At 39.6% G+C, this 144,179-nt stretch overlaps 6 protein-coding genes and 1 long non-coding RNA gene across 15 annotated transcripts in view; 1 reads left to right on the plus strand and 6 right to left on the minus strand.

Annotated features, from left to right (window-relative positions):
* The window catches only part of LOC131249281 (uncharacterized), a 23,075-nt gene extending 20,649 nt beyond the window's left edge, over positions 1-2,426 (minus strand). For both annotated transcript variants that reach the window (XR_009172787.1, XR_009172786.1), the window contains exon 1: positions 2,258-2,426. This is a non-coding gene — a long non-coding RNA (uncharacterized LOC131249281). The remainder of the gene's footprint in view (positions 1-2,257) is intronic.
* Positions 2,427-31,158: 28,732 nt separating this feature from the next.
* On the minus strand, positions 31,159-33,834 carry LOC131249790 (disease resistance protein SUMM2-like). The gene is made up of 2 exons (XM_058250551.1): positions 33,778-33,834; positions 31,159-33,696 (listed from the first exon to the last, which is right to left on the minus strand). Exons 1-2 carry the CDS (start codon positions 33,832-33,834, stop codon positions 31,159-31,161), a joined length of 2,595 nt encoding a protein of 864 aa, XP_058106534.1.
* A 27-nt stretch (positions 33,835-33,861) lies between these two features.
* Positions 33,862-60,085, minus strand: LOC131249791 (probable disease resistance protein At4g27220). Its single transcript, XM_058250552.1, has 2 exons — positions 58,715-60,085; positions 33,862-34,185 (listed from the first exon to the last, which is right to left on the minus strand). Exons 1-2 carry the CDS (start codon positions 60,083-60,085, stop codon positions 33,862-33,864), a joined length of 1,695 nt encoding a protein of 564 aa, XP_058106535.1.
* Positions 60,086-60,208: 123 nt separating this feature from the next.
* Positions 60,209-82,908, minus strand: LOC131249282 (disease resistance protein SUMM2-like). The gene is made up of 2 exons (XM_058249928.1): positions 82,612-82,908; positions 60,209-61,119 (listed from the first exon to the last, which is right to left on the minus strand). The coding sequence occupies exons 1-2, from the start codon at positions 82,895-82,897 to the stop codon at positions 60,209-60,211; spliced, it is 1,197 nt and encodes a 398-aa protein (XP_058105911.1). The 5' UTR covers positions 82,898-82,908.
* An 11,247-nt stretch (positions 82,909-94,155) lies between these two features.
* On the plus strand, positions 94,156-97,999 carry LOC131249283 (GATA transcription factor 2-like). Its single transcript, XM_058249929.1, has 2 exons — positions 94,156-94,398; positions 97,174-97,999. Exons 1-2 carry the CDS (start codon positions 94,282-94,284, stop codon positions 97,822-97,824), a joined length of 768 nt encoding a protein of 255 aa, XP_058105912.1. The 5' UTR covers positions 94,156-94,281; the 3' UTR covers positions 97,825-97,999.
* Positions 98,000-119,337: 21,338 nt separating this feature from the next.
* On the minus strand, positions 119,338-129,075 carry LOC131249284 (YTH domain-containing protein ECT4-like). Of its 8 annotated transcripts, none has more exons than XM_058249932.1 (9): positions 128,883-129,075; positions 125,036-125,112; positions 124,790-124,952; positions 123,794-123,930; positions 123,026-123,556; positions 122,029-122,607; positions 121,314-121,526; positions 121,087-121,233; positions 119,338-119,852 (listed from the first exon to the last, which is right to left on the minus strand). In XM_058249932.1, the coding sequence occupies exons 1-9, from the start codon at positions 128,908-128,910 to the stop codon at positions 119,604-119,606; spliced, it is 2,124 nt and encodes a 707-aa protein (XP_058105915.1). In that variant the 5' UTR covers positions 128,911-129,075; the 3' UTR covers positions 119,338-119,603. The 8 variants fall into 8 exon arrangements, with proteins under 8 accessions (XP_058105915.1, XP_058105914.1, XP_058105913.1 ...); XM_058249931.1 differs by having other exon boundaries at positions 122,987-123,556; positions 124,790-124,949; positions 128,883-129,074; XM_058249930.1 differs by having other exon boundaries at positions 122,987-123,556; positions 128,883-129,074.
* Positions 129,076-140,299: 11,224 nt separating this feature from the next.
* The window catches only part of LOC131249285 (subtilisin-like protease SBT3.18), a 15,181-nt gene continuing 11,301 nt past the window's right edge, over positions 140,300-144,179 (minus strand). Inside the window, exons 7-10 of the mRNA XM_058249938.1 lie at positions 143,899-144,144; positions 143,431-143,545; positions 142,702-142,915; positions 140,300-140,970 (exon numbers count right to left, since the gene is read on the minus strand). Coding sequence (XP_058105921.1) covers positions 140,372-140,970; positions 142,702-142,915; positions 143,431-143,545; positions 143,899-144,144 — 1,174 coding nt within the window. The 3' untranslated portion in view covers positions 140,300-140,371. The remainder of the gene's footprint in view (positions 140,971-142,701; positions 142,916-143,430; positions 143,546-143,898; positions 144,145-144,179) is intronic.

Below are 144,179 nucleotides of genomic sequence, written 5' to 3' on the forward strand. Positions count from 1 at the left end.
GGCCTTGGTTGCATGGTTAGCAGAGAAATCAGACGCATTTATCGTTGTGTGGCTTTACTCTTAATGATTCATAAGTTTAGCAACGTGTTCAATGTATCCATTTTGAGTATATCTTGGGTTGATTATCTGGATGGTACTGCAATTTTGTGGCCTACTGGCTTTGATTGATCTCATCTTGCTGAAGGACTGAAAGAAATACACTTAGTTAGATCTTAACCCAATCCAATGTTTCCTACCCCTACTACAAGTCTACAATCCAATGTTTCCTACCATCCATACCACAACAGCCCACTAATTAGCTGCACAAATCCATATACTGCTGTATCATCCGACATATACCTTGAAATTTGAACCCATGACCAATCTCACTCTGTAGATGCAGACTTTTTATGACAATTAACAACTGCAGCGTTATTTCTCCTGTCCTCATTACCCCACTGGGATAGATTTTGATGTTGGTAAACTATGGATTAACAAACTGATCTATTTAGAATTACATGTTTGGTATCTGCCAAGATTACTAAGATGGTTATCAATGGAAATAGTGTGAAAATTCATCTCCAAAGAGGTGGTAAAGAAATTGTTAAATTTGGGTTATTTTCTGGAGTGTCAACTGTCAAGAACATCCAACCCAACATCACCCTACACACTGATACACATACACGTGCAAATAGATAGATATTTTCTTCTGGAAACAGCCATGTTCTTATGGGAAGACTGTTGCTGTAGCATCAAAATGTCATCCGTCATTCAGAGAAGAATACTAATTTAAGATGATAGGAGGAGACTCACAGTGAACCCATTTTTGAGAAGATCATCAGTAAGCACCCAGAAAAACAAATACACGAGAAATTGCTGGATGAATCCAAGCATGGTGGATATATTCATGAGTGGTTCTGCAGTTGAATTGACACATTGATCAACATTTGGATTGACCACAGAACTGCTGGATGGATCTGCTGATGGATCAACAACTGGACAAGAAGAATTGATAGAAAGATTTGTGGATAAATCAAGGGACCAATGGGATTGACTGCAGGCCACCAAAGCTTAAAAATTATGCTTCCTGGAGGCTGACTACAGCCCCAGATAATTGACCCAATAGTCCAAATGCTGAGTGCCCTACACATAAGAAGAGATTTGATTGATCTGATCATTGTTGTGCTATCAGGCACCAAATAACATTCAAATGACACAAAGTTGGTCCTGTCTGACTTCCTATCAGTTGACCTTTCTGATGGGTCCAAGTTCACATGATTCTGGAGCATATTTTGATCAATTTACTGATAGCTTACAGGGTTGTAACTTGATGGGGCACATTAAAAGCCATATTTGGCTGGCTACATGATGGGAGTAAGGCGGTAAGGGTGATTCTAAAGTTAGGATATCTAGAACCAGTAAGTTTCCTAATTGTGGTTTTCTTAAATTTATTCGCAAGTTATCTTAGGATGGGGTCTCTTGTTTAGTCAGAGTCGGTTTTAGTTAGGAAGTTCCTTACGAAATCTTCTTTTTTTTTTTTTGAGAGAGAGAACTGAAATTTTATTGAGAAACCACCAAAGCGGGAAAGAATATAAAGATTAAGAAAATAACCATAAAGAAAGATCAGCGTTCAAAGCTGATTTAACATTAAGCGCCCAATCCGAAACAACAATTCTGACCATATGAATGATTTCCTAAACAGAACAGTCCTTGTTTTGGAAGCAACGGCTGTTTCAAGCCCTCCAAATGTACCCAAAAAAAAACCCATTGCCACAAGTCTCCAAATAGCTTTCTGGGATTTACCCAGCACTCCTCCATGCCAGGCGCACAAAAGCTGATCAATCAACTTTGGCATCACCCACGAGATATGGAAAATGCTAATGAAGTGCTCCCAAACCTTTCAGGCGAAGGGACAATAGATGAAGAGATGGTAAAATTCGGAAAGTTGGTGTTTTAGTTTAGGACTGTCTTAGGTAAACCAAAGGGCTGAGATTAATCAAGATTAAGGGCTGATTTTAGTTATTGGTTTTTCCCATTCTTGGATCTTTTTGCTATATGTAAACATACTACACAAAAGAGTCTATTCTTTTTGCTGAAATGTTTCATGGTTTTTCGACATTCTACTACGAGTCAAAATCCTTGACTTAGAAGCACTACAACAACAACAACAACAACAACAACAACAAAAAAGGGAACAAGGAAGAAACCTGCAACGATAAAAATTTTAAAAATAAAAAACAGAGATTCTATTTGGTGAGGCACAAAATAGAAGCACTACCTAACCCTTCTTCTTCTTCTTCTCCTTCTCCTTCTCCTTCTCCTTCTTGCGGCGAAAGTGGGTTTTACGGCCAAGAGACAGGGAGAGGGTGAGGGAGAGCGGGAGATCGAGAGAGGGCGAGGGAGAGGGAGAGGGAGAGGCTCAGTGCGAGAGAGAGGGTGAGGGCGAGGGAGAGGGAGAGGCTCAGTGCGAGAGAGAGGGTGAGGGAGCCTGGGAGATGGAGAGAGGGCAAAGGAAAGGTCGACACAAAAAAATGTGTCTTGGGAGGTCTGCGCGCCGGGAGAGAAGGGCGGACGAAAGGATTTTGTTTTGGGGGAGGGGCGCGTGACGGACGGCCATTTAAGACATGGTTTTACAACCGTGGGGCCCACCGTGATGTATGTTATTTATCCACTCCGTTCATTAATTTTAAACTATTTTTTTAAGGGTCAATTAAAAAATGAGTCAGATCAAAGCTTTACAAAGACCGCACAACATATTAACAATATAAATTTAATTTTTATTATTTCTTATGGTGTGGTCCGTTTAGACCTTTAATCTACATAATTTTTGGGCTCATCCACTGAAATTATATATCAGAATTGATGAGCGGTTTAGATCAAAAACATATACTCCAATGGGCCCTATAGAGCCCCTTAAGCACCATCAATCTCTAATAAGGGCAGGTGAGGAGGTAAGTTTTAGCCAGGGATGAATTAGGTTTTAGCTACAGATTAAATCTGTAATATAACTATTACAGATTTAATCTGTAGCAAAAACTTTCAAAGTCCGTATCCTTTTCTTAATTTTTTAGTAGCGTATAAAGATTTTTGTTTTGCTGTGTCTTCACGATTATAAGTGTCCTCATTGAAACATTAAGGACACAATCAAAGTTGGTGAACTTACAACTAAGCGTTTCGAATGCTCTAAGAGATATCAAGCTCTTTCTTATATCAAGAACGTGTCTCGCCTCAGTTAAAGTGCATTTTATGTCATCAAACATTTTGATGCACACCGATCCAACACCCACCACATTAAAGGTATTATCATTGCTCATAAATACCTAACTACCATTGCACTCTCTGTAACTGGTGAACCAACTCCGATGAAGAGTCATGTGATATAATACTCCAATATTTAAAATCTACTCATCCTTACAATCATCATATAAGTGTCTGACTATGGATACTAACAACAAATCCACTACCAAAAAAATGGGTAGAGGCTACGGACTTAATCCGTAGCCTTAGCTCTATGGCTACGGATTAAGTCCGTAGCTAGTCCGTAACACGACCGTCGTCGTAGGTGCCATAACGATAGGTCTGGAACCTATGGCTATGGATTTAATCCGTAGCCATAGACCTAAGGCTACGGATTAAATCCGTAGCCTTTTCCCCTGTAGCAAAAAAAAAATAAACAGCTATAGATATATTGTTCACTCCCCAAGTATAGGGTTGTGATGTAGTAATAAACTCGGTAAGACCGAGGTCGAATCCACAGGGACTGATACCTGTACGTTATCTGAAACCAAGTAAAAATAGAACTAGACTAAGATATGATCTAAACCAAATAGAATTTCAGAAATAATTGTGGAATAATTATCTAAAACTTTAAGGAATTCAGAGGAAGGAAACTAGGGATTCAGAGGATCCACTTGTAGAGATCAGGGAAATCTTATGCCTGCATCAAGGGGTATGGAATTCAAACTGAACTTACTTGATTTGGTTTTCAAGAGATGAAATGTATATGAATTAGAATGGATTCCATCATCTAACCATGCCCAGGAGACAAGGCCAACAACAGGATTAAACTAATTACCAACCAATCAACAATGTATGAGGATCAGGAAGGGTACTGTCATCCTACCATGCCCGTGGGACAATGGTGAACAACAGGGCTTCCTGACTTTACAAACATGAAAAGGGGAAAAAGTAATACTCAAAATCATCGCAGATCCATTGTAATTTCAGTCACAACAAACCCTTAAAAATAACTGAAAGTACTCTTTTTAATTTGAACAAAAATCAATATCAGTCCATCTAAACAATAGGCACCAGCAAAGTATCTCCCATCAGACCACAAGCTTCACCTCTTAGCCCTAGCTAAGAGGTTTAGCCACACATTGGCATGATGTGGATGAATCTCTTAAACAAATTAAAAATGAAAGAAAAAAATAAACAAAGCAAAATACCAAATCATCCACTTTTTCCACGTGCCAGCCGTTTCTTCTTTCCTTCTCTTTTGTTTTTCTTTCTTTCTTTTTTTTTTTTCTTCCCCTGACGTGCAGCAGCCTTCCTCCGTTACAGCAGAAAACGCCCTGCCTCTTGTGCACAGCAGCTGCACTCCTCCTGTACACAGCAGCAACCAAAACCGCCAGCCACGTCCCTGCCGCACTTGATCGGATGCACACCAAAAACTCTCCCCTTACACGAACACCTCCTCCCTCCTTTTATCTTTCTTCTCATCCTTGCTGTGGAGTCCTGGCAGGACTCTACTGCGAAAGAACGTCTGGTGATAGGATTGGGCTCTGAATCACGCAGCAGAGAGATTTTCTGCGTCAGAACGTTCGGTGGGACCCACTTTATCTATCATTTGAGAGATCCGTGCCGTCCAACAGCTTCTCCTCAGAATTTCGACCGATCATGGTCTGTTTTGATCCTCTGTTGATGCTGCCCATGGAAGAATTCCTGTTGTAATGATATTCGAACGGTCCTTTTGTGATCGTTGTAGCGGCCACGTATGCGTGCATGGCTGAAAACGGCCAGCATGGTTCGGACAAAATTGAGTCCCTCTACATGATGGACGGACCGGATTGATGATTTGGTTCGCGTCGATGGCCCACTAAGATCGTCCGCAACCTCTGTTACGCAGCAGAGCGTGCGCGGTCGGACGCTGTGAAGGCGGCGAGCCTCTGGTTGGTGCCGTGTGTAGAATCCACTCCGACCATTCGATTTGCGTCGAAAAACCAGTAAGATTTGACTGGTTTCATGTTGAATTCCGTGTGGCCCACTGATTCTTTCGCTCCACCGTTAATCATCCGTTTTAACAATTGAAATCCACTCTCCATTATCTTCTGAGATTCCGCCACCTAGGCGAGGGTCTACCCCAACCTCTCGTCACAATGGACGGTCCAGATCTCCGTAGTAAGTGCTGATTGGGGCCCACTGATGAAAAACGGACGGACAGCGTCCGTCTACTGTTGCTGCGGAAGAAGAAGACGGGTCAGCCCGTCTTTGACCGGCCTGACCATCCGGTGCACGGCCGGTGCGTGTACACTGTGTACACGCACTGTACATATAGAGTCTACTGTGATGATTGTGAGAAATCTGCTCCGTCCATCCGCTTTGACACGTGGTTTAAACCATGTAGAACAATTTTCAAGCATATCCGGATATCAGGCGGGCCCCACAGACTGATTGAAGGGCTGATCTGTTCATTGGGCCACTTCCACAGTGATCCAGGGGCTGAAATTTTACATGTACGGTTTATTTATTGTCCTCAAGCCACGTGTGAAGTTTCGAACTGATCAGATGGTGGGAACCCTATGATCTTGCATTTTGGACACTTTTCAGGCCACTTGAGCTTTGATTCCTCGATTTCCGCGGACCCCTGGTGTATAATTTCGTCGCTCTTGGTCTTCTGGAGTCCGTCCCCTGCTTTAGTGTCATCAGATCGGTAAATCCATGCTTTTTAGTGTCCTTTCCCAGTCCAAGCTCATGAAGACGCCCTGCATCACAAATTCAATTAAATTAGGCTATTAAACGGTGTCATGCTTGTAAATTTATGAAATAAATGGGTCTGATATGCAATATTTGACCCTTAACATATATTTATAGCTGAAAGTCCGTAGCAATAGGGCAAAATTTAAAAGGCTACACCTATCTGATTATTGGCTACGGATTTAATCCGTAGCTATATTGTAAATAGCTACAGATATAATCCATAGCAATTATATCTGTAGCAAAAACTTCAAACAGCTACGGATATTATTTGTAGCTGAAAGTCCGTAGCAATATGCCAAAATTAAAAAGTCTACACCTGTTTGACTAGTGGCTACGGTCAATATCCGTAGCTATTTTGTACATTGAAAAATTAAATCACCTATTCATTCAATTACCACCTGTTCATTCAAATACCACCTGTACAATCATTCATTCATTCATCACCTGTTCATTCAATTACCACCTGTTCATTCAAATACCACCTGTACAATCATTCATTCATTCAATTACAATTACAATCCTTCATTCATTCAATTACAATTACGATCCTTCATTCAATTAATTACAATTACAATCAAATACAGTTACAAATACAATAATGCTGAAAATACAAATTTTTGGTTTCATTAGAGAAATGTGCTCGACTTCACCGAATTTCAGCAGCTTCGTATATTCCATCATCTTACAAACAGTCATGTCATTCATAAATTAGAATGCCCATTAGAGAAAAGAAAGACAGTAAAAGAAGTGCATCACGTATAACCACTTTTTTTTTCTTAATGAATTAAAAAAAAAAACTCAAAGAGGAATGAAATTGACACAAAAGAAATGGTCTCACCATATGATTATAGGTTTAGGTTTGGTTTAGGTTTAGGTTATAGGTTTAGGTTAAGGTTAGGCTATAGGTTATAATTAAGTTTAGGTTATAGGTTAAGGTTTAGGTTATAGATTTTGGTTTAGGTTTAGGTTAAGGTTTAGGTTATAGGTTATAGCTTTTGGGAACTTGATTACAGGTTAAGGTTTAGGTTTAGGAAATCGGGTTCGGGTTCGGGATCGGGTTTAGGTTTGGGCTTTCAAGTTTAGGTTTAGGTTAGGGAGTTGAGATTAGGATTAGGTGTAGGTTTGGGTTTAAGAATTTGAGAATACATTTAGGTTTTAAGTTTAGGTTTAAGTTAAAGGTTTTAGGAAAGGTTATAAGTTTAGGTTAGGTTTATGTTTAGGTTTAGGTTTAGGTTATAGGTTATAGCTTTAGGGAATTGAGAATGGGTTATGGTTTAGGGAAAGGTTAGGTTTAGGTAATAGGTTTTGGGATTTGGGAATAGTTTTAGGTTATAAGTATAGGTTTAGGTTAGGTTATAGGTTAAGGTTTAGGGATTTGAGTTTAGGTTTAGGTTTAGGATTAGGTCTAGGTTGAGGTTTAGGGAATTGAGTTTAGGATATAGGTTTAGGGAATTGAGTTTAGGTCTAGGTTAAGGTTTAGGGAATTGAGTTTATGCTATAGGTTTAGGTTTAGGTTTAGGTTGAGGTTTAGGGAATTGAGTTTAGGCTATAGGTTTAGGTTTAGGTCTAGGTCTAGGTTAAGGTTTAGGGAATTGAGTTTAGGTTTAGGTTTAGGATTAGGTCTAGGTTGAGGTTTAGGGAATTGAGTTTAGGTTATAGGTTTAGGTTTAGGTTTAGGTTGAGGTTTAGGGAATTGAGTTTAGGCTATAGGTTTAGGTTTAGGTCTAGGTCTAGGTTAAGGTTTAGCGAATTGAGTTTAGGCTATAGGTTTAAGTTTAGGTCTAGGTTGAGGTTAGGTTATAGGTTTAGGTTTAGGTTTAGGTTTAGGTGTCGGTTTGGGTTTTGGTTATAGGTTTAGGATTAGGTCTAGGTTGAGGTTTAGGGAATTGAGTTTAGGCTATAGGTTTAGGTTTAGGTCTAGGTCAGCGGTTAAGGTTTAGGGATTTGAGTTTAGGCTATAGGTTTAAGTTTAGGTGTAGGTTATAGGTTTAGGTTTAGGTTTAGGTTTAGGTGTCGGTTTGGGTTTTGGTTATAGATTTAGGTTAGGTTATAGGTTAAGGTTTAAGGATTTGAGTTTAGGTTTAGGTTTAGGTTTAGGATTAGGTCTAGGTTGAGGTTTAGGGAATTGAGTTTAGGTTATAGGTTTAGGTTTAGGTTTAGGTTGAGGTTTAGGGAATTGAGTTTAGGCTATAGGTTTAGGTTTAGGTCTAGGTCTAAGTTAAGGTTTAGGGAATTGAGTTTGGGCTATAGGTTTAGGTTTAGGTTTAGGTCTAGGTCTAGGTTAAGGTTTAGGGATTTGAGTTTAGGCTATAGGTTTAAGTTTAGGTCTAGGTTGAGGTTAGGTTATATGTTTAGGTTTAGGTTTAGGTTTAGGTGTCGGTTTGGGTTTTGGTTATACGTTTAGGTTAGGTTATAGGTTAAGGTTTAGGGATTTGAGTTTAGGTTTAGGTTTAGGATTAGGTCTAGGTTGAGGTTTAGGGAATTGAGTTTAGGCTATAGGTTTAGGTTTAGGTTTAGGTTGAGGTTTAGGGAATTGAGTTTAGGCTATAGGTTTAGGTTTAGGTCTTGGTCTAGGTTAAGGTTTAGGGAATTGAGTTTGGGCTATAGGTTTAGGTTTAGGTTTAGGTCTAGGTCTAGGTTAAGGTTTAGGGATTGAGTTTAGGCTATAGGTTTAAGTTTAGGTCTAGGTTGAGGTTAGGTTATAGGTTTAGGTTTAGGTTTAGGTTTAGGTGTCGGTTTGGATTTTGGTTATAGGTTTAGGATTAGGTCTAGGTTGAGGTTTAGGGAATTGAGTTTAGGTTTTAGGTTTAGGGAATTGGTTTAGGTTGAGATTTAGGGAACTGAGTTTAGGCTATAGGTTTAGGTTTAGGTCTAGGTCTAGGTTAAGGTTTAGGGATTTGAGTTTAGGCTATAGGTTTAAGTTTAGGTCTAGGTTGAGGTTAAGTTATAGGTTTAGGTTTAGGTTTAGGTTTAGGTGTCGGTTTGAGTTTTGGTTATAGGTTTAGGATTAGGTCTAGGTTGAGGTTTAGGGAATTGAGTTTAGGTTATAGGTTTAGGTTATAGGTTTAGGTTTAGGTTTTGGTCTAGGTCTAGGTTAAGGTTTAGGAATTTGAGTTAAGGTTATAGGTTTAGGTTTAGGTCTAGGTCTAGGTTAAGGTTTATGGAATTGAGTTTAGGCTATAGGTTTACGTTTAGGTCTAGGTCTAGGTTAAGGTTTAGGGATTTGAGTTTAGGTTATAGGTTTAGGCTTAGGTTTAGGTGGAGGTTTAGGGAATTGAGTTTAGGCAATAGGTTTAGGTTTAGGTCTAGGTCTAGGTTAAGGTTTAGGGATTTGAGTTTAGGCTATAGGTTTAGGTTTAGGTTTAGGTCTAGGTCTAGGTTAAGGTTTAGGGAATTGAGTTTGGGCTATAGGTTTAAGCTTAGGTCTAGGTTGAGGTTAGGTTATAGGTTTAGGTTTAGGTGTCGGTTTGGGTTTTGGTTATAGGTTTAGGTTAGGTTATAGGTTAAGGTTTAGGGATTTGAGTTTAGGTTTAGGTTTAGGATTAGGTCTAGGTTGAGGTTTAGGGAATTGAGTTTAGGCTATAGGTTTAGGTTTAGGTTTAGGTTGAGGTTTAGGGAATTGAGTTTAGGCTATAGGTTTAGGTTTAGGTCTAGGTCTAGGTTAAGGTTTAGGGAATTGAGTTTGGGCTATAGGTTTAGGTTTAGGTTTAGGTCTAGGTCTAGGTTAAGGTTTAGGGATTGAGTTTAGGCTATAGGTTTAAGTTTAGGTCTAGGTTGAGGTTAGGTTATAGGTTTAGGTTTAGGTTTAGGTTTAGGTGTCGGTTTGGATTTTGGTTATAGGTTTAGGATTAGGTCTAGGTTGAGGTTTAGGGAATTGAGTTTAGGTTTTAGGTTTAGGGAATTGGTTTAGGTTGAGATTTAGGGAACTGAGTTTAGGCTATAGGTTTAGGTTTAGGTCTAGGTCTAGGTTAAGGTTTAGGGATTTGAGTTTAGGCTATAGGTTTAAGTTTAGGTCTAGGTTGAGGTTAAGTTATAGGTTTAGGTTTAGGTTTAGGTTTAGGTGTCGGTTTGAGTTTTGGTTATAGGTTTAGGATTAGGTCTAGGTTGAGGTTTAAGGAATTGAGTTTAGGTTTTAGGTTTAGGTTTAGGTTTAGGTTGAGGTTTAGGGAATTGAGTTTAGGCTATAGGTTTAGGTTTAGGTCTAGGTCTAGGTTAAGGTTTAGGGATTTGAGTTTAGGCTATAGGTTTAGGTTTAGGTCTAGGTCTAGGTTAAGGTTTAGGGATTTGAGTTTAGGTTATAGGTTTAGGTTTAGGTTTAGGTTGAGGTTTAGGGAATTGAGTTTAGGCTATAGGTTTCGGTTTAGTTCTAGGTCTAGGTTAAGGTTTATGGAATTGAGTTTAGGCTATAGGTTTAGGTTTAGGTTTAGGTCTAGGTCTAGGTTAAGGTTTAGGGATTTGAGTTTAGGCTATAGGTTTAAGTTTAGGTCTAGGTTGAGGTTAGGTTATAGGTTTAGGTTTAGGTGTCGGTTTGGGTTTTGGTTATAGGTTTAGGTTAGGTTATAGGTTAAGGTTTAGGGATTTGAGTTTAGGTTTAGGTTTAGGATTAGGTCTAGGTTGAGGTTTAGGGAATTGAGTTTAGGCTATAGGTTTAGGTTTAGGTTTAGGTTGAGGTTTAGGGAATTGAGTTTAGGCTATAGGTTTAGGTTTAGGTCTAGGTCTAGGTTAAGGTTTAGGGAATTGAGTTTGGGCTATAGGTTTAGGTTTAGGTTTAAGTCTAGGTCTAGGTTAAGGTTTAGGAATTTGAGTTTAGGCTATAGGTTTAAGTTTAGGTTTAGGTTGAGGTTTAGGGAATTGAGTTTAGGCTATAGGTTTAGGTTTAGGTCTAGGTCTAGGTTAAGGTTTAGGGAATTGAGTTTGGGCTATAGGTTTAGGTTTAGGTTTAGGTCTAGGTCTAGGTTAAGGTTTAGAGATTTGAGTTTAGGCTATAGGTTTAAGTTTAGGTTTAGGTTGAGGTTTAGGGAATTGAGTTTAGGCTATAGGTTTAGGTTTAAGTCTAGGTCTAGGTTAAGGTTTAGGGATTTGAGTTTAGGCTATAGGTTTAAGCTTAGGTCTAGGTTGAGGTTAGGTTATAGGTTTAGGTTTAGGTTTAAGTTTAGGTGTCGGTTTGGGTTTTGGTTATAGGTTTAGGATTAGGTTTAGGTTGAGGTTTAGGGAATTGAGTTTAGGTTATAGGTTTAGGTTTAGCTCTAGGTCTAGGTTAAGGTTTAGGGAATTGAGTTTAGGCTATAGGTTTAGGTTTAGGTTTAGGTCTAGGTCTAGGTTAAGGTTTAGGGATTTGAGTTTAGGTTTAGGTTTAGGATCAGGTCTAGGTTGAGGTTTAGGGAATTGAGTTTAGGCTATAGGTTTAGGTTTAGGTCTAGGTCTAGGTTAAGGTTTAGGGAATTGAGTTTAGGCTATAGGTTTAGGTTTAGGTTTAAGTTTAGGGATTTGAGTTTAGGCTATAGGTTTAAGTTTAGGTCTAGGTTGAGGTTAGGTTATAGGTTTAGGTTTAGGTTTAGGTTTAGGTGTCGGTTTGGGTTTTGGTTATAGGTTTAGGTTAGGGTTTAGGTTTAGGTTTAGGTTTAGGTATCGGTTTGGGTTTTGGTTATAGGTTTTGGTTTAGGTTTAGGAAACCGGTTTTGGGTTCGGGGTTGGGTTTATGTTTGGGTTTTCAAGTTTAAAGATAGGTTTAGGTTAGGGAGTTACGATTAGGATTAGGTGTAGGTTTAAGTTTAGGGAATTGAGAATACATTTGGGTTATAGGTTTAGGTTTAGGTTTTAGGTTTTAGGTTAAGGTTATATGTTCAGGTTTAGGTTATAGGTTTAAGTTAAGGTTGAGGTTTAGGTTATAGGTTAAGATTTTAGGTCATGGGTTTTGGTTTAGGATATAGGTTATAGGTATAAGTTAAGGTTTAGGTTTAGGTTTAGGTTATAAGACATAGGTTTAGGGAATTGAGAATAGGTTAAGGTTTAGGTTTAGGAAATCGGGTTTGGGTTCAGGGTCGGGTTTATGTTTGGGTTTTCAAGTTTAAAGATAGGTTTAGGCTAGGGAGTTACGATTAGGATTAGGTGTAGGTTGAGGTTTAGGGAATTGAGAATACATTTAGGTTATAGGTTTAGGTTTAGGTTTTAGGTTTTAGGTTAAGGTTATATGTTCAGGTTTAGGTTATAGGTTTAAGTTAAGGTTGAGGTTTAGGTTATAGGTTAAGATTTTAGGTCATGGGTTTTGGTTTAGGATATAGGTTATAGGTATAAGTTAAGGTTTAGGTTTAGGTTTAGGTTTAGGTTTAGGTTTAGGTTATAAGACATAGGTTTAGGGAATTGAGAATAGGTTAAGGTTTAGGTTTAGGAAATCGGGTTTAGGTTCGGGGTCGGGTTTATGTTTGGGTTTTCAAGTTTAAAGATAGGTTTAGGCTAGGGAGTTACGATTAGGATTAGGTGTAGGTTTAAGTTTAGGGAATTGAGAATACATTTAGGTTATAGGTTTAGGTTTAGGTTTTAGGTTTTAGGTTAAGGTTATATGTTCAGGTTTAGGTTATAGGTTTAAGTTAAGGTTGAGGTTTAGGTTATAGGTTAAAATTTTAGGTCATGGATTTTGGTTTAGGATATAGGTTATAGGTATAAGTTAAGGTTAAGGTTTAGGTTTAGGTTTAGGTTTAGGTTATAAGACATAGGTTTAGGGAATTGAGAATAGGTTAAGGTTTAGGTTTATGATATCGGGTTTGGGTTCGGGGTCGGGTTTATGTTTGGGTTTTCAAGTTTAAAGATAAGTTTAGGTTAGGGAGTTACGATTAGGATTAGGTGTAGGTTTAAGTTTAGGGAATTGAGAAAGGTTAAGGGTATGGTCCCTGCAAAGCAAATACAGATATAAACAAGGCCATCCGACGCAAATGCCAGGCCCCTTCCAATGATGTCCATAAAAAATGGACAGCTTCATCATGGTCATAATAGCGGTTCCCTCTTTCCAGGGAACCCCGCTCTTCCGAATAGCTCCGACGCACATCCGGGACTGCTCCATTAATTTTGATCAAATACATAAACACGGCCTATCCAAATGGACAGGCCCCTCCAACGCTGTCCATAGGAAATGGACAGCTTCATCATGGTCATAACAGCGGTTCCCACCTTCCAGGGACCCCCGCTCATCCGGATAACTCCGACGCACATCCGGGTCTGCTCCATTAATTTTGAGCAAATTTAATGGAGCAAATACGTAACCACTTGGTCTCAAATACTTACTTTATAAAAGAAAATATCCCATGTTTTCTCAAATTTTCCATTTCGATCTTTTTTAGCTCAAATCCATGTCAATGCATGAGAATCATGCATAAATATGGATTTTAAGCAAAATACATGAGGAAAATTACAATATAGATATCATGCACACGATATCACATAATGTATTGTTTGATGAACTACACATGTGCATTCTTGACAAGAGACGTACCAGATGCTTGAATCTGAAATATGCAGCTCCAACCCTCCCACATGCAACATCTGGTTATCAGTATCAGCTGGGTGTAAGAAGCTAGAAAAACACACGCAGAAGAAATTAGTGAGCAAAACAAACATTGAGAAACATGAAAAGCTAAGAAAATGGAAGACTTACTCATTAAACTCGGTAAGATAACATGCAGATCACTTTGATCACCTAAAACAAGGAAAGAAAGGAATACAAATTAGACTATCAAAACAAGCATGTATGGCATAGCCATCACTATAAAACATGACATTTCTCTAAGCAAAGCTGCTCACCGGGAGTCCGTTAGACTATCAAAACAAGCATGTATGGCATAGCCATCACTATAAAACATGACATTTCTCTAAGCAAAGCTGCTCACCAGGAGTCCGTTGGTCATTCTCAGCATCAGCAAACAGGTCCCTTACATTCTTTTCAGTCTCTCCAACATATTTACTTAGGACTTAAGGCCCATTAAACAAAAGGCTAACAGTTAATTGAAAAAGGCCCATAGGATATTTTTCATTTTTAGCTGTCCAAAAATATTCATACCCCTCCAGCACTGGCAGCCTTTTCTGGAACAATCAGAACTTTAGCCTTCCTCGGAACATCAATTGCTTACGGCGTACAGGGCATATTTGAACCTGGCACCCAGACAAGTATGTATTATTGGCAGAAAAGACAACTAAAAAAACACACACCGTGAGGCATTGATGGGTTTTAATGGAAAAGTCATGTACGTTTATAGATATCTGTTTTCAATCTCATTTAGAGTTTTGATGAGTTATAGAATTTTATGATATTTAATAAAATCTGAAAATGTGACGCCACCTTTGAAACCTTCCTAGGCCCACCATGATGTTTATTTGAGAACCAAATTATTTATAAGTTAACAAAGACATATAATAAGGGAAAATACAAATATTAGCTTAATAAAAAACTTATGTGGCCCAAAGAATTTTTTAATAGGAGGTGTTTAATCCCAACTGTTTTCTGTGATGGGGTCTACTTGAGCTTTGGATCTGCCTCATTCGTTGTCTCATGCCCTAAAATGATGTGATTTATGATAATACAACCGAGGTGAGGAGAGACATACTTCTTGGGTAATAACAGCTTTAAAACATAGGGGCGTTCTCCAATGTTACCGACCACCCACCAAAAAAGGGACGCTGATTGTAAATATTCCAGCTATTTTGTGACTGAAATTCAAGGGTCCAGATTCCCTCGTAGCTCGTTTCCTTCGTTTTAGGGTCCTTGGTGGTTTTCTGGGGTGAAGAATCTGATGGTATGGTTGAATAGTGTAAATAAATTACTTGGGACATCATGTTTCCAAATCGAAGAATGGAGGTGATATGTTTTTAATAAAATAAAGTAAAAGAAGCTCACCTGCTCCATTTGGATGTGCATAGACAGCTTAAAACAGTTGGCACCTGTGATAGGACACTTGAGATTAGACAGAGTATATGGATGTGCTACCATTTATCTTAAAGCGATGTATATGCTATAGTATTGTCAATGCCCATCAAACGCCTACATATCAATTTATCATATATTAGCATAGTACACCTTCATCTTTAAGTTTTCCGCATGTATGATTGTACAAGCGTACGCCATGCCCATGCACCACATGTCCCTCGCCCATCTTCAAGCTCCGCTTGTGCACCACATGCGGATATGCCACGGGGCACCGTGAGCTACAATCCATATTCAACCGCCCCATGTGCCAGGGTACCACATGTTCTTAAGTGACAAAGTAACATGTGCTACAATTTATCTTTAACAGTACAAAAGATTACAAGTGAGAGGTGATAGATTTGAAAGTGTATGAATTTTTTTCAAAAACTAATCTCATTGAAAACCAAGCCCTAAGCATACAAATGGAATTATAGGTTAGGTCTAGTGTTTTAAAAACTAGACCAGACCATCCAATCCAACCGGGTTCAACTAGAACTGGAACCCTTTTTAGTTTGGTTTTAATAAAACTACTCAAGCACTCAAAGAACATTAAAAATGGACTGAATAACGGCATGCCGACAGTGGAACCTATACAAACAAGTATGAACTGTCAGTATATTCGGTCTGAACCAAACTTGACTAAACTCAATAGGACATGTGCAATCAGTATTGCTCCATATACATCATGAACTCTTCACCTTTTAAATCTTGGCATTCATATTATCTATTCACTATACAGCCGAGGAACTTGCCTTGTAAAATGAAGTGAAAAAAAGGGCTAGATTTTGAATAAATGCCTGAATGGACCAAAAGAAGCATATCAGACATGCTCAATGGCACATCAGAATCTCAGTATGAAGATGCAGCAGAGGCATCATGAGTTTACATGCATGCAGCAATTCCATGCAATGAAGAAGTACCTGCTCTTACCATTTGCATAAGAATTAGGAGTATTCGTTCCAAGTGGGAGAATACTCTATGGAACATTAGATGATGTGTCATTGAGCACACTCAAGGAAACAAATAGCAATTTTGGATATAGAACTAATACACATGCAAATATGCAATGATAACAGAACGATACCGGTAGTTGCATCATGAACATAGTGTACATTTTAACATATTACATGTCATAGTAATCTTCAAATTGAAGGGACGAAACCTGTGAACATCATGACATTAGGAAACATAGAATAATCACTACTTAATAGAGAAAAATGGTAAAATATAGATTTCTATTGAACTGTGAAATAGATTCTTACATCTGTTAAACACAGGAGAATAAGATTCCTATACAATGCCATGGGAAAGTACTTTAGGAGTGTTTCCAGCTATCACACCCACAAAACATTAGCAAATGCATAAGATTAATGGGAGATAAGAAAGTCGGATAAAGGAAAATGTTACAGAAAAATATAGAAACCAAAAGTAACTTAGCACTAATAACTCTTTAGATCCGTAGTTGTTAAAACACAAACCAACAGGGATTCAAATATATAGCCCAGAGGAATCCATGATAGAAAAGCATGCAATGTTGCCAGTGTTGCTCGTATAAGTTTTGTCCTTTGTGATGAAGATAGTACATATAAGCACAATTCATGAATTAGCTGAAACTCACTGTAGACAAACCAAACAGGATGTCAGTAACATGGGCACTATAACTAACTAGAAATAACAAGAACACAAACTACAATTAGTGGTTTGCATCTTTCCAAAGATGTTACACTTCACTATTCCCATGTTGTCCAAACAATAGATGTTGTAGGTGAGAAGAAATTGTTGAAGCTCACTGTTTAGATAGCAGAGTTTTGAAACTATATATCAGAATTTTTGGACGGATTAGATCAAACACATATATTCCAATGGACCTCATGGATCCCCTTAAGCACCATCTATATTTAATATGTTTTAGGTGAGAAGAAATTGTTGAAGCTCACTGTTTAGATAGCAGAGTTTTGAAACATGGAAAATCCAAGCTTGCCCATCAGTTGGATGCTTCAGATTCATCATCAGACAGTCCACATGCACAGAAAAGATGCAGGCTACATAGATATCATCTGATTTAGGAAATTTATTTGATTCCTATTCTAGGTAAACCAGTGGAGCTAGCTCCATTCCATTCAAAATGGCAGAACTAGGCCCCAAATTCTAGCTAGGATTGCTTCAGGCCTGCTTGAAATGCATGAGAATACAACTAAAGATCGGCCATCAATATGAATTAAATTGGTGTCACCCTGCTTTAGCAATTTCTGGGTTGATTTGATTAACAAATATCTACACAATTAAAAAACAACGCTAATAAACTAAAACCTAACAATTGAATTCGAAGCTAATTTGAGAAACTGGGCGGTGTATTAGAAATTTCCAATGATACGTTGCAAGATAGAAATCATTGGAGATATTAGAGACTGGAAATGATAGAATCAGTTTAGTGACTCTCCATCTTAAACCCCATGATCCAAATGCCAGCAAATCAGTTTAGTTGCCCTTTGATCTTCTATTGCCCCATTTGTTGACACCCGGTTAGCTAGGTGCTTGGTACGAGTCAAAATGGGGTGGATTTACTGAGTCGACTCAGGCAACTCACAAATCTGCCTGACCTCTTTGTTTTTCCCATATTGGACGGTCAAGTTTTGATGCTAAGTGACTGAGCCACCATTGGTGAGTGGTGAACCAGGTGCGTGATGTTTTTGAAGCCACAACACCATGAGTCACCAATAGTTGGATAGTGCGAATCCAACTTAGTGGCCAGAAGATCAGAACAGGTAATAAAAGTATAAAAATGAGCAATGTTAGAGTAAAGTAAAAGTAAGAGTTCAACAAGGAAGAGGCAGGCTCAGGACTAGAACTATAACAGAACATATTAAGATTCAGCACATGTGAAATACAAATAGAAACCAATACGAATAACAGAATCCGAAAAAAGAAAGTCACAGAAAATCAGAAAAGTGTACCCCAAGAATACAGCATCATTAATATTACTTTGAGCAGAATATCAATGCCAACAAAATACAATTGGGTATTGAAAAAAAAAAAAAAAATCACAGCAGGACAATCAAATAAGCTCACCTTCCTTGCTATGTTCTCAAAACTAGGCCTGCTAATGAGAGAGAAAGCAAGGAGAGAGACATCAGCGCCACTGTAGCTGAGAGGTCTCAGCCTGTTATAGTCTTCTTGACCTGCATGGAGTTTCAATGTCTTGAAAATCAGTAATTACAATGCACAAAATAGGAAGATGGTTTTATTTTAATTTCTTTCCCAAAACCATTAAATGCTAAAAATAATTCAAATTACTAAGATTTAGCACCACTAATTCCAACAATGGATAAAACCCAAAACAGGATATGGATTTGGTCCTCATTTAAATACATCAAATCTTATGTTTTGATTTGCAAAACAGGCCTGAATATAGTTGAAAATGAGTTCATAGGCTTCCTATACCTTCAAATGAAGAAAATACCTTGACAACTATACAACTATCCATGACTAATTGTAAGAAATAAGATTCTGTCATAGAAAAGACATAAATCACAATACCTGATTTGGATCAAGAGGAATTCTTCATGATCCCATCCCCAATTCAGGAAACCGATTCAGGGCTAGAAATGGAAAAAAAAAATCACCCAATAACTGAAATTCGTTGCTGAAAAGAATCCCACCCAAATCCAAAAGGTTTTTTTAACAAACACACTCTGGTTTATATCATGACACCTGAAAGAATCCTACACAAGTCCGATTCCCAATTCAGGTCGAGGGTAGAAATGCAGGGGGGAAATTAACACAGAGCCAATTCATCACTTCTCACAAGAAATCCAGTTAGGGTTACAATGACCGATGCCATATTAATGAATTGCCAAAAAGAATTCATCGTGATTCTCAAAATTCATTATTCTAACCCAAATCCCCAATTCAAAACCCAAATCCTGCAAATTCCAATTCAAGAAAATCCCATTTCCAATCAAACGTGACAAATCCAAATCAGTAATTCCTTACCGATGCAACAACAGAAATCGCAGAACAGTCAGCTCGAGTGCTTGACATTTTCTTCGATGAAATAGAGACGGACAACGACACCGCTGCTCTCATTGACGAGCAACGTGCACCATGTCGGCATCCCTTCGACATTGTAGTCCTCGATCTTAGCACATTCCTGGAGGAACGATCGGATATTGTCGCGAAACAAGCCCGAGTAGTCGACTGGGCAGCTAGGGTCTGCGAACGCATGGAATGCATAGGCCTTGATCTGCCGTTTTTGCTTCTTGTAGGCATCACAGATGGTAGACATGAGATAAAGCGTGGAGGTGCAGCTAGGGCATGGGGACCTTCTTCCAATTCAAAGAGAGAGAGATAGAGAGAGATAGAGGTGGGGGTGCGGCTAGGGCGTGGGGACCTTCTTCCAATTCAGAGAGAGAGAGAGAGAGAGAGAGAGAGGTGGAGGTGCGGCTAGGGCGTGGGGGTGAGGTGGAGGCGTGAGAGGGATGTTTGAGAGAGAGGGAATGAAAAAAAAAGGCCCGCGTCAATGAAATAGGAAGGACCCGCGCAGCTTGTTTTTTCGTCGGATTTAGCTATGGATATACAGGCTTTAGCTACGGATTAAATCCGTAGCTATATAGCTACGGCTTTAAACCGTAGCAAAACTCCGCTATAGGCTGTATCCTTTGCCCGATTTTTTGGTAGTGATCATAACCATTTGTACCTGCATTAGACTTGGCAGTGTTGGCCTAATTGGAAGAAGCTTCTAATTCTCTTTGATTGATTTAGGATTCTGACAATCCTTCTTTATGTGTTCAGACATCCTACAGTTTCAATACTTCAATTTTCATTTGCCCCTGCCCTTCGATTTGGTCCTCAATCGAGAAGACCCAATGTCCCATTCAAAATTTCATCCCCTCATAACCAATGCATCAATAGAGGCGCCCACGTTACCGCTTTTCTTTCTCATTACCTTTCCATGAAGGATTAAGATAATAGTATCAACGTTAATGGTCGATCTACCGGTGGACAACGAGTCCTTGAACAACTTATATGAAGTCGGGAGAGAATTTAATAGGATGCATGTCTAATCCCATGTTTCATTATTTCCTTCACATACAACAATTTATAAATTAACTTGCTAAAGTTACTAATATAGGCCTTAACATTGGATCCTTCTGTCATCTTCATATTGAACAGTTAAAGCTTCAAGTACCGGTAATTCTTAAGAGATTCTTCATGTAAATGTCCTTTAGTATCGCACATGTACTTATTGTAATTTTCTCTCTCGTGACATTGTAGAGGACCTTATCCATTAGACAAAATTGGATAGAGATTCTCGATTTCTTATACATCTTATTCCATTCATTATTTGTCATAAATTATGGACACTTCTCAATGAGTGCATTATCAAATCCTTGTTGAACTAGGAGACCAGTTATCTTGACCTTCCACAGTTCAACATTATTTTTCTCGAAATATTTCTCAACATCGAACTTAGGATTAAAAGTTATTGATATTATGCTTTTATATTCAAAGTATGTCCCAACATTAAGCTCTAATACTACTTATTGGGGGACTGCGGAAGCACACAGAAATGAATCAAGCAAAATATTCCAATCACACAATCAAGTTCAATCACAAACACTCGGAATTTAACATGAAAAAACCCTAATGAAAAAAATCTATGACACAAAGTGACAATAATGTACTATGAAAGAAGAAAATTACAAGAGATAGAGATTATCCAATTCAAACAAGCCTCGAATCTCCCCGAGTTTTGCCCTTGAAACCCTAGAATGAATTAAAAAGTTCTCTATATTCCCAAATCTCAATTACACCGACACACACACACACACACACACACACTCTCTCTCTCTCTATTAGAATCACAATCAAAATCGAAAACATATAGCGCACTTACGCAGTTCTGCGTATACACTCAATGACATCTTCGATGGCACGTTGATGGCATCAATAGATCGTTGATGACATCGAGAGGGTTCCAAAATTGTCCAACGATAAAACATGATATTTCTGAAATTTTTCCGATAGTCTCTTCAATGGGACTTCAATGTCATCAACGACCCATCGATGGCATCGAGAATGACACCACAAAGTGTCCAACAACTAACATGAGAATTCTAAATTTTCTCCATGGCATCGAGCAATTGTTCAATGGCAACGAACAGTTGTTAATGAAATCGAAGAGTCTACTAATGACATCGACATATCCTATTGCTAAAAGATTTGAAACATCAACAACTATACATCCCTTCACATAGAAAATGTCAAACAATCATCTTTTTGCTGATCAAATGACCCCTGAAGCACTGAGGAGAATTTTGCGGAATTCATTTATATGGTATTAGCGAAATTTGAGAGTGGTTTTCTTATAAAAATCTATTTTTACGCAAACTGCTCTATTTCATAATAATGACGCTTTTACATGCATTCATTGGACAAATTGTTAATCCAAAAAGCCCCTTAAGGACAAAAGCTTTGATTGAATGATTAAACAGATATATGATAAGATTGAAACCCAATTACTGAACCATTAGAAATTATTACTGGGTCATTAAGCACCGAGAGCAAAATAATTTTTTTATCAAGCTGGACTCAACTTGGTCAGCTTTGGAATTGAATCAGCTATAGTTTTAATAGTTTTAGGAGTAAAATTTAAGAGACATGCACCAATGCTCTTAGGGCACAATAAGTTACAGTGCTCCTAGTTGGGTTGGGTAACTTTGGACAGTCCAATAGATCAACTAAATATAACTGATCAATGATGAAATCCACCATAGATTCAGCCTTATTTTTTGTAGCCATTTTCAACCTGTGGATCAGATGGTTTGGACTTCCTAACAGATGTGGTAATTTAAAATCATGAGCTGATCAAACAGGTGGATCCAATTTTTGGTTAGACCTATTTTTATACAAATGATCTTAGCTGCCCACATTAGAGACCATTGATCAGATTGCCACGATCATTGGATGGATGTGATACTTGCATGGTATACCTTGAAAAGTTCATTGGGCTAATGGACAGTCCAGATCAATCGATTGAAATGTTTAACTGTCCCACCACAATTAGGAGCACTATGGTGGCTTGTTTCCTTTCGCCGGGGCTGTTGTGGGGACACATGGTACAAACATGACATCTAACCCATCCAAAATCTGTGCCCTAAAATGGCATGTGTACGGCATTCAACTCATCCCGAAACTGTGGATGACCGGATACCCTGAAATCGGAAGCGGATTGATCACTGGTCTACCACACACCAGCTATATAGCTGGTGTATTGACGTGAGCAAGCTCTGTAGGTCTCATTATGAGGTATGTGTTATATCCAGACCGTCCATCCATTTTGCGAGCTCGTCTTAAGGCTTCAGCTGAAAAATAAGACATAAATATTAAGCGGACCACACCAAAAAAAGCAGTGGGGGATTAAACGTCTACCATTGAAACCCTTTAGGGGATCATAGAAGTTTTGGATTAATATAATTTTTGTACTCGTCATTCAGGTCTTTGTCACCTTATGAACAGATTGGATGGAAAATTAACGTCATGGTGTGCCCTACAAATGTTTTAAAGGTGAAAATCATTATCCCAGCTGCTATATATGGTGTGGTCCATTTGAGGTTTGGATATAATTTATTTTTGGTTCATGCACTAAAATGATCTCGCCAAATGGATGAAAGGTGTGGATATAATAAATACGTTATTGTGGGGGCTATGTAATTTTGATCTCATTTGAACCGGCCATACTACTCGAGCTCGAGGAGCGTCAGCGCTCTCACACAACGTGTACCCACACAAGCTACAGCTATACATTTGGTGTGTGGTACACTAGCTAATCCGATTCCTTGAAATCATGTCAATCCAAGCATCAGGTCAGGTGTGGGGGGATGCGGATTGCGTCCTACCCCCTGTCCAGACGGTAATCAGTCAGGCAGGGTTCTGTGGGGCCCACCAGGATGTAAATGTTTTATCCATTCCGTTTATCATTTTTCTCAGATCCAGTGGACCACACCAAAGGAAACTACAGTGATAATGACACCCACTGTTAAAACCTTTCTAAGGACCACCATGATGTATTTTTACCGCCCAACCTATTCATAAGGTCATGTAGAGGTGGATGAAGTGGAAAAAATAAATATCTTCTTGATCCCAAACTTCTCCAGCTCCCAAGAAGTTTTTAACGGTGGAAGTTCAATGCCCACTTTGTAGTCCATTCAAGACCTATACCTGCCTCATTATTTGGCTCATGCATTAAAACAATTTGAGAAAAATAATAAACTGCATAAATAAAACACTTACATCATGGTTGGCCCTGTAGAGCCCTGCCCCGACGGATTATTGTCCAGGCAGGCAGGGCTAGGATGCAATCCGCGTCCGGTGTGGGGAAGGGATACAGATTAGCTGATGTACCACACACCAGATCTAGCTGGTGTGGGTACTTGTCGTGCTAAGATGAGGGCTGACGCTCCTCAAGCACAGAGTTGTTATTTATCATATCAACACGGTTCATCCATTTGGCGATATCATCTTAGATCTTACTCTTAAAAGTAAGTAATTTAAAAGACTTAAATGGACCGCACCACAAATAACAGTGGGACAATGATTTTCATGGTTAAAACATTCACGGCCCCACCATAACATTTACTTTCCATCCAATAAACTGTTCATAAGTTTACATGAACTTGGATGAAGAGTAAAAACAAATTTCATATTAATCCCTTTTTTTTACCCAAAAAGGTTTTACTGGCACGCGTTCAATCCTCCACAGCTTTTTACAGTGTAGTCCACTTAGTTTTTGGATTTGTTTTAATTTTAGGCTCAAGCCTTAGGAGGAGTTCACCAAGTGGACGGACCATTTGGATATAAATCATGTGACCTATAAAACTTGGTGACGTCAACACATCAGCCACATCAGCTGTGTGTGGTACACCACCCAATCCCCTTCCGTGGCGAGGACACTTGCGAATTGGATGGGTTTTTTTTTGGGTGATTTTTCATTTTTCCCAGTGGTATGGTCTATCCGGTGATGGTTGGATCTCTCTAAATATTGTGTTGCTAACCATCGGACCATCCAACACTAATTAGTTTTCCATCAAAACATAAAAGATAAATTATTATACAAAATCAAACCATATCTACTTAAAATAATAATAATGATGATAAAAAAAAGAAGAGTAAGAAAGGAAGATGTACCCATTTAAAGTCTCTCTTTCGAGGCTTTCAGAACTAACTCGATTTCTGTTGAGCAGAGATGGAAGTAAATATTCTACAAAAATCAAAACTCTTCTTTTTTTTTTTTTTTGGTTGGCTTGTTAGTACACTCCCAATTAGATCACACTTTATTGTTTGCCACCCCCCTACAGGGAATCAATACGAAGACCTCAGTGTTGAAATGAGGTATCTTTCACTCAATCTACCACTTAAGCTATGGATCTAGGTGTGTACAAAAATCAAAACTCAAGAGTGAGTTTGTTGCACTAAATATCATAATTAATCAGTCTCATTCAGTGAAAATTAATCAAATTTTATGACATTTGGTGCAACCAAACAAGCATTAAAAGAAAAAAGAAAAAAAACAAAGATAAGAAATCAAATTAAAGAAAAGGGGGTTAGAGATTACAAAAAATGAACTCTGACGGTGCAAATTAGCTTGAACGATGGTGATGATGATGACTTTTATTTGTGGAACGATCGTGTCCTGAAATTTCTGCTGGTAACAAAGCAAGTGAGCCTGCTTTGAATATTGGGGTGGGGAACCGATTAGGTGAGATGCCTACACAAGACGGTGCGGCCCTTACCGTCGGATCACTTTGATGTATCTATTCTTTATCCACGCTGTCCATCCTTTTTAAATTATCATTTTAGTGCATGATGATAAAATTCTCAGGTGTACCATACCACATAGGAAATAGAGTTTTTGACCATTAATGGACCACAAAAGTTTTGGATCAATATGATATTTGTTTTATAACTTCAACCACGCACATGTGACCTTATCAACGGATTGGATGGAAAATAAAATATATGTAAACTTTAAGAAGAACACTAAGAAGTTTTTAATGGTAGACCATTTAATCACCATTGTTTCCTAGAGTATGATATACCTGATAATAGGATCTGCTTCATTTTTTGAATCATGCACTAAAAGGATCTGTTAAAAAGGATGGATGGCTTGGATACAAGATAGATACATCAAGGTCGGCCAACGGCAAGGGCCGCACCGTCTTGGGTGAGGCCGGGGTGACACCTGATCCGCTCCCCTTGGAATGACTTGTTGTTGACTTCTTCTGTTAGTCACAGCGGACCAAAGGGCGGTCTATTGTGCCCGCCAGATGTGGGGCCCAGTGATGTGTTGACGGAATCCAACGCGTCCATCAGATGCTTCAATTAAAAAGACCTCAGCCCCGAAAAAGTCAGCTATATCCAAAAGCACAGGTCAGACATAGCACATGGCACATTTTGGGATGGAACACCCACCGTTAAATTTGAGTGGGAGGCATACCCAGTTGGATATATAGAATCCAGTCCGTTCAGACCCTTGGTCCAGGCCGGACGAAGGGTCTTCCCAAAAACTATTCTGTTTTGAGATTTATATATGCCCCTGTTAAATTCAAGGGTTGGCGTTCACTCCTAGATTATTTCCTGTGATGTGGTTGATCTAAGAGTTGGATCTGCTTCATTTTTGGGATCACTCCTAAAATACGCCGTAAAAATGGATGGACGGCTTGGATATACAACAGATGCATCAAGTTGGGCCCCATGGTCACAGCCTAACCCAACTTAGTGTTAATCCCACCTGACCGAATCCACTCCGCGTTAGAAACCTGGACACGGATCCAGCCCATGGCCAGCGGTTGGTGCTATGTGGGCCCACCATGATGTACGTGTTTCATCCACCCCATTCATTTATTCTTTCGTATCATTAGCCCAAAAATGAAGTATATCCAAATCTCAAGTGCACAACATCACAATAAACAATGTTGAATTTCTAATCCAAGTAGGTATTTTAAATAGCCAATTACTCTTGCTCTTGCTCCGTTGAGGAGTTTCAACACCACTATGCAAGATATTCCATAAATGAGTTACCCTTAACATTCCTAATCCATTGTGGGGATTGGATATTTTCTTGGAGTGTTGAGTTCAATTAGGCATATTAGAAGGATGAATCTAGAAATTGGGATTTCATCTCCTTCTTTTTTTCTCAAAAAAAAAAAAAATAATAAAATAAAATAAAATCTTTTTGAGTTTGAGATCATAGTGTTGGCATAGTTTTGAAGTGAGTAGTAATGAGATTCGCTAACATTAGAAAACGAAGCTAATTAGTTAGTTTGCATGTTTTATATTTAAATTGCAGTAACATATCTCTATGTTAGACTTTCATGATTCACATGAAAAATCCTGAAAATTGGATGCAACGTTGTCGAGCATCTTCATTTTCAAAGACTGGTGCTTAAAAGGGTTAAAACAGTATATTATAAAATGAAATAACACTGTTTTGATTTTCCAATAAATGGCAGTTTTTATCTGGGTCTAAATATAAACAATTTGCTTCATTTTAATAGATTGATACAAAATAGAGTTTTCTATTTCATTCTGCGGGTTCCTTTTTCTGAATTCAGGATCATATATCTTGGTTTTGATGGATTTTCAGTAGCAGAACTTTTCAATCTTGAGTTGAAGATGAGGGATTCTTTTGCTTAATGTGAGAATGCTTATATCATATTCTTGATAAATGAACTAAAACATCAATGCAAAATATAATATAAAATTTGAAAAACATTTGCATTTTACTAGTGAGAATGTGTGCTTCTTTGAGCAGGTTGTTGCTGTAAAATAATTAAATGGAGATGGGATCTAAGGAAATTAAATTTTTGTGGAGGTTTTCATTGGAAGACCATCATCATGGTAAGATGGCAATGCTGCTACACTTTAATTTTGGTTATTTACTATATATTTAGTTCAGTTTGTTATTCAGGCCAATTGAGCATCCAAATACACCCAAAATGATATTTAATCATGTTTCTTATTCAGGCCAATCTTGTGAAATTTGTGAATAGGGTTCTTATTAAATAATCTTGTAAATTTTTTTTGGGGGGCTGACTATCAGGTGCAATAGATTCAAAAAAAAAAAAAAAAAAAAAACGATGGACCAAGTCAGTTGCTAATTTTTGGACAGTCGAAATATGAACGACGGATTTGATGTCCGTCACCTCCTAAGATCAGCGATGGACCGTATCCGTCACCAATTTTTTTAATGACGAATCCTTTATTTGAGACGGACAGAAACCGTTGCAAATTCGCAACGGATCCTATCCATCTTTTAATTTGTGATGTAGAAAACAATGACAGACTTGGTCCGTTGTAAATTCATGATTTTGAAGTAAGCCAGTTAGTGTTCCCCACACGGCTCATTTTAATCTTTCTTATGAACAGTGTCCTAAAATAGATTAAGAAAAACATGTTATGTCTCATATGCTTTATTCAAGCGCAGTTGATAGTTTGATTTATGCTATGGTCTGGATAAAATCGGATATTTCACAGGCGGTAGATGTTGTTAGTAGATACATATCTAACTATGACAAACAACACTGGGGGCAGTGAAATAGCTACTTCAATATATTCAAGGTACGCAGGACTACGTCCTATCATTTAAGTAATCAAAAGACAGGTTAGTAGGCTATATGAATTTTGATTACGCGGGCCGTGTGGATAACGGAAGGTCGACTTTCGGTTACTCGTTTGTGCTAGCAGGTGGAGTGATCAGTTGGATGTCGAAACTTTAGTATGTGGTGGCTCTTTCCATGACCAAAGTTGGATATATAGCAGTGATAGAAGCATTCAAGGTGTTTGTTGAGATGAATGATAAATTAGTTGGGACTTCAATAGGAGGCTGTACCAGTCAATTGTGATAGTGAAAGTACAATTAATTTAGCTAAGAATTCTATTTACCACTCAAGTACTAAACGTATTGATGTGCATCATCATTTTATCCGACCAATGCTTAAGGAAGGAGGTGTGACGTTAGAGAAGATTCACATTAGCTTGAATCTGACTGATATACTTACGAAGGTGGCTCTCATAAAGAAGTTACAAGTTTTGTGCAATTTCTCTAGACTTGGCGAATGCGTAAATGGAAAACAAAGTGTTCACGAGAAGCAATGGTGGAGCTATAATGCAACATGAAATTAGAGTTGAGGATAAGGAGATATGATGATTGAAGATTGGAGATGTGGTGGAGATTGTTGTTGTCTTAAATCTGTTAATAACAGGGTCGGTTGATGACATCGACAGACTACTTGATGCCATCAAGCAGAAGTTGATGCCATCGACAAATGCTAAATTCCATCGAGAAAATTTAGAAAATCCTATATTGATTGCTAGAACGTTTTAGTGTTGCTACTTGATGTCATTGAATTAATTAGTTCGATGAGATTGAGGGTCGTCGATGGCATTGAAGGTTCCATCGAGCGCGTGCACAGAATTGCATAGTATCAGATTTGTTTCCTATTCCGATTGTGATAGTATATATATCGGGTGTAATCAGGATTAGGGTATAGAGAGGGCTTTCTAATTCGTTCATAAGAGTTCAAGGGCATAACTAGAGCTTGTAAAGTAAATTTGAGGCATGTTCAAATTGGTAATACTCTCTGTTGTAATTTCTGCTATTATAGTGCATTATTTGTCACTTTGTGCAATGGTTTTTTCTCGTAAGAGTTTTTTTCCACGTAAGATTCATATTGTTCTTGTTTGGACTTGTTTGTGCGTGCGAGTACTTAATTTTCTTGATTCATCTATGTGTGTTTCCACGGTTCCCTAACATTCATGACCTGTCTCATTTTTTCATAATGAAAGGGTTTATCCCACACATATGAGTGAGTGTCGTAATAGCATCAATTTTTAAACCATTATTTTTTTACATCGAAAAATGTTATACACTTTTTTATGGGATGAAGATGCCACTAGTCATCTTTTTGAATCCGGATCCTATGCTTGCCACAAGCAGGAAAATCCTGCTTGTTGCAATCTGATTACGCCACATCATCACACACTGTATTTAATTAATGCGGCAATGTTGACAATGTTAGTGATGACATGGATCAATCAAGACAATGGAAAATAGAATGTTCTTGCTTGTGGCAAGCAAAGGATATGCATTCCATCTTTTTCAATTTTCTATAAGCATGTACCTATGGGGCTCACTTTGACATATGAATTGTATATCCATACGATCTATCCAGTTTTCTATATCATTTTAGGGCATGGCCCAAAAAATGAAGCCAATCAAAATCTTAGGTGGACCTTACCGTAAGATACAGTGGTGGTTGAACATTCCGCCATTGAAAACTTCCTAGGGTCCACTTAATGGTTATTTGCTATGCAGCACTGTTGCATTAAATGCGGCCAGTGATGATGTGACCCGATCACCTTGCAACAAATAGAAAATTTCTGTTTGTAATATTGGCTGACATCTTTACTAAGAGTGGAGTGTCTCGATCTTCTGTGTATGTATATAGGGAACTCATTCCATTGTCCTGGACGTATGTTTGTTATTTCCTTGCAATTTTAAAAAAATTTCATCATCTAAATTAAAACAAAGGGACCTCGGACTCCTAAGTCTGCAAGCTTGTCCACCTGTGAGGTTGGATTTCGGTAAGATGTGAAATCTGGAGAGGAAGTATTCTTCATTTTCCACAATGTCGAGCAGGCCGCGTCGTTTAGAAGCTTAGTCAAGTCCTTCAGCGTATCCTTCTATTTGCTACTCTATGGCATCAACACACTTCAAGCTTGTAAGTAATGACTTTGAAGATGCTTATCCATCCAATCCGAGCTTTGCTAACCGCACGCACAGGTGTAAGAAAGCTCATGTACACACCACGTGCCAGCATGCCAAGTTGGTGCAAGATCCAATCCATCCATCAGGTTATAAATCCGACCTGAATACAGGTTTTCACCAAAAACAATCTGGTCCACTCAGCATGTGGGCTCTAATATGGAAACAGGTGGATGGGCTAGAAAACTTCAGAGTTGTACATTTGTTTTGCAAAATGCGACCTGCCCGATTCAGTGGATCAACCTGATTCTTATGCTATGGAATCAGTGTAGTGGTGACTTCCTGGCGCAGGGAAGGACATGACAAGGTCAATCACTGTCTTCCTTAAGGATAAGTACTCCGAATCCATGGAGCTTCTTTGGACTCCTCACAAAAATTCTTTGAATTCACGGGCGATGAAGACAGAAGATAATTTCTAAAAATAGAAAAAATTTTAATAATTCAAAATAAATTTATTGATGATTTTATTTTTTTTTTTAAATATGAAATTACAATCCTTTAAATAGTGAATTCAAACCTACGGAGTTTCAGACTCAAACTCCCTAAAAACATGACTTACTATAAATAGTAAACTTATTATTTATAAAGAGTCATGATTCTTACTAGACTTCTTGGTTTTCGGCCAAAAATAGTAAGTGTCCAATTTGGCCTAACCACATTGTTTTCCTAATTTTTCTAAGCCATTTTCATGTTAAGCACGGCTCCTCCAACTCAAAGGATCAAAAGTTATGCTCGAGCTAAAGCTTACTATTTATAATAAAAATGAAAATAAAATGGACTTGACTGTCAATATGATGTAATCTCGCAAATCCAGGATGGGCAACCCAGCATAGTAGGGTTGGTTGGCTAAATTAGCTTCTCCTACCCATATATATATTTGTGTGTGTGTATGTGTGTGTCTATGGTACGTCGAAAAACTCATTCTAGTTTGCAAGATATGACTGTTTTAAGTTCTGACGGACCTGATCACTTCTGCCTCAAACTGGGCCTTCTCTGGTCCATCTTGGCCATGAAAGTGTCCAGGACCTCCTCTACATCACATTCCAATGGGTGGATTGGATCTCTGACCGATTGTGCCATGTGGCACATGTGTGGTCTCAGCAAATCTCTCCCAATCCCTGCTCCACCAGTATCAACCTCTCATTGAATTTGGAAGTCGCACTGTCTGCATAAAACCAAGGTGCTCAACCACTTGGATGTGCAATCTCCAATAATCACTTCGATATGCTAATCATCAAATCAAAAGAAAGAGGAAAAAGCACATTTGGAAAGAGGGGAGAGAGAGGAACACAAACTATTCTCACTAACATTACATTTATCAACAATAATTACTTGAAATATAAAAGATTAAATAGATATTAAAAATAAAAATAAAAAAAAATAAAAAAAACAAAAAAAAAAACATACAGAGCCAAACTCCATATTAGTAAGAAGATAGTGGCTGCTGGTATGTCGAAGAAACCTGTTGCTCTGCTTTTCTTTTGATTCCACATCCTCCTCCTGCTGCTGCTGGTGCTGCTGGTGCTGCGGCTTTTTCTGCTTTTTCTTCTTCTTCTTCTTCTTTTGCTTCAGCTTCTTGAAAAAGAGGTAGCAGGAGTGTTTTGGTGTTGGGATCATCCCACGCCAACGCATCCAACCACTCTTTGCTTCCTTCGATCGTTCCTTCCACAACAGACGTTGAGTTACCCAACGAAAGAGAGAGCTTCTTCAACTGACAACAACCCACTATAGAAATCTCACTCAGGGAAGGGCAAATGATAACCCGCTTACAAACACTTTTCAATTTCCCTAAATTTATCAAATAGAACTCCCTCAACTTTGGAAGCACGGCAGGATTATTATTTTTATTGTTATCACCTTCTTCAACCATAGCTTCTCCTCCTTGTATCACCTCCTCCATCTCAGAACATCCTTCAATATCGATTCTTTCGAGGCATTGGAGCTGCTGAAACAATTCAAGTGACATGAGACTCTCCAATACTTGGCATCTGTAGACAGTCAGGTGTCTTAGGAAAGCAAATGAACCAGTTGGTGTCATTGATGGTAAAGATCTCATGGTGGGGTTGTCTTCCATTGGCAACAACCATTTCATGCTACAGAACGAGATCTTACATTTTTGCAAGCATTGCAAGCGAGACAGGCCGCGTAAGCTTAACAGCTCACATTCATTCAGAATCAGCTCAACAATATTATCAGGAGGCACTGAGGAGCTCTCTTCCTCAACGAAATTACAACCAATAGCAACCAACCTATTTGTCTCTAAGGTGAGATATCCAAACTTTGAACTGAGATCGACGAGTTTCAAGCATTTCCAATGCCCAGATCTGACATACCTATCAAAATCAACCCATTCTTCAGATCCAACATAAAGCTCTTTGAGGTTAACCAAACATTCCATCCCATCTGGCACTTCTTTGATGCTAGTATTAGAGAGGTTCAAAAGCCTGAGACGCTTGAGCTTTGCTAAGGACGGTACCTCAGTTAACCTCCAACAATTATTTAATAAGAGTACAGACAGGTTCTCCAAGTTGGAAACTGATACTGGCACATACTCAATACTTGTGTAAGAGAGATTGAGAACTCTTAGGTTATTCATGCGATCGAAGAAACAATGAGAAATGTTGCGTAAGGGAGGGTTACGTTGCAACAATAATGTCGAGAGTTTTGGGCAATTGGGTTGGCCTAAAAGCATTTTAATTTCATTTCTCATTAATGAGATTCTTTCAACCTCTGAAGTAAATTCTTCTACACCCATTGATCCCCTTATTCCAGTCCCAACCTTAACCACAAACCGAGGGCTCTTCCTTGTAATGCTGATGGCTAAGTCTCTGATTAGATCATGCATTACTATACAATCATCAAACCTCTTTACCAACATACAAACATCTATCAGTCCATTCAATATTGTGTGGCCTTTGTCGAGTTCCTTTTCCCAGTCTCCCATATCATCTATCAATCCTTCTGCTATCCAATACCCTATCAGTTCTTCATCATAGAATGCATAGTCCTCTGGGTACAACGCACAATACAAGAAACAAGATCGAATCCGCTCAGATTTTAGTCGATCATAACTAAATTTTAAAATTGGAAAAACTTCATCATCCATGCCTTCAATCTCTGTCATTGAGCATTTTAACTCGTCCAATGCATTTCTCCATTCTCTAATGTCACCTTTTTCTCTCATTGCTCTTGCTACCGTGATGATTCCAAGCGGCAAACCACCACATTCTTCAGTGACAAGCTTCGCGGTCGGTTCTACTTCTGGAGGAAGCACCACATCAGCCCCGAGCCTTTCCTGGAACAATTCCCATGCTTCTTCTCTTGAAAGAACCTGCACTTCAACCTTTTTTTGACACCTCATGCCTCGGCACACATTTTTTAATCGAGTAGTCAATACAATTTTGAATGCATTGCCCTCAGGAATCCCTACCTTTTCCAATGAAAACGGTTTCCACACATCATCAAAGATGATAACAAACTTCTCCCTATGCTTCAAACCCTCAAACAATTTCATTGACCTGCTCATTTCATCATCTTTATCAGAAAATTCCAATCTTATTGCTTGTGCAATACCATTTTGTATTTTCTCAATATTCAAATCATTAGACACTGTCACCCAAATAGCAATGCCTAATCTTCTGAAGCTCTTTATTTGATTGTAAATGTGGGTCATGATGGTGGTCTTGCCAACTCCCCCCATGCCATAGACACCAATAGTTCTGATGTTGTGATCCCTCAAAGATCCCCAAATCTGTTCCAAATTTCTTTGGGCTGTCGTTCTACCCACGAGTTTCGTCATGGGCATGCTTTCACTTTCGGGTAATAGATTAGCAAGTAACCCTTCTGAAAAACGGCCTCTCTTCTTGAGGTTCACCACCTCTTCGGTCTTCTTTATGACAAGCTTTCCCAATCCTACCAGCGAGAGGGAGAAATATCTCCCTATTTTAAGATCTTCTTCTATCTTAATCACTTCGTTTGTAATCTTTTCCACTTTTTCCAGCCATAAATTCACCTCTCCTTTTGGCTTCTTTCAATGCACCACCTTCGCTGTCTTCAGTTCATTCTTTACATCAGACTCCCTGCTACGCAATTCCTGCATTTCAATTTTCAGAACACTAAGACTCTCTTAGAGGCTTCTATAGTAGTTGAATTGAGCCCATGCGTTCTTGGCAGTCTCTATAGCCACTCCTGAATTCTTGGCAGTCTCCCAAATGAATTCCATAGCCACTCTTGCATTCTTGACAGTCTTCCAGATGAATTCCATAGCCACTCCTGCATTCTTGGCAGTCTCCCAAATGAATTCCATAGCCACTCCTGCATTCTTGGCAGTATCCGAGATGAATTCCACGACCAGTCTTGCATTCTTGGCAGTCTCCCATATGAATTCCATGGCCACTCCTGCATTCTTGGCAGTTTCCCAAATGAATTCCATAGCCTCATATAATAGAAACTTGGAAATGTAAAACTAAAATTTATTGAGCCTAAAGAATAAATTAGGGCATGTTTGGTTGCACCAAGTTTCATGAAAATTTGTTTACAAATCCCCCCCCCAAAAAAAAAAAAAAAGACTCAATGTTCATTTGGGCTAGGTTAACTCGGAGTCTCGATCCAGCTCAAATGGATTTTTAAAAATAGTTTGATCGATCAATTGAGTCAAGTGGATCGATCAAAACTCAAATGATTTATTTGATTTAGTCTCTGGAAATTTTTGGGCCATCTCAATCGATCAATCTAACTCGATCGATGACGGGCAGCAAAAATTTCTGTGTTTTCAGTTTTTTACTTCCTTATTCGTTTAAGTCTTTTTTAGTCATGTAATGAGGTTTATTTAGGGATATTTAAGCTTGAAAAGTTGTTTTGTTTCACTGAATTTGAAAAAAAAAATTAATCAAAATTTCCTCATTTTTCTTGTGGATTCAAGAAACTTCTCTTGTGGATTCAAGAGAGCCTTATGGATTTTAAGAGTTTATCTTTCAAGGAAGGCGATGATCATTATCGTCATGCCTTTCACTACATCAGTTGGTATGAGAGCAAGGTTTTTTCTCGGATCGATGACTTCTAACAACGGATCGGGCAACAATCCCATGGGCAGTGCTCCAGGCAATTATCTTTTAATAGCCATAACTTTTGAGGCGGTGCAGCGGGAGAATCACCAGGTCATGCAAGGGCTGCAAGCTGTTATCAACTACATAACATAGGCTGTAAGACTTGTATCCTAGCCTGTACCGTTCCATAGGCCTCCGCGGTCCTCCCAGTCGAATTCCGGCCACCTGTGATCTATTATCGCAGTTGCGCGCGATGGGGCAGCAATCTGGTTTGGAGTGTACTAGACCCCGGTGATGATTCCAAAGATGTACAATACTGATACATGGACTTATTGAGTAGGAGGTGCATACTCATTCATTCATTCATTCACTATCTACTCGATCGGGCTGGTGATGCGCAACTAATTGTTGTGTACTTTCGTAATGACAACGATTTCGGTTGGGGCACGCGACTAACCTGAGATTAGGAGTCTACTACATTGAGTCTGGCTATCCAAATTTAGGTATGGGACTGGTTTGGATAGAAGTCCTTTGTGATGGACCCCAAGCCTGCGATACTACGTATTATTTTCTCGACTTCACTCCAGCTTGGTTATTTCATTTGCACCACATATTGCATTGCATCCGCGACATATAATATTCTGAGTTACCATGTTTTTGTATTGATATGGACGTTAGTATTCATGCCTTGCATCGCATAGCCTTGGTACGACTGATGGCACTCATAGACTTACTATTATATTTCCGTTCACTCTGATATCGTATGATTCATGGTCTTGTCAGTATTTTCGCTTATTCTGATATTGTATGATTTACGGCATTATATTGCATACTTGGCACTTACCTTGTGCACATACTCTCACCACCCTCTAAGCTTTCTATAAGCTTATGTATGATAAATGCGTGCAGGTGGCGTTAGGTTGCAGCAGCGTTGAGTTTGGAGCATGCAGCGGTCTCTCGGAGCTTTGATTTTAACATATGTATTTCCCTTTCAGCATTGTATTCAAATATTTATATTAGTGGATATGTGATGATAATGTTGCCTTTGTGATTTTGCTAAACTGTGGTTATGCATCTTACGAGATAACTGTATATTTGAAAATCCTCCTTGTAGGATCCCAGGATCGGAATCTAGCGTATAGGCGCTAGGGGCCGAGAATGGGGTACTACGGAGGCTGTCGGCACCGAATTCGGTGATCGAAAATTTTGTGAGCCCGGTTTTCAAGTTTGGGGCGGGACAGAAGATGGTATCAGATCATAACTTGGGAATACCTGAAGATAACATCACATATCTGCTAATAGCTACCCTGCACTCTATGATTGTTAAGAACTTAGAATGGTTAGATCTCCAAGTTCAAATAACTTAGAGATTTTCTGATATAGTTCCCTACCGTTGATATTATGAGGCTGCATAGTATTCTAGTTGTGATCATTTCTGATCCAGGATTCGAGGTTTAGTTGGATCATCGTAATGTTGATGATGCGTCTTGGGAGGGCGAGGTTGAGATTAAAGAGCGTTATCTTCATCCTTTTGTATATTAATTGTGTCTTATCATATATACTTGATGATGTTTTCTCTTCCCTTGTCTGTTATGTAAATTTTGAGGATGAAATTTTTATTAGGTGAGGAGAGCTATAAGACCCGTATCCTAGCCTGTACCGCTCCGTAGGCCTCCGTGGTCCTCTCGGTCGAATTCTGGTGACTCGCGATCTATTATCGGCAGTTGCGCGTGATGGGGCGATAATCTGGTTTGGAGTGTACTAGACCCCGGTGATGATCCCAGAGATGTACAGTACTGATACGTGGACTTATTGAACAGGTAGTGTATACTCATTCATTCATTCATTCACTATCCACTCGGGCTGGTGGTACCTAAGTAATTGTTGTGTACTTTTGTAATAGCAATGATCTCGGTTGGGGTGCGCGACTAACCTAAGATCAGGAGTCTACTACATTGAGTCTGACTATCTAAATTTAGGTATGAGACTGGTTTGGATAGAAGTCCTTTGTGATGGACCCCATAGCCAGCGATACTATGTACTATCATCCCGACTTCACTCCAGCATGGTCATTTCATTCGCACCGCATATTGCATTGCATCCGTGGCATATAGTATTTTAGGTTGCCATGTTTCTGCATTGATATGGCCGTTAGCATTCATGCCTTGCATCGCATAGCCTTGGTACGGCTGATGGCAGTCATGTACTTACCATATATTTTCGCTCACTTTGATATCGTATGATTCATGATCTTGTCAATATTTTCACTTATTCCGATATTGTATGATTTATGACATTGTATTGCATACTTGGCACTTACCTTGTACACACACTCTCACTACCCTCTAAGCTTTCTATAAGCTTATGAACGATAGATGTGTGCAGGTGGCGTTAGGTTATAGCAGCGTTGAGCTTGGAGAGTGCAGCAGTTTCCTGGAGCTTTGATTTTGACATATGTATTTCCCTTTCAGTATCGTATTCAAATGTTTATATTAGTGGATATGTGATGATGATGTTGCCTTTGTGATTTGGGTAAACTTGTGGTTATGTTTCTTACGAGATAATTGTATATTGAAAAATCCTCCTTATAGGATCTCAGGATCGGAATCTGGCGTATAGACGCTAGGAGCCGAGAATAGGGTACTACGGAGGCTGTCGGCATCAGATTCGGTGATCGGGAATTTTGTGAGACTGGTTTCCGAGTTTGAGGCGTGACATAGGCCTTAGGGAAACTCTATGTACATGGCGATGATTCACCTTCAGTAGTCGCTAAAATTTGCAATCATGTTGATCGCAAGGCGATGCCAGCGATGAATCATAAAGTTCTACTTGAGAATGTGGAATCCAGTGACGAAGATATCGATGACATAATCCTCTGACACCCCGGGCGAGGTGGCGATCAAGTAGATTAGACAGATCGAGAATTCAGGATAAAATTCAATCTTCCTATCTTTAATGGCCAACTCCACATCGAGGACTTCCTTGATTGGCTAGTCGAAGTCGAGCGCTTCTTCGACTACATGGACATCCCTTCAGAAAAAAATGTTAAACCTGTAGCTTATAAGTTGAAGGGCAAAGCTTTGTCTTGGTGGGAATAGCTTCAACTTGCGCAGACGAGGCATATGAAGGCGCCACTTTACATGAGACGGTGGACAAAATAGCTAATACATGCACAATTCCTCCCCAGCAACTACGGTCAAGTATCATTCTAGTAATACCAAAATTATTGGCAAGGTATCCAAATGGTGAGAGATTATGTGGAGGAATTGCACCGTTCAGGAGTGCGAACTGATTTAGTTGACATCGAATTGTAGCAAGTAGCTTGATTCATCGGTGGTTTACGTGTTGCAATCTAAGATCAGGTTTAGACACAGTCCATTTGAATGATGAATGAAGTGATCAAACTAGCCACTTAAGCAAAGATGTAGCTTGAATGTTCCAATACGCAATCTTATCCTACTAATGGGTAGCCACTATAGGCCCTTCATAGGGACCACACTAGCCAAGGGGAAAGAACCTGTAGGGGGCGTCATCAACCTCCTACACCTGCAAATCGAGAGTCGGGTAGCAGATAAGCGAGACCCCAAAGAGCAGTGACCACTACTGTTGGTCCTATCACTATCCTGGACTCCTACGGTCGGCTAAGGCCAGACCATTGTTACCAATGTGGCCATCCAGGTCACCTATCAAACATGTGTCCTCAATAGTAAGTGACGAACCTAGCCATTAATGATGGTAATGCTAAAATGTAGAAGAAGACCCAGAGATTGATGAAGTAGAACACACTGAGAATAATGAAGTGGACGAAGCGGATTGGGTTTAGTAGAATCACAATAAATCTCTAGTAGTAAGGAGGTCATTGTATAGGCCAAAGAAGGAGGTACACTCACAACGACATGACATCTTTCGAATAAGGTGTATTGAAAAGTTTGTGATGTGATCATAGACAATGTAAGCAGAGAAAATATCATATCCAAAGTCATGGTGGAGAAGTTGAAGTTAAAGACGAAAAAACATCACTCCTCGTACACAATCGACTGAATTAAGAAGGCCAGCGAGATGAAGGTAACTAAACAATACACTATTTCTTTTTCAGTTGGTAAATATTATAAGGACAAAGCAGTATGTGATGTAGTTGACATGGAGGCTTGTCATATATCACTCAGTCGGCGTGGCAATTAGATTATGATACTACTCATAGAGGGTGAGATATATATATTCTCGTCAAGGATAGTTGAAAAACCATACTCGCTCCTATAGACCCGGATGAGCAACCCGAAGCTTCTAAGCTGGAGGAACGTTCTCTCTTAACCCTATGAGACTTTGTAAAGGAGTCCAAGGAAATGGGAACAGGCTATGCATTGGTTGTGAAGGGTGAAGAGGTAGAGCACACAATTATTCCTAAGAAACTGAAATCATTGTTGCGAGAATTTAAGGCAATCTAGCTCGTGAACTTCCCGATGGATTACCTCCCATGTACGATATACAACACCATATTGACCTTGTCATAGGGGCTAGCTTACCTAATTGTCCTCATTATTGGATGAGTCCGAAAGAGTGATATTTTGCAAGGACAAGTGGAGAATTGATCCATAAGGGACTAATGCGAGAAAGAATGAGCCCATTCATTGTCCTGGCTCTATTGATACCTAAGAAGATGGGAGTTAGCGTACGTGTATCAACGGCCTAGAAATAAATAAATTAACCATAAAGTATAAATTTCATATACCATGGCTAGACGATATGTTGGAGAAGCTAGAGGGGCGAAACTGTTTTCCAAACTGGATTTAATGAGCGATTACCATCAAATCCGTATTTAGTCGGGTGATGAGTAGAAGACAACATTTAAGACCAATGAGGGTCTATATAAATAGCTGGTCATGCCCTTCGAACTGTTGAATGTTCCTAGCACATTTATAAAGGTGATGAACCAGGTTATGAAACCTTTCATTGGGTGATTTGTGGCGCTTTATTTCGATGATATCTTAATATACAATCAAAGCAAGGCAGACCATGTGGGGCATATCAGACAGGTGCTTCAAGTGCTTGTAGAGAACAAGTTATATCTCAATGTGGAGAATTGCAACTTTTTTTTTTTCACAGAAAGCCTCTTATTTTTGAACTTTGTTGTGACGTCTACGGACATCCATGTGGACGAAGAGAGGATCAAAGCCATCAAAGAATGGCCGATTCCGACGAACATTCCTAAAGTGTAAAGTTTTCACAAGTTGGCGATGTTCTATCGTCGATTTGTGAAGAAGTTCAATACCATCATGGCATCGATCACTTATTATATGAAGAATGAACATTTTTAGTGGACTGACAAAGCTGACTGAAGTTTTGATGTAATTTAGCAGAGGTTGTCCTCTACTCCAATCATCATACTTCATGGATTTGATAAATTATTTGAAGTTGAATGTGATGCTTCGTATATTAGTATTGGGAGTGTGTTGTTTTAAAAGGATGGGCCGTTAACCTTCTACAATGAGAAACTTAGTGATGCTCGTAAGAAATGGTCAACGTATGAGTATGCAGTGGTTCAAGCATTATGACATTGGAGGAATTATTTGATTTAGTAGGAATTCATATTGTACATGGGCCAACAGTCCCTCAAATTTATTAATAGTCAAGCCAATGTTAACCATGTGCATGCTAGGTGGATTTCTTTCTCACAGGAATTCACATTTGTGCTGAACCATAAGGTCAAGCAGCTGAACAAGGTGGCTAATGCACTTAGCCAATGTCCAGCCTTGTTGGTCACCACGAGCAATGAGGTTGTCAAGTTTGAATAACTCAAGGATCTATATGCCGATGACGATGCCATCAAGGACGTGTGGATTAAATGCCAAGAGGGCCAATCCAATGACCTCCATATTCAAGATGGTTTCCTTTTCAATGGAAATCAGTCGTGTGTTCCACGAAGTTCGTTATGGTTACTTGTCGTCCTAAAATTTATCACCTTAGCTCAGATCATGACATTAAGTTCCTTAGTCACTTTTGGAGGACTTTGTGAAAGCGGTTTAACACCAAGATATAGTCCAGCAGTGTATGTCATCCATAGACAGATGGGCAAACTGAAGTGGTGAATCGTACACTTGGGACTCTTATATGATACATTTAGGGAGATAAGCCCAAGCAATGAGATTTTGCCTTGGCATAGGCGGAATTCGCGTTCAACAATATGTAAAACTATTTCACTGACAAGTCTCTATTTAAAGTTTTATATGGATGAGTCCCTAAGGAGTCGTTTGGCACCATGGATTTGAGGGGATTTCAAATCCCTTGGTTGTTTGGCACCATAAAGTAACTAGGATTTTAAACCCCATGGGTTTCAAATCCCCTCAAAGAGGGGGTTTGAAATCCACAGTGAAAGCTTGGATTACATCTGAAATCCTTTCAAGAGTTGCATGTGTAATCTATCGGACACATGGCCCACTAATGATATCCCAAAATCATTAGATTATCAAATGCATCACTATAATTACTTTATACGATCATTGGCACCATCAAAGCATTGTCCATGTAAATCAACAATTAAAAATCATTGTTTAGTTACTTGAACGTGATCTTGTGCTTGTGGCCCATCCGAGACTTTGAATTTCATCATTTTGGGGCAAAGTATATATTTTAGCGGGCTTATTACAACCATTGTGTCAAACATTATATATGTTCACTAATTGGAGATATTAAAGTTGATTTCATAATTAAAATAAACCCTTTCATATATACTATACATAGCTACTTTTGGATTAAAGTTGATTTTAAATCATGGGTGCCAAACACAATAGGAGGATTTCAAATCTAGGGGGTTCCAAATCCTCGCTCTCACACAGGCCCTAAGTATAATTTGAATTGGTTCCATTACCCAAGCTTCCAAGTGTGAGCATTGCTGCAGAACATATGGTGGACCGAATCATAAGCATACACGCTGATGTTCAGGTCAAGTTGCAAGCATCCGACGACAAATACAAGGAAATGATTAACACACATTAGCGTCCAAAGGTGTTTAATGTGGGCAATAATGTCATGGTTCATCTACGCAATGAGAGATTTTTGACTGGAACACACAATAAGATAAAGAATAAGAAAATCAGGCCAATACTTATACTTCGTAAGATCAATGACAATGCATGTGTCATTGATCTTCCTTAAGGCATGGAGATCTCAAGCATGTTCAATATAGCGGACATGTACGAATATCATAAACTGGAGCCAGAAGATAACTCAGGGATGAGTTTTTTTTTTTTCAAGTGAAGGGGATATGATGTAGGACATGAATCAAGCATGTTCCTAACACAAATGGGCTAGAAGAAGCTCGAAAGGAAATAAAAAAAAATTCAACATAGTTCGTTCGATCGAACAAAATTCTGCATAGTTCGATTGATCAATTGGGTCAGGTTGATCGATCAAAACTCGAATGATTCATTTGATCTAGTTTATGAACGTTCTTGGGCCACTTTGATCAATTGATATGACCCGATCAATCGATCGACGACAGACAAAGAATATTTCCATGTTTTTAGTTTTATATTTCCTTGTTTGTTTAAGTCTTTTCTAATTGTGTCTTACGGTTTATTTAGGTGTATTTAAGCTTGAAAACTTAATTTATTAACTTTCAATAAAAAAAAAAAATCTCAAAATTCCTCATTTCTCTCGTAGATTCAAGAAACTAATCTTGTGGATTCAAGATAACCTTGTGAATTCAAGGTGTTTATTGTTCAAGGAAGACGGTGATTGTCCTCATCACGCCTTTCCATGTATCATTAAGTCTGTAAACTCACTTCTATTATCATAAGGCAAAAAGAATCAATTCAGAATGGTTAATCCTTATCCTTTCACAAATCGCCTGAACAAAAGCACAAATATTGGTGTTGAGAGGACACTAGATCTTTGATCCTAGTTTCCAATCTATTCGACTCAACGCAAGGGGACACCTGCAGTTCAATCCAACTTTGAGTCAAGTAGACTTTGGCACATTCGTACACTTTACCCGCACACGAAAACCTAATCTAAACCCTCGATCACACCAAGTGGTCCAATTTGATTGAATTGGCATCAACACACACACGATGGATGGTCCACATCAAAGGAAGGGCCCCGCGTCAAGGTGAGCCTACGTCATGGATTGTCCAAATCAAAGGTATGCCCCTGATGATGAATGGCCCACATCCAAAGTGGGCCCCACAAGATGGACGACCTACAATGAAGGTGGGCCCCACATGATTGATGGTCCATATCAAAGGTGACTTCTATGTGAGGGGCAGTTGATATTGAAGGTGGCCCCACATGATCAATAATAACATCGAAGGTGTGCCCCACATGTTGTATGACCCACATCAAGGCGAGCCCACATAATGGATGGTCCACATCAAAGGTTGGCCCCTCATGATGGGGGTCCCCATATGATGGATGGCCCACATCAAAGGAGGGGTCCACATAATGGACGGTCCATATTAAAGGTGAGCCCTACATGATGGACGGTGGACATCGAAGGTGGGCCACACATGATAGAAACTTTATTTTTATAGTGGGTCCCACATGATGGATGATCCACATCAAGGTGGGCCCCTTATAATGGACGATATACATCAAAAGTGCCAATGATGAATGACCGACATCAATCCAAGGTGGGCATAATTGACTGCCCACGTGGTAGATAGTCCACATTAAAGGTGGGATCCACATGATTAGTGGTGAATAGTAAAGGTGGGCCCCGTATGATGGATAATAGCATTGATAGTGGGCCCCACATGATGATCCATACTAAGGTTGGCCTTATTGATGAATGACCCACATTCAAGGTGGGCCTCACATGATGGATGACCCACTCTAAAGTTGGGCCTTGCATGATAGACCGTCCACATTAAAGGGGGTCCGCATGATGGATTGCCCACATCAAAGGTGGGCCTCACAAGTTGGATGGTCCACAAAGAAGGTAGGCTCCACATGATGGATTTTTCACATTGAAGACAAGACCAAGGTGGTTCGATATAGTGAATGGTCCACATCAAAGGTTGGGCCTACATGATGAACATGATCTGATAGGGCCTCTGTAGGGCCACATTGGTGCATATATTTTATCCACGCCATTCATCCATTTAGACATATCATTTTAGGGCATGATCCCAAAAAAAGAGGAAGATCTAGGGCTTGGGTGGAGCGCACCACAAGAATCAGGGAGGACGGAATGCTTATATTGAAAATCTCATGGGGGTACAAAAGTTTTAGGCCAAAGCTGATATTTGTCTTCCCTTCATCTAAGTCCTTTTGAACTTATTAACAGGTTGGATGGAAAGTAAACATAAAGGTGGACCTTAGGAAGGTTTCAACGATGGACATCATGGTCACCACTGCTTCTTGTAGTGTGGTTCACTTAAAGACTTCCATTTGCCTCCTTTTTTGGGTTCATTCTATAAAATCATCTTTCAAAATAAATGGACAATGTAGATAAAATACATACATCATGGTCAGCCCCCAGAGAGTTCCTAAAATACATACATCATGGTCAGCCCCATGGAGTTCCTACCAGGACCGTCCATCTATGTCCTCGTGGGAGTAGTACGCAATCCACGCCCACTGCACACATAAGCGGGGAAGCAGATTTCCTGCAAAACCCTTTTAGCAGGTAGTTCCGTCCCAGGAAACTTAGGTGGGGCCATCATGAAATCCACTCCGTCTATCCATTTGTGAGATAATTTTAAGACTTGAGACCTAGACTCAAGTGGGCTGCACCAAAGGAAAATGTGGGTAAAAAATTCCTACCATTGAAACCTCCCTGGGTTGACAGTAATGTTAGCATGTCATCCATACAGTTCCTAATGTCATTCCTACTAGGATGAACTGAAAACACAAATATTAGCCTTATTCAAAACTTCCATGGCCTAACGAATGTTTCCATTGTGAACGTTGAATCCTCACATTTTCAGCCCACTTGAGTTCTGGATCTGGCTCATTTATGGCCTTATGTCCTAAAATGAGCTTACAAAATGTATAGACGGAGTGGATTTCTCACAAACATCACGGTGGGCCTCACTTAGGTTTCTAGATAGGAACTTCCTCATAAAGGCTTTAGCAGGAAATCCGCTTCCCACCCGCTCCCAAAATGAACGTACAGGGATTGCGTCCTACCCCCGCCTGGATGGTAATCCGTCCGGGCAGGATCTGTGGGGCCCACCATGACGTAAGTGTTTTATCTACTCCATTCGTCACTTTTCTCAAATCATATTAAGGTTTTATCCTAAAAATGAGCAGGTCCACAGCTCCAGTGGACCACACCAAAGGAAACTGCACTGATAATGACACCCACCATGATATATTTTTACCATCCAACCTATTCATAAGGTCATTTAGACATGGATTAAGTGAAAAAACAAATATCGGCTTGATCTGAAACTTCTCCAGCTCCCAAGAAGTATTTAATGGTGTACTTTAAATCCTCACTTTGTGATACACTTAAGCTTGGACCGGCCTAATTTTATAGATGATATATTAAAATTACCTAAGGAAAATGATGAACGGCATGGATAAAATAATTACATCATGGTGGTCCCCACAGATCCCCTCCAGACCGGGGGTAGGAAGCAGTCGCTGTCCAAAATGAACGGATTTTTCTCTCTCCCAATGGTTTGCTTACGACACAACATAGCTTTTATTGTGTGGAACTTTTCTGGCCTGATCATAATTTATGTGTTAGATCTACATTTTCCATCAATTTATCCATTACACTCTAGAGGATGAGTCCAAAAATGAGGCAAATGGATCACATAAAAAAAGCAGCAGAGAATATTTAATGACTATTGTTGAAACCTGCCTATGATCTAACATAAGGTTAATTTTTTATCAAACATTTTAATAATGTCACACAAACCTGGATATTTGGATGACGGGAGAACACAAATATGAGCTTAATCACAGCCTCCTGCGGCTCCAAAAAGTTTTCAACAATAGACATCTAATTCTCAATGTTTCTTGTAGTGTGGCCCACTCGAGACTGACATTGGACTTGTTTTTTTTTTTTTTAATCTCATGCCTTAAAATGATATGGAAAAATAGATGGACGGTGCGGATATGATACATAAATCATGATGGGGCTCAAACTTCACATGCCAACACTTCCTAATTTTCTTCTCTTTTCCCGGAATGTGCCGGTGCCACCCAGCAAGCAATAGAATTTCTCTCAGTGAGATTTACATTGGCCCTCCATGACCTATTTCTCAGGTCCACACTATCCATCCATATTTTGAAGTCATTCTAAGGATATTAGTCCAAAAGTAAGGTAGATCCGTTGAACAAGTGGACCACACTATAAGAAGTGATAGGAATTGGATTGCCTAATGTTAAACATTTCTTGGGGCCACATAAGGCTTTGATCAAGTTAATATTGGTGTTTTTCCTTCATCCAAGTCCCTGTGACCTTATATACAGTTAGGTGTCAAATAAACCTCACAGTTTACCTTACGAAGGTTTCAATCATAGTATTTTTCAATTCCGACTTCTTTTAGTGGCGCAGTCCAATGGAGCTCTGGATTTGCCTCATTTCTTGCTCATGCTTTAAAATGATCTGAAAATTTTGATGGAGGGTGTGAATCTAACACATAAATCATGGTAGGTCCAAAGAAGTTCTGCACCTTAAATTTTATATTGTGCAGTAAAAATAGCTTGTTTTGTTAGCAATGACTTCTGCGAAGGAGAAGCGCGAAGCCTCCAGAGATCCATATGCGTTCAACATGGACGGTTTCTGCTCTTTTAGGGCATGATGCATGTGTTTTCCACTCCAGCTACTGGTTCTCCGCACTCATCTTAGGGCATGAGCCAAAATTTGAAGTAGATCTATATTTCAAGGGAGCTCATCACTCATCACACAAACACACAAAACAGTAGTCATTGAACATGCACCATTAAAACCTTTCCCAGTCCATAGTGATATTTATTTGTCATCCAACCTATTCATAAGATCACACAGACCTGAATAAATGGAAAACATAAATATCAGCATGATTCTAAACTTTCATTGGAGCCTAAGAAGTTTATAATGGTGGGCATTCAATCACCACTATTTCATGTGGTGGGGTCCACATGCATTTCAGATCTGAATCATTTATTAGACTAATCGCCTAAAATAAGTTGACAAAATAGATGGACGGTGTCGATCACACATATAGATAAAGGTGGACCCCATCAAATCTGCTGGATGACCACTCCCTTTTCACGAACGCGGATTGCGTCCTGCCCCGCCTGTCTCCAGCTTGGGAACGGACAGGAGCTTCGAGTGGTCACCATGATATATGGGTCTTATCCACACCGTTCATCCTTTTTTAAAAAATAAAATAAATCATTTTAGGTTATAATGCCAAAAAATGAGGTAGATCCAATGCTCAAGTGGACCACCCACAGGAAGCTGCGCTGATAATGATCCTCACTGTTGAAACTTTTCTAGGATCCACCCTAATGTTTATTTGCCATTCAACCTATTCATAAAGTTATGATAAACCTAGATGAAGATAAAAAAAAAAAACAAATATCAGCTCCATCCATAACTTCTATGGCCCCCAAGAAGTTTCCAACGGTGAGATTTTAATCCCCATTGTGTAGTCCACATCTGCCTTGGATCTACCTCAATTTTGAGCTTAAAATGATACGAAACAATAAATGAACGGTGTGGATAAGACCCATACGTTACGGTGGCTACTCAAAGCTCCTACCCGTTCCCAGCTGGATACCGGCCGGGTATGACGCAATCCGCGTCCCCTTCTAGCATGATGTAATCATTAAATCGAAAGGATGGTCGGGCCAAATATGTCTTTTTCATACTTTAATGATGTTTTTAGTCACGAACTCCGGAAGAGGATTGCGTACTGAGTAACTCAACTGGATCACACCATACCAAACAGTGTCAATTGAACATTTACCGTTGAAAATTTCTTGGGGGCCACAGAAGTTTTGGATCAAGCTTGTATTTGTTTTTTCCCTTCATCCATGTCTGTGTGATCTTATGAACAGTTTGGATGAGAAATAAACATCATTGTGGGCCCTAGAAAGGTTTCAACGGTGGAATTCATCATTCCAACTATTTCCTATGTTATGGTCTACTTGATCTTTGGGTATGCTTAAATTTTGGTTTCAACCCCTGAAATAATATGGAAAAACGGATGGACGGTGTGGATAGACCAGATACATTCACGGTGGGCCCAACAGAGTTTACTCAGTAAGATAAGTGTAACTCAGTACGCAATCCACTGAGTAACTCAGTACGCAATCCGATTTCACGAACGGAGACGGATTGGCTACTCCCCCTGACACCAGCCCCGTGGCTGATGGTCGGTGCTCTGTGGGCCCCACCATGATGTACGTGTTTCATCCATTCCGTTAATCCATTTTTACAGATCATTTTATGTCTTCATACAAAAAATTATAGGGTAAAAATCTTAGGTGGCCCACACCAGAGGAAAAAAATAATGAATGGATATTCACCATTAAAATCCTCCTAAGGTCCACTGTACTGTTTATTTTAAATCCAATCTGTTGATTTGGTCATAAAGACCCAGATGAAGAGAAGTAATAAATATCAGATTGATCCAAAACTTTAATCTCCCCCAAAACGTTTTTAATGGTCAAAATTCATTCAACACTGTTTCCTGTCATGTGGTCCAGTTGAGATAGATATATACTTTATTTTTATTCTCATATCATAAAATGATATATAAAAATATATGGACGGCATGGATGACACACATACATCATGGTGGGCCCCAGAGAGCACCGACCACCAGCCAATGGCTGCTGTCAGGGGGAGTAGCCAATCCGTTCCCTTCACGAACTCCCTTCAAAGTCTACGAGGCGGCTATTTATCAGCATTTCTAAAATATAACCTTATTAATTTAAATATTTTAAAATTAAAAGATTATAAAAAAAACTTCTAAAAACTAACTAAAATGAATTTGTAAGCTAAAGTAATCTTACACTAGCTTAGAAATCAAAGAACTGCTGAAATTGCAAAGAACCGCATCTGATGGGAATTATGTCCAATGCCATGAGATGTTTATTAAATTGCATGGAAACCCCTAGTTGGAGGAGGAATTATATTCATCGCAATAGAATATTCTCATTCAAAACAGCAAAGATCCATCTCCATGGCTAGGGGAAGATTTCTCTTCCAGATTTGGAGATAACCCCCAGCTGGTGGAAATACTCTTTGTCAGCTAAGCACCCCTTATTTGAGTTTCTAATAATCATGAGGTGGGGTCCACATGGTAACTGCATGGCATCCAAACCATCCAAAAGCTGTGCCCCACTAAGATGATGGGACCCCCTAAAATTCATGTCAATCCAAGCATCAGGTGAGGCGAGACCACTTAGAATGGTTTTTAGGTGATTTTTCATTGTTCTTAGTGGTGTGGACCACCTGATGGCTGGATGTCTGATTTTTGAGATGCCTAACCATCATGGTGTCAGATACCTATTTGTTTCCCATCAAAACATCATAGATGGGTTAAGAAGATCTAACCATTATCCAAAATAAAATCATATCTACTTAAAAAAAAAAAAAAAATGAAAAGAAAAGAAAAGAAGGGAGATGTACCCAGCTGAAGGCTCTCTTTAAAGACTTTCAAAAGCAACTCGACTTCTGTGAAATAGAAATATTCAGAAAAATAGATAATAGTCACAAGTCAGTGATTGTTCAAATTCTTATGAAGTTTTAGAATATTTCGTGCAACTAAAAGAAGAAAAAATAGAGAAAAAAATTAAAAGAAATAGAAGAAAAAGAGCTACAGCGTACAATAATTCACTCTGGTGATGAAACTAGCCGTAGCCCGATTTTAGTGCTGATGATGACTTTTAGATGTGGATCGATGGTGCTGTGAAATTTCTTGGTGGGCGGCAAAAGCAAGTGTGCATTCAAGGGGGGATGTATCGTTGACTTCATTTGTTAGTCGCAACGAACCCATGATGGTTTGATGCCAGTCTCAGCCGTTCATACTCTCCCAAGTTACACATCTCCGTACATGGAGGGAACTTGGTGGTACCGGCCAGATGTGGGGCCCAGTGATATGTTCATGGAATCCAACTCGTTTATAAGATGCTTTGCCTCACAAAAACCAGCCCCATAAATCAGCCCATCCAGAACGAAAACTCATTGCGTCGGACCGCTGCCACCAATAAGTGTCCAACTAGATTTGTGTGGGAGACCGCCATAATGTATCTTTTCATCCAAACCGTCCATCCATTTTTTAAAATCGTGTTAATGTATGGCCCAAAAAATGAAGCAGATCCAGCGATCTACTGAACCACACCAAATGTAAGCTTGGTTTGCATTAAATGCACAATCCATTAATCCAAGTTGCATTTAAAAGCCAGAGTCATATCCAGTGTGGTCCACTAGAGAGTTGGATCTGCTTCATTTTTTAGCCCCATACCTTAACATGGTATGAGAAAAGGGATGGACAGCGTGGATAAACCGATACATCAAGGTGGGACCAACAAAGATCTAGTAGGATGCTTAAATGTCCGACCCGGGTCGGACGCAAAACGCTTCCATCCAGAATTCGAGTGAGCCGCACACGGAATACCCACCATTGATTACAGTGGGGGCCCTACCGTGTCGTATAAATAGAATCCAGTCCGTTGATATCCTTCATCCAGGCTTGAGGAAGAGTCGTACCAAAAATCAGGTTGTTTTGATATTTATGTGTGAACTTTTTAAATTCAAGGGTGAGCGTTATCTCCTGGCCTTTTCTTTTGTTGTGCCTACTTTTGTTTCGGATCACTATGATTATTGGCCCTTAACTGTTTTTTGAAATGAGACATTTAATGGATGGATTAGATGGTGTGAATACATCACGTTGGCCCCCATGTAGATGGTACGCTTGTAAGGTTATGATGTTTGGGTGCGTCCCTTTCTATACGGGGATTATTCGGATTCACGCGAGGACAAATGAAAATTTTAGCCCTCGTGAGGGCACAGGAAAAAGTACGCGGATTGCGTCCCACCCCCGCCCGGACCATATTCCGTCCGGGTAGGGCTCTGTGGCGCCTACCACGATGTAAGTGTTTTATCCATGCCGTTCAACACTTTTTTCAGATAATTTTAATAAGTGAACCAAAAAATAGGCAGGTCTAAAGCTTAAGGGGACTACAAAGTGGAGATTGAATGTCCACTGTGAAAAACTTCTCGGGAGTGGGGAAAGTTTCGAATTAAGTTTATATTTGTATTTTTACTTCATCCACGTCTACATAACCTTATTAATAGGTTTTATGGTAAAAAAAACACCACGTTGGCGCTTAGAAAGGTTTCAACTGTGGGTGCCACTATCAGTGCAGGTTCCTTTGGTGTGGTCTCTACTTATCTATTTTTTGTTCCACAAATTAAAATTATCTAAAAAAATAATTAAAAGGCGAGAATAAAACACTTACGTCACATTGAGCCCTACAAAGGCCTGTTTGGACAGATTACCGTCCGAGGGGGGCAGGAAGCAATCCATCCCAGGAAAATATCCTGCGGATAAGGGGAATGGATTAGCTACTCCCCCTGCCACAAGCCAATGGCTGATGGTCGGTGATGTGTGGGCCCATCATGATGTATTTGTTTCATCCATTTTGTCTATCTATTTTTCCAGATCATTTTATAATATGAGACTAAAAATTAGGTATATCCCAATCTCAAATGGACATCATAGGAAACATTGTTGAATGAGGTCGATCGGCCATTCAAAGCCTTTTGGGGGACATGAAAGTTTTTGATGAAGCTGATTTTTGTTTTTGCTTTTTTAACTTCATCTGACATGTATGACCTAACCAACAGATTGGATGTCAAATAAATAGTAGAGTGGTTCTTAGGAGGATTTTAATGGTGGATATCCAATCACTATTGTTTTCATGTGCTGTGGTCCACCTGAGATTTATATTCCTCTCATTTTTTGGATCAATCCATAAAATGATCTGTAAAAATGGATGAACATAATAGTTGAAATACATACATCATGGGGGGACCTGTAAAATTGGATGAACAGAATGGCTAAAATACTTACATAATGGGGGACCCACAGAGCACCGACCACTAGTCACTGGGCCGGTGGCAAGGGGCAGTACCCAGTCCGTTTCCGTGGATAAGGTACTGCTGTCACTTCTCATTGATCCACGTCATCACTATGCCGACTTCCTCTAGTAGGATGCTTAAATGTCCGACCCGGTGGGACCGGCAAAGATCTAGTAGGATGCTTAAACATGTATGTCCGACCCGGGTCGGACGCAAAACGCTTACATCTACAATTCGAGTGAGTCATAGCACATGCAGCATTCTGGGACGGAATACCCACTGTTGATTAGAGTGGGGGGCCTACCGTGTTGTATAAATAGAATCCAGTCCGTTGATATCCTTCGTCCAGGCTAGAGGAAGAGTTGTACCAAAAATCAGGTTGTTTTGCGATTTATGTGTGACCTTGTTAAATTCAAGGGTAAGCGTTATCTCCTGGCCTTTTCTTTTGTCGTACCTACTTTTGTTTCAGATCACTATGATTATTGGCCCTTAACTGTTTTTTGAAATGAGACATTTAATGGATGGATTAGATGGTGTGAATACATCACGTGAGCCCCCCGTGTAGATGGTTACGCTTGTAAGGCTATGGTGTTTGGGTGCGTCCCTTTCTATACGGGGATTATTCAGATTCACGCGAGGATAAATGAAAATTTAGCCCTCGTGAGGGCACAGGAAAAAGGACGCGGATTGCGTCCTACCCCCGCCCGGACGGTAATCCGTCCGGGTAGGGCTCTGTGGGGCCTACCATGATGTAAGTGTTTTATCCACGCCGTTTAACGCTTTTTTCAGATAATTTTAATAAGTGAACCAAAAAATGAGGCAGCTCTAAAGCTTAAGTGGACCACAAAGTGGAGATTGAACGTCCACCGTTAAAAACTTCTTGGGAGTGGGAGAAGTTTCGAATTAAGTTTATATTTGTATTTTCACTTCATCCACGTCTACATAATCTTATTAATAGGTTTTATGGTAAAAAAAAACATCACGTTGGCCCTTAGAAAGGTTTCAACGGTGGGTGCCACTATCAGTGCAGGTTCCTTTGGTGTGGTCCACTTAAGTCTCCTACTTGTCTATTTTTTGTTCCACAAATTAAAATTATCTGAAAAAATAATTAAAAGGCGAGGATGAAACACTTACGTCACATTGGGCCCTACAAAGCCCTGCCTGGACAGATTACCGTCCGAGGAAGGTAGGAAGCAATCCGTCCTAGGAAAATATCCCGCGGATAAGGAGAATGGATTGACTACTCCCCTGCCACCAGCCAATGGCTGATGGTCAGTGATGTGTAGGCCCATCATGATGTATTTGTTTCATCCATTTTGTCTATATATTTTTCCAAATCATTTTATAATATGAGACCAAAAATTAGGTATGTCCCAATCTCAAATGGACATCATAGGAAACATTGTTGAATGAGGTCGACCATTAAAAGCCTTTTGGGGGACATAAAAATTTTTGATGAAGCTGATTATTGTCACCTGGCATGTATGACCTAACCAACAGAGTGGTTGTCAAGCAAACAGTAGAGTGGTTCTTAGGAGGATTTTAATGGTGGATATCCAATCACTATTGTTTTCATGTGGTGTGGTCCACCTGAGATTTATATTCATCCCATTTTTTTGGATCAATCCATAAAATGATTTGTAAAAATGGATGAACAGAATGGCTGAAATACATACATCATGGGGGGGACCCACAGAGCACCGACCACCAGTCACCGGGCCGGTGGCGGGGGAGTAGCCAATCCTTTTCCACGGATAAGGTACTACTATCACTTCTCATTGATCCACGTCATCACTATGCCGACTTCCTCTCTCCGTTGAATTGCGTACATACCGCCTAACTTTTTTTTAAAAAAAAATTTACACGCACACACACCCCACACACTCACGCTGGGAATTTTACCACCTATGGGTACTCGAACCTCTGACCGGGAGTTAGGAACTCCCGAGAGTCTACCACCTGGGCAAGAGTAAGGACCCCATACAACCTAACTTTTAACATGCGGAACTTCTCTGGCCCCACCAGGATTTATGTGTTAGATCCACACGGTCCATCATTTTTTTAATATCAGTCTAGAGCATGACGTGCCGATTTTCTCTCTCCTAGCGTAGAGTACAACCTAACTTTTAACATGTAGAATTTATCTGCCCCACCATGATTTATGTGTTTGATCCACACCATTCATTAATTTTTTAAGATCATTCTAAAGCATGTCGCTAAAAATGTGGCTCATCCAAAGCTCAAGTTGACCACACCACATAAAGCAACGTGGATTGACTACGCGCTGAAACCTTACTGGGGTCCATCGTGAGTTTTATTTGCCATCTATCCTTCTCGTATGGTCATAATAACCTGGATGAAGAGAAAATCAAATATCAGCTTCATTAGAGCCCCATGTGGTCACATGAAATTTTCAATGGTAGGTGTCTAAATTCCACCGTTTCCCGTGATGTGACCCACTTAAGTTTCTCGTAATGTGACCCACTTAAGATTTGAATCTACTTTATTTTTTGTTTCATGCCCTAAAGTGGTATAGAAAAATGGAGGGACAAAGTGAATTTGATAACGTTGATATCAACACTTCCCGATCTTCTTTCTCTCTTAAATGTACTCACCACAAGCAAAGGAAAAGAAGAAAGATATGTTAAATTTAAGTGGAACAGACAATGATTGAGGTCTTGGTATCAATCCCTAGCGGGGGTGGCTAACATGGAGGTGTGTACTCACATGGGTGTGTAATAACAAGTTACTCTCCCCCCCCCGAAAAAAATAATAATAATAATAAAAATAAATAAATAAATAAATAAAGGTGGACCATACAATGATTTATTTCTTGGATCCACATATTCCATTTTATTTTTTTTTTCATATCATTGCATGATATGAGCCCAAATAGGGTAGATCCAGAGCTAAAGTGGACTACAACAAAATAAGTAGTGGCAATTGATACTATTGTTGAAAATTTCTTTGGCCACATAAGGCTATAATCAAGCTGATATTTGTGTTTTACCTTCATTAAGGTATGTGTGACCTTATGAACAGGTTAGATGGAAAATAAGCTTCAGGTTGGTGTTAGGAAAGTATCAACGATAGTTTGTCCAATCTTCATTACTTTTATGTGAAGTAATTTACAATTAAGGTTTAGATGTACCTCATTTTTGGGCCTATGCTCTAGAATTATTTGGAAAAATTGATGTATGTTGTGGATTTAACAAAAATTCATGATGAGGCTTGGAAAAGTTCCACATGATCAAAGTTGTGTCGTGTAGCAAGCATTAATCTACTTGCAAGGAAGAAAGCATGTTTATTTTATGAGTTGTCATTCCAATTTACTTAAGTTAATTATAACACTGGAATTTCACATGCCTTCAACACACACGATCCGCACTCAAAAGTTCTATTAAATTATGTGGATGCTTTTTCTTGATGAACCCTTCCTTGGACCCCTGAGTACCTACACAAAGAGCGACAAGGGAGACCCTGGCTAGTATAGGGGACCCTCCAATGCCAAAGTCAGAGATCTAGGTCTTTGTAGAGATTACTTTAATGTGAAGGGTTCTGAACATATCAATATATGTACCTTTCACCATTAGGGGACTCCCTATTTATAAGAGAGTGACGATCACACAGTTTGAATATCTTTTCTGTTTCACTAGATACGGATTGAACTAGAATTCCTAACGGATCGGGATCTTCCCGTGATCCTTGGGATTCTGATCTTATCCTTCCGAGACCCTCGGATGAGATCTCGGACCTTTCCATTGGATAAGGTCGAACGTCAGTCGGGAATCGATGAACTTGCCCGACCTATAGAGTAGGTTAGATGGAAGAGGTAGCAGTTCCTTAGCGATACATTGGCTAAGCTATCAGAAGGTCGGTGCCGTTCCGATGATAATACCGACGAAGCAAGCTTGTGATGTCTTTCTGATCGCTAACTTCAATAGCCCTTGCCTTCCATGTCTTCACGGGGCTTAATAGCCTTGCTATGCTATTCCTCAACAGGGGCCCGACCTATAGTTGTATCGACCTATGGTCGTGCCGACCTATAGTCAGCTCTCAGAAAAGTCGACTTTCCTAACCATTGGCTCGTCAAGTTATATTGGTTGCTGGTTCGACCTCATCTTATGGACCGACTTATTTTTCACATAACAAGTTAATATTTTAATTGTTTTTAAATTTTTTTTATACAGTTTTCTTTTCTTTGCTAATACTTAAAAAATAGGTAGGTTTATTAAAACTGAGGAAGAGAGAGAGAGAGAGAGAGAGAGAGAGAGAGAGAGAGACTTATCTTCACTAAGTACCCATATGTTAGAAACATGTGCGCATGCTAAGGTCTTTGCTATGCTGATTTTCTCTCCATGATAAATTAAGTGCTACACAATTCAACTTTTGGCACGTGGTACTTCTCTAGCCTCCCATGATTTGTGTTAGATCCACACCATCCATTAATATTAATTTTAAATATCATTCTAAAACATGGCACCAAAGATGTGGCACATCTCAAGTGAGCCACACAATATAAAGCAGCGCGGATTAGACCACTACCCATTGAAACCCTCCGAGGGTCCACCGTGAGTTTTACTTGCCATCTATCCTTTTCTTAAGGTCACAAAAAACTAGATGGAGGGAAAAACAAATATCAGATCCTTATGTGGTCTCATGAAATTTTCAATGGTAGGTGTCTAATTCACATTGTTTCCTATAGTGTGGCCCACTTGAGCATTGGATCTACCTTGCTTTTCGTGTCATGCCCTAAAATGGTATGGAAAAATGGATGGACAGTGTGGATCTGATACATACACCATAATGGAACCCACGGAAGTTCCCCATGTCAACCCTTACTATCTTCTTCTTTCTCCCTTAAATGTGCTCACTACACCTACCACTGAAAGCTTCTTGGCGGCCACAAAAGTTTTGTTTTTACCTTATCCAGGTCTGTGAGACCTTATCAACGGCCTAGATGGCAGATAAGAATTTCGGTGGGTCTACAAAGTTTTAATGGTGGGCGTTCAATCAACACTGTTTTTTCTGTGGTGTGGTCCACTTGAGATTTGGATGTCTCATTTTTGGACCCATGCCCTAAAATTGATCTGGAAAAATGGATGGACGGTGTGGATATATAAAACATATACATAATGGTGGCGGCCACGGATCACCGTCCAGTAGCAAGTGTCCATAGAGTCAACCAAGTCAACTCAGTTAGAAATTGGATGGACTGAGTCGACCGAATCTTACTCTTTCTAGACCGATTCAGATCTGGACCGTCAGTAGAATGTTCGTATTTTAATCTGGTCTTTCTGATAACGTACTCTGCTCCTGATGATTCTGAACATGGATCCACTGACCTGATCGCACTCTCAACGAATTCAATCAGAAATTGAATGGTCCTGGCCTTACCTTTTCTGTACAGATTCATAGATTGACTCAAAAAAGCGAGTTGGGCCAATTTAATGAGATCTTTCTGATTGAGAGGCCCATTTAAGGAATGGATGGTCTAGAATTCATGTGATGACCAAATGGGAAAAAAAAAAAAAAAAACATGTACCTGCTAGGCTCAATGTTCTGATCTTACTAATTGGAAGATTTTGATGTTCTGATAAAGTATTTTATAACAATCACAGAAGTAGACCCCACACCATGTTATCCATCTTTCATTTTCCCATTTATCTCCATTTCATTTTTCACAACCGTTTCCAAAATCCACTCTGACCATCAGTTGTGTGACCCATGTTAAGCATAGGCCTAAAAATTCTGGCAGATTTGTGACTCAGGTGGGCCACACCAAGGGAAATATTTGAGATGGGGACGCACACCCTTGATTTTTATGGGGGTATGTACAATCCACTCCGACCATCAGTTGCGTCATCTATTTGATAGGCCCATGGCCCAAAAATCAATCTGACTTCTGCTTCAGGTAAGCCACGCCAAAAGGAACAGTTGGGACAGGGACATCCACCGTTGCGTGTTTACACGGTCCATCACCATTACGAGAAATCCACTCCAATCATCAGCTGCCTCAGTAAAAGTACGCGTGGACCCACTGTGATTTATGTGGGACACATCAGAGAGAAATAGTTTGGAGGGTGGGCATCTCATATTACACTATTTGTGGTTCACTTAAATTACAGATATTGCTGATTTTGGGGCCTTGGGACCAACATGGGCTGATGCATCTGATAGTTGGAGTGGATTTCACCTCCATCTTTGGGCTATTATTCGTTCAAGAGCCAGCCTATAGATTGGATGGTTTGAATTCGACATAAGGTTTGCCCCACCAGGCTTTGTGAATGGTGCAAACAACATTGCAAAATCAACGTTGCAGTCAAAATGCAAGTGATGTCACCACACAATTATGAACAACGTAACAAAATCATCATTGCAGTCAAAATGCAAGTGATGTCACCACACAGTTACAAGACTAAATAATCATTAATTCATTTACAGCCTTTTGCCATTGTAATCGGAAAGCCAAACAGACTCTTGTTTAAAACATAAAAGCCCAAATAGGCCGAAAATAAAAATAAATAAATAAATTACATACAAAGCCAAACTCCATGCTAATGAGGAGATCCTCGCTGCCGTGATGTAGAACCAACATGTTGCAGTTCTTGCTCTGCTTTTCTTTTGAGTCCACGTCCTTCGTGTCCTCTTTCTTCTTCGTCTTCTTCGTCGTCGTCTTCTTCTTCTTCTTCGTCGTCGTCCTTGTCTTCTTCTTCTTCAAAAGCAGGTAAGAGGAGTGTTCTGGTGTTGGGATCATCCCACTCCAATGCATCCCACCACTCTTTGCTTCCTTTGATATTTCCTTCCACAACAGATGTTGAGTGGCCTAAGGAAAGAGGGATCTTCTTCAGCCGACAACAATGCTCTATACAAATCTTAATCAGGGAAGGGCAAATGATTACCCGCTTACAAATGCTTCTCAGTTTCCCTAAATGACATAAATACAACCACCTCAGCTTTGGAAGTACAATGGTATTGTTGTTGCTGTTGTTGTTATCACCTTCTTCAACGATAACTTCTCCTTGTATCACCTCCTCCATCTCACTGCATTCTGCAATATCGATTAGTTCGAGGCATTGGAGGTGCTGAAACAATTCAAGTGACATGAGATTTTCCAACACATGGCATCTGCTGACTCTCAGGAATTTGAGGCGTGTAAATGAGCCAGGGAGCAAGACTCCTTCACACAGATTCCTAAAGCTTGGAAGCTCCTCCAGAAACAGAGACTGTATTGAGGGTAAAGCCATTATGGTGTTGCCGTCTCCTACAGGCAACAACCACTTCATGCCACACCACGAGATGCTAAATGTCTGTAAGCATTGCAGACGAGACAGGCAGCGTAAGCTTGACAGATCGCATCCATGCATATTCAACTTGATAATACTATCAGGAAGCACTAAGGAATTGCAACCAACGGCATTCATCCTATTTGTCCCTGCTGCAGTAGATGAAACATGAAGCTTTTTGAGGTTAACCAAAGATTCCATCCCATCTGGCACTTCTTTGATGCCAGTATTAGAGAGGTTCAAAACCCTTAGATGCGTGAGCTTTGCTAAGGATGGGACCTCCCTTAACCTCCTACAAAACTTTAATATCAGTGCACACAGGCTCTCCAAGTTTGAAACTGATACTGGCAGATACTCAATTTCAGTGAAAGAGAGGTCGAGAACTCTCAGGCTGTTCATGTGATTGAAGAACCCATGAGAAATGTTGCCTGAGAGAGGGTTCTCTCTCAACAACAATGTGGAGAGTTTTGGGCAGTTGGGTTCGCCTGAAAGCATATCAATTTCATTTCTCATTAATGAGATTTTTTCAACATCTTCAGTAAATTCTTTTAGACCAGTTGATTCCCTTATCCCCATCCCAGCCTTCACCACAAACCAAGGGTTCTTCCTTATAATGCCGATAGCCAAATCTCTGATTAAATCATGCATTACTACTTGATTATCAGATCTCTTTACCAACATACATACATCTATCAGTCCATTCAATATTGTTTGGCCTTTGTCTTGTTCCTTTTCCCAGTCTCTCATATCATCTATCAATCCTCCTGCTATCCAATACTTTACCATCTCTTCAGCAGAGGATGAATAGTCCTCTGGAAGTAAAGCACAAAACAAGAAACAAGATTGAACCCTCTCAAATTTAAGTCGTTCATAACTAAATTTCAAAATTGGAAAAACCTGATCATCCATGCCTTCAATCTCCGTCGTTGAGCATTTTAACTCCTCTAGTGCATTTCTCCATTCTCTAACATCATCCTTTTCTCTCATTGCACTAGCTACTGTGATGATTCCAAGTGGCAAACCACCACATTCTTCAGTGACAAGCTTCGCAATATGTTCTACTTCCGAAGAAAGCACCACATCAGCCCCAAGCTTTTCCTTGAACAATTCTCATGCTTCTTCTTTGGGAAGAACCTCCACTTCAAACTTTTTATGGCACTTCATGCCTCGGCACACATGTTTTGAACGAGTAGTCAATATTATTTTGTATGCACTGCCCTCAGGAATCCCTACCTTTTCTAATGGAAATGGTCTCCACACATCATCTAAAATAATAACGAACTTCTCCATACGCTTCAAAGCCTCAAACAATTTCATTGACTTTCTCATTTCATCTTCTTCATTGGAAAATTTCAATCCTATTCCTCGTGCAATGTCATTTTGCAGTCTCTCAATATTAAAATTATTAGACACCGTCACCCAAATAGCAATGCCAAATATTATGGAGCTCTTTATTATTCTATTATAGACATGGGTCATGATGGTTGTCTTGCCGACTCCCCCCATGCCATAGACACCAATAGTTCTGACGTCATGATCCGTCACAAACTCCCAAATCCGTTCCAAATTTCTTTCAGCTGTCATTCCACCCATGAGTTTCGCCGTAGGCATACTTCCACTTTCAGGTAATAGATAAGCAAGTAACCCTTCTGAAAATTGACCTTTCTCCTTAAGCTTCACCACCTCTTCAATCTTCTTTATAACAAGCTTTCCCAAGGCTAAATGCGAGAGCAAGTAATATCTCCTTACTTGTCTAGAATCCTCTTCTATCTTAGTAACTTCACTTATAATCTTTTCCACATTTTCGAGCCATAAATTCACCTCTTCTTTTGGCTTCTTTCCATACAGTATCTTCGCTATATTCAATTCATTCTTTATGTCGGCCTCCCGGCTACTCAACTCCCGCATTTCATTTTTCAGAACATGAAGATTCTCTTGGAGGCTTCTAGAGTAGTTGTATTGATCCCATGCATTCTTGGTGGCATTCTTCGCAGTCTCCCAGAAGAATTCCATAGCTGCTTCTGCAATAGCAACTTATAAATCCAAAATTAAAAATTATGAGCCAAAAACTTAAATAAGTTAAGCCATATTTGGTTGCACCACATTTCATAAAAATCTGTACTGATAAGTTCAAAAACACAAAAACTTGACTAGACTCGATGTTCAATTGGGCCAAGTCAACTTGGAGACTAGACCCAACTTGATTGGGAATTAAATAATTATATATTTTTATATTTATAATTATAGAGAATATTTAGAATGGTTTAAATCTACATCCATATCTACTCCTTAGAGGCGATCACTTCTCTAATTTTCCTGCTCTTTTTAGACAAGGGAATATTTTTTTCTTTGTTTTTTTTTTTTAATTTTTTTTTTAACCATTCAAAGAGAAATACCCTTGAAAATACTTTCAATGTATTACTTGTAAATAACACAAGGAGAACTACTCTTTACAAGGGTTCAGATTTTTCTCATACCCAAGAGAAAACAGTGGTAGGTAGAAATTTGGCCAATTGCCCAGGAGAAGACAAAGAAATGTGCCCTATGATCTTTTTGAGGAACAATACAATACATCTGTCAGAGATCTGGGCCATTCATTAGAGAGAATGCACCTATTGTTGGAAACGGTGGATTCTAGCAAATCCAAAACCGTATAGAAACCATATTTAAACCGTTTGTGCTAGTTGTGTTAAGATTGCAACAGATTTATTTCTTAGATTTTTTCTATGTTTAGCTGCCCATAGGAACCATCTAGAGAGGGGTATTTTCAGTCATTTCACATGAGGAGAAAGCCTATTAAAAGTCAGCCATGTAAACGTTTTCATTCATTCCAAGTTCAGCAATAACAAAAAATATTTTTCTTTCTCTCTTTCATTTTTCAATTTTTGTTTCATGGTGGCTGCAGCCAGACGTTAGAAGAGAGCGGGTTTTTAAACCCAACAAACTGGTATTAGAGCTTACTGATCTTTGGGCCTTATTAGCAAGACGCGGGTCCCCTGCACCAACAATTTCTACTCTTTGTTTTGGGTCTAAAATACCCAAAAAACAGCAAAAAAAAAAATCAGCCGTGAGAGGACGCTAAATTTTTCCCATCACTATCAAACTGTCCAGATTTTTCCCATCACAGAAGCAGCATCTTCCAACATAAGCAGGATCTTTGGGAGATCATCACCGACGGGTACGAAGAGCCCACAACGGAGCAAGAAGCCACCTACACCGCCCAACAAAAGGCCAATCTCAAGAATTGAAGAAAGAAAGATAAGAAGGCTCTTTTCCTCATCTATCAAGGGATGGATGATTCCACCTTTGAACAGATCACTGAAGCGACGTCATGTAAGCAAGCATGGAAGAACCTTAGCACTATCTTTAAGGGTGTTGATCGTTTCAAGAGGGTTCGACTCCAAACCCTTAGAGCTGAGTTCGAAGTGACTCACATAAAGGAAGGTGAGAATATTGCTGATCATTTTTCGCAATTGCTTGTAACTGTCAATAACCTAAAAGGAAATAGTGAGAAGATTGAAGATATCCGGGTTATTGAAAAGATACTTCGATCCCTCATAACCAAGTTTGAGCATGTGGTTATGGCGATCGAAAAATCAAAAGATATTAAAAAAACTCTCCATTGAGAAGCTGATGAGGTCGTTGTAAGTTCATGAGCAACGAATGCAAAAAAAATATCAGTTCTACGGCGATGGAACAAGCTTTGGAGTCAAGATTGACTCTGAATGATCATAATGGCGAATGTGGAAGTTCACAACGTGGTGGACGTGTTGCTAGCAATCGCATAAGAGGCAGAGGGTGTGGATACCAACAAAGCTATGACCAAAACGAGTAGAAAAATACCAATTTCTGTGGAAGAGGAAATGGTAGAGGCAAATTGATGAGTGGACGGGGAAGTACAAAGAACATCCAGTGCTATAATTGCAACAAGCTTGGCCACCATGCATCTAATTGTTGGAACAAGCCGATGAATCAAGACAAGCGATTTAACTATGCCGAAGCATCAGGCCATGAATAAGAAAGCTCCACACTTCTCCTTACACAATAGAAAGACAGTGATCAACAGGATGTATGATATCTTGACACGGGTGCAAGCAATCAAGTGTACGGCGACAAAAAACTCTTTGTGGAACTCACAGAAGGAGTTCATGGTGATGTAACGTTTGGAGACTCATCAAAAACTCTGGTGAGAGGTAAAGGTAAAGTTAAAATTTACCAGAAAAATGGTGAGCAACAATTCATCTCTAATGTGTATTATGTACGGCCAACATGAAAAGCAACATACTTACTCTTGGACAACTCCTCAAAAAATGGTATATCGTACACATGGAGAACTCAGTTATGTCATTGAAAGATGCAAGCAGGAGACTAGTGGCGCAAGTCCAAATGGTGAAGAACAGAATGGTCCCGCTCCATATAAACATAAGGATAAAAGAAATATTTTTATGGAAGCGCAAATAATGATTCATGGAAGTGGCATCTTCAGTTTGGCCATCTAAATTTTAACGGCCTTAAACTCCTGTCCTCATCAAGCATGGTGCATTGTTTGTCTGTTATTGAAACTCCAAAACATGTGTGTGAGGTGGGCACACTTGGCAAGCAGCAAAGGAACTCATTTCTAAGTGGAGTGTCCCAAAGAGTAAAGGAGCCACTACAATAGTTCACACTGACATTTGTGGACCATTAGATCCACCTTCTCTTGGAGGTAATAAATATTTTATTACCTTCATCGATGATTTCAGTAGAAAATTCTAGGTGTACTGTTTTAAAGAAAAGTCTGCCGCTTTCGCTGTCTTTAAAAGTTTCAAAGCCCGATTTGAAAATGAAAGTAGTCATAAAATCAAGGTCCTTAGATCTGACAGAGGTGGGGAGTACACCTCAAATGCATTTCGAGATTATTGCAGGGAACAAGGAATCAAACAACAGTATACTGTAGCTTACACGCCACAGTAGAATGGAATTGCAGAACGAAAAAAGCCGCACCATCCTTAACATGACGAGGACCATGTTGAAAGAGAAAGGCGTACCGAAGAGCTTCTGGGGAGAGGCAGTTGCATGTACTGCATATCTGCTCAATCGTTGTCCTACTAAAAGCTTCAAATTTATGACACCACAGGACTCATGGAGTGGCTACAAGTCGAGTGTGGCACACCTTAAAATCTTCGGGTGTGTTACCTACGTTCGAGTTCTAGAAGCAAGAAGGAAAAAGCTTGATGATGGTGGCGAGAAGTGTATCTTCATCGGCTACAACGATGAGTCAAAGGCATACAAGCCCTACAACCCACTAACCAATAAGCCGGTGGTGAGTAGAAATGTGGTGTTTTGTAAGGAAGAAGCATGAAAATAGAACGAGGGAAATTCGGCCAAAGAAAAGCAGGTCAAGGTCGAAGAATACGAAGAAGAGAGACATGAGAATCAAGAGCAGACACTCATAACACCTTCGACTGAATCGTCTGCATGCAGAAGTCCAGGAGTACGTTCCATATCTCCTAGAAGAACTCCATCAAATCAAAATCGAATTTTTAAACCCAACAAACTGGTATCAAAGCCTCTTACGTTCGAGGATGCCATGAATGAAGAATGCTGAAAAACAATTATGGAAGAGGAAATCCATGTCATCGAGAAGAATCACACATGGGAGTTGACGTCACTTCCTAAAGGCCAGAAGACCATTGGTCTCAAATGGGTGTATAAAATTAAGCAGAATGACGATCGTAAGATTAAACGATATAAGGCAAGGCTCATAGCAAAAGGCTATAAACAGAAATACGGGGTAGACTATGAAGAAGTGTTTGCCCCCGTTGCTCACCTTGACACTGTTAGGATGATAGTCTCTCTTTTAGTACATCACAGTTGGATGATCTACCAATTAGATGTAAAATCTGCATTTGTAAATGGAGTGCTCAAACTTAGTTGTGAGGGATCAAAGTATTTTTTCAATAATCCGGACATCTTCAATCTTCTTCAATCTTCTCACCATCTCTTTTTAGGTTATTGACAGTTACAAGCAATCGCGAAAAATAATCAGCAATATTCTCGCCTTCCTTCGTATGAGTCGCTTTGAACTCAGCTTTAAGGGTTTGGAGTTGAACCCTCTTGACATGATCAACACCCTTAAAGATGGTGCTAAGGTTCTTTTATACTTGCTTACATGATGTTTCTTCGGTGATCCGTTCAAAGGTGGAACCATCCAATCCTTGATAGATGAGGAAAAGAGCTTTCTTATCTTTCTTTCTTTGATCCTTGAGATTGACCTTTTGTTTAGAGGTGTAGGCGGCTTCTTGCTCCGTTGTAGGCTCTTCATACATGTCGGTGATGATCTCCCAAAGATCTTGAGATCCGAATAAGGCTTTCATTTGTATGCACCAGTTTTCGTAGTTGTCTTTAGACAACTTGGATATTTGAGATTGTATTGTACTTGTTATTTTAAAATATTTCAATATAAATATTGAAATGATATATGTTGCTAGAACTTGCAAGAGTTCAAAGATTGTCCACCACTTAAGATGATGAAAAAAAGAAAAAACTAGCAGATTTTAGAAATCTAAAAATCTAGACAGTTTGATGATGGTGATGGATTATCAAGGCTGATCAACAACCTGCTTGTGTTGGAAGATAATGCTTCTGTGATGGGAAAAATCTGGACAGTTTGATGATGATGATGGATTCTCGAGGCTAATCAACAACCAGCTTGTGTTGGAAGATGCTACTTTTGTGATGGAAAAAATCTGGACAGTTTGATGATGGTGATGGACTCTCAAGGCTGATCAACAACCTGCTTGTGTTGGAAGATGCTGCTTCTGTGATGGAAAAAATTTGGACAGTTTGATAGTGATGGGAAAAATGATGAAGAAAAATTCAGCCTCCTTCTCACGGCTGAATTTATTTATTTATTTTTTCATGTTTGTTGGGTATTTCAGACCCAAAATAAGGAGCAGAAATTACTGGTGCAGGGGACCCGCTTCTTACTGATGAGGCCCAAAGATCAGCAAGCTCTAATATCAGTTTGTTGGGTTTAAAAATCCACTCTCTTCTAACGTGTGGCTGCAACCACCATGAAACAGAAAATGAAAAATGAAAGAGAGAAAGAAAACTGTTTTTTGTTATTGATAAACTTGGAATGAATGAAAACGTTTACACAGCTACCTTTTTATAGGCTTTCACCTCATGTGAAATGACTGAAAATACCCTTCCCTAGATGATTCCTAGGGGCAGCTAAACATAGAAAAAATCTAAGAAATAAATCTGTTACAATCTTAACACAACTAGAACACACGGTTTAGACACGGTTTCTACACAGTTTTGGATTTGCTAGAATCCACCATTTCCAACACTCCCATTCAAACCAAAACCGGTTTCATTCCGAGCATTGATCTAAGTCTCCTGAATGTGTCAGTCGGCAATACTTTGGTGAAGATGTCTGTCACTTGTTCAGTGGTGTGACAATGAGCTTGCCAAACATCCAGTACAACATGGAAGGAGCAAGCACATCTTCATCTAGCTCTCAATTCACCTTTGACTCCTATCAAAATGAGAAGCCTCAATGAAATTTACATCGACACTAAGGAAGTAAATTTGCTCTACCTATATGCAGATCATGAGCCTCTTACGTTTAAGGAGGCCGTGAATGAAGAATGATGAAAAACAGCTATGGAAGGGAAAATCCATGTCATCGAAAAGAATCACACATGGGAGCTAACGTCACTTCCTAAAGGCTAGAAGACCATTAGTCTCAAATGGGTGTATAAAATCAAGTGGAATGACGATGGTAAGATCGAACAGTATAAGGCAAGGCTCGTAGCAAAAGGTTATAAACAAAAATATGGGGTAGACTATGGAGAAGTATTCACCCCCGTTGCTCGCCTTGACACTGTTAGGATGATGGTCTCCCTTGCAGCACATCACAGTTGGATGATCTACCAACTGGATGTAAAATCTACATTTCTAAATGGAGTACTCGAGGAAGAAGTCTATGTTGACCAACCTGAAGGTTTTGTCATGCAAGGATAGGAACACAAGGTGTATCAGCTGAAGAAAGCTCTGTATGGGTTGAAGCAAGCCCCACAAGCTTGGAATGCACGTATCGACGGCTATCTTCATGAGAATGGCTTTACCAAATGTCCGTATGAGCATGTGGTTTACATAAAAAAGAATACTCATAGCGATATGCTCATAGCCTGCTTATACGTTGATGATTTGTTATTCACTGGAAATAGCTAGATGATGTTTGAAGAATTCAAGCAGGTTATGTTCAAAGAGTTCGAGATGACTGATGGAGGCCTGATGTCATTCTTTTTGGGCATTGAAGTGAAGCAATAAGTCGGCGGCATTTACATATCTCAAAAGAAGTACACAAATGAACTTTTTGAGAAGTTTCAGATGGTCGACTGTAAAGTCGCAAATACACCTGTTACAAAAGGCCTGTAGCTCACAAAAGATGGAGAAGGGAAGAAACATCAACTCAACCCTATTCAAGAGCCTAATCGGAAGCTTAAGATACCTCACAATTACTAGGCCAGATATAGTCTGCAGTGTTAGGCTTCTAAGCCAGTATATGGAAGCCCTAAAAGAGTCACACTGGGTAGCTGCAAAACGAGTACTGAGGTTTATCAAAGGGACTGTTGAATTCAGTCTCTTTTATCCATACGATGATGAGGTGGTGCTGTATGGATGCTCTGATAGTGATTGGGGTGGTGACCAAGATGAAAGAAAAAGCACCACATGTTATGCTTTCTATCTTGGGTCGATGGCATTCACATGGAATTCAAAGAACCAAAGTGTGGTCACCCCATCCACATGTGAAGCTGAGTACATAGTAGCTTCATCCACAGTATGTGAGGCGATCTCGCTAAGGAATCTGCTAAAGGAGTTGAAGCATCCATGAGAGGAATCCACTATTATATACGTGGATAACAAGTTGGCAATCGAGCTTGCCAAACATCCTGTACAGTATGGAAGGAGCAAGCACATCGACATAAGATATCACTTTCTTAGAGATCAAGTAAAGTAGAAATTGGTAAAGCTGGAATACTGTCACACCACTAACAAGTGGCAGACATCTTCACCAAAGCATTGCTGACTAACACATTCAGGAGACTTAGATCAATGCTCGGAATGAAGTCGGTTTTAGTTTAAAGGGGAGTGTTAGAAACAGTGGATTCTAGCAAATCCAAAACTATGTAGAAACTGTGTCTAAATCGTGTGTGCTAGCTGTTGATGAGGACATCGTGCACACACACGCCCGCACACCACCTCCCCTATGCACGTACGTACGTAGGAAGACCCCACCATCGATCTGGCTTGATGACGATGTCCAAGGAGGGCCTCCTAGCTAAAAGACATGTTTTGGTTCAGAAAAATGGGCCGATAGTCAAGAAAACCCCATCATGGGATCTCATGATTATGGCCCACTCGTCAGATTGATTTCATATTTTAGGTTTTGCTTATTATTATTATTTAGAACATCATGAACACTTTAGATTTCTTTATTTAGTTTTTAATTTAGTTTACTTCATCGCTAAGTAATAAGTTGCGTATATAGTGCGAGTTTTTAGGGTATAGGATTTTTCCTATAAATAGGCACCCCTTGTAGTTCTTTTGATTCATTCAAGTTAATAAAAAAATTCTTTTTTATTTTTCTACTCTCTTCGTGAGTTGTGGAAGAATTCAAAAGTGGGTGCGAAGCCCTCCCTTTTCGAAGGGCTAATTACTATGGTGCGAAGCCACATCAATCCCGATTCAACCCCATCCTCCATCATCTCTTTTTTTTTAATCTTCCACCACCATCCGTACTTTAAATTCATCCTTTTGTTGCATCATTTTGCTTCATTACAGCAGGTTTCTAGATTTTGGCTCGCAGGCGAGCTGAAATTTCGGCGGAGCACCACGCACAAGCAGTAGCTCGGATCGACCCGAAACTTCAGAGTTTTGGAGCATCCCCCTTGTTGACCAGGGCCAAGGAGAGCTTTTCTGCAAATGACGCCCCCTCGCACGTGCGGCCGAGTACCTGCGCACGTGCAAGCACCCCAGGCTCACTGCCCATACGCGGGATCATCTTTTGGCTCAGGTTTTTGTCCTTTTTTATCCTCTCATAGCTTTTTTTTATGAATCCTAACCCTAGATGACGTTTTCTCTAAGATATTTGTCAATTTTCTCACCCTAGGGTTCCTTGAATTGAGATTGGGGAATCCCTTGGATTATGGACTGATTCTTATGCATGTGTGATTGATTTCTACTTCCCTTTGAGTATTGTTTGGTTCATAATTTTCATCGATCCAGCCTAACGTGTGTAGGCCTGGACCCGCATAGATTCTCCTTTAATTGAATATTTGGATTTTCATGTGGGATGTGGAATTTGTGTAATCGTTTTTGAACTGGTATGATCTAAGCCTGAAATCTTGCATATCATATTTAAATTCATGTCCTGCATTAAATTTGGTATCAAAGCCTAGGATTCTTGTAGGGCAATTCACCACAAATTTAGGGTTTAGTTTGTTTGAGTCCTTTATGCATTCAGTCCATCATCTATAGCTGAATTTTAATAACGGTGTGTAGTCTCCTTTATATAGAGTCTCGTAGGGTCATTTAGTTTTTAGACACATATAGTTGCCATAACAGGTCTTTAGGTAGAGCAAGTCAGTGTATACCCACATATACAGGTCGTGGTTTCAATTTGCACCCCACACTAAACATGGAGCAACTGCAAGAAATAGTGGCCAAGTTAGCCCAGTAGGTTGAGTCTTTGAATAAGCATTGGGAACAAAGCATAGATAAACGCCTCGAAGAAATAGAAGCCTCCTTCAGGGCAAACCCCACCACTGGGGAGGATGCCCAATCTCAAACAGTTGGTCAGGAGTTTAGACCAAGGAATGGAGGCGGCTACAGAGCTGGTCATGGGCGCGTACCTGTGCACCCACCCCGTGAGGGACATCATGATCAATATGATCCAGATACATAACTCCTCAAGGGAGTAAAGGTAGATGCCCCTACATTTGATGGCCACTTGGACCCTAAAGCCTTTCTAGATTGGCTGGCGGATATGGACCATTATTTTGAGTGGTACGATATGTCGGATGATCGATGAGTCCGATTCGCCAAGATGAAGCTTGTGGGTCAAGCAAAGAGGTTTTGAGCGACGGTTGAGTGAAAGAAAGAAAGAGCAAGGGAACTCCTAATAGTCCATTAGAGAGAAATGAAAGAAACGCTGAAAGAGAAGTACCTCCCTTTCTCTTATCATCTGCGGTTGATTGAGGAGTGGCAGTCTCTTTGACAGGGTTTCATGAGTTTTGCTGACTATATTGAGAAATTCGAAGAATACTTGACCCGCTGTGAGGTTGATGAGGACCCCGTACTCACCCTTGCTCGTTTTAAAATGGGCCTCCGTCCTGACATTAGGAGAGAATTGCTCGCGCCAAAGACATAGACACTATCGAACAGTTATATCAAGTAGTGATGGACGTCGAGCAATATCTCAAAGCATCTGTGGGAAGGCAGTTTGATTTTCGCGATTCTATTACTAAGGCCAATCCCTCTAGGGCTAAACCTAACATTGAATATCAAAACAAACCTTCCAACAATTTACAGCTTAGGTCCAAGGATGATAAGGGTAAAGAAATTGTCAGGTCTAGTTCATAGGGAAGTGGAGCCACTAGGTGTTTTAGGTGTCAGGGGTTTGGTCATTTTGCTCACCAGTGCAACACGAGGAGGGTACCAAAGTATTCTTTATTGATGGGCAGGTAAAAGTAGTGACCCTAGAAAGTGATGGCGAAGAGGAAGAATATGAGCCCGTAGAGACCTCTAGTGATGAAGAAGAGGGAGCGCAAGAGTCTGTAACCCTTGCAATTATGCATTGCGCTTTGGCTCAAGTCAAGAACACTAATGACTGGCGCTGCAACACGATCTTTTACACTTATGCCAAATGTGGAGAAAAGAGTTGTAAATTGATCGTAGATAGTAGTAGTTGTGCCAACGTGGCATCGACTAGCACTGTGAGCCATTTGGGCTTGAAGTTGGAAGCTCATCCTCAACCCTATAGACTTTTTTGGGTTGACGAAACCTCCATTCCAGTATCACACCGTTGTCTTGTTCCTATTCAGTTTGGATCTTATAAAGACACGTTTTGGTGTGATGTTGTTCCCATGGACGTTGGCCATATTATTCTGGGCAGACCATAGCTCTACGACAGGGATGTCACCATATTTGGTCGTTCAAATGTGTGTACATTTTGGTTTGAGGGTAAGAAGGTCAAGCTAAACCCTCTACTACCGAAGAGTACGATTGGAAAGGAGTCCACCACACAGAGCGGTGTGAGTGGCTCAAAAGAAGAGAAGGAATCGAAGTCCAAGTCCAAACCACTCCATATTCTGAGTGCCAAAGACTTTAAATGAGAGACGAAGGCGGACGCGATGGTATACGCCCTCATGGCCAAGGAGAGTGTACCAGAGGCTAGCGTAGAGTTATCTACTAAGGCCATTTCGGTAGTATATGAGTTTCGTGATGTTTTCCTTGATGATCTACCGAATGAGCTTCCCCCTATGAGGGATATATAGCATGCCATCGATTTAATCCTTGGGGTGACTCTACCAAACCTCCCGTATTACAGAATGAATCCAAAGGAGCATGCTGAGTTGAAGAGGCAGATTGATGAGCTCCTGAAAAAGGGTTTCATTCGAGAAAGCATGAGCCCGTGTGCCATGCCCACCCTTCTTACACCTAAGAAGGATGACACATGGAGGATGTGTGTTGATAGTAGGGCTATTAACAAAATCACAGTCAAGTATCGGTTTCCCATACCGCGTCTTGATGATATGTTGGATATGATGGCCAATGCTACTATCTTCTCAAAAAGTAACCTCAAGAGTAGTTATCACCAAAACCGTGTACGCCCTAGTGATGAGTGGAAGATGGCGTTCAAGACAAAGGATGGGTTATTTGAGTGGCTAGTGATGCCTTTTAGGTTAACTAATGCCCCAAGTACTTTCATACGTGTGATGATCCAAGTGTTGAGAGCCTTCATGGGGAAGTTTCTAGTCGTATACTTTAATGATATATATCTTGATTTATAGCATGACTAAGGAGCAACACCTCAACCATTTGAGGCAAGTTTATGGGATTCTTAGGGCAAGAAGTTGTATGCCAACCTAAAAAATTACGCGTTCTTGTCTAGTAGTGTAATCTTCTTAGGTTTTATTGTGTCAGCTAAGAGCATATCGGCAAATCCCGAGAAGGTCAAGGCCATCATTAATTGGCCTGAACCCCCCAATATTCATGAGATGCGCAGCTTTCATGGCTTGGCCACTTTTTATAAGCGGTTCATTCGAGGCTTCAATTTGATCGTGGCTCCCATCACGGACTGCATAAAAAAGGAGAGTTTCAATGGAGAAAGGCCGCCTTGAAGGCCTTCAAGGAGATAAAGGTCAAGATGACTGAAGCTCCAGTCACGCGACTTCCAGATTTTTCAAAAGCTTTTGAAGTCACATGTGACGCGTCAGGAGTCGGTATAGGAGGAGTACTTAGCCAAGAAGGGCACTTTGTCACCTTTTTTCGTAAGAAACTGAATGAGACGAAACAAAGATATTCCACCTATGACAAAGAATTTTACGCGTAGTGCAATCACTACGCCATTGGTGACATTAGCCATTACCGCAAGAATTCGTCTTATTCTCAGATCATGAGGCCTTGAGATACTTAAACTCTGATAAGAAATTAAGCCCTAGGCATGCTAAGTGGGTTTAATTCCTTTAAGAGTACACTTTTGTGCTTAAGCACAAGGCCGGTGTAGAGAATAAGCCTACCGACGCATTGAGTTGTCGAGTCGTATTACTCAATTCCTTGAGCGTTAAAGTTACGGGCCTTGAGTGTATCAAAGAAGAATATTCTAAGTGTCCAGATTTTGGGGTTATGTATACGTCTTTATTAGAGAGTCCGTCAATAGCTAACAGTGAGTATCTAGTTTTGGATGGATATTTGTTTAGGAGTGGCCGCTTGTGCATACCACGCACCTCTTTTCATGATTTTCTTGTCTGGGAGTTACATTCAAGGGGGCCGCGGGTCATTTCGGTCGTGACAAGACCATTGCACAAGTGAATGATAGATTTCATTGGCCAAGCCTCAAGCGAGACGTGACCAAAATTATAGGGCAATGTCGTACTTGTCAACTAGCAAAGCAGAGGAAACAGAATACAAGTTATATACACCTTTGCCAGTCCCATTCATCCCTTGGCAGGACATCAATATGGATTTCATGCTTGGATTTCCCAAGACTATTCAAAAGCATGACTCCATATTTGTTGTCGTGGACCATTTCTCTAAGATGGCCCATGTTGAGACTTAAATATTGCATAATTTTCTCATTTGTATCTTGGTTTTATGAACATAAATCATCTTAATATTCTATTTTACTCATGTATGTGTTGTAAGGTGAATTTAAGAGCTTGGATTGAAAAGGGTGCTAAAAAGTACGAATTAGATGCTAAAAAATCACCAAGGCAAGGGATGGATCTTAAGAGATCAAGATTGAAGAATTCACATGCTAAAGATCCAAGAAAACCAAGCGAGGAATGAAGAGAATCGAAGATTTGAAGTGAAGAATCCTGAAATCGTCCTGAAAAAGTGTATTATAAAGCTATGAAGTTTATTTTGGAAAACTGCGCAGCAGGAAGTCTGTTTTAAATGAACTATGCAACAAGAAGTCTATTTTGGAAAAATACGTATATTTGAGGCGTTTTCTAGGGTTTTCAACTTTGTACAAAAATTGGAGTTCCCTACTTATAAATAGGGCCTCTTAGGGCATTCTTAAACATCATTCAAAGTATTCAAGAGCAATATTTAGGGTTTTTAAAGAGTTTTTAGTTTTATTAAAGCTTTATAAGTTGTTTTTTTTAGATCTTTTTTTAGTTGCATTTTTTTCTTCTTTCTTTTTTGTCGCTTTTTATTTCTGCAATTTAATTATGTTTTTCTAAGTTCCCTCTAGCCCAAGCTAGAAGAGAAGCACATGGGTTTATTATTTCTTTAAGATTATGATGATTGATTATTTTAATGATGAGAAGAATGGTATATGCATATTATCTATTATTTAGGTTTTGTTTTTTTATCCTCTTGTGAGATCCATATGTTTCCATCATATGAGATCCACATTGATGGATAGGCTTACCCTAGATCAATCAGATTTCCTAGATAGGAGATATTTTCAACCTGTTATATTTCTTTGATATTCATTATCCTATAGATATTGAATACTTAAAATCACTGACGCTTGAGAATATATGTCAATGGTGCAGATCCATTAATTTCTAATCTTTTATATCATTTATTAAAATATTTAAAGTGTTTTATTTTCCGATTAGGCTGACCATAATGTTCAGATCCTAGTTGTGTTATCCAAGTCATCATGATTTTGGAACATTAACCTATGTGTGGAACTTTGAAGCTTGGGTGTTATTTTATTCAGTTGAATTACATCCATTTAAAAATCCCAAAATCAAATCATCAGATCAATTTTTATTACCTAATTTGTTTTGCATTTGATTTTTTTCTTCTCACAATTCATCTCCCTGTGGGATCGACCCTTTATTCACGGGATACTACTTACGAACCTCTACACTTGGAGGCAAGCAATCAGCCCACTTCATTCCTTGTTCTAAGACCTCCGACGCATCACATGTTGCCAAGCTGTTCTTTAGTGAGGTCGTCAAACTGCATGGGTACCAAAAACCATAGTGTCTGACCGTGACGTGAGACTCATGAGTTACTTTTGGAAGATACTATGACACATGATGAATACTAGGCTCCAATTTTCTTCTGCCTACCACCTTCAGACCGATGGCCAGACTAAGGTGGTTAATAAGAGCCTCAGGAGTTTACTTCGATGTTTAGTGGGGGAGCATACTAGGACATGGGATGGCGTACTATCCATAGCCGAGTTTACATACAATAGTTCTGTCAATAGGTCCACTGGTCTAAGTCCTTTTGAACTCGTTACAGGTTACAAGCCTAGGAAGCCAATTGATCTTAATCCCAATGTCATCGTCCCATAGGTCATCAGAGTCTGCAGAGTCTTTTGCGCATCACATACATTCATTGCATCAAGAAATCAGGTGAAATATCACTACTAGTAATGAGCATTACAAATTTTCTGCAGATCAACATCGACATTTCAAATAGTTCAATATTAAGGACTCTGTGATGATCCGTATCAGGCCCGAGCGGTACCCTCGAGGGGCCGTTCGTAAATTACACACGCGTAGCGCTGGGCCCTTTAAAATTATAAAGCGAAACGGTCTCAATGTGTATGAGGTAGATCTTCCACCTTCCATGTGAATTAGTTTCACATTCAATGTGGAGGATTTAGTTGCTTTTTAGGGACCCATTAATACTTTGTCCAGCCCTTCGCCCACCCATCCTGCTTTTTCAAACTTATCCTTTGATCCATGGCCTCTTCCCGACCTTTCCTCTCAACTTCTACCTCTCATACCTAGCCTTCACACACCCAAAGAGGAAATAGAGGATATTCTGGACCATGAGATAATTTTCATATCGGATGGCAGGTTTCAAAAATACCTAGTTAAATGGAAGTTACGCTCAGCTTCAGACAGCACGTGGCTCACTAAGGAGAAGCATCAGCGACTTGATCCTGACATCCCAGAGCGGTCCAGGGGTTTTATTTCGCCAGTGGCGAAATCTTTGCAGCCGGGGAGAGTTAATAAGGACATCATGCACACGTACGCCCACACACCACCACCCCTAAGCACATACGTAGGCAGAAGGAGGACCTCACCATCGATCTGGCTCGATGACGATGTCCAAGGAGGGCCTCCTACCTAGAAGACAAGTTTTGGTTCAAAAAAGTGGGCCCGATAGTCAAAAAAAGCTCATCATGGGATCTCATGATCATAACCCACTCGTCGAATTGATTTCATATTTTAGGTTTTGCTTATTATTATTATTTAGAACATTGTGAACACTTTAGATTTCTTTATTTGGTTTTTAATTTAGTTTACTTAATCGCCAAGTAATAGGTTGCGCACATGGTGCAAGTTTTTGGAGTATAGAATTTTCCCTATAAATAGGTAACCCTTGTAGTTCTTTTGATTCATTCGAGTTAATAAAAAAATTTCTGCTTTATTTTTCTACTCTCTTCATGAGTTGTGGAAAAATTCAAAAGTGGGTGTGAAGCCCTCCCTTTTCGAAGGGTTAACTACTGTAGTGTGAAGCCACATCGATCCCGATTCACCCTCATCCTCCATCATCTCTTTTTTTCATCTTCTACCACGATCCGTACTTCGAATTCGTCCTTTTGTTGCATCAATTTGCTTCATTACAGCAGGTTTCCAAATCTCGGCCCGCATGCGAGTTGAAACTTCGGTGGAGCACCACGCACAAGCCGTAGCTCGGATCGACCTGAAACTTTGGAGTTTTGGAGAATCCCCCTAGCCGACCAAGGCCAAGGAGAGCTTTTCTGTAAATGACGCACCCTCGCACGTGCGGCCGAGTACCTGTGCATGTGCGAGAGCCCCAAGCCCGCTACCTATACACGGGATCGTCTTTTGGCTCAGGTTTTTATCCTCTTTTATCATCTCATATCTGTTTTTTATGAATCGTAGCCCTAGATGACATTTTCTCTAAGATATTTGTCAATTTTCTCACCCCAGGGTTCCTTAAATTGAGATTGGGGAATCCCTTGAATTAGGGACTGATTCTTATGCATGTGTGATTGATTTCTACTTCCCTTTGAGTATTGTTTGGTTCATAATTTTCATCGATCCAGCTTAACGTGTGTAGGCCTGGACCCACATAGATTCCTATTTAATTGAATGTTTGGATTTTCATGTGGGATGTGGAATTTGTGTGATTGTTTCTGAACTGGTATGATCTAAGCCTGAAATCTTGCATATCATATTTAAATTCATGTCTTGCATCAGCTGTGTTAAGATTGCAACAGATTTATTTCTTAGATTTTTTCTATGTTTAGCTGCCCCTAGGAACCATCTAGAGAAAGGTATTTCCAGTCATTTCACATGAGGTGCAAGCCTATCAAAAGGCAGTCGTGTAAACGTTTTCATTCATTCCAAATTCAGCAATAACAAAAAACAGTTTTCTTTCTCTCTATCTGTTTCATGGTGGCTGCAGCCACACGTTACAAGAGAGTGGGTTTTTAAACCCAACACCTATAATACATATAATAAATCAAAGTAGCATAACCATAAAGTGGGCCACACATGTACAACTAATTTAAAAAAATCAAAGTAGCACACCCATCAAGTGAGCCACAAAAGCATGACTAATCGGAACTATTCTTGCAGCTTCCTATTATGCAAGTTTTGATCTAGTTTATCAGTGGACAAACGTTATTTTTGTTCATAGTATATTCTGACTGATGAATGACACAGAATCTTTGATAGGTGGGCCCAACAAACGTCATGGGTTGTACCCACCATGGCCACCAATAACTAGAGCAAGATTTCTACACAAATCAGCCTCCTCTCTTTAAGGGACCCCAAGTAGCTTTTTTAACTTATAGCCGCAAAAAAAGTAATGCAGGGACATGTGATGACCTAATCCTGGATGCATGTATAATCAGGTTAAAGAATGTTCAAATAAATATACGAATTAACTAACCATTTTCAATCAAAGGATTGGGTAAATTTCAACACAAAGATGAAGTCATTCCGTCAGGATCATGCCCCTTAGCATAAGATTGTGTAAACAATAAAAAGGAATGACCTAGGGATATGAGGATATCTCATATCTAACATAAGTCAGTCCACAGTCAAGTTTGAATCTGATTCTACTGAATAATTATCCCTCTTTTTCATTCAAACTAGAAAGGGGATATCCAGAGAAGAACGAAATTAATGGGTGAAGAATGAATGGTTCGAGATAAGAAAGTATAGGTCCTTTTGTCATCAAAAGAAAAGAAAGATGATGATTCTTACATTTTCATGCACCGCGAAGATCTAAAAAGAAGGAAACCTGAAATCAGAGTAGAATCCTCAACACCCAAGGGCCAATCTTGAAACCCCAATCTCTTGAATAAAGAAAAAGAAAAAAAATATGATTTCTATTCATTAAATAATAATAAAAATAGGGTTTCTCACAACGTATATATAAGCTATGGAAAAAATAAAAGTGCATTAAAGCCCCCAGAAAACAAGAAAAATAACAAATATATAAAGAAAGTGTAATAAAGCCCCTGAAACAAGAAAAAAAAAGTCCAAAACTAAAACATTCATATGGTAGGGTGTGAAATCCAATCCATGAATCTATAGTCGTAATGCAGTCATGTCGCTCCTGCACTCGTAGCGCGTTAGAAAGTAGGTCTGATGAACCTAACGTCCATCCACATCAACCCCTCCAGTACTCAGTCGGCGATACCTCATCTGGTACACTCTAAAGGGTGCACCATTGATGTCCGCATCAAAAAGTTAATTATTTAATAAAAGTTAGTTTGGTAAGCACCTTTTTAAAAGTAACAGGGATTAAATGCCCACCATTAAAAACTTCCTAGGGCCCACTGTAATGTTTATTTACCATCCAACTTGGTGATAAGATCACACAAACCTAGATGAAGGGAGCACACAAATATCAGCTTGATCCAAAACTTGTGGCCCCTAAGAAGTTTTTAATGGTGGACATTCAATGAACAATGTTTTGTATGGTGTGGCCCACCTGAGATTTGGATTTGCCTCATTTTTGGGACCATGCCCTAAAACTAGCTAGCAAAACAGATGGATGGCATGGATATACAACACCTACATCGAGGTGGGCCCCACGTTTAAGGCCTCACCCAATTCGATTGGGTAGCGCAACACACCACCAAGTTGACGTGGCAAAGTTCTATGGGCCCCACCATGATGTATGTGTTATATCCACATCGCCCATCTATTTTCTAGATTATTTTAGGGCCTGAGCCAAAAAATGAGGTAAATCCAAAGCTCAAGTGGGCCACACCATAGACTGTGGGGATTGAACTCCTATTGTTGAAAACTTCTTAGGGGCCACAAGTTTTAGATCGAGCTTATATTTGTGTTTTCCCTCCATCTAGGTCTATGTGACCTTACAAACAGGTTGGATGGCAAATAAATATCATGGGCTTTATAAAGGTTCCAACGGTGGGCATTATTGTCCCCACTACTTTCCTTGGTGTGGTCCACTTGAGCTTTGGATCTACTTAATTTTTGGGCTCATGCCCTAAAATTATCTGCCAAAATGGATGGACCGTGTGGATGTAACAAATACATCACAGTGGGGGCCACAAAATTTTGCCATGTCAACACACCACAAAGGTTGGTGGTGAGGCGTTAAAATTTTTTACACAAGGTATGTATTAATTTAAAATTAAATAATTATATTATGGACCATTATTGTTAAATCACAATTTAAAAACCAAATTAAGGGCCTATTTATTAACGCTGAATTTCTGCACTTAACGCGGAATGTGGAAAATGTTCCGCGTATAGTGGTGTTTGTTAATGCATCGTTGACGCAGAAGAAGGAAAGCACTAAGTGGTTTTTCACTGAATTCTTTCCGTGATTGGAGTCTGGCTTAATGGTGAATGCGGGATGCACTCAGTGAATTTTTCATTAAACAAAGATTTTTGCTTCCCAATTTACCCCTTTTCAAGTTACTACGACAATATTTTTTCTTTAAATTGTTTGCACAATACAAAATCAACTTTTAACCTATGGAACTTCTTTATGCTCCACCATAATGTATGTGTTTCATCCATTTTTAAAGATCATTTTAGGGCTTGATACCAAAAATGAGAGGAATATAAATCTCAGGTGGACCATACCACAGGAAAACAATAATGATTGGATATCCACCATTAAAATTCTCCTAAGGCCCAATGTACTGTTTATTTGACATCCAATTTGTTGATTGGGTCATATAGACCTAGATGAATGGAAAAAACAAAGATCAGCTTGATCCAAAACTTTTGTGGTCCCCAAAAAGTTTTTAATGGTCGACATTCAATCCACACTGTTTTCTTGTAATGTGGTCCACTTAAGATTGGGATATACTTCATTTTTGGTGTCATATCATAAAATGACCTAAAAACATAGATGGACGGCATGGATGAAATACATACATCATGGTGGGGCCCACATAGCACCGACCATCAGCCATTGGCTAGTGGCAGGGGAGTAGCCAATCTGTTTCCGCGGACGCAGATTGAATACTGACAGATTGAGTAGCGAGACTCCCTACTGAAGTTATGTGGGCGCATCATGATGTATGTTTTGTATCCACGCCGTCCATCCATTTGGAAATATAATTTTAGGTAAAGAACCAAAGAATGAGTCAAATCCAAAGCTCCAATGGACCTCACCACAGAAAACAATGGAGAGAGTGACACCCACCACTAAAAACTTAAATAGGCCACAAAAGTTTTTGATCAAGCTGATATTTGTTTTTTCCCTTCTTTCATGTCTGTGTTAACTTGTGAACAAGTTGGATTTCAAATAAAAATCACGGTCAGCCTTAGGAAGGTTTCAACGGTAGGCATCAATCTCGCCACTATTTTTTGTGGTGAGATCAACTACATATTTGGATCCCTCATTCTTTAACTCATGCTCTAAATTAAATCTCCACACAAATGGACGGTGTAGATAAAGCACATACATCATAGTGGGCCCACATACATCATAGTGGGCCCATGGAACTTGTGACGTCACTTCGGTAGTGAATCTCGCTTTTCAACCTGTCAGTAGCTAATCCGCGTCCAAGTAGGATGCGGATTGGTTGGTGTACCTCGCAAGTTCTGTGGGTCCCATCATGAGGTATGTGTTATATCCAAACCATACATCCATTTGGCGAGCTCGTATTAAAGCTTGAGACAAAAAATAAGCTGCAAAAAGCAGTGGGAGATTGAACGTCTACCATTGAAACCCTTTTTGGAGTCACAGAAGTTTTAGATTAATATGATTTTTTTTCCCTCTTCATACGGGTATTTGTGACCTTATGAACATATTAGATGGAAAATAAACTTAAATAGGCCATGGAAGTTTTGGATCAATATGTTTTCACTTCATCCTATTGGGAATGACGTTATAAACGGTTTGGATAGCATATAAATATAAGGTGGGCCTTATTTGAAGGTTTTGTTGCCACTGGTGTTCAATCCTATACAACACATAGTGACAATCTTCCCGCTAAGACGAATTGAGGGCCTTAAGATGATATTTTAGTTTTTTATTAAGTATTTTAATTTATTTGAATTAAATATAATGATTTTATTTTCATTTAATAAAAAATAATTTTTTTATAATGTAAAACATTTCCAAACGAGAGATAGGGGCAAATGTGTCAAATTAACATATCTCACACATTTAAGACGTTTATTAACAAGCAGTTTGTTTTAGATTCAGTACTTAATTTTTAGATTACGGTCATAATTATCAAACAAGTTTTTTAACTTCAGATTTCAGATTCAGGCTTTAGATTTCAGATTCAGGCTTCAGATTTCATATTCGATCATTAGACTTCAGATTTAACAAATGAGGCCTAAGCCTTTGGAATCAAAATGTTGAAATGAAATGTACGTGAATTGCATAGTATGTGATACACGAATACTGTAAATGAAAGTAAAACCTACAAATGTAATATGTTTCAATAGTACATTCATTCTAATAAATTTAATCATTAATATTATATAGTTAGAAACTTAAATATAGAAGGTTTGTAGTCAATCCCAGGTTGTCAGGTTCACAAATTCATTGAACAGCTCCATAAGGCATTCTCAGCAAAGACTAGACCATTACACTACATAAACATATTCAAAATTATAAATGAATGCATATTCGAAATATTTACAACTTTTTTGAATTTTTTGAATATTTTTCCAGATTTTTTGGAGCAAAAAAAATTTGACCGATATAGGAGCGGTTGTATCATCCGTTACATTGATTCAGTGTATCGGTATTGGTGGGCACCATTACCACTGCAAAAGTGGCCAGTTTTGCCACACACATAGCAACCATCAACTTTCTATGAACCTCTTCTAATATTGATTTCTTTATTAGATTTCAATTTCTTCTTTTGCAAAGCCAAAGGATTGGGTTTAGGGTGTTAGAGTACCTTTTTTGTTTTTCTTAGCGGTGTGGCCCACCTAATGGTTGGGTCTATCTGATTTTGGTATGGTTAACCATCATGGCCACCTGAGTTCGTTATTGTGAAATGGCAGAATCCATAAAAATAATTCAACAGGATCTCAAGGGAATTGTCGAAACAAGAATTTTATTGAGAATAGAATTGGGAAATTTTCTGATAGGAGATAATAGTGTTTTTTTCCCTGGAGATGGAAAATTAGTCTACCTTGTTTCATCAATTTGCAAATTCTTCCTCAGCTAGTTAAAAGAATTAAATTGGTTGATATCATGATTACCTACACCAACTTGTTTCCCATCAAAAGCTAAGAGATGAATCAGGAGGATCTGACCATCATCCAAAATCAAATAATATCTACTCACAAAAAAAAAAAAAAAAAAAAGAAGAAGAAGAAAGGTAGATGTACCTAGCTGAAGTCTCTCTTTCAAGGCTTTCAGAAGCAACTTGGTTTCTGTGAAACGATGCTGCCGTGAAATTTCTAGATGAGCACAGAGCAAGTTAGGGTGCTTTGGATTCTCGGGGTGACTTATGTTGACTTCTTTCGTTAGTCGCAACGAACCCATGTTGATCCATTGCCATTCTTGGCCGTTCATACCGTCCCAAGTTATACGTCTCCGTACATGGAGTGGAGCTTGGTGGTACCGACCAGATGTGGGGTCCAGTGATGTGATCAAGGAATCCAACCCGTCCATTAGATGCTTCACCTCAAAAAAGCCAGCCCCAAAATCAGCCCCATCCAGAACTCAAGTCAGCCGCAGCACATGCTATGGCACATTTTGGGACGGAATGCCCACCGTTGATTAGAGTGGGGACTACCGTGTTGTATATATAGAATACAATCCGTTCAGATCCTTCTTCCAGGCTAGACGAAGAGTCGTGCCAAAAACCAGGCAGTTTGGGGATTCATGTGTGCCCCTGAAATTCAAGGGTACGCGTTTTCTCCAAGCTTGTTTACCTTGCTGTGCCCACTTTTGTCCTAGATCGGTATGAGCATTGGACCTTGGGTTTTTCTTGAGATGACCCATCTAATGTATGGGATGATGCGAATGCATCATGTGGACCCCACATGTACCCATTGCCATTGTAGCACATCCTTTGGAGATGAATCCGGAACAGGCACAAATATCTTACTTGTGGGTAATTTGGCTCCTCTGCTTACCATGAGCAGAAATATCATTCTTGTTCCGATTTAATTGGACCACATCATCACACACTATATTTAATGCATATGTAATTTTGTTGACATTCACGGATAGATATTTGTAAATGAGAGGAGTGGATTATGTCCTGCTATTGTTCAAGTGTCTTAATCATATCATCATTTTAGGGGAGCTAGACTTGGCTGCAGCTGGAACCAATGATGAGGGTGAGACCATAGCAGTTGGGCCCACCTCTATTGTTTATTTTTTTTTTACACACACTCACCCTGCAGTGGAATTTCACCTCCATGTATGCATTGTTTATCCAAGCTGTCTATTTATTTTTCCAACTTATTTGAGGACATGGTCCCAAAATGGTTCCAGCTTATTTTGTGGCTGTCTAAACCCAGCCCCAAAATCAGCCCTATCTAAAACTCAAGTCAGCCGCAGCACATGCTATGGCACATTTTGGGACGGAATGCCCACCGTTGATTAGAGTGGGGGCTACCGTGTTGTATATATAGAATACAATCCGTTCAGATCCTTCTTCCAGGCTAGATGAAGAGTCGTGCCAAAAACCAGGCAGTTTGGGGATTCGTGTGTGCCCCTTAAATTCAAGGGTACGCGTTTTCTCCAAGCTTGTTTACCTTGCTGTGCCCACTTTTGTCCTAGATCGGTATGAGCATTGGACCTTGGGTTTTTCTTGAGATGACCCATCTAATGTATGGGATGATGTGAATGCATCATGTGGACCCCACATGTGCCCATTGCCATTGTAGCACATCGTTTGGAGATGAATCCGGATCAGGCACAAATATTACTTGTGAGTAATTTGGCTCCTCTGCTTACCAAGAGCAGAAATATCATTCTTGTTCTGATTTAATTAGACCACATCATCACACACTATATTTAATGCATATATAATTTTGTTGACATTCATGGATAGATATTTGTAAACGAGAGGAGTGGATTATGTCCTGCTACTGTTCAAGTGTCTTAAGCATATCATTATTTTAGTGGAGCTAGACTTGGCTGCAGCTGGAACCAATGATGTGGGTGAGACCATAGCAGTTGGGCCCACCTTTATTTTTTTTTTACACACACTCACGCTGCAGTGGAATTTCACCTCCATGTATGCATTGTATATCCACGCTGTCTATTTATTTTTCCAACTTATTTGAGGACATGGTCCCAAAAATGAGCAAATAAAATTTTCAATTGGAATAGGCAACACAAAACAGTTGTCATTGAACACCCACTATTAAAAACTTTCTAGCATTCACCCTGATGTTTATTGACGATCCAACCTAACTGAGAAGAGAGAGAAAAAAAATAAAAAATAAAAACTAATATTTGCTTGATACAAAACTTTTGCCATGAAAGATTTTTAATGGCCAATAAACACTGTTGCCTGTAGATGTAGTCCACCTGATATTATTATTTTTTACCTTCATCTGGCTTATGTGACTTATCAACCCATTGGATGGCAAATAAACATTACATAAATATTAAGGCGTGCCCCATCAGAGTTTTTAACAGTGGGGAGTTCAATCATCATCATTTCCTACAATACAGTCCACCTGATAATAGAATCTACTTCATTTTTGGCATAATTTTTTAAAATAATCTGAAAAAGCAGATGAAAGGAGTGGATACAGAATACATAGATTAAACTGGGCCACGGCAAGGGCCTCATGAGACCCGGGTCTCACCTAATCCGTCCTGTGTTGCGGTGGGGCCGACATTGATGTACGTATTATGTATCCAAGCCGTCTGATTTTCTAGATTATTTTAGGGTATTATTCAAAGAATGAAACTGATCCGATTTGTAAGTGGACCATACCATAAGAAACAGTGGTGATTGACCATTAATGGGCCACAAAAGTTTTGGATAAGCTCATATATGTTGTTTTTTTTTTTTTTTTTCCTTCATGCAGGCTTATGTGACCTTATCAACAGATTGGATGGTAAATAGATAATGCAGAAACATTAGGGTGGTAAATAAATAATGCAGAAACATTAAGGCCCTGAGAAGTTTTTAATGGTAGGACGTCAATCATCTCTGTCTGATCTTATGGTATGGTCCACCTGATAATTGGATCTGCTCCATTTTTTTGGATAGTAGCTTAAAATGATCTGAAAAATTGAATGGACGACGTTGATACATAATACATACAGCAAGGTGGGCCCCATGGTAAGGGCCACACCCTCTTGGATGAGGCCAGGTCCCACCTAATCCGCTCTCAATGTTTGGATGGATCTGGCGCTAAAATGGAGAAAAGAAAAAAAAAAAAAAAAAAAAGGAATATATATATCACATAATCATAAATTCCATGGGGCTCACATTTATATATTTGTCTAATCCATGTCATCCATCCATTTCACCTACTTAATTAAAGCATGTGCCAAAAGATGAGGCAGATCGAAAACAAAAGCAGACTACACAACAGGAAATCATAGGAAACCGTTCGATCGGAACACCTACCGTTTGTTCCGTGTCACAGCTTGTGCAAAATACAATTCAAGAAAAGGATAGAAGACTCTATGATGTAGGACATGAAAATTAACTATGATATGCAAGATCTCAGGCTTTTAAATCAAATTAATTCAAAGACATTCACCTAAAATTTTCATATCCCACACAAAAGTTCAAACATTCAAGCAAGGGGAATCTGTACGGGTCTAAGCCTACACATGTTAGGAATGGATCAATAAAAATTATAAGCCAAACGATACTCAAAGGGAAGTAAAAATCATCTACACATGCACAGCAATCAGTCCCTAACCCAAAGGATTCACCAATTCCAATTCAGAGAACCCTACGGTAAGAAAAGGGGCAAATAAATTGAAAATAATGCAATTTAAGGTTAGGGTCAGAGAGAATATGTATGAGAGGAGTAAACTAGGTGAAAATCAGAACCTGAAGATAGTTCCCGCACGAGGACAGTGGGCCAGGCCTGTCGCACGTGCACAGGGATCTGGCCGCACGTGTGAGGGGGCACCAGACGTGGAAAGAGCCTCCTTGGCTCTAGTCAGCCAGGGGAGGGCTTCAAAAATTCCAAAGTTTCATATCGATCAGATGCGCAGTCTGTGCGTGGTGCTCCACCGAAATTTCAGCCCTCCTGTAGGGCCAGAATCTAAAATTCTGTTGTGACGAAGAAAACTATTGTAATAAAGGATAGATTTGGAATGCGGATGATGGTAGGAGATGAGAAATAAAGATGGTAGAGGGTGGGGGCGAATCGGAATCGATGTGGCTTCACACCACAGTAGTTAGCCCTTCGATGAAGGGAAGGCTTTACACCCAATTAGATTTTCACAACTCTAGAACTTAGAGGAGTAGAAAAATGCAGAATTTTTATTAAGCTTTCATCATATAAAAAAAAGTACAAGGGGTGCCTATTTATAGGAAAACCCTATACCCCAATACTTGCGCCATGTGCGCAACCTATTACTTGGCGATGAAGTAAACAAAAATAAAAATTAATCAAAGAAATTTAAACCGTCCATGATACTTTAAATCACATTAATAAGCAAAACCTAAAATATGAGATTAATTAGAATAGTGGGCCAAAATCATGAAATCCCATTATGAGCTTTACTTGACTATCAGGCCCACTCCAATGAACCAAAACTCCGTCTTCTAGTCAGGAGGCCTTCCCTGAATGTAGTCATCAATCCAGATCGGCAATGGACCCCTCCTTCTCCTTGCGAATGGGGGGGGGAGGGGAGGCGTGCATGTTCGCGTGATGTCCCCATCACTCCGCAGCAAGCAAATTAACATGTGAACTTGATTAAGGTCCCAAAGGTCACTCACCTATCCTTCTACACCATTTCTTTCTTATATGAGAGTTATGTCATGCCCCTGTGCTGCTTTTCACATATGTTGCACATGATTTGTATTCATGACATTCAAGTGTTGTATTTTTTTTTGTGTGTTTTAAAATAAATAAAAAATAATTTTAAAAAATTCCTTCCAAATTTTTTAAAAGCAACAAATGTATTTTGTCTTATAGTGATATGGGTTTAGTCATACATCGGATAGACAAGAAGAAATATTTAAGTTTATAAGAAAAAGATTTTGATTATAACTTAGGCCCCTTTCAGGGGACGTGAATTTAATTTGTTGTTTGGGAGGATTATGTCATCATCTTCAATCTATGTCATGAACCGTATGCCTACAAGCCTACAAATTTTTTGTTGCCTTCTTAAATTTCGTTTTACAACGGTTGACCAAATCGGTTATTTGTTTTGCATTTTTAAACAGAGCCGAAAAAAGAAGAGATTTTTTCTTTTTAAAAAAAAACCCGACAGTCATGATTGTTAGTAGGGATGTATATACACTCGTTCGAGACAACCTTTAAAGCTTATATAAGAGACTTCTCTGGTTCCGAATATAAAATTAATTCAATCTTTTGGCTTTCTCTCTCTCACTTCAAATCTCTGTGACGATTTTTTTTTTTTGTTCATCTGGTTTAGTCTTCAAATTAGACATACAGTAATGGTTCAGGTCTTTGTACATCAAGTGTACCAGTGTGACGAGATAACATTTGAGGGTATCCTGGAGATTGATTGTCCAGTATTCATGTTACACTATGGACATCATCTAAAAGAAGACAAATCAATTTCAAGACGAATGATTTTCATTGCGCCTCAAATCAAATAAATTTTTTAAATTCCTCCTTATTCAAAATTTTAATTTTGTTTTAATTTATTTTTACAATTAATTTTAATTCCAAATTTTCATAATTACAAATTTACATATCCAAAAATCCTACACCGAGTAGTTCATCAGGTTGGTCCACTATGTAGACGACATGGATCTTAAATCCGGCCAATCAAATCACCAAGTGAGCTACATGCATACATTGAATGTGGGCCGATGCAACTTATCTTAAACGACCCATTGTTTTCGCACATGCATGGTGCACCTGATGAGTTGATTGACCTGCTTTTTTTAAGCCAGATCATCACTATGATGGGGCACGCCTGGCATTCCACACACTACCAGGTTGGAATGCCACATGTAAAAGTGTGTGCATGTGGGCTTATGGTAAAGATCTTTAGGTTTTTACCCCAAGAATTCTCATCATTTCAGGAGAGTGTTGCTATAAGATTGCTTTTTAAAGTATATATATTTTTTTAGATTAGAAAGTAGTGTATATTTTTTTTCTCATATGAAAATGTCAAAATTACCTTTTTCAATTATCCATGTACATGTACATTCTTTTATTATTCCTTTATGATAAAATCCAACCTTAGAAAATGAGTTTTTCTTTTATTTATTTATTATATTGAACTGAGCTTATTTGGAAAGAAATTAAAAGGAAATTAAATGCGAAATAATTACAAATATTCTACTTTTAAAATATGAATTTTTCTTCGTCTTTTTTTTTTTTCTTACAAGATGTTGCTTAGAGGGCCGGATCCTTTGCCAAGTAAAGGATAAATGAAAAGAAAAGAGAAAAAATTTTACTTGTAAAAGATGCGTTTTTCTTCTTCGTATAAAGATTATGCTCAGATTTGTCTATTTTGAAAGAAAGTGATATAAATAGAGAAGAGATATTAAAAACTTAACTTTTAACAATATGTTATTTTCTTTCTTTAAAAGATTAGGCTTAAATTGATGTTTTGTCAAGAAATAGATTTTATGCCAACTTTTGAAAAGTTAAATAATGTTCAAATTAAATTATTTTAAAGCCGGTTGAAAGTTTGTTAAATTAATTTTACAACGAGCATAAAATCACTTCAATCCGACCTATAATGAGAGAGTTGTGAACATTTTACTGGGACCGTATGGTGCATTAATGTACAAACTGCGATCAATGTTTTGTCCATATTACAATCTAGACTTTGTGCTCCTTTTGAAAAGTTAAATGACGTTCAAATGATATAATTCTAAAGTCATTTAAAAGTTTTTCAAATTGTCTTTCCAACGGGCATAAGATCAAATTATCTTTCTAATGAGTATAAGATCATCTAAAGTTGACCGACTATCATATTTGGATTTGTCAGCTAAGCTACCTAGATACCAAATTAAACCATCATTATAAAGCTCATAATGAATGCATCTTGTTAACTGGGTAATTCTTATATTAGGCACCCATACACATCACTAGAATCCATGTAAAAGCATAAGTTGTTAAAAAAAGCTTATGGAGGGGTCTTACTCTTGCCCCGGTGGTAAACTCACAAGAGTTTCAACCCTCAGGTCAAGGGTTCAAGTAACCCTAGGCGGTGAAATCCCATTGTCGAGTAAGTGTGTGAGTGTGATCTCTGTCATGAATTTGGAGACGATATTCTCGTTGCTTCCGTTATCTATTATCACATCACAGACTTTCCATTTTCACCATACACCTTGTTTAAAAGATGTTATGTCACTGTGGTTGTACCTCCTTTGGTGTATATAATAGTTGCCTCACTATTAAAGATTCACCATGATCTTACAAAACTCAATCTGCTTCCTTTGTTTTATCATTCACGGCAGGTTCTACTTTATCAATCTATGGGTCTTCATCTGTATTTTTAGTGTTTCCATCATTAATAGCGATGTTAGCCACTTACTGCTAAGAACATACATTTGATAAGTGACCTGCTTGACCACATTGGTAACAATAGCCTGGCCTTGGTCAACCGTAGGAGTTCGAGATCCTGCTTGGACCGACAATAGTGGTCGTTGTTCTTTGGGGTCTTGCTTGTCCGATCCTCAACTCCTAGTTCAGGGGTGTAAGAGATTGAGGATGCCTCCCTACTAGTTCTTTTCCCTTAGCTTGTGGTGCTCTTTACGAGGGACCCCGTAGTAGCTATCTTATTCCCAAGATAGGCCCGTGTGTTAGATCGCTCAAGTTGCACTTTCACTCGGGTGGCCAGCTTGATCATTTTGTTCATCGTCCAAATAGGTTGCATTTGAACCCGACCTTGAATCGCAACACATAAACCACCATTGAATCTAGTGGCTTACTGCGATTCAGTGTTAACTAAATCATTTTATGCCGCGAGACGATAGAATTCATCGGTCTAATCTCTCACTGATCAATACCCTGCCAACAATTTTGGTATTATTGGAACAATATCTAATCATAATCACTGGGGATGAATCATGCATGCATCAATTGTTTCATCCGCTTCCATGTATAGATTAGTGCATGCCTTCATTTGTCTCATCCGCGCGAGATGAAGTTGTTCCCACCAAGTAGAAGCTCCGCCCTTCAACTTATAAACCATTATTTTAACTTTCTTCTATTCAGGGATCTCCATGTAGTTGAAGAAGTGCTCGGCTTCAAATAGCCAATCGAGAAAATCCTCGATGTGGAGTTGGTCGTTAAATCTAGGAAGATCGATTTTCATTCTAAATTCTCGATCCGTCCAATCTACCCAATTGTTGCCTCATCCGGGGTGTTGGATTCGATCTCCTCGTCACTAGATCCCACATTTTCAAGCGCGATTTTGTGATTCAGTGTTGGCATCGCCGAACGATCAATATGAATGCAAATTCCAGTACCTACAGGAGGTGGATCATAGCCACAAACATGGAGTTGTCTTAAGGCCCATCGAGGGCTTAATTGGACCATACCATATGAAACCGGTGCGATTGAACTCTTACCACCGAAAACTTCCTAAGGACCAACGTGATGTTTATTTGCCATCCAACCTATTCGTAAGGTGACATGGACATGTATGGAGGGAACATAAATATCAAGTTGATTCAAAACTTATGTGGCCTCGGGAAGTTTTCAAGGGTAAGCTTCAAATCCCCAATACTTCATGTGGTGTTGCACACTTGAGCCTTGGATGGGCTCTTTTTATCACCCATGCCATAAAATGATATGTGAAACTAGACAGGGCATAGATAAAACATATACATCACGTAGACCCACTTAGCCCCTAACATGACCGTCCATCTCTAGCTAGGTCGTAGTGGGACCCAATCCACGCCCTGGCAAAATGGATGGACGGTGTGGATAAACCCATACATCACTGTGGGCCCCTCAGAGCTTGGGACAAGCCGAGTAATGTCCAATCCGTTACGTATACGCAGGCCCGTAGATATTACTTGGAAACAACTTACTTCAAGAACCAAAAATTATCCCACCATTGGATTGGTGGCCATTTATTGGACGGTTAAAAAAGAAAAATAAAATAAAATCTAATGGCCCCATTTCAATAACGAAGTGTCAATGAATGCTCAGGATTCTTCAGCCAATCTGATTCTGGGACCATGACTTTGGAGATAGTTGTTTTCATGATTTAAGTCAATTTAACTTGAGTTAATACATTTCATGCGTACAATTTGAAAAATGATCGAGTATAAGCATCATAGTTAGGGGTGTACATCGAGTCAAGCTGGCCTCAGCTCGACTCGGCTCGAACATTGGCTGACCTCAAGTCGAACTCGGCTCGGCTCGGTTCGATCAGCAGCTCAGGCCAGCTCGGGCAGAGTTCGAGCTAAGATCCATCTGAGTTCGCCATAGAGACATTTCCACAAACACCTGAACTGCAACTTCAAAATCCCACTGTTTTACAAACAGAGACAATAGTTTTACAAGTGTTTTATCAAACACTTTCTAAGCAACATAAAAACAAAAACAAAAAAAAAAAAAAAAAAAAAAAAAAAAAAAAAGAAAAGAGAGAAAAGGTATTTGTTTAATGTACATACCTTGCTTGCCACCAGCCACATTTCGTTGAGTCGTTTTACCAAACTGTTGGTGAGCAACATCAATGGCAAAGTAATTGAGTCACCAAATTGGTTCGATCCGAGTTTGATTTGAGCTGGATTCGATTCGAGTCAAGTCGAGCTGGGCTACTTGGACTTGGCTCGAACTCATTTTTGAGCTCAAAAAATCAGCTCAACTCGGCTCTCGAATCGAGCTATTTCCCATCAAGTTGAGCGAGCTAACGGAGCTGGCTCGGTTAGTGTACACCCTTAGTCATAGTCTGCCAGAGTATCTAAAAACTCCCTGGACGCGGATTAGCTACCGACAGGTTGAGTAGCTAGAATGGCTACCGAAGTGATGTCACCGTGTTCTGTGAGCCCCACCGTGCTGTATGTGTCATATCCATACCGTCCATCCATTTGGAGAGATAATTTTACAGAACGATCCAAAGAATGAGGCAGATGCAAAACTCGAGTGGACCCCACCACAGAAAACAATGGGGAGAGTGATGCCTACCGTTGAAAACTTCCAAGGGTCCACCATGATATTTATTTGAGATCCAACCTATTCATAAGTTAACAAAAACAAGAACGAAGGTAAAACACAAATATCAGCTTGATCGAAAACTACCATGGCCCCTACAAGTTTTTAATGGTAGGAGTTTAATCTCCACTGTTTTATGTGAACACTCGAGCTCTTTGGATCTGACTCATTATTTTTATCATATCCTAAAATGATCTCTCCAAGTGGATGGAGGGTGTGGATATAACACATACATCATGGTGGGGGCCACAAAATATGATGACGTCACCTCAGTACCGACTCTCGCTACTCAACCTGTCAGTAGCGAATCCACAACCCTTTTCCCTTCTATTATCTTATCATATCTTTTGGAAAATGAGGCAAGACAGCTGTAACGGTTATGTCTTGGGCCCACAGGAAGAAAAGAGAGGGTGGGAGCCTTTAAATGCAGGATTCAATACTGGCCCTCAAAATCAGGCCCACCCCTTATTTCTCTCAGAAAGTTTAAAAATAGAGAAAATAAAATAGTAATAAAAAGACAAAAAGAAAAAGAAAAAGATCAGGTAGTACGCAAGACCACCCACAAGTTTGGTCCTCATGGTCTTGTGTGTCCAAATGGCCCACCTTTCTTTCATCCATCAATCACTATTTTGGAGACCGTGATGAAAATTTTCATACTTTGAACAATCATGTGGACCCCACCGCTGGTAAAACATTATTGGCCGATGGATCGAACTATGTCTATTAAATGGATGGCTAGGATCTTTCCCGGCCGGCTTTTTCACTGCCACCCACCTTGAAATGGAGATTAGCCGCCCAAATGGTTCATGCAACCGACGGGTGGAATGCCAAATACACCCGAGCGAAAAGGTACAAACGTGGCACACGTGTGAAATCTGAGCCACTCATCATAGGAATCACATCATGTAATACAATCATCGTAAAAACTTTTAGCCGAATCTGACCATACCATAAGTTCGAACGTGTTAAAAGAAAAGGAATGGATTGTAGAAATTGATAAACTGTCCACACTCGACATAAACACATTTCCCAGTAGATGTACTGTAAGCCACATTCTCGAGTGCGTCTGCATGATGAACGGCTTCGATCACATTAACGTGCAACATCCACACATGTGGAAAGTGGAGGTGTATACTCTCTTGTGAACACCTTGCATTTCTCAACCGAGGGCAGATCCTTGGAGAGTGTACTCTCAAGCAGTACGTCTTTTCGTTGAGAAAAGTTGTGATACTCTGGAAGAGTGCCATGGTTGATACGCAGGCACTTAGAAATTAATTTTAAAATGAATACGCTGCTGCATACAAATAATTCAAATTTTAAAATCTGAAAATTATCAATTAATGTTACTTGATCATGAGACGATCAGGTCAATGGACATTGATTGGACGGTAGAGAATGAGAAGAGACGGATAGCCCTATTTTCAACAAACAAAAGTGCAGAAATCAGAGGTTAGGATTGTTCAAACAATCTAATTTTAGTTATAGCTGATATATGCCACGTATACAATGTGCCTGCGTATCAAGCGTGATATGTTGCCAGAGTATCAAATAACTCCATTTTCAATAGTCCGGAGGAGTACTTTACTAGTCCCTGGAGAGAGAGACATGGTTTTTGTTTTCCAGCGTCGTTGGTATGTCTGCCGACAGAAATGCGAACATGAGAGAGAGAGAGAGAGAGAGAGAGAGAGAGAGAGATTTCTTCTTATAGTGTAAGCTTAGTTTCTTTGTTTTAACACACGAATGGATTTCTGCCGGAATGTATCGGTTTCAGGCGGCTTGCCGTCTGACTACCCGCCGGAGCCGGTTATTTCTCAGGCCAGTTCTAAGCTTGATGAGTTCTTCCCTGGTGAGAATAAGGTGAGTCTTTCAAGTTTTATTTTTTTCTTCTTTGCTTTTTTGGTTTTTTTTTCTTTTTCTTTTTCTTTTTTTTTTTTCTTTTTTGGGGATTGTTTGGTGGGTTTTAAGATTTTTATTGATTGCATTATCTTTTCTTATTTTTGGGTTTTTATTTTATTTTAGCATTTTCCATTTTTTTGAACTTTTTTAGCTTATTTTCTTTAAAGATTTTTTGTCTTTCTTTTGTAGGGGTTTTAGTTTTGAGTATTTTCTTTCTTGGGGTTATTTTGAGTATTTAAATTTTTTTGAGGCCTTATATATTTTGTAACATAAAAATATAGAAACCCACATGAAATAACTTAGAAATACTTGTATTTTTATTTTAGTAATTTTCTAAATTTTTATTGTGTATTTTTTAAACCTTTTTTTCGTTATATGTATATACTCTTTCATTACTATTTACACTATCCGATTTGAGTTTGAATGCAACTCATTTTCCATTTCTGGGAACTGAAATGGTACACACCCAAGTAGAAAAACTGGGTGCATGCAAGTCAAAATATGGGTGTAGAATATTTTCTTTATTTTAATTTTTTTTTTTAGTATTTTTCTTGTGTGTTTTTTTTCAAAAAAATAAATTTTTGAGTCTGATATATTTTTAGGCCTTTTATCTTTGGGCCTTGTGAGATTTTGTTCTGAAATTTTATAATAGGATTCTTTGTAGATTTTCTTTTCAAGGATAGAGTCCTGTGTTAGTTGAGCACCATTTTGAAAATGGTGGTGGCTTATCTGTCTCCCATATGGCACTATTATACAGCCATCCAGGCTATCGAGATTGTGTGTCCCATTGTGGATGGAGCATATGGCTAAAATCATTCTTGTTAAGCAATCCTAACCATCCAATTTTTAGCGGCTATCAAATGGATGGTTAAAGTAAAATACCGAATGGTTCAGATCCGTAGGGAAAACTCAGATCGTTATTGTTGTTGTCTTGTCGGTGTAAATTTTCGGCCATATTTCATCCAACAGTTTGGTCAGGATTTTTGACGGTCTGGATTGCGGTGCAAGGGTGCCACGTGTACGGTTGAAGAGTCGCCTGAGTATCTTCTTCTTTCCTTCGCTGGATTACATTGGCGTGCGTTACTGTTTGAATTATTATCGAGATGAGCCGTTTACGTACGGTGGAGGACGGTACGGTAGTGCCATCTCTCTACCATACACGTGGCAAAGTGATTTATCAATAGATGCTGTCCGTCTAGTGAGTGGGCCCTATCACGGATGCATTATGTTTCGTAAATCACACCTTTCCACTTTCTCGTACGGAACGTCTGACCGAACCAGTTTTGTTTCCTACCGTTGCTTTGAAGGCCACCGATCGGATGATCAGGATCAGTCAGTGTATATGTACTTTGAACCACGTCTAATCCACGGTTAGGAAAACAAGACGGACGGTCTCAAATGATTTGTTAACCTACAGTACGTTCTGTGGAGTGATGTCTTTACGATATTCAGGTACAATGTTGTGCACCGTACGCAACGGTGGTTCTTTTATTTGATGGCTGCTTTGAAATTTGGGGCCCACCTTTCTGTGATCATGCAATTCCTCATGCTGTGTGGGGAGATGCTATGGTGGAGACTGGTGAAACCAAATAGAGTACATGTGTGGGGTGATGTGTCAATCTGGTCCATCCATCTGGTGCCTATGAGGGCGACAGATCACATGGACGGGATTGTCCAATAGGTGTATCAGCTCACTGATGCTGATGTTTCTTCCAGTGGGCCCCATCATCCTATACGTCCATGGATGGTCTAGTCAAACTGCCCATTTCCAGTGGGCCCCATCATCCTATACGTCCATGGATGGTCTAGTCAAACTGCCCATTTCCAGTGGGCCCCAGAACAATGGATCAAGCCCGAGAGATCTCCACCCTTGAAAAGATTGGAAAACCCTTGCGTACCTCGCGCTTGGTACGCACCGGAGTTACTCTCTCTAACGTCGGCGAAAGACCCAGCATGGATTAAATCCATGCCGTCCATCTAGTACAACACAGCTCGTTTAGTCTTGATGCGAAAAATCAGGCTGATTCAACATGAAGGTGGACCACCCCCAAAAAATTGCTTAAAAACTTCGAATTCACGTGGTATGGTACACCCCGGTTTGGGAACGCTGATTTGTGGATTGGATGGTAGATAAACACCCCAGCGGGCCCTACATAAAACTAATGGTGTGCTTTCCATCCCAACCGTTCCTATGCTGTGACCTACCTGTGTTCTGTATTATCATGATTTTTGGGTTTAATGGTTAAGATGTGTCAGTGTACCTGATGGACGGGTCGGATCTTATTAAAGTTGCACCCACGTGGCTCTCGATTTTCAAAAGTAAACCTGCGATTCCTAGCGTGAGCAACGCTAGCGCGCTTTCGAAAAGAGGGGCTGTAATTTGTAAGATGCTCAGGCTGTTTATGACGCGTGATACGCATGCGCTTAGAGATTGTACACGTGGCATATATTAACTCAAACAAACAGACGAGATTGGTTGAAGAATCCTAGCCTCTGATTGCGGAAATAAGACCGTTGGATATTTTTTATTTCTAATCATTAGTATCAAATTAGTTTCGTCGGAAAAATCTGTCCGTGCATGTTTATTCCAACGGCCAAAATGATTGCATCAGGCTATCAGTGATACGTCCCATCCCATCAACGGTACGGATCACCAGAAAGTAGGGTCCACCCACGTTTTTTATTGTGCGGGTTCTTTTTAAAAAAATTACAACCTAATCTACTGTTTCTGCGCAGGAAAACGACGTGGGCCTTGAATGGCTCTCTCTCTTCCTAGAGGACTGCTTCTCCAGCACTGCGAACCCCATTTCCCAATGCATTCCAATCCCAATCCCCAACCAAACACCCCCACCTCCCCCAACAAAACCCAAATCCCCAAAATGCCCCTCCTCCACTCTCCACCGTCTAGTCATCCCTGCCAAGGCCAGAACAAAGAGGAGGAGGCCCACCACAGCAACGGCCCCAACAACCCCTTTTAGTGGTGGGGCCCACAGTCACGTGCGTGGCCACCCCCTCCGTATGATCCCCTCAGACCCGCCTTTACTCCACCAAGCGTACTGGCTGGCAGAGAGCGAGCTGCTTGTCCCCAACAAGAAGAAAGTAGAAGGAGAGGAAGAGAATACGGGTATCAGTTCGGGTATCAGCTCGGATGGTAGCTCGGGTAGCAGCCTCGGGCAAGGAAGGAGGTGCACTCATTGCATGTCACAGAGGACCCCACAATGGCGGGCAGGGCCTTTGGGTCCGAAGACATTGTGCAATGCCTGTGGAGTGAGGTTCAAGTCGGGTAGACTGTTGCCCGAATACAGACCCGCTAAGAGTCCTACTTTTGTCAGCTACAAGCACTCCAATTCTCATAAGAAAGTCATGGAAATGAGAATGTCAATGTAATAATGTAAATCATGTAGAAAAAAGAAAAGATAGGGTAAAATAGTAATTGTCTTAGCTTTTTTTTTTTTTTTCCTTCCTTTATTTATTGTTATTATATTTTAATCTACATGATGGGGTTATATGTAAGTTTTCAAATATTAAGTGGTTAATTATCTTCTAAGAGAGTTATTTGATACTTAGAAATTGTACACGTCACATATCTATACCTTAACACAAAATAAACCGTCCAAATTATGGGACCTAAAGGTCATCATCAAAATGAAAGACCCGATGTGCCAATCTATTTGGGGGTGTTTGGAGCATGGGATTAAATGGGTTTAAGTGAGATGAATTACCAAAATGTAATGATTACAGTGTGTCAGGGATTGTCAGATTATCTTCTAATCCCATGGCTTGAGGCCATCCCACTTCATGTTTGGAAACCGATTGGCTACTCATTTTGCCACTACCGGTCGGTGCTCCGTGGGCCCCACCATAATGTATGTGCCCCACCATAATGTATGTGTTTCATCCATGCCGTCCACCCATTCTTCCATGTCATTTTATGGTATGAGCCCAAAAAATGAGTTTGAACCAAATCTCAAGTGGACCGCACTGTTGGCCCTAGGAGGCTTTTATGGTGTAATTCAATCACTACTGTTTTCCCATGGTGTGGTCCACTTGAAATTTATATCCACCTCATTTTTGGGAGTGAGCCCTAAAATTATATTTCAAAATGGATGGACGGCATGGATAAAACGCATACATCATAGTGGGGTCCACGTAGCACCGACCACTAACACACGAAACCTAAAGTAAACCTTTGCCCGTGTGCTGATTCCAAGAAGGGACTTCATAACCCATACCAAACAGGACATTGCAATGATCCATGGGATCTTAAAACCCACTCCCACCTAATCCCATTTAAACCCATGCGCCAAACACCCCCTTATGTTGATTGAAATTCCATGCGGATTTGGTGGGAATTGAATGCTCATCGTTGATTACCTAGGGAAGTGTGGATGCCATATTCTTCCTACTACCGTTTCTATCCGATCAGTGCCTTTTGCAAATGAGAAATACTTTGATACTATGGTATAGCATGATGGATCATACACAAGCAATTATACATTACTAAATCATTGAAATTATGGGGTAACAATTTAGATGTGGAATGAATAGAGCTGGGCATCGAGTTGAGTTGGACCAACCCAACTCAATCCAGTTTTGAAATAGGCCTGACCTAATTCATTACTGAGTTTAGCATATCTGACCCGATCCAAGTTCAGGTCTGATCTGGACTAATCCAAACCAAGTCCAACTCGATCACAAGTACTGAGTTGAGTCGAGTTGGGTAAGTGCAACGGGTATGTATTGGCTGAAATCACAATTCAAACGTAGATTCACTTGCCATAATTGCAGCCTCCCCATCAGCTACACTGCATCTAAGATCTGATCTAAAATGTTATATCTAAGTTTATATATATATACACACATGTGCGCGTGCACACACACATGAGTCAAGTTTCAGATCGAGTCAAGTCAATGGCAAGTTGGATTTCAAATCGAGTTATTTGGTTATTCGAACTCAACTTAGTTTGAATTTGGATTAGACGAAGCCAGCTTAATTCAGATCAACTCACCCGCTTAGTTCGAATCGAGTCGGATCTAAACAAAGTGGACGAGTCGAGTTTACCGAGGCAAGTGGTCCCATGCCCAGCTCTGTTAATGAATTAGATTTTACCCTTATTTAGTTATCTAATTATTATGTTACCAAAAAATTTATTGAATGGTTAAAAATGTAAAATGTAGTCTGGTTTCATAAAACAAGTGTCTACGGATCAGAGGATAGAATTGCTTCAACAAATCTGATTTTTGAATTGTAACTTAAGTACTGGGTTACACGATTTAGTCTGGCTAATTTCAATGAATATATGCCACGTGCACCATTTCTACGTGCCTGAGTTTCAAGAATCACCCGTGCCCAGAGTTCCATTTCTACGTGCCTGCGTTTCAAGAATCATGCGCGCTTGGAGGACGCACCGACGGAAATGATAATTGCACATTTGCACCCTCCCGCGAGTACCCTTGCCTCTCACGTGGGAACCATTCAGACCTGCAGTACCTCAGTGGATCTTCAGGAGATCCTATCCATCTAGATTCTAGAGTGCATGATTCTAAAATCAAGTACGATCATCAAGTCGGCCACACACGCATACATGATTTGAACAGCTGATTAATTTCTCTGAACCGTTCATTTAATTTTTATTGGTATTTTCACCTTACAATCATAACGATTGGATTTTTATATATAGAATCTAAAACTCTGGGGTCACACGACGAGCGGCTCTGATCCTTCAGATATGTCCTTTATGCCTTATTCCTGTGGGGCGAGTGCACTTTTTACGTACACCCTCGGAAGTGCCATTAAACCTTATACCCGACACATCTTACGAGAAATGTTCACATACAGCATCGTATTTGAACTTTTCTGTACAACAGCTTCTTTTGAATAAATGTATAAATAAAATATCAATCTGATCCGTTAAAAATACATATTAACTAAAAAATTATATTTTATTAACCAAAAATGTGATTTCTAGTTGGGCTATTGAAATAATGCTGAGTTGTAACAATGGCCTCTCTCTCTCTCTCTCTCTCTCTCTCTCTCTCTCTCTTAAATATAGTACTTCTGGAAAGTATTCATTATTTTTTTATCCAAATACAATCAATACAGTGGGACCCACAATTTCCGTGGCTCAGATATTCTATTCAAGTGAAAATTTGGCCGGAAGGAAAGCGTTAAATTTGAAACTTCACATTAAACGTTTCAGATGAAACTTCTCCTTAGATTCCTGCGCACGTTGCATCTTTTCCCTGAGTTTACCAAAAATAGGAAATGGCATCATCTGAAAATAATATGATAGATACGCTGCTATTACAATTTGTTAGACACACCCTATCAGCGTCCATTGAGATTGTCAAAAGTAGATCTTGTCCGTTAAAAAATTTATAATCAGTTGGATGGTCTATAGTTATAAATAAGTCAAAATAATTTCACTTAAAATGCTGATGGTTGGCTGTCGACTTAGACCGTCGTAGATGGTAAAGTTAACTGTTGTAATTTAGAAAGGAAATATGAGATATTTTCTATTATTAGATTAGTTTTATGATCCATTAAATATCAAGAAAAACAAGATGGACGGACCTGATCCACTGAATATTATTCCACGTGGACGGTGAAAGTGGTTCCATCATATCATATTATGATAGACACGGCTCCATTGTATCGTTTCCTTGGAAAACTCATCACGTACATGCAACTACACCAAAACTTGTGGTACTCCACCATCTTTCAGGCCAATGTACCAACTATTTAGAAATCAGTGCCATGAAAACGATATGGCCCACCACGAAGATCTTTTTTTTTTCCTTCGAAAATCAGATCGAGACACGCACTAGGTGGGCCAGGAGTAAATGTTGAGTCAAACCATAGATTGTACTTTGATCACAAATAAAGGAAACTGTCTTGCCTGATTTCTGTGACAGGTAATCAAGTTGGTGTGGTCTACTTTTTCAATGGTACTGATGTTCTAGAAAGCTGCGTGTTGGAGGGAAAAAATGATATGGTACCGCAAGTTGATGTACCATGTGTCAGTTATTTGAAAGGGAAAAACCCTTCTTTTTTTTTTTTTTCTCTTAAGATTGTGGCTGACACAAAGAGACAGTCGACCTCATTGTGTCCTCACAAAATAGTGGCCAGAGGTTTGAATTTTGAACTTTGAGAAAGAGGTCATATCAATACTCTGGCAGGGAGTGACAGATGATACACCTTTTAAGTGCGTTTGGCACAGTGGAATCGGTGGTAAATAAAATCACTTGTAACTAAAGCTTAAACAATTTACCTCCGTCCTCTTGGTAGTAACTAGAACTTAAATAAGAGAAATTATAGAATACAAGGCGTACATCTTACATTTACTCTTTCACTGTACGAGGAATCTCTTAACAAGGAATTCTCAGAAGATGCACCATCTCTTTATATGTGTTCTTCTTATACAAAACACACAGTAATAAATAGCACTTGCTTGAAACCTAAAAAACTAGGCTCCAAACATACATGTCAACCCAAGAGAGATTGGATGTTTCCTTATAAGAAGTGTCCAACCAATTTGTATGTATTTTCACACATCATACAGCAACATTTCAACATTCTTTTAATTGAAAACTACTCTCTCACAATAATAATTGATCAGTCAATCAGCGGGATGGCTGTATCTACCAGACGATAAGTAAAATGGTCATTCTCTTCCTTACTAGCCTAACGGCTATTAACGGATGACCGATTTTCAAAATAGTCATTCTTTTTCGATCAATCTCACAATGGACATACTCATTATGACTGATTTTACATCAGCTTAGTCTTGTTGCGCTAGATCGCATAGGTAACGTGGTATTGATTCTGCATTAGCTTAGCCTATTCGCACTAAATTACGTAGGTCACGTGGGAATGTCACTCAAGACATGATTTGCATGCACGAAGTGCAAAGTGCGCCACTAGCACATTTATAGCTACACTACCTCACAACTCACTACCCATGTAGCGCACCCATATATTATATTCCAATGCTTTGCACCAGAGCATGCAAGCTAGCTTTCTTCTCTCTCCATTCTCTGAGGAAAAATACTAAAGAATTAAAAGCTTATAAAGTCCTCTAGCTCTTTTCTCTGTGAGTAACATGTGACTAAACATTTTCTAAGAATTTTCACTTTCCAAACAAAATTTAAAAGAAAAAAAAATTTAAAATTTTAGTTGAAAAATGTGTTAGTGAAATGACTCTAATCATTTCTATTATTTTATTTAACTAACCCAATTGAAATAAAATCTTAACATCTAAGTCTCTGGTAATCAAGAAGGATTACCATGATTTGGCAACTGGTTATATTCAACCAGTTGTAAGGTACAATGATGTGAGTTCTTCACCATGTCATAGTGGTATTTAAACATCCAAACAAGCCCTTTTAATAATTATAATCGTAATGTGCCATAAATGGTAATGATTATCATGATTACCACCATAGTTGGAAGTAAGATCGGGTATTTGCCCTATGCAACCCCTCTCCTGGCTTCACTTCTAGCCATGGATATGCATGTAAAGTACTGACTCTAATTAGATAATGTAGATGTATGATATTCAATATTTGTTATATACACATGGTCTATCCATTTTTTAATATCATTTTCCAGCATGACCCAAAAATGAGTTAAATCGAAGGCTCAAGTGAACCACCAACGGTGACAATAATGCCCACTATTGAAAACTTCCTAGGCCCAGCAGGATGTTTATTTTCCATCCAAACTATTCTTAAGGTCAGGATGAACAGCTTGATCCAACATTTCTGTGGACCCCAAGAAGTTTTCAAGGACATGTGTTCATTCCCCACTGCTTTTTGTGGTGTGGTCCATTTCTACTTTGGATCTACCTCATTTTTTGTGTCATTCCATAATATGATTGCGCAAAATAGATGGACGGCGTGGATATAACACATACATCATGGGGGGTGGGGGGGGGGGGGGGGTACGGTACAAAACTATGCCATGCTGACACACCTACTTAAATCTAAGTATTTGCAGTGATTAAGAAGAATTACCATGATTTGACAGCGGGCTATATTCAATCAATAAAAAGTATAATGACTTCAGTTGTCCCCTACATATTAATATGGTATTCAATGATCCAAACAAGCCTTATACAAACTTCTATGCCACTGATTTAATGGTTACAATCATGAACTGTGGCTTCCTCTTTTTTAGGTTTAGATGATGTGAGAGCATATGTTTGTTTGGTCCCCCATGAAATTATGGACCTAATGGACAATCCAAATCAAAGTTTAATGCATTGTCCAAAACTCATACACCTACCTCCACGCATACCTATATTGTCCATTAATGATGTGATTGTATAGGTTTAAAACAGCCCAATACAACAATACAACAGGGTGATACATGGCCTTATCAAAGGTGAACCATGCAATACCCCTATACACCCATTTTAAACCTTGACCTAGATTGATCAATTAAATTGTCTAAGTGTACGTCCTTAGGGTAATTAGGAGCACTTTGACTTACTCCTAGAAAAATAATAAGTGGACCATCCAAATTTCCCATGTCTTTCTTGGGGGCATGAATATGGGATGGCCCACCATTGATGTGATGAGTCAGTTCAATCATGCCACTAGGGGCAAGCCATCATGCAATGATCACGTGATGGGATGATCCTAGCCATCCATCATCAAACAAATGGCACGAAAAATGGAATTGGGGAGTGTGATTTCAAATAATTTATTATCATAATTCCTTGGTACTTCACATGATATTAGTTGGAGAGAGAGAAAGAGAGAGCGAGTAGGCAGGAGCGGATTTGGTGAGACTCGGGACTCACCCAAGACGGTGAGGGCCCACCTTGATGTATGTACTCTGAATCAACATCGTCTATCTGTTTTTCAAGATCATTGTAGGGTATTATGCCAAAAATGAAGCAGATCCAATTATCAGGTGGACCATACCATAGGAAAGAGTTGTGATTGACCATGAATGGGCCCCAATAGTTTTGGATCAAACTGATATTTATAATTTCCCTTCATCCAGGCTTATGTGACCTTATCAACAGATTGGATGGAAAATAAACACTACCGAAACATTAAAGTGAACCTTAAGAAGTTTTTAATGGTAGGGATTTCAATAACCACTGTTTCCAATGGTATGGTCCACCTGATAATTGGATCTGCTTAATTTTTGGGATAATGCCCTAAAATGATATGGAAAAACGGATTGATGGCATGGATACAAAATACATTTATCAAGGTGGGCCTCACGGTAAGGGCCGCACCGTATTGCGTGATTCCTGGGACTCAGCTAATCCGCTCCCGTAGTAGGCATGCATCACGCTACTGGGCCCACATTTCAAAAGTTGCCTTTTTACATGATATAGTGCATTGTTCTCTATGAGGCCTGGTACACTGCAAAGCTTTGTAGATTAAGCCTAACCTAGGTGTGTAGGGCCCACTGTAATGTGTACAATATATCTAATACGTCCATCATGCGGGCCCTCCCAGGTTCTCCTTCGTGCCCAGAAATCGTCCCAATCCAAAACTTAACTCGGCTACACCAAAGGGAACGTACAGTTTGAGATGGGGACACACACAATTAAAAACCTTCCAGATTATGGGTAGGGCCCATGGTGTTTTGTCTAAAAGATGTGTACGTCCCACCAAGATGTATGGACACCCCAAAAAAAAAAAAATCATCCTATTCTAATACTCAGATGGGCCACGGGACACAATTTTAGAGATTTCAGGCATGAATTGTCATGGCGTGGTCCACATGAGATTTGGATCGGCCTATTTTTTGTGTGACAAGGAGAATATGATTGGGTACACAGGACAGGCGGATTGGATGTCATGCACGCATCATGATGGGTCCCACGTAGCTTAATATACAAAGCCTTGCGGTGGATCCTGCCTCATCATTTATGTGATGTACCCATCTGAAAATTTCCACTAAGTTTGAAATTTGAATTGAGGATTGGTCAAAAGATTCAGGCCTAATCTAATCCATCCTTTGTTCAAGATTCCATCGCACATAATATCTATCTTTTTTTATGTAGAGGTGCACTCATATGATACGTTGTAGGGCCACGTCAACTATGCATCAGATCCATTCCGTCCATTGGATGCACCCTTAATGTTAGGCCATAGGGAAAAAAATAAACCCCAAATAGAAACTCGAGTGGACCACACCATGAGAACAATTGAGAGGGAAAGCTCAACCAATAAAACGTTCCCCACTCTTTCTGGTCCATCATGTTGCGTACACTCCATCCAACCCGTTCATCATACGAACCCCATTAGGACGAAGGGATACACTAAATATCAACCCATTACAAAGCATAGGTAGAAACACACCAAGTGAATTTATACGTCCTAGGCATGATTTTACAATGTTCCCTACGTTTTGGCCAACGTAAGTTATGGGTCCCCCTAATTTTTGGTTTATAGAGTGAGATTGAGAAGGAGAACAAGATGGACGGAGTGGATCAGATGTAAAGTTGTGTAATATCACATCCAAGAAGAAAAGAGGTGACCATATAGGGCCTTTGGGGTGGGCAGGCTGAGGAAGCATGAAGAATGATTGGGGCTTATTTAAGTGGAGTAGATATGCATGTCGGCCTCATGAGAGCTGGCCCACATGTTGTGGTGGTGGTGGTGGTGGGCCACATGGGTGTGGAGGCTGCATGATTGAGGGTCTCCTTTTAATGCATCGCCTGCATGACTTTTCCCAGCCTCGCATGAAAAAGGTGCTCCTTTTCTTACGTGGTCCACACACGTGGTCATGTCATTTCTTCCGAAATTGATGGACGCGGATTGCATGCTGAGTCACGCTGACACGGACATTGCTTCGGTGGGAAGCGGATTGGCTGGAGTACTCCTCAAGCTCCGAGTGGTACGAACGGTTCAAAGGAGATCAAAGTTACATGGTTCCACAGTGATGTATTTATTATATCTACACTGCTCATTTATATTTAGAGTTCATTTTAGAATATTATTCAAAAAATAAATCATATCCAAAGATCATGTGGATCACACCATAAATAGCAGTGGAGATAATGATTTTCATCGTTAAAAAAATCATAGGGTCCACCATAACATTTATTTTACATCCAATCTGTTCATAGGGTAAAAAATACTTGAACAAAGAGTATGAAAAAATTTCATATTCATCCAAAACTTCAGTAACCCCAAAAAGGGTTTCAATGGTAGACGTTCAATTCCCCACTGGTTTTTTCAGGGGGGTCCACTTGATAGTTAGATCTGTCTTATTTCACATCTCAAGCCTTAAGACGAGCTTGCAAAATAGAACATCTTAGATATAACACATACCTCATGATCAGACCCACAGATCTTATTGACGTTAATTAAGCAGCTATATAGCTGGTGTGAGGCACACTGGCCAATCCGCTTCCGCTTCGGTGGATCCCCAATCCACGAGGTCTGTAAATCTGTGACTGTGGGGCCCACCTTGATAGATCCGTGCGGTCCATCCTTTTTTATAATTCATTGTAGAGCAGGAACCGAAAAATGAAGTAGATCCAAATCTCAGTTGAACCACGTGCACAGAAACAGTGGTGATTGAATAACCACCTTCAAAAACTTTTTTAGATCCACTGGAACGTTTTTTGCCATCAAACATGTTGATAAGGCCACGAAGACCTGGACGAAGGGACCAACAAATATCACCTTGCTCTAAAACGTTTGTGGCTCACAGGAAATTTTTAGTGGCCAATCATCATTGTTTCCTGTTGTATGGTCCACCTGAGATTTGGATCTACTTTATTTTTGGAATTATATTTTAAAATAAACTTTCAAAATGGATGAAGTGTGGATTTAAGGCACATACACCACGGTTGGCCTCATAGTCTGGAATCCACCTACCAAAGTTGCCTTTTAAGTGCTATTCGACGGTTCATCCTTTTTTAATTATATGTTTAAGGGATGAGCCTAAAAATGAGGCAGGTCCAAATCTAAGGTGGACCACACCATAAAACTATGGTAATTGAAGGTTTACCATTAAAAACTTCGTAAGTGTTCAATCATCACTATTTCCTAGTCGGTACACCTGAGATTTAAATCTGCCTCATTTTTTGGGCTCGTGCTCTAAGGAAATGAACTGGAAATTTGGATGAACTGCGTGGATAAAAGCCACCATGGTAGGGCCCACAGAGCACAACGCCACTAGCAATGTCAGCATGCAATCCCATGTTGGAAATGGAGGACATTGTTGTAGAAGCATGGTATCCAAATCATGAGAGTAACACGTGTGTGAGATGTAAATAGGTACATCGATCTTGCACTTTCTAAAAGGGGTATCCGAATCTTAGGGTACCTGATCTATTTAATTGGATATGAATCAAGCTAGAGTAAACCATGTAACAACTCATTATTTTTAATTTCAATGGTGAGAATTAGGTCTCATTGATTTTTTTGGGTGAGGCCCACCGCCCTTATTTTTGGACCTTGTCATTTTAACCCATCTTAAAGAGAGAGAGAGAGAGAGAGAGAGATGAAAAATATGCACACATAATGTGCGACATGCTTTACTACCAAACCAATATCCCGAACCTCTCTCTCACTTCTCGCATGTTCTTCGATGAATCCGTGCCCAAAGCTATCCAAACTATTATCTTACAAGGCCAAGAAAAAAATAAAAATAAAAAATCAACAACATGTGTTGTTACCACACGACGCCTCGACACAATTATCCTCCGAACACATTGGAAAATCTCTATTAATGCTTTCATATCATAATTTTTCTCAACTTCCTTACATCTTACCTTACCGCCTAGAAAGATCAGAACTCCCGAATCCTTACTGTCCAGAGATTCACCATCAGAGGTGGCTCTTTCTTCCTTGGGTTTTTGCTGCTTATCAATTGCATTTGTTTCTCCATGTACCGAAACCGCCCTACGTGTGTAGCTTCAAGGTGGATTATTAGTTGCATGTCGAACTAGGTAGGAGATCATCCCTAACTACGAATTTTACAAATTTTTACTTCCATAAGTCCAGACGTTGTAATGTTCTTAACTAAATTCAAAATAGTAAATAGCACATATGTTATCTTTTCATTATATATCATTAACTTTCTAGTATTAAATTTAGATCTTATTACTGTAAGTATGGATGTGGTTACTATACATATGTAAATGTTAACCTTGAATTTTACTCCTAATTTAAATTGTTTCTATGTGTGTTTAAAAAAATCATGGATATGGAATCTTGTAATAATCAAAGAGGTTGTTGAGATTTTTGTCATGGATGTATATTTTTTTATACCTTGAATATATCAATTTTACCCTGTGAACTTTGCTATTTGAATTATATGCTTTTGAATTTTATCGTTAATATTTCAAGTGTAATTGTGTGAATTTGTGTGGTTAATTTTCTAAGTCAAAGATCATACAATTCATGCATATATCTTTTATTATTTATTAGTAAGTTGTTATGAATACGGAGGAAATAGAAAGAAAAAAAAAATGATTCAATATATTGTTATGAGTGCTCTACCCTGGGTCATTCCCAAAAGAATCGGCATGGGTATTTTACCTTGTGTGATTTGCTCTGGGATTTTGTCCCTAAAAGTTTGTACTATTGCTCCGCCGAGAGTCATATCCTAAAATGATCAACACCAGTGCTCAACCGCAGGCCATCCTCTAAAAGGATCAGCACACAGGAGTGTTTCATCTAGTTTTATTTTATTTTCGTTCCAAAAGGAGTTGTTAGATCAAATTATGTCTTACATGTTCATGAATGTCATATTGTTAATTAAGCCGTTAATTTTAGTATATGTATTATTTTATGAGATATGACAAGCTTCCATTTAATAGTATTAAGAAACTTTCAACTTACAATCGATATGACCCTATTAGTCGTCATGCTCACACACTCTTAAACAGTTTTGCAAGTACACGATGCGATCATGTAGAGCTAGCCGGATACTGTAGCATCTCCATTTTGTATTTGTTATTGGGATAATTTTATTATTAAATTTTGATATAATGAAAAGCATTAATGGAAGAGTGGAATAAATTGAAGAACATTTATGTAATGAGAAATTTATTTTCCTTTGATTGCTTTAGTAGCCTTAAAAATGTATAAAAATAATGTGGGTTGTGATATATATTTTGTTAAATGCAACTCAATGTCCCGAAATTCGGGTTTGGTTATGGCCAACTCAGGTATCGAATTTCAGGGCGTGACAACCCATGTGTGAGGTGTATATACATAAGTATCTGTATCGTGTGCTTTCTAAGAAAAGGTATATGGATCTTTCATACTTGATCTAGTTAATTGTATCTAGATCCACAATTTTAACCCAGTTGATGATCAAGTAGGGTGGGGTTAGTGTAGTTACACCTTGGTTAGGTGTATGTATATTTGGTTGGTTTGTTTTTCCTGATTATCTTAATAATGTAAAAGAAATGTGTCATCATTATTATTATTATCACATCAAACATCAAAATCATCTGTCATACAAAGATATATTAAGCACATGTAAAGAAATTTATCAACATTGTGTGTTTTCATGAATTATTGAGAGAATCTTAAATCCAAAGAGCGACTTTAATGTATTTTAACAGCGATTTCATATTGTTTGTTTTTTCATTTACATATATATTAGTGGTAAATAAATAATAATTATTTAAATATGTAATTAGGGCAAGGTTAATGTTCATAATGAGTTTGTTTGAAAATTAAGCTTCCCATTAAGAGAATTGAATTTGTATAAGATTGATGTAGAGCAGGTCGCGGGTACTTTCATGTCCAAGATGGATCAGAGAAGGCCTGGTCAAAAGCAGAAGTCATTAAGATCGTCAGAACCTTAAAACAGGCATATCTTGCAAATCGAAATGAGTTACTCATCGTACCATATATGAATTTGGGGTAGGACGAGCTACTTTAGCCAACCAACCTGGAAGAGTCGAGTTACCCATGCTGAATTTGCGAGATCTCATCATATCGAAGGTCGAATTCCATGTTTATTTCCGTTTTTAGTATTTTTAGTAAATTTTAGTTTAATTATAACTCTTCATCCGTTGGGCTTTAGGAGTTGTGTCCATCATGAAAAGTATTTAGAAAAATTAGGAGATTAATGTGGTTAAGCCACATAGGACACTTACTATAAAAACTAAGTTTACTATTTATAGTAAGTTATGAATTTTAGGGAGTTTTAATTATAGTTTAATTCTTAAACTTCTTCCTAGTCTTGGTATTCCTATTTAAAGGGTTGTATACTCATTTATTTTATCTATCAATCAATTTACAAATTTTCATGAATACTATTTCTATTTTCTTGCTTTTCCCTTGTAGATTCGAGAAGTCGCTATGCGGAGTCTAGAGAAGCTTCGTGGATTCGAAGTAGTTATCCTTGAGGAAGATGGTGATCGACCTCATCACGTTCATCCCTACGTCAAAGACCCAAGTTGCGGGGTCCACTATGATGTTTGTATCTTATCCACATCATCTGTCTATTATGCAAGATCATTTTAGTGCATGAGCCCAAAAATGAGCTAAATCTGAAGCTCAAGTGGACCACATCATTGGAAATGGTGGGAATTGAATGCCTAACGTTGAAAACTTCTTGGCGGCCACAGAAGTTTTGGATCGAGCTGATACTTATCTATACTTTTCGTACGTGTTAGTGTGATCTTATGAATAGGTTGGATGATAGATACACACTCCTTTAGGCCCTATAAAGGTTTTAATTTTGAATGGTAGATGTCATTAACCCCTTTGTTTCATGGGGTGTGTTTCACTTGAGCTTGTAATCTACCTCATTTTTCAACCCATGCCCTATAATGAGATGGTAAAATGGATGGACGATGTAGATCATATGCATACATTACTAGGGATTAACAGTAAATAAATAATAATTATTTACCTATGTAATTAGGGCGAGGTTAATGTTGACCAATGAGCTTGTTTGAAAATTAAGCTTCCCATTGAATTGGTATAAGACTCAAGTTGTGGGGCCCACCATGATGTTTGTATCTTATCCACTTCATCCATCTGTTCTGCAAGCTCATTTTAGGGCATGAACCCAAAAATGAGGTAAATTTGAAGCTCAAGTGGACCACATCATTAAAAATGGTGGGAATTGAATGGCTAACGTTGAAAACTTCTTGAGGGCCATAGAAGTATTGTATCAAGCTAATATTTATGTATACCCTTCATACATGTTAGTATGATCTTATGAACAAGTTGGATGATAGTTACCCATTCCTATGGACCCTACAGAGGTTTTAATATGGTAGATGTCATTAACCCCTTTGTTTCCTGTGGTGTGTTTCACTTGAGTTGCTAATCTACCCCATTTTTCAGCCCATGCCCTATAATAGGATGGTAAAATGGATGGACGGTGTAGATTACATACATACATTACTATGGACCCACAAATCTTGATGATATCGAAGCGCCATTTCATTTCATACATTCTACTCTATTTTCAAGGCATAATTACTCAGCTATTTTCTATTTTGAACAAACACTCTTCAAAAGAAATTATTAACTACTTATCAATATTTACATATGTAATTGAAAAAACAAACAACCCCTAAATGTCTCCATCTCGATAGACTAAAGCTGTGAAACAAAGTTCATATGCAAATGTTGTCAAGAGGAAGATAAATTAATTTGTATTCATTATACATTTCTTTTACATTATTATAATAATTGGTGAAATAAACAAGCCCAAGTTTATAAAACGGATCCAAAGTGGGATCTAGGCCACAATGTGAGTCTTGATCCGAATTAGGATAGATATCTGTTTGGATGGTGGGAAAAAAATAAAACTTTTTCATTATTTCGACCTTATGCATTGTTTAGATGATAAAGAAAATAGTGAATTTTCGAAAGGAGAACCTTTTCCATAGTCAAATTCCAAGATTGAGATGCCCATTGTGAGAGTAATGTGAAATTTCCACTTACTCTTGGCAACGGGCTGGGATCGAGCTTGATACTTGAGCTGGTCGAACCGGGTCTTCTGGCGCGAACCTACTCAAAATTTTAACTAGGCCTATGCTTTGGGCTTGGGTGGCATTCATGGCCCAATCATTTTCAATCTCAGCTAGGCTCAAGTCATTTTAGCCCAAATCAGCAGGGTTTCATACATATGCATTATCCTACAAATACCCCCATTCCCATCCTCAAGCAGACAACCCATTCATCTTGAATATAAAGTGTTGCTTTTCTTCCTCCTATTACTTTATGCATGTGCGGCTCAGTTAATTAGTGCATAACCGAGGAACATTTGATGGGGAAATAAAGATTTTATCAATTTTCGGATTGAGTTAAGCTGCTGGATTTATGAGATGATTAGGATGAGGTCTCACACTCATTGGCACAATCGGCTCCGTACATGTTATATATATATATATATATATATATATATATGGATCCCATGTGATGTTCATGTACATAAGGAACATTTGATCATTCATGACAAGTGATTTGACCACATATGTTGCGAGATCAATTACCTACAATTGATGGATCAATTCCAATGGAGTCATTGTGTGAGATTGCTAGTCTTGTAGATGATTCATGAGTCCTTGTTACCTCACGCTACCTAGCTAATATGAGATGACACTATTTTGATATGTATTATCAATGCCATGTGCACAAATACAGTTAGGTCATAAGTACTCTAAGAAAGCAGCCAAATCATGATTGGTTAATGAAGATGGATTAGAGGAAGATCGTAGATAATCGCATGGTCATCACGGTGGATCATGTAACAGTGATCTCATCTAGCATCCATTTTATTGGATCTCTCATCTAGCATCCATTTTATTGGATCTCTCATCTACCATCTTGACAAATATCAACTATTAAAGAGATCGACTATGGATCTACAATCAAATTGATGTTCTGACTATTTGAACGCTTACGAATTAAATTTAAAGCCCCTGATTTAATTATCCAATGGTATGGATCGGGTCGAATGCGCACATATTGCTAATTATGGTTATGAGTTATAAGAACCCATGTTGATTTCTTGCATTGCACATAGATTTTGGATTGAGAGACCTTTTGACTATTGACCAAGATTCATAATTTGTTACCATATAACTGAAGCAAGGTTTACTTTTCAAATGCAAAAAAATTAAACGACATAATTTCAAAACTTAGAAGTGCAAGATGATGTTCTTGCTTTTTGAGTAAAACAACTATTATGTTTTAACTAACGTAATGAAGAAATCAACTGAAGGCATAAGCAATGAGGTTGTACATGATATAACTGCCTATAATAATTTGACAGTGGAAGACACTTTGGGTAGGTCACCATTATTTTTTCTTTTTTTTCTTTTTGGAAAATAGCTTTCTATTAACAAGAAAAGGACTTTACATGGCTTCGGGCAGGCCTAACAACAAAAAGGAGGCAGGACCCGCCTATCATGAAAGAACAAAAAATACAAAGAAACAACGCTGCCAAAACGCATATTCAAACATTCCTCAGATTCCCTAGACCCACTCTATCAAGGAACAAAAGTCCTCTAGTCATCCGCAGAAGGTCTCCTGGGGAGGGGAAGAGAACGTTGGCCTACCCATTACTGCCCCTGCGTGCTAAGTCATCGGCTACTCCGTTAGCTTCCCTAGGACAATGCGAGAAGGTCACCTCAAGCTGTCTCGCTAGAATATGGATGTGCGCCAACCAGTAGCACATGGTCCATGAGGGGGAGGATTTCCTAAGGATTAAGTCAACCACCACCTTGGAGTTGCTCTCGATCTCCACCATAGTGAATCCCCCATATCCTTGCACAAGGACAATCCCTCCGAAATCGCCCTGATTTCGGCCCGGGAATTGGACCCAAAACCATACCCTGAGGAGAAAGCGAAAAGGAACGAACCCAAGCTATTTCTAGCCATGCCTCCCCTTCCTAAAGGGCCCGGGTTGCCACGAGCAGAGCCATCCATGTTCATCTTGACCTAGCCCCGCTGCGGGTACGTCCATCTCACCACCTGGTAGGTACACCATTCTTAACGCCATGTGTCGGCCTCACTAGACCATGTGAAAATATGGATACCACTAAAGCATTAATGGGTACTCATATTTTATTATGAATAGTTTACATAAATTATAAACTATTACAATTGCCTTAGTTAATTTTGTTATTGTTTTAGTAATGTTGAATGATTTATCGTTTATAAGATATGAGTCTAACAAATGACATGCTAGATTAGGCCATATAGGAAAAGAAAGATTTCATATATTAACTAAGGAAGATTACTTATTTATCTATATATATAAAGTAGACCTACCATTATGTAAGTATTGTATGTCTCGCAAAGCAATATGAAAGCCATTCTCCAAGATAACCAAGTCGGATGGACTATTCAATGTTAAACTACTAGGATGTTTGTGGTCCAATGAGCATTCGAGATATAGCATGGTGTACCTAATCTCACTTAAATTTATGGCTCTTTAATGTTTTAAAAAATATATAAAAAATAAATGAATAAATAAATTGGTTGACAACCAACTTGATTAAAAGATTAATATTCTTAGAATTGATAAATAATATGACTATGCCTCTACTTTTTTCAAGAGCTTTTGCGATGAGTATGGAATAAAGAAATAGTTAACTATACTTTATTTCCCTCAACAAAATAGAGTTGTTAAAAGAATAAATAAGACCCTACTGGATTGGTAAGGTTGATGATATTATATGTAAAACTGTCGATATCATTTTTGGGGGATATGCTTTTCACTGCGGTGTAGATCTTAAATAAAGTTCCCACAAAATCAGTCTCATTACTCTGTATGAATTATAAAGAGGCTGCAAATCCGATCTATCTCATTGAGATTATGGGGATCCATGGGACATGTTAATCCCTTCAAATTGTAGAGATAAATTGAAGTCAAAGATGATTGAGTGTATGTTTATTCACTACCCCAAACACTCTTTCTACTACGTAATGTACAATGAAGCAATTGCTGAGGATGAATCCTGAGATGTCGACTTCTTTAAAGATCAATATCATAACAGGAAAAAGCAGAAGATGACAATTGAGCTATAAAAGATTTTTGAAGATCCAACGTCAAGTAGGATAACTCCACTCATTGCCAACAATGGCGGGTTAATGATGGTGGGAGCTTGTGAGCTAGAGATTTTGGAACGTGAGGTAGAATTCCTTGAAAATTTTTCAAAATTGACAGAGAATGTTATAAACTTGTATTAGATTGATGAAAGTAAACTTAGTTTCTAATATGAAATGCTTGTGTCACCACTTATTAGTAGATGGAAAGAAGTCATAGATGAGGAATTCAACTCAACGACGAAAAAAAATGTCTAGGACCTAATTGTCTAGGTAAAATTTGTAGATGTAGCAAATTAATTTTAAAAATAAAATAAATATCTTATGACAGCATTAACAAGTTCAAAACCAAAAATCAGGAAGAGATTTACTCAAATTAAGAGCCTAGATTATGAGGAGACCTCTCCTGTAGCGAAATTCACTTCCATCGGAATAATCTTGCCCATTTTCATATCTACTTTCTTGTTCATGAGGTTAGCCAAAAATATATATATATTAGTCCTTTGGCTTTCTAAGGTTCCCAAAAAAAAAAAATAATAATAATAATAAAAAAATAAAAAAATAAAAATGCTTGCCTTTTGGCTTAAACCATCCTTCCCATGGTTATGACATGTGAAATGCATGTAAAGAAATTGAAATTGATTTGCAAGATATGAGTGAGAGACAAGGAGAAGTGGCTGTGAAAAGTTAAGATATCATGGTAAAGAGAGAAGCAGGAATATGCTAGAGCCATTTTTCCACCATAAATGTAACCAAAAAGAAGAAGAAGAAGAAGAAGAAGAAGAAGATCAACTGAGTGCCTTAGCATGGACAACTAATGCTTTAAAATTAAAAGCACTGTTAATTATTTTTGTTTTTTTTTTTTTTTAACTTATCTGATGGCCTCCAACCATCCCCAAGATGTCTAGCAGCTATTCTTATACAAAACCCATCCATTCAACTTCCTAACATATAGATGGACCATACTCAACTTGTACCGTCGAGAGGGATGACTCAACAATATTCCCATTATTTGGCCTCTACCATATTACATCCTCTAAAAATCATAGTTGTTTCTGTGAGAGCGACTAATACAACCTATCATTGAAATTATCTAAATGCCATTTCATGACAACCATTTTTATGAAAAAGCATGGTGAATACATCAAGTCATTCCAATTACCCAAGTATCCTTTCTTTTTCTTAATAAGTTTTATCATATCTTCACATTTGCATGTTTTTAACAGTTTAAAAAACTAATCAGTTGAAATTTTTTGGGGACTTTTACGGAGAACAGAATCCTCGATCTCAATTATTGATTTTTCCATATAATTCCTTTAGGCCTCGCTTAGTCGACACTTGCCACCAGTAATCATGTATTAGAAATTTTGATCTCTAATACATATAATAAGTTCATGTTAACAATAATTATATACCGAGATCAAGATCTCGAAGACATTACTATCGACCAAAGTGAGATGAACTTTGTCTATTACAACATTAAGGGTTCAATACCCTAACTTTATATGTTCCATCAGTCCCAATGCTTTTGGCACATTGGTAAGATTCTTAACAATTGATATCAGAGCTAAAACCACGGCCGTGTTCAAGTCATAGAAGGCATTCTCTCTTCCGAGAGCCACCACCATCACCACCAACCCAAGGAATATGAAAGAGTGCCTTGGGGCTTTTTAATTTTGTTTCTTACATTTTGGGGTTTTTTAATTTTGCAATTTTTTCGAGCCATTGGGACAGTGGAAGATGATGATCCGGACCGCACATGCTAGATTATGGCTAAAATATCAAGCCCTAGAGTAGCTTCATTTTCTTTTTAGCACCGCCCATCGTTATGCACCTTTGAATTAAGAAGTGTTCATCTTCCAATACTTCACAACGCAGACAGTCAATCCAGACTATCCATTTAATGAGCCTTGTGCATCCATTTTTGGTGCTCAAAATCACATCCAAGGGATATTCTTATCCATATGGATAATGGCCTTTAAATGGATGGTCGTGATAAAAATTAACAAGACCATGCATCGTGTGTGATTTTCAACAAATGAGCAACTAGTTAGACAGCCTGGATCTAGATAATTTTCTATCAGTGACCAAATAATCTAAATTTTCTGTCATTATTATTTTTTTTCCATGAACTCAGATCATTGCTCCTTTTCACTACTTTTCACTATCCATTTGCAAGCAATTGATGTACCACATAAACTTAGTCCCATCCATCCAAAATTCAGTTAAAATGGTGTATGCATGAAAAATGGGTTTTCAATATATATATATATATATATATATATATATATATATATATTGGAAGTAATGGTATAAAACAAAAAAGGGGTGCATGGTTTTTTACATTGGGTGGAGAAAAAAGCACAAAAATGACAACCATGATCTTTTGTTAGATGTAATTTTGATTGGTGGGCCATTCAAGATAGGGACCAAAAAATTGGATGGTCCTAGTGAAACGTGCTTCCCCACCACACATATGCTGAAGAGAATCTTTCTTTTCGTTTTCTTTTTCTTTTTATTTTTGGCTCTTTAAATGGTGGTAACGCTCACTGCTCACATTCGGCCCTGACGTTCAGCTATCTAGACCATCCAAATTTTATGCCCCCTAATGGATCAAATATGTAAAGTCACACTAGTCAAACAAACCCAACCATCCAATTAAATGGATATTAAATGAATGATTACAACGAAAATCACGAGGTTAATAGCATCTTGATAATTAGGTGATCCTAGCTAGTATCAAGAAGGAAAAAAATCAGGTGATCCACACTAAATAAGCCACCTGTATTGTCCCTTCATTCTAATGTCCAGAGCAAGATCAACCGTTCATTCCAGTGGTCGAGACTCAAGATCAGCGACCAGCTTACTGTTGCCAGCTGGCATCCACGTTGGAAATTAACCACTGACATGGTCGGACGTCCAACACAAATGGAAGAGGGGCATGCCTTTTGAATTTCATATAGAAAAGTACGTACTCGACCATGTGCATTCATTTCCCCTGGTTTCCAGTGGTGTGGTCGACCTGCACGTTGGATCCTTCTCAATTTTGGGCACATGCCCTAAAATGAGCTACTAAAACGCATACACAGAATGTATTAAACACATACATAATGGTAGGCCCCACAGATAATAGTTATCAATTAGAGAATTCCTACCATAAATGATAAATATTTATCTATTGACATTTACAACCAATTACATGGGAAAATGAAAAATCAAACAGCCCCTAAATAATACTATCCGTACCATTAGAGGAATGATTTTGTAAAGTATTTGAAGTCTGAAGAATATTTTCAGGAAATTATAGATCCATAAAAAAATCATGTTTAAAATCCGTAATTTTTACGGGTATGAGAATCACCGATGTGTTAAGATCCACCTCTCATTCTACACAATGAACATAACAAATATACTGTTTACAAGTAAACAGGGTCCAACCAGCCAAAATCAGAATGAATTGGACTGGATTTGGTCAGGTTGAGGATAACCAGTGACCTGCCGGTTGGAATACCGGCAATCCAGCAGTCCAATTAATCATTCAGCAAACCTGAAATAGACATGAGCTGCAGCACTGTTCACATTTCAATTTCTCATGTGCGTGTTTGAGAGAGAGAGAGAGAGAGAGAGAGAGAGAGAGAGAGAGACTAATTGACCTTCACCTCTGTTGCAAAACTTTCACCTCATTGATGTTCTCTTACAGATACAAAGACGAAAAGCTATGACAACAGGGAAGGAAAAGATACTCCTACGAAATTTTAGGAAAATACCAAAAAAAGCAGAGAAATCCTACCCCAAAACCCTGTAAAAAGAAAGGCTAAAAAGGAAAAGGAGAACTTGTAAACAGCTGCCCACTATCAAACCCATAACCAGATCCTACTAATGCAAAAGGATGTAAAAACAAAAGATAAAGGCAATGTAAGGTCACTAGAAAAGCTTAGGCTTACCAACACTTCAAAGAAAAAGCTGGTGGAAGGGCTTTTTCAGAACAAACCCTTCTCTCTTTATTGCTTGTGAAGTAAGACAGCCCGCTTGGAGCCGCCTGCGGCCTTTGAAACTCGGCCTTCATTCACCTCTGTATATTATACTTGAATCTAAAAAAAAAAAACAGCAAAACTTCTATAGGAACTGCTGCTTTAGGGAAACCAGAGAGTCTAGCAACTGTTGGCAACACCATTCTCAAGAACTTGCCCCTCCGTTGATGTTTTAGCACACTTTGGCGCATCACCAGCTCCTGCAGTCGAACCATTTTCATCAGATGGTTTCCACTCTCCAGGACCCTGGCCAGATTCCTTCTGTTTGGGTGATGCCAGTTCGGTGGCTTGCTGCAATGCTGCTTTAGTGTTTGGCATGTCGCCATCCTTCTCATTGGAAGCGACATCAGCTGTCTTTCCATCCCAGACCTGCAGAGAGAATAAAACATGATTAGGAGGGTTCAAGCTGAAGGTTGCATTTGGCTCATGGTCATTCCAGTAGTGGAGAAAACTATTATGTGACTTCAGCATTTCTAATACCTGGGGTGAAATTGGCCAAACACATTATATACCGTATAGATATTGGAAAGGAGCTTCCACATCCACATCAGCAATTGCACTTCATGATTTTTACTGTTTTTGTATCCAAGCCAGTACCAGCAGGATAATGAATCCAACTCTCAATAGGCTGGGCTCAGGCTAGTACAAGGGTGGTCCAGCCCATTTACATTTGAGGTCTGCCCCTGCCCACAGACCTGACAATTAGGCTCAAGCAGGCACATGGCTGATACAAACAGGCCCATATTCCGGATCGGATTGTGCCTAGAATACAAGTGTCATTAAATCCCCGAAATGGGAAGTGTTACTAAAGTTAAGAAGAGGCTCAGCCTGTTTATTTTCTGGGCCCAACAAGACATTCACAAGGCTGGCCTGGAGCAGTCTCGGACCAGGATCCCAACAGGTCAGCCCAGCCCATTGATAGCCTTCTGGGTTTGCCACCAGATCATTGTTGGCAGCAAACCCAAGCACACTCAATACACTGTTTGGGGCGGCACAGAAAATGTCGACTGCATCAGTTGCCACTTTTTTCTGCCCCAACACATGAATGAGATGAGAACGTAAAGGTCAACATCCAATCTTTTACCAAACCTTGGCAGTAGCATATCCTGTCTGTCTCAAGGACCAACAGCACCCCAATGTACCCACCATAGTGACAAACCTCGTTCTCAGCAATTTCTTGGGAGATCTTCAAATTTTGAGGTTTTTCTTGGGATATTAACAGGACAATCTTGCCAAAAATAAAATTATTTAAAATGCTTATTTTAAATTATTAAATAAATTTAAAATTCATACATATATATATAGACACACATATAACAAATTCCTTTTTTAAACTATTTTTTGAGTTAATATCATGACAAAAAACACAGATTTTAAAATCCACCAGGATCTTGAGCATCTTGGTTTGATATCATTCAGAGTTTTTCTAGGGATATTATCGTGAAATTTTCAAAATGCCAGTGATATTTCTCATGCTGCTTACCATCCTCAAGCAATGCATGGTTTTCCTCCCAAAAAAAAAAAAAAATTTAAAATTTAAAAAATTTAAAAATTAAACAAAAAAAATTTAAAAATTAAAAGAAACAGAAAATGATTCACTTGCCTGTTTCTGAAATTGCTGTTGCTTAGCCTTCTTATCCTGCATTGTCTTCTGACGAGCCTCATAAAACCCAAAATCATCCAAGATGCATGTCTTACTGGTGTAATCCTTGAATATTTGGAGCATTTCAAGCCCTTGATCAAGCTTCACCTGTGGCAACCCATGACCATGAGTGCAAAAGCAAAAAAGTGCACTAACAGTAGAATCCTTTCCAAAGGGATGATGCTCACCTCTTGAGTGTCTCTGCTGTTTGTCACCGGTTTGTTGTCATTGTTCTCGAGGGTGATGTGTTTCAGCATACTGTTGGGCATGTCCTTTACAATGTGCCACTTCACAGGAAAACAACCATTCCACTTATCCTGCTGCCAGTGTTCAACCTTCTTATTAAAATCAACTGGACCCACCATCTCAGCGAGACCAACAAATTGGCCGCTGCTGTTGACCTGTAAAAAGCAGTCAGCTGGCCTGGTTACTCAACTGCAAAATGCAAGAGAACTGCTCCAACATATAAAAGATATGATAATTTAAAAAAAGGCTATATGGAAAGCGCTTAAAGAGTTTGTACCAAGACGATTGAAGGTTTCCCAGCAGACATCACAAGTGGCACACGTGTGCGAGGCCCAGGCCGTTCATCAAGTGGATGTCATCTTGAACATGCAATGGCCCAAAAATTCAGGCTGCTCAACTCATATAACAGGCCACACATGCATGAGAAAAATGGGCGTTTCATAAGAAAAATGGATCCTCATCGTACAAATGGATGAGTGAGCCCACCTGATTTGCTGGGCCAGGTCACATTCAAGGTCATTGGGTTGTGGACCTACCCAATGAACAGCCAAGCTCCTATGCATGTATCTCTTCGACACGTGTACCACAAAGGAAACTCCCAATTGTCTTCATGTAAATATCCTTTGCACTTGTCAAAAGATGCATCTCAGTACTCACAGAGAAAAACAAAAATACAGGGCAACCACCAGACTTCTCTTGAGCTTCCTGGTAACAGAAATCCAGCTTCTTGTTTCCATGCTCAGTGCTTGACCAGACACCATACTTGATACTCTTGTGAATATCATCCTCACTATACGACTTAATAATGAAGAACTTCGCATCAGAGTACCCGACTGGGAATTCTTCTTTGTTGTATTGATCCCTGGTTGTAACTGCACTTGCCTCATCACTATTTCCATTTAAAGGAAGGCTTTGTCCCCTGACTGCTAGTGTGATGTTAGATGCAAAGCCCTTCTGATTTTTGAAACGGCCAGCCCTCGGCCCTTTGCTTAGCTCATTCAGTCCATCTGAATTTTCATTGCCATAACCGAAAACAGATCGACTCCTGGGCTTGTACTTGTTATCAACAACCATCCACCCACGCCCACTTGCTTTGGCATCGTTACCATTGGATCCAAAACCAGGACCAGTTCTAACTGTGTTCCCAAATTGGCCATACATTCTACCATTTGTATACATACTATTCATGAATCCTGGAGTTGGTCCCATGCCAGATGGCCTTGGGGGGTGCAAGCCCTGAAGATGTGAATGGAAAACCAAGTCAAAAAGGATGCATGTTAACATATCTCATTGTGGAATTAACACTCTATGCTATATAGTTGAGACAATCAGAAGAGATGGCTGCGACAAAAATGGAACAAAAAAAATAGGAAACAGCAGGTAGGGCAACCACATCTCGTCTTGCAAAACAAAAGTATAATCACCTAACGCATAAAGATTTTTCATAATCTAGCATGCACGAATATCCAACACATTGCCTACAAGACTATAATGCAGGAAGAGGAAGAAAGATGCAAGTGCCGGGGGGCTTCCACAGAACACCAGTCCGGATGCAGAAGAAGATGTAATGCATAGAAAATCCAAAGTGACAATAAAGGCTGCACAGCTTGCATACCATGACATGCGGAAGGGGGCAAAGATTCTGATTCCTTGCTGATGGAACTGTTGAAACAAAAGGCCCACTTGTTCCTGCTCTTGACTGGCCATCAGAGAACATGGGACCATCTAACCATGGCCCAGTTGATCGCATTCCATCGAATCCAAATCTCGGATCCTGGAATCCAGAGGCGGCAAAACCACCTGGCACAACTCCTCCGTGGGAACCATTCGAAGTCCAAGAATTCGGGTTGATTGGCCTCAGTGGAGCTGACCCTTTGTTGCCGATCAAGTTCCCGTTTGCAACTCTATTAGCATTTCCTTTACCTGTTTCGACAGGCACAGGTGCTTGATGAGCAGCAACTGAAGTGGAAACCTCCACCAGGGGAGAAGAGCCTTGATTGTTGAGGTATGGTGGCGGAGTTGGTGGCTGGTAGTAAGGAGTTCCATACTGATAATTCTGGTGGCCATATATCTGACCATCATGTCCCATAGTTGGTATAGAAGACCCAGCCGGTTGGTACGCACCATAAGGAGCATATCCATAGCCATGATGATACATAAGAGGCCCATTATCTCCATAAACTCCCTGCCAACAATCAAGAAATCTATCAGAACCAACTCTTAGACCCTCAAGGACACAACCAAGACCTTAAAGACACCTGACAATAGCTTCCAAAGAATTCTAAAGTATGATAATACAGCACTGGAAAATTCAAGATCAAAATCTAAAGTTTCCTAGCTTTGTAAGAAAAACAAAACAAATACAAGGTAATTGACTGTGATAATATATAAACAGAAAAGATTTGATCATTCACATAAGTACCTCAAAGTCATCCATATATGCATGTGTGTATGGATGCATGTATGTGTAAGCACAAAAACTTACAGGAGGCATTTCCACTCCATTCGAATTGACATATCTAGGGCAGTCCTCCCAGTCATTGACAGGACCCTCATAACCTGGAAAACAAAAAACCAAGCGGTCAGAATTCACAAAATGCTGAAAACTGTATGAAAATAGATGTTGAAGCAACGACATCAAGCAACAGTAATTGTTGAGAAGAAGTAAAATTATGGCAGCAATTTTGATAACTCATGATGCAGTACCAAAACATTACGACCAATTGCCTGAACCATCATCTTAAAGCATCATAAAAGATGTTGCGATCATGGCAGCCCCGAGCCCAAAGTGCTGGGTCATATAACACCATAAAAGGATATGCATGAATGTCGATGTAGAACAGCCAGTTTTCACCCCCTTTCTAGCAAGAGGCATTATAAAACAAGCAATGGGTTCATATTTGAAGGAGAATAATCCCGATTTCCTTTCATAAACTTGTGAAAGGATTTAAGCTACCAGAAAAACCTTCTTTCTTATGTGTTCTTTCACTTTCGATGCAAGTTGGTAAGCTAGTCAATTAAATAAGGATCTATTCTAATATTTTCTTGGGGAACCTCTTCTTGTTCAGTGGATGAAAATCATCAACCCAAGCTCCAATGTGTGCAGGTGATCAATCCTTCTTTATTCTTCGTTTCTTGATTGTACAAAATCTTTCCACAATACATCAACAAATAACACCATTTTTTCCACTAAAAAAAGATAATTCGGCAAGAATCTCATAATAGATTTTTCCTCTTTCACTTTTGCCTTGCACCACACCCATAATAATCCATCACATTACATAAGGATGATATCCTCGCTATTAATGCCAAGTTAAAAATCATGCACTCAACCAATCAATGAGAACCAAGATTGGAACTATAAATCAAACAATGGTTGAAGAGCAACAGTCAAGAGTTGAACAGAAAATCAGTTTACCTCCATAACAGTAGTTCGCAGACGGATATCCATTAGGAAGATAACACATACTTAGATCCATGGAATCCTGAAGAAGTGGGGTCATAGACCTCTCAGATGATGGGATTGTTGCAGTTGACACATCGCCACCATCGGCAGACCCATACCGTGTGACAGAAGGCTTCTAAAGAGGTCCAATCCGATTAATGTCAATACAAAGCACACAAGCTTCAAGAGCAATGCAGGAATAATGCATCAGAGTTATACCTTCTTGGTAGCTTCAGGAATTTCAAGGGTCTTGGTTTGAGAATCTAATGTCAATTTTTGGAGCAAATCTGTACCTTCTGTAATAAAAAGTGTTAAGGAAAGAGAAAAGGAAAGCCCATCTATCGATGCAACGGATTCAATTTATTGAAATTTCTCTAGAGGCACCTTTCCATCACACGCACATGCACAAAGAAAAAAAAAAAAAGTGGCAGCTAATGTAAAACTGTTCATAAACAAAATCACCCATTCTAGAGAATGCGTGGAAGGCACCTGACTATCAACTGTCAGATCGCAAATTCTGGAATTCTACTGAATAGTAGAAATGCAAAAGTAGTAATAATAATAATAATATTAAAATAAATTATCTTTAAAATTAAAAATTAAAAATTAAAAAAAAAAATCATAATTCAATTTCACCTTTTCTCATTCCAAACCTAGAAAAGATGCATGCACCTAAATGGCTTATTTATTTATTTATTTGAAAGATAACGAACTCGGGAGGTGACCGAAACTACTCAAGAAAATCAAGATTACAACCCCTTAATTTAGATACACGAGAGGCCCATTCAATGACCAACATACTAGCCCTATGAGAAGTGTCTTCCACCAATTTCTTCTTCATTATTGAAGCATCTAGCATTTCTTTCTTCCCAAGTATTCCATAGAACTGCTAGAAGAGTTAAGCACCGGGTAGTTCGCTTTCCATTGGGAGGGTCGGCCCCGTGCCACGGCCAGAATAAGGCCCTATCAGATTGAGGCATAACCCAATTAACTTCAAAGATTTTGAGAAAATGAGACCACACCTAGAATGCAGGACTGCAAAAAATGTGGCCGACTGACACAATTTAAATAGGTCTAGATCCAAATTACTGACCCATTTAAAAAGCGGGTCCGATTTGGGTCCACCCACCACCATAGAACTGTTCAAAAACTCAAACTGGGTCAATCACCTAATCTACCCAGTTAATTTTAGTTTTTTATTATAACAATAATGTTACTCAATTTAACTAAGAGACTCCCTCCACTGATCTCTCAGCACTGTAAGTTATAGTGCTCATAATTGCATTGGGGCACTTAGCCTAATTCATATACAATTAATTATATCCAATTCACATTTCATGGGCTACCATGCCAACATCACACCAACTTCACAATATTAACCATTTGATTGACGTTCTTTAATATGGAAAGTCAAGACTCGAGACCAACTACACAGTTTGATTCCATCAACAATTTGATCCATCTACTCGTTAGGACCCATCATTGATTAGTTATGATTCTTTAGAATCACTTTTGTTAGGCAATTGTTGCAGCTATCCCATCCATGGCTTGGAAAATGAATGACTATAAGAAATAAGGCCAAATCAAGGATGCATTGGATCATCTGATTAGTACGATATTTGCATGGTTGCTTATGTAATGTTTTCAGGATTTACTGGACAGTTCAGACAGGATTTACTGGACAGTTCAGATCGATCAATTGGACTGTCCAAGTGAACCAATGTAATTAGGAGGGCTATAACTTACCAGGGGTGCTGAACGTGTGACACACATGGAAGAAGAGTGTGGAAAGAGAAAATAGTAGAGAAAAACAAAGGAAAAGATGCAGCTACATGCTACAAAGATAACATAGCAGGTGCATAGTAGAAAGAGGAGATCATTGTCTTCTTCTCAAAAGTAGCCCTTGAATCCACAAGGAGAGAAATCTCTAGGGAAGAAATGAAAGTGACATTATTGATGAAAAGTTTGTTTACAAAACCCTTTAATATGACTTATATAAGCCCTAAACCCAAAATTCATAAATTTCCCGAAATAGTAAACTTTTTTCATAATAATAAATTAACTTAGAGTAGAATGACTTCTAAACTAACTCATGGACTCAAAATACCCTAAAATAGTGAAACTCATAACTTACTAAAATAGTAACTTTCAAAAAAAAAAAAACTTACTAAAATAGTAAATTAACTTTAAACTCAAAATTAACCCTTAAAACATGCTGGTGCTGGCCTTTGGAATTAGCCAGCATGTATCGCTTATTGATAGTTTTCCAACAGGAATTATACACAAATGAAAAACCAATCTCAAATCTATGATCGTCAGAAGCTATAGTGGGCGCTAGACCCTTCGATGACACTTTCTAGCCCAGTTTCTTTCAATCCTAGTCATCCATGAGACAGCCCTTTACTTTGTCCAACATCAAATGGGAGAGAACAATGTTTTCAATAGCCTGTGTATCAAGTGGCATAAGTAGCCTGAGTATATATCACAGAAGGTGTGAGAGCCGTATACATCCGCAAGCGGGCCATGTTACATGACGTGACATGTTCGCGAAACCTGACTACATCGTCTGAATCTTCTCGGGACCTCCATGGTGGCAGCGGAAGCGGATTGGCTGGTGTACCACACACCAGCGATATAGCCGGTGTAGTTACGTGTCGTGCGAAGACGAGTGCTGATGCTCCTCGAGCTCCAAGTTGTACGAACGGTTCAAAGGAGATCAAAGTTGCATGGGCCCCAAAATGATGTATTTTTTTATATCCACACCGTTCATCCATTTTTTGATATCATTTTAGAGCATCAGATACGGAAATTGCCCACTTTCAACTGAAGAATAAGGCCCCAAGATGGGTGACCAGGATTTTCAATTCTGGGGATTTTTAGGGTTGTCAATGGGTTAGTTAACAAAACAACCACCTTCATTTCAAATGTCTTCTCATGCCCATTGGATATTCAATGGGCTCTCCCCTACGGAAACTAATTGCGGGGGCAAAAATGTCCAAAAGCTGCTCATATTATATAGAGTATAGATAGTGATCTAAGAACCCCAGAGCAGTCTCTTTAACTAGTATCTATTACATACTACAATAACTTACCAGTTAAGACACCCGGCCTCACAATGACCCTACCCAAACGAGACTACACCAGGACCCTAATATCCCACAGTTACCCAGACGTGTGACAACAATTACCCAGACCCGATTGCATTCGGATCTGGTACCTTGAACGTGGCACCTGACCCCCTTACATGGTTACAGAATGAGTAGACCAGGATCTGACCCATTGACAACCGTAAAAATCCCCAGACTGGAAAATCCTGGCCACCCATCTTGGGGTCTTATTCTTCAGTTGAAAGTGGACAATTTCTGTATCTCTTCTTAATCATCTATTCGCAGTCCCCAAGCCATTAATTTGCAGCATGATCCATCCATGGCATAGCTCAACAAACCAATATACAGGATTCCCAGACCGAGGACCCCACTTGTCAGGACTAAAACTTTCCTCTCCAGGATCCTACAATTCCCGCTCAGAGGCTTGCTAGCAACGCTCTCCCCCTAGAGGAGCACTCAATCCGATCATCCTTTCTACCCAATCAAATGACAATCCTGACCATTCATGTATAAATTCCTACAGTATTTGGCCAACAAAGCAAGAATCTCTCCCATCAGAGATCATCACCGTTCATACTAAGGCGCGATAGAAACCGCCTCTCTCGATCATTTTCTCCACAATTCAATTTTCCAGATTGATGAGATCTCAAATGAGTGAAATTCATACATATCAACCATCAAGTTGGGAACTTCTAGATGAACGGTTCGGATCATCACATGGCCTCTAAGGCGAAGCCTCCCAGAAATCTCTCCTCAACAAAAGCCCCAAAAACCCAATACAAAACCCTAGCAAAAGGCAAAAAGAATACAAACACCCAAAGTTTTCGGATCTACAAAAACCCTAGAAAAGCCCTAAAAAAAAACAAAACGAAAAGAAGCAAAAGAACGAGAGAGAGAGAGAGAGAGAGAGAGAGAAACACCGTTGTTTTTCAATCAGCAAAGGAGCACAGAAAGGATACGATCTGCTGCAGGAGCGACGGCCGCCATGGTCTAGATCTCTCTCCTCCTCCTCGTCGAACGAGATAGACGGTGGTGATGATGATGAGCTCTGGCGGAGGCGAAGACCCTAAACCTAGGAAAGAGAAAAACCCTAGAATTCGGGAGAGAGATAGAGAGTAGGAAAGAAAAGGGTCTGTTTCTTTACGAACCGTGGCTCAAAAGCGGTGATTCAAATAGCCCCACGGCTCCCCTCCCAAAACGGATATTTTTTTAATTTCCGTAAGAGAATAACTTTAATACTCTGCTGACTGTGATGGATGATACGCAGGCACTTAGAAATTACTTAGATATTTCGCACTGTCACAGAAGTAGATAAAGTAAACCATCCAAAATTATATCATAAACCAAAGTTTAAGCTTATTTGTTTATATGAATATTGGATGGAGGACATTTATTTTACGGTTTGATAAAAAACATCCAACGTTCCTATTTTCATAAACAAGTGTCCACGAATCAGAGGTTAGGATTGTTTAACCAATCTCTGATGTTTGGATTTTGACTTTTCGACAGTGGATGGCACAATATGGTTGGTTTTATTTTGAGTTCTTATATTCCAGGTATACAAGTTTTTAGTGCCTGCGTATCAAGCAGCATGAGTAGCCTGAGTATATATCATAGAAGGTGTGAGAGCCGTACACATCCGAAGGCGGGCCATGTGCCATGACGACACGTTCGCGAAACCTGACTACATAGTCCGAATCTTCTCGGGACCTCCGTGGTGGCAGCGGAAGCGGATTGGCTGGTGTACCACACACCAGCGATATAGCTGATGTGGCTACGTGTCGTGCGAAGACGAGCGCCGCCGGTCTTCGAGCTCCAAGTTGTACGAACGGTTCAAAGGAGATCAAAGTTGCATGAGCTCCAAAATGATGTATTTTTTATATCTACACCGGTCATCCATTTTTTGATAACATTTTAGAGCATAGGACAAAAAATGAATCATATCCAAAGGTCAAGTGGACCATACCACAGATAGCAGCGGGGAGAATGACGCTGATACGGTGATACTTACATGCCATTCATACCGTTCATAACGCCACTTCTGCTGGGATGAAATGAAAACACAAGTATTAGCTATGGGGTGAGGTGAGACATGCTGAGGAGCGAGACTCACTACTGAAGTGACGTTATCAAGTTCTGTAAGCCCCATCCTTATATATGTGTTGTATCCACACCGTTCATCTAATCAGAGAGATCATTTTAGGGCATGATTCAAAGAATGAGGTAGATCCAAAGTTGAGTAGGCCCACCACAAAAAACTGTGGGGAGTTTGACTCCTACAGCTGAAACCTTCCTAAGGTCCACCATGATGCTTATTTGAGATCCAACCAATTCATTCGTTAACGCATACATGAAAGAAGGGAAAACATTAATATCAGCTTGATGGAAAAAATTTCCCACCCTTGGAAGTTTTTAATGGTGGGCTAAATAGTGAGGGGATCACTATTTTATGTGATGGGGTCCACTCGGGCTTTGGAGTGAGCTAAATGGTGAGGGGATCATAAACTTGAGTTCACCACTCCACCAAAAACAATAGGTATAACGATACCCACAGTAGAAATCTTCATATGGCCCACCATAATGTTTATTTGCCATCCAACCGGTTGATAAGGTCAACCTGGCCTACCCAAAGGGAAAACACAAATATCAACTTAATCTAAAAGTTGTGTCGTCGATAAGTTTTTAACTGTCGGCGTCCAATCACCACTATTTTATTTTGTGCAGGGTGTCGTTAACTTATCCTTTTGATATGCTTCATACTTGGCTCATGTCTTAAAATGCACTTCTTTTTTTTCCCTTTTTTTTTGCTAGCTTACCATCAATACACACTTAAGTCTTAGCGCCCCCGCTAAGACGCGGATTGCGTCTTACCCCGCCCCTCTCTAGCCTCGACGTGGGTAGGCCCACCGTGATGTGTGATGTATCTGTACATCCAAGCTGTCCATCCCTTTTCTCATATCATTTTAAGGCATGGCCACAAAAATAAGGTAGATCTAACTCTCAAATGGACCACATCACATGTGACTCTTGCATTCACTGCAACAAGCACTTAATGCTTTGGGCATTTAATGCAACTAAGCTTAATATTCCGTGTGGTACAGTTGAGCGTTGGATCTGCTTAATTTTTATAATCATGCCTTAAAATGATTTGAGAAAAGGAATGGATGGCTTGGATCTACAAATACATCACGGTGGGCCCAACCACAAAACTGCCCAATCCGGGCTTGAGACAGGCGGCAGGACGCAATCCGCGTCCTCCCACTAGGGAATCCATTTGAAGGCCTGAGCTGGCAAAACAGACAGACAGCCTTGATAAAACACATACATCATGGTGGGACCCACAGTTTCCAACACCAGCTTAGTGGTGGGGGGTCACCACCCAATCTACTCCCAAAATCAAGCCAATTTCACAACTGGGCGCGGACTGGGTACTACCTAGGGATGGACAGGGGATGTATGGGCTTTATCGGCACCGTCCATCCATTTTACCATTTTTTGTATAGGCCCAAAAAAGAAGCAGTTAAGGCTCAAGTGGACCACACAGTGGGGATTAAACACCCACCGTTGAAAACTTTCTAGAAGCCATAAAATTTTTTGATTGAGCTAATATTTGTGTTTTCCATTCATCCATATCTATATGACCTTATGAACACGATTCAATAGCAATTAACTATCATCAATGGCAACAGGAAGGTTTCGACGGTGGGTGTCATTATAACCACTACTTACTGTAGTGTGGTCCAATTGATAGTCTGGATTTTTAACTTTTCAGGACAGGGCCTATTCAAAATTTTGATTTTAGGAGGCCCATTCATGGGCCTAAGGAGTGAAGTTATTTGTTTATTGGGCAATAAGATATAATGAAAGCTGAGATCTCACAATATATATATATATATATATATATATATATATATATATATATATATATATATATATATATATATAATATGACATGCATGTCATACTTGCAAGAGATCCGAGCCAATCAAAGGTTGGGCTGGACTTTAAAAGCTAGATGAGTGAGAGATTATGTCTGCCTAATACTCATCAGCATTTATATCATGCCGGTGAGGAAATCAATCATAGGAAGAATGGGAGTTATTTAATACTCTAGCAGATGTGATTGGTTGATACTCTAGGGTACATTAACTCATTGGCAGTATGATTTGAGTTGCTTGTACCCCATGTGTATAATTACTTCATACTAAGGTGGCCTTTGATAAAATATATATTTGGCTCTTCACACTTATTTAATCACTTGTGCAATTCACATTCTTTTTCAAATCTAAAATATTAAGTGCTTTTTTTTTTTTGTTAGCTTGTTAGTACACCCACTGTCAGTGCTTAAATTAGTTGTCATTGAAAATATAGACTTTTCTAAAGTTCCCCTCCATCCACTTAGGTCCGTTTGATAAATTGAAAGATAAACCTAACAATTAAGTGTTGAAAACTTTAAGTATTAAATTGTAATTTTAAAATACCTTTAAGAATATTTTATTCAAAAGTGAAAAAAAATAAAATAAAAATAAAATCTAATGCCACACCACTGTTAGCATTCAACCTTCAGTCTTAAGTGAAGGGTGAGGAGCTAAAAATATATAATTTTTCAGTTAAAATTACTTTAAGCACTTAATAATATGGATTTGTCAACTATCTATATTGTATAAGTTTTGAAAATAAGAGTGGAGAGAAAATCCATAATCTCAATTAGAATTTCTTTAAGTACTTAATAATATAGATTTGCCAAAAAAATCCAACTTGGCACGCATGTGCAAGATCCTGACAATACAATAGAGTGGGACACGTGTGAAATTTTGGGACCCACCTATGGATTTGATCCTAGAAGCATGTCAACTCAAAGGTCTTGATGGTTTAAGATCAATTCGTCATCAAAATCAAGTTAAACCAAATGGGATAATATCAGTAGTGGTGAGATGACCAATGGGGCATAGAAATCAAGCTAAATTAGGCAAGCTTCTACCACTTAATGGTGAAAAGTAGCAATAAGCTAGGTTAGGATCGAGATGAGGCTGGCCCTACCTTAGCCCTAGTCCCTTAACCCCTACCCCATTCCTATAAGCCAAGTTAATCCATTAAGAAAAATAGTAAAATTATCAAAGATTTAAAATAATTTGTTATGAACCTAACATTAGGTAAAAAGCCTTAAGACTAATAGAACGTGTCAAGCTAAGCTTTTTAAACCATTGAGATTATAACTTTCGACCACGCTCCGCCGTTGATGTTCACAGTGGCTCACTCTATGGTGGCACCCACTTTGACCTATTTTCTTAGTAACCATTTTCTACGGTATGGTGGTTGCACTCCGATCAATTTTGCCCTTTCTACAAGTCACCTTTTCAGTTACTCAAAAAAAAATATTGTGTTGGCTTTAATACTAATTGTCAAGTACACCAAAAACCCAAGGCCAATGGAACATGTTAAGTTAGGCTCTTTAAATCATTAAAATCATAACATAATCCAAATCTAAGAATTCTTTGGGTTATTTGATTATTCCCATCATATAAGTGGTTTACTCAAAAGAAACACGAGCCCCAATCCAAAGGTGTTTTTATAATACACATGCGATTGAATGAGGACCTCATGTCTTTAAATTATCCATTCATTTTGGCCAAGGTGAGGTGTATCACATGGCTCTATGGAATACCATAACCATTGTTTCTTGATAAATGGGGAAGAGAGGGGAGGAGAAACCCTAACTCAATTTTCCAACACAACATGGTATTAAAGTTGGAACCCATCAAATAGCTTGGGCTTGTTTGTTGGACCTGTTGGGATTGAGATACTCTTGTTTTTTTATTGTGGAAATGTAATTGTTTGCCTTACACATAGCATCTTTTTGCCATTTGTGAGAGCAAAGTCAGTTTTGAAAAATGATTTTCATATATTATAGATTTTGCTAAAAATAATAATTTTGTTTCTTTAAAAAGAAAAAAAAAAAAAAAAAAAAAAGACAATTGTCATAAGTTTTTTTTTAAAATTTTTACTTTTTAACTATTGACCTTTTAACATTTTCAAAAAGTTATATACACCAAAGCAAACTAGGCTAGTTAGATTATTTCCATTGATATATATATTTCCAAAGCAGCTTACCATGTATGTTGGAATTTGGATTTGTGCACAAGGTTGTCCCCATAACGAAAATCATCGCAAATAAAAATACTTGATCATTTGAAGTTGTACCATTCATGAGGTATGCCAAAAATGTATGTTGGCAACCAATATTCATTCACTTAGGTGGTGTGGCCCACCCCATGATTGGATTGACCAAATTTTTTTAATTGGATGATATTCATAACGAGGCAAACCATTTTAATAGATGATGGGCCAACACCTGATCATTTGAATCTGTCCCTCCCTAGAGTGGATTGATTAATCCAACGGTGATGGGTTTTTTTTGACACGTCGTCGACCGGTCGTGAGCCCTGCACGACCGGTCGTGGGCTGGCGCTCGACCAGTCGTAAGTTCGAGTCGTGACACGACTCAAAGTCCAGCGAGTTTGGACTATTTTTCTCCGACGTGCTCGACCGGTCGTGGGTGGCACTCGACCAGTTGTGGACTCGGCACGACCAGTCGTAGTTACATAGATTCGTTCCGTGATTTTGCGTAAATTTCGTTTTGCAAGTCCTTTCGCAACTGGGATGCGAAAGGGAGTTTCCTAAAACGATAAAAAGGGTCTTTATGGTTTTTCTATATGAGGGGATAAATATGAAAAACACAAGAGGGCTATCAAAGGGGTGTGTGTGTGTGTGTGTGTGTGTGAGAGAGAGAGAGAGAGAGAAAAGAGAGAAAGGAAGCTTGTGGAAGGGAGGCTATGTTCATAGAAGTGATCTACCATATCTCAGCGTTTCTACGTCCTTGTAATCGGTGAGATCTTTTCGTTTTTCCTTTATTTCTCTTACTGTTTATCCACTCCTGCGTGAGTGATGAAGGTTTGATCATAACAAGGTGTGCTTGTGATCAGTTGTAACGTTCTACTTCATAGTGAATTGTTGATCTAGACGAGGTCCCGTGATTTTTACCTCTTTGAGGGTTTTCCATGTAAAAATTTCTTGTGTGGTGTGTGGTTAATGCTTTAATTTATTTTATTGTTTTGTTATTCCATAATTCTGGTTTGTTCTGGAAGGCTAGATCCTAAGGTTTTGTGCAAAGCCCCCAACAAAGTGGTATCAAAGCTAAGTTCATTGAACGAGTAGGATTGATTTTGAATTATGGAAGGTGGTTCATCAAGGTTGATCAGCCTCAATGGTTCTAACTGGACCATATAGAAGGCTAAGATGGAGGACTTGCTTTATTGAAAGGATCTATATTCTCCAATTTTAGGCATATCAGCAAAATCCAAGGATATGTCTGATGATGATTGGAAGAAGTTGGACCGGAAGGCGGTGGGGTTTATTAGACAATGGCTGAATGATTCTGTGTTCCACCATGTGTCTAAGGAAACCTCAGCCGCTAGCTTATAGCTAAAATTAGAAAGGCTGTATGAGAGAAAGACAGCCGGTAATAAGATTTTTTTGATAAGGCGACTTATGAATCTTAAGTTCAAGGATGGTGGTTTTGTGGCTGAGCACATGAATGAGGTCAGCAATATAGTGAACCAACTCTCCTCTATGAAAATGGTCCTGGATGATGAACTGCAGGCTTTGCTTTTGCTTAGTTCGTTGCCTGACAATTGGGAGACATTAGTGGTGTCTCTAAGTAACTCCGAGCTAGACAGAAAGATATCCATGAAACAAGTTACTAGTTGTCTCTTCAATGAAGAGACAAGGAGGAAGTTTCAGGAGTCTACTCAGCAAGAGGCCCTTGTGACACAGGAACGAGGGAGAGGAAAGAATAGGAAGGGCGAAAAGGTCCGAGATAAATCAAGAGGCAGGTCGAGTAATAGAAAAGATGCTGATTGCTGGAATTGTGGCAAAAAGGCCACTACAAGCACAAATGTTGTGGTTAGAAGAACGACGAGAAAGGAAAAGGAAAGGAGAAGGAAGATGAATCAGATTCTACTGCGGTCGCTTCAAATAGCGACGTTATAGTTATTCTTTCAGCAGATCATGATATATGTCTCATGGCTATGAGTCGGGACACCGACTAGGTGATAGACTCGGGAGCCTCATTTCATGCGACTCCATGCAAGGATTTCTTCACAAGCTACATATCAGGTGACTATGGGACTGTGAAGATGGAAAATTCTAGCATATCGAAGATCGTAAGGATCGGTAATATTTGTGTGAAGATCGATGTGGGCTGCACATTGGTTCTCATGGATGTGAGACATATCTCAGACCTTCGCCTCAACTTGATGTCGACGGGAAGGTTGGATGATGATGGCTATGAAAGCCGGTTTGCTGGTGGGCGATGGAAGCTCATCAAGGGTTCGTTGATCGTGGACAGAGAAAAGAAGTGTTACACCCTTTACAAGGCAAGTGTCAGTATATGCAAGGGTGGGTTGAATGCAACAGAAGATTCAGCTATTGACTTGTGGCACAGGCGTTTGGGCCACATGAGTGAAAAAAGGCTTCAGGTACTAGCGAGGAAGCGGCTCCTTTCAAACGTAACAGGTACACCTCTCAAAACCTGTCTTGATTGTTTATCAGGGAAACAGCATAGAGTTTCATTTATTAAATTTGCTTCTCATGTTAATAAAGTGCATGCATTAGATTTGGTTTTTTCTGATGTTTGTGGTCCTATGAGGACAAAAACCTTGGGTGGAGCATGGTATTTTGTTACTTTTATAGATGATGCATCTAAGAGGGTTTGGGTTTTTGCTTTAAAACTCAAGGATGAGGTCTTTGGTGTGTTTAAATTATTTCTTGCTATGGTCGAGAGAGAGAGAGACAGGTAGATCATTAAAGTACATCCGCACTGACAATAGTGGTGAATACATTGGCGACTTTCACGAGTATTGTAAGTCCCTGGGTATACGGCATGAACAGACAGTTCCCAAGACCCCTCAGCATAATGGTGTAGCAGAGCGAATGAATCGCACCATAAGCACACCATTATTAAGAGAATCAGATGCATGTTATCCCGTGCAAAATTACCCAAGACGTTCTGGGGAGAAGCAATGCACACGGCGGTGTATTTGATAAACAGGTCTCCATTAACCCCATTGAATGGAGAAGTACCTGAGAAGGTGTGGACTGGACAGGATCCATCGTATAGTCATCTCAGGGTGTTTGGATGCAGGGCATCCATTCACGTACCAAAGAACGAGAGGTCCAAACTCGATATGAAGATCAGGCAGTGTGTGTTCTTAAGGTACGGTGATGAAAAGTTTAGTTATAGGTTATAGGATCCGACCGAGAAGAAGCTCGTCAGGAGTAGAGATATGGTATTCTTTAAAGATCAGTGTATAGAAGACATTGGTAAGCTAGAGAAGAACCAGCCTAGTTCAGGTGAGCTAAAAGACATGGATCCGATTATTCCTCCCGTGGTGCCTGATGACGAGGGAGTCCAGTAAGGTGCAGAGGACGAAGGAGTTCGTTCAGAAGATGGACCAGGAGAGCAGCCCCCACTTGATCTACCTGTTGAGCCATAGGTGAGGAGGTCATCTAAGGACAGACAGTTGCCCAAAAGGTACTCGTCATATAAGTATATTATGCTGACTGATGGGGGAGAGTTAGAAGATTATTTTGAGGCCCTAGCCGACAAGCATAAAGGGGAGTGGTTGAAAGCTATGCAAGAGAAAATGGAATCCTTGCATAAAAACCACACTTATGACATGGTGAAACTGCCTAAGGGCAAGAAAGCTTTGAGCAATAAGTGAGTGTTCAGAAAGAAGGTTGAGCAGAAGAATTCACAGATGAGATTCAAGGTTAGACTTGTAGTGAAAGGGTTCGGTCAGAGAAAAGGTATAGACTCCAAATAGATATTCTCACCAGTGGTGAAGATGACATCCATATGGGCGTTGCTTGGGTTGGCAGCTAGCATGGATCTGGAGATAGAGCAATTAGATGTTAAAACTGTCTTCCTCCATGGTGACCTGGAAGAAGAAATTTATATGCACCAACCAGCGGGGTTCGAAGTCAAAGGCAAAGAGTATATGGTGTGTAGGCTGATGAAGAGCTTGTATGGGCTGAAACAAGCTCTACAGCAATAGTATAAGAAGTTCGACTCGTTCATGTTACAGCATAGGTATGACAGAACGGAATCGGACCACTGTGTGTTCACGCGTAAGTTCTCAGATGGTAATTTCTTAGTTCTGCTGTTATACATTGATGACATGCTCATCATGGGAAAAGACATCAAGAAGATCGATTGGCTGAAACAGGAGTTGGGCAAGTCGTTTGCAATGAAAGACTTGGGCCTGGTTAAACAGATCTTAGGAATGGAGATAACCCGTGACAGAAGCAGCAGGAAGCTTTGGCTGTCACAAGAGCGGTATATTAAGGAAGTCCTAAAGTTGTTTAATATGAATGCAGCGAAGCCGGTCAGTACTCCACTAGATGGTCACTTCAAATTGAGCGACAGGCAATGTCGCAAGACGAAGACAGAGGAAGAAGAGATGCAGAAGATACCCTACGCATCAGCTATAGGAAGTTTGATATATGCTATGATGTGTACACGCCCAGACATAGCATATGTGGTTGGTGTTGTCAGCCGGTATCTCACCAATCCTAACAAAGAACATTAGGCAGCGGTGAAATGGATACTGCAGTATGTAAGAGACTCATCCAGGTTGAGCCTATGCTATGGTGACGAAAAACCTGTGTTAGAAGGCTACACAGATACAGATATGGCAGGTGACATAGACTCTAGGAAGTCTACATCGGAGTTCATGTTCACGTTTGCAGGGGGGGCGGTCTCTTGGCAGAGCAAGCTACAAAAGGTCATAGCAATGTCGACGACAGAGGCCGAGTACATTACAGTCACAGAGGCATGTAAAGAGATGCTTTGGATGAAGAGGTTCCTACAGGAACTTAGCTTGAAGCAGGAGTAGCACATGGTCTATTGCAATAGTCAGAGTACTATACACTTGAGCAAGAATCTAAGTCAGCATTCCAAGTCGAAGCACATAGAGATTCGGTATCACTAGATCAGGGGTACTTTGGAACAGAAGGTGTTACAGCTTGAGAAAGTCCACACAGATGATAATGGGTTAGACATGATGACCAAGGCTTCGCTCAAGGGCAAGTTTGAGGTTTGTAGAAACCAGGCTGGCTTAAAGAAGTGAATCCCTCTTGGGTCAAAAAGGGAGAGATTTGATGGGATTTTTTTGACCCGTCGTCGACTGGTCGTGAGCCCTGCACGACCGGTCGTGGGCTGGTGCTCGACCAGTCGTAGGTTCGAGTTGTGACACGACTCAAAGTTCAACGAGTTCGGACTATTTTTTCTCCGGGGTGCTCGACCGGTCGTAGGTGGCACTCGACCAGTCGTGGACTCGGTACGACTAGTCGTAGTTATGCAGATTCGTTCCGCGATTTTGCGCGGATTTCGTTTTGCAAGTCCTTTCGCAACTAGGATGCGGAAGGGAGTTTCCTAAAACTATAAAAAAGGGTCTTTAGGATTTTTCTATATGAGGGGATAGATATGAAAAACACAAGAGGGCTATCAAAAGTGTGAGAGAAAGAGAGAGAGGGAAAAGAGAGAAAGGAAGCTTATGGAAGGGAGGCTATGTTTGTAGAGGTGATCTACCATATCTCAGCGCTTCTACGTCCTTGTAATCGGTGAGATCTCTCCATTTTTCTTTTGTTTCTGTTACTGTTTATCTACTCCTGCGTGAGTGATGAAGGTTTGATCATAGCAAGGTGTGCTTGTGATTGGTTATAACGTTCTACTTCATAGTGGATTGTTGATCTGGACGAGGTCCCGTGGTTTTTACCTCTTTGAGGATTTTCCACGTAAAAATCTCCTGTGTGGTGTGTGGTTGATGCTTTGATTTATTTCATTACTTTGTTATCCATAATTCTGATTTGTTTTGGAGGGCTAGATCCTAAGGTTTTGTGCAAGGCCCCCAACAAACGACTCTCCCACTATATACTTGCTAAAGGCACCATGCAAATGGGTCATGCGTCTCCAAAATTTGCATCCAATGGTCTAAAAATGTCTTAATCAGCAATCCTTAAAGCCCCATTAACATGGCTAAATGACTCGGTGACTCAGTCCTACTCATTCGGTCCTGAGTCGAGCTGGGACTCACTTGAGTCAGGGCTGAGTCAAGCCAAGTCCGAGATGACTCGGAAGCCATTAAGGATCATCCAACAAAATTGATTTTTAAGAGGGATGGTCATCCATGAGTGGGACCCATGTGATGGTTAGTCCAGATTAGTGATTGGACCATTTTGTAAAGTGATCCAAACCATTCTCAGTAGGTAAGTCAAAAAAAAAAAAAAAATGAATTGTGGTAGACAAATTAGCTAAGAAAATCTTGGACAAGGTTTGTCCATTTTATTATATTATTATATAAGCGATAGTTTCATCAAGGAAGATAATCTAAAGGCTAGCATGTAAGCCGACATGGCCCGCCGCTTCGCAGTTGTTGTTCACACGAACTATCAATGGGCTGGTTACATGATGATGGCCATCGGACCACACGATCTTCCCAAAATCATATCTCCCTTGAGAGTGCTTTAGGGGAGTAAGTGTCACGTAATATGTGATCTTTTGCTTAAACGGTGAGAAAATTAAGATCCTTGGCCACACCACAACCCGAACGCCTTCGGGTTTGACGACGCTAACGAAGTAGATGGCCGGACATGGGCCCACATTGCGTAGAGTCCTCTTGATCGTCACCGTACAGCGGAGATCCGATACTGCGATCGCCGGATAATTGAGATCCATATCCGATGGCCCGCATTTTGGGCAACGGGTGTCGACCCGTGGTGATGAAAGAACCATGGACTTGATCTGATTTTGAGTGTAGCCTAAGCTACAAAGGAAGAGGACGTAGTCTCTAGTGTCCACATCATACACTAGCCCTGGATTGATTGCTTTCAATGGGTCCACATGGCCTGCTCCGATGTCGAAAGGGTCCGCTGGCTTCGGCGATCCTCCTGCCAAAATCTCGTCCCAGGTCGTGTCCCTTGTGTAGGCTGCAACACAACAAATGATGCTGTAATCGACTGGACTCTACTCAGCTCAATGTCTAAGTCGAAGACTCGACTGAGTCTATAAGCATATCTTTGTATTTCCAGTTCAATCGATCCATCTGAACTGTCTATTAAGTCCAAAATACATTTAATGTACTACCATGCAAAAATTGGATTGATCGGATGGTTCAATCGGTCCTTGATATGGCTTTATTTTCGATAACCATCATTTTTCCAAGCCATGGATGAGATTGTTAGGATTGCATAACAGAAGTGATTCTTTGGAATCATAAGAAATCCATGTTGGTTCCTAACAAAGAGATGGATCAAATTATTAAATGGGCCTACTTTTGTGTAAACAATCCTTACCATCCATATTAAAGTACATTGATCAAATGGTTAATATTTTCCAGATTGGTGTTTATTTGCATGGGAGCCAATCAAATGTGCATTAGACCTGATTAACGGTCTGGATCAACAGATTGGATTATCTAAGTGCCCCAATGAAACTAGTCAACAAAGTCAGCGAGTCAACTCAGCATCTGGTTGACTGGACCGAGTCAAACTCATAAGTGAGTTCACTAATCACTCAGCCTTGAAATATCTCCGAATTGAGTTGACTCGGCTGTAGTTGGCATCTCGACCTTGTTTGGATAGCACCCTAAATTGTATTTTGAAGGGCCTGTTTGGGTAGAGGATCTAAACGAATTGCGATTCACTTTGATGGCGAAAAATCACTGACTCGATCGAAATGAGATGAGCTTTGTTTTGGCTCTCCCATGCAACAATGATGGCCCCAGGTTGTAAATACATGCTGACCATTGAAATATTTCTGATGCAACCAGTCCCTAAAATGGACAACTCAGATTGTTTTGGGGAAACCAGCCAGTCATGATAAAAGAATCGTTGACTGGGACTGACTCATGGGTCCTGAGTCGAGTTGGGCTGAATTTGCCTAACTCGACTGAGTCTGGGGTGACTGGTGGTATTGAACTGAATCAGGTGGTACCGAGTCTGAGTCGACTCGGACGAGTCTGGGTCTTAGACCATGGAGTTAGAGCCCTGGCCATTGCTACACACCACTATTTTAAGGAGAAACGATGGTGAGTTTGGCTTGAAACATTAGCATTTTATCCAAGCCGTTCAAACTAATGGACCGGATAATGTGGCTCAGATTGTATTAATTTTAAGATATGTGGTTTGTGCAAGTGGATCACGTGGTTTATTAATCCAGACCATTGATCCGATGTTTCTCCCTGTGGATGGTGAATGTCACAAAAGCTTTCTAAATCAGAAGATCCTAGCCGTCCAATCTCGCAACTATTGTTGAATTGTTCTCTTGATCATCTGGGAGATTTCTGGGGGCATGGCCCGAAAGATCAGTCGTCTGGATCATCAAACCATGGCCCAATTGAAATCAAATGGCCCACGTGAGCTTGGCCCACGTCTGGCAGTCTCTGCCATGGGCTTGGGCATTTGTTTTTAGGCCCGTATATAACTGGGCCAGGACCAGGGTTGAGTATGTTAAAGGCCCAAACTGACAGCCTGGGCCTGGTCTTATACCTAGAGATCAAGATGCTTATCAAGTGGTCTGGTGGGCCTATGCTCAGATACTGCTCACAGGCTGGGATTTGATGGGCCTTATCGGCCTATTTCTTCCAACAGTCAGGAACAGTCCAAATTTATGCGATCTAACCGTTGATCAAGAGGGGGTCGTCATCGTTTCCTTTTTACCTGTGGTCATCATGGCAGATTTGATGGCAGCTGGGGACCAATCTGGGTGGGCTGATTTGAGAAGGGCCACGATTCCTGATACGTGAGGGCACGACATGGATGTCCCACTCTGAAAGTTCCAATCCACGGACCGATCATCTAAGGGTAATATTGCCGGTGGCGTCTTCGGAGACCACGCAGCCAAGATATTGACCCCAGGCGCGCTTATGTCCGGCTGCAAGGTCAATCGAGATTGTTAGCATGGCTCATGTGTTCTGATCATGGCCCATGAGTAGGGCTGTCAATGGGCCAGGCCTGGGGTAGGTCTTGGCCCAGATTTTGAATTGTTTTGGGCCAAACTTCTGCCCGGCCCAATTCAAAATTCTGATTTTTCACACCCTAGCCTGGCCCAATTCAAAATTCTGATTTTTCAGACCTGAGCCCGGCCCATTGACACCCCTACCCATGAGATTGTCTACCAAACATCTCCCACCATCCATTGGTGGGGCCAACAATGTAGTACATGTTTCAGAATGTGGGAAGTATGTGTAGGGATTCCCGCCAAAATCAATGTATGGTGAGAGATGTTTGTCACCCTAGGACGATTTCAACCGTGCTACGTGCATGGTTTTAAGCAGGGCTGTCAATGGCCCGGGTTCGGGTCTATCAAAATTAAAATTTTGAACAGAACCGACCCGATGGCCTGCCCGAAAGAGTTCAAAATTTTGAGTAGATTGTAATGCTATGCACCTTGAGAATGTTGGGAGTCACGGAGTTGGGGCCTCTGGAGGAGAAGTACGCTACCGAAGGTGCTGGGGTTTGTCCGATGGCCGTTTCACTTGGAAAAATCTGGACCGTTGGTTGCCTTCCAGTATCCACACAATTTCATTTTAGAGAAAGAACAATCTCATAATAAAATGATAAAAAACCAAACCAACACTTTAACTCAAAACACTTATAGATTTTGTTGAAATAAACATAATATTGTCCATTATAAAGATGGCCAAATAATCAAAACCATCCACAATCTTAGATTATGAGTCATTCATCAGATGTGCCCCACCAAACAAGCCACACATGTAAGTTGAATGTGAACAATTGCTTCATGCATGTATGAGCCACCCGATGAGCCGATCGACCCATTCTTGGGCTAGATCGGCAGGCCCACCCGTTGTGCGGTCAAGATCATGATGATTATAACGAAATCAGAAGACTTACGGTGAAGGATGTGATAAAATGTAGTTCATGATTTGGGTCCCTTGGTCGACGTCGATGTAAACGGTGGGGATGAAATCCACGTTGGCTATGTCCTTAGTGGTGGGTGTGGCGTAAATCATGGCCACTCCTTGGGCGGCGAACACTCCTAGAGCTGCATTGCCAGTCAACTGGGACCCAATGTTGTAGAAACATAGGATTACTTTACCTTTTGCAGACTCGTTATTCCATTTGTAGAAATCACAAACCCTAGACATGGATGAAACAAGATTAGTATGAACACG

This window comes from Magnolia sinica, chromosome 6 (genome assembly GCF_029962835.1).
Source record: "Magnolia sinica isolate HGM2019 chromosome 6, MsV1, whole genome shotgun sequence".
Lineage (NCBI taxonomy): Eukaryota > Viridiplantae > Streptophyta > Magnoliopsida > Magnoliales > Magnoliaceae > Magnolia > Magnolia sinica.

Coding starts and splice junctions, on each gene's coding strand:
- LOC131249791 (XM_058250552.1), bottom strand. CDS start 60,085: ATGAGAGAAAAGGATGATGTTAGAGAATGGAGAAATGCACTAGAGGAG. Junction 34,186..58,714: donor TGAGAAGCATTTGTAAGCGG/GTAATCATTTGC, acceptor TACATTTCCAAG/TTTCTATTATATGAGGCTAT.
- LOC131249283 (XM_058249929.1), top strand. CDS start 94,282: ATGGATTTCTGCCGGAATGTATCGGTTTCAGGCGGCTTGCCGTCTGAC. Junction 94,399..97,173: donor TCTTCCCTGGTGAGAATAAG/GTGAGTCTTTCA, acceptor GTTTCTGCGCAG/GAAAACGACGTGGGCCTTGA.
- LOC131249282 (XM_058249928.1), bottom strand. CDS start 82,897: ATGGACGGGTTGGATTCCTTGATCACATCACTGGACCCCACATCTGGT. Junction 61,120..82,611: donor GAAAGAGAGACTTCAGCTAG/GTACATCTACCT, acceptor TTGCTATTGCAG/AAGCAGCTATGGAATTCTTC.
- LOC131249790 (XM_058250551.1), bottom strand. CDS start 33,834: ATGCAGGAATTGCGTAGCAGGGAGTCTGATGTAAAGAATGAACTGAAG. Junction 33,697..33,777: donor ATGAACTGAAGACAGCGAAG/GTGGTGCATTGA, acceptor GAAGTGATTAAG/ATAGAAGAAGATCTTAAAAT.
- LOC131249284 (XM_058249930.1), bottom strand. CDS start 128,910: ATGGCGGCCGTCGCTCCTGCAGCAGATC. Junction 125,113..128,882: donor CGTCGCTCCTGCAGCAGATC/GTATCCTTTCTG, acceptor TTTTTATTACAG/AAGGTACAGATTTGCTCCAA. Junction 121,234..121,313: donor ACAGCAGAGACACTCAAGAG/GTGAGCATCATC, acceptor GGGTTGCCACAG/GTGAAGCTTGATCAAGGGCT.